Source organism: Arachis stenosperma, chromosome 9 (assembly GCF_014773155.1).
Source record: "Arachis stenosperma cultivar V10309 chromosome 9, arast.V10309.gnm1.PFL2, whole genome shotgun sequence".
Taxonomy (NCBI): Eukaryota; Viridiplantae; Streptophyta; class Magnoliopsida; order Fabales; family Fabaceae; genus Arachis; species Arachis stenosperma.
In genome coordinates this window covers 466,063-590,307 of record NC_080385.1, presented here as the reverse complement: position 1 = coordinate 590,307, position 124,245 = coordinate 466,063, and the positions used below count along the sequence as shown (strand labels likewise).

At 30.6% G+C, this 124,245-nt stretch overlaps 15 protein-coding genes across 28 annotated transcripts; 5 read left to right on the top strand and 10 right to left on the bottom strand.

Moving 5' to 3' along the window:
• The first annotated feature begins 17,423 nt into the window (after window positions 1–17,423).
• Window positions 17,424–20,804, top strand: LOC130950804 (probable N-acetyltransferase HLS1). Its single transcript, XM_057879395.1, has 3 exons — window positions 17,424–17,773; window positions 18,517–18,647; window positions 19,752–20,804. The coding sequence occupies exons 1-3, from the start codon at window positions 17,558–17,560 to the stop codon at window positions 20,596–20,598; spliced, it is 1,194 nt and encodes a 397-aa protein (XP_057735378.1). The 5' UTR covers window positions 17,424–17,557; the 3' UTR covers window positions 20,599–20,804.
• A 787-nt stretch (window positions 20,805–21,591) lies between these two features.
• Window positions 21,592–25,244, bottom strand: LOC130947786 (ACT domain-containing protein ACR11-like). Its single transcript, XM_057876494.1, has 10 exons — window positions 24,801–25,244; window positions 23,941–23,998; window positions 23,676–23,801; window positions 23,499–23,593; window positions 23,253–23,337; window positions 23,090–23,149; window positions 22,704–22,759; window positions 22,410–22,515; window positions 22,214–22,282; window positions 21,592–21,900 (listed from the first exon to the last, which is right to left on the bottom strand). The coding sequence occupies exons 1-10, from the start codon at window positions 24,971–24,973 to the stop codon at window positions 21,838–21,840; spliced, it is 891 nt and encodes a 296-aa protein (XP_057732477.1). The 5' UTR covers window positions 24,974–25,244; the 3' UTR covers window positions 21,592–21,837.
• An 899-nt stretch (window positions 25,245–26,143) lies between these two features.
• On the top strand, window positions 26,144–27,980 carry LOC130950535 (uncharacterized). Its single transcript, XM_057879059.1, has 2 exons — window positions 26,144–26,293; window positions 26,545–27,980. The coding sequence occupies exon 2, from the start codon at window positions 26,570–26,572 to the stop codon at window positions 27,977–27,979; it is 1,410 nt and encodes a 469-aa protein (XP_057735042.1). The 5' UTR covers window positions 26,144–26,293; window positions 26,545–26,569; the 3' UTR covers window position 27,980.
• A 383-nt stretch (window positions 27,981–28,363) lies between these two features.
• On the bottom strand, window positions 28,364–32,117 carry LOC130950536 (beta-ketoacyl-[acyl-carrier-protein] synthase III A, chloroplastic-like). Its single transcript, XM_057879060.1, has 8 exons — window positions 31,784–32,117; window positions 31,305–31,453; window positions 30,932–31,068; window positions 30,729–30,834; window positions 30,524–30,642; window positions 29,408–29,472; window positions 29,106–29,328; window positions 28,364–28,585 (listed from the first exon to the last, which is right to left on the bottom strand). The coding sequence occupies exons 1-8, from the start codon at window positions 31,915–31,917 to the stop codon at window positions 28,364–28,366; spliced, it is 1,155 nt and encodes a 384-aa protein (XP_057735043.1). The 5' UTR covers window positions 31,918–32,117.
• Window positions 32,118–38,029: 5,912 nt separating this feature from the next.
• Window positions 38,030–42,002, top strand: LOC130951309 (protein LPA3). Its single transcript, XM_057879962.1, has 12 exons — window positions 38,030–38,407; window positions 38,828–38,858; window positions 39,328–39,420; window positions 39,540–39,602; window positions 39,710–39,821; window positions 39,968–40,053; window positions 40,439–40,497; window positions 40,599–40,701; window positions 40,785–40,845; window positions 40,920–41,002; window positions 41,078–41,158; window positions 41,472–42,002. Exons 1-12 carry the CDS (start codon window positions 38,067–38,069, stop codon window positions 41,529–41,531), a joined length of 1,173 nt encoding a protein of 390 aa, XP_057735945.1. The 5' UTR covers window positions 38,030–38,066; the 3' UTR covers window positions 41,532–42,002.
• Window positions 42,003–42,303: 301 nt separating this feature from the next.
• Window positions 42,304–46,884, bottom strand: LOC130948189 (putative cyclic nucleotide-gated ion channel 7). The gene is made up of 7 exons (XM_057876902.1): window positions 46,826–46,884; window positions 45,729–46,308; window positions 45,378–45,590; window positions 44,652–44,953; window positions 44,125–44,236; window positions 43,145–43,381; window positions 42,304–43,020 (listed from the first exon to the last, which is right to left on the bottom strand). The coding sequence occupies exons 1-7, from the start codon at window positions 46,882–46,884 to the stop codon at window positions 42,304–42,306; spliced, it is 2,220 nt and encodes a 739-aa protein (XP_057732885.1).
• A 2,208-nt stretch (window positions 46,885–49,092) lies between these two features.
• LOC130948585 (probable fucosyltransferase 8) lies at window positions 49,093–66,178 on the top strand. Of its 10 annotated transcripts, none has more exons than XM_057877359.1 (5): window positions 49,093–49,328; window positions 50,099–50,422; window positions 50,979–51,039; window positions 51,994–52,901; window positions 53,215–54,080. In XM_057877359.1, exons 2-5 carry the CDS (start codon window positions 50,120–50,122, stop codon window positions 53,827–53,829), a joined length of 1,887 nt encoding a protein of 628 aa, XP_057733342.1. In that variant the 5' UTR covers window positions 49,093–49,328; window positions 50,099–50,119; the 3' UTR covers window positions 53,830–54,080. The 10 variants fall into 10 exon arrangements, with proteins under 10 accessions (XP_057733342.1, XP_057733344.1, XP_057733347.1 ...); XM_057877361.1 differs by having other exon boundaries at window positions 49,100–49,328; window positions 50,142–50,422; window positions 53,215–54,143; XM_057877364.1 differs by lacking the exons at window positions 49,093–49,328; window positions 53,215–54,080 and adding an exon at window positions 65,985–66,178 and having other exon boundaries at window positions 50,103–50,422; window positions 51,994–52,111.
• A 1,256-nt stretch (window positions 66,179–67,434) lies between these two features.
• LOC130947585 (translation initiation factor IF3-1, mitochondrial) lies at window positions 67,435–72,179 on the bottom strand. Its single transcript, XM_057876288.1, has 9 exons — window positions 72,001–72,179; window positions 71,188–71,400; window positions 70,780–70,879; window positions 70,330–70,400; window positions 69,834–69,932; window positions 69,488–69,544; window positions 69,048–69,116; window positions 68,744–68,806; window positions 67,435–68,615 (listed from the first exon to the last, which is right to left on the bottom strand). The coding sequence occupies exons 2-9, from the start codon at window positions 71,395–71,397 to the stop codon at window positions 67,902–67,904; spliced, it is 1,383 nt and encodes a 460-aa protein (XP_057732271.1). The 5' UTR covers window positions 71,398–71,400; window positions 72,001–72,179; the 3' UTR covers window positions 67,435–67,901.
• A 1,266-nt stretch (window positions 72,180–73,445) lies between these two features.
• On the bottom strand, window positions 73,446–74,757 carry LOC130951637 (early nodulin-like protein 19). Its single transcript, XM_057880335.1, has 2 exons — window positions 74,511–74,757; window positions 73,446–73,924 (listed from the first exon to the last, which is right to left on the bottom strand). Exons 1-2 carry the CDS (start codon window positions 74,692–74,694, stop codon window positions 73,569–73,571), a joined length of 540 nt encoding a protein of 179 aa, XP_057736318.1. The 5' UTR covers window positions 74,695–74,757; the 3' UTR covers window positions 73,446–73,568.
• A 1,748-nt stretch (window positions 74,758–76,505) lies between these two features.
• On the top strand, window positions 76,506–77,979 carry LOC130950964 (uncharacterized). Its single transcript, XM_057879570.1, has 2 exons — window positions 76,506–76,741; window positions 77,623–77,979. Exons 1-2 carry the CDS (start codon window positions 76,591–76,593, stop codon window positions 77,712–77,714), a joined length of 243 nt encoding a protein of 80 aa, XP_057735553.1. The 5' UTR covers window positions 76,506–76,590; the 3' UTR covers window positions 77,715–77,979.
• Window positions 77,980–78,756: 777 nt separating this feature from the next.
• On the bottom strand, window positions 78,757–81,746 carry LOC130951339 (magnesium transporter MRS2-1-like). 2 transcript variants are annotated; one of them, XM_057879990.1, is made up of 6 exons: window positions 81,580–81,746; window positions 80,428–81,049; window positions 80,002–80,130; window positions 79,569–79,895; window positions 79,444–79,491; window positions 78,757–79,181 (listed from the first exon to the last, which is right to left on the bottom strand). In XM_057879990.1, the coding sequence occupies exons 2-6, from the start codon at window positions 81,028–81,030 to the stop codon at window positions 78,951–78,953; spliced, it is 1,338 nt and encodes a 445-aa protein (XP_057735973.1). In that variant the 5' UTR covers window positions 81,031–81,049; window positions 81,580–81,746; the 3' UTR covers window positions 78,757–78,950. The 2 variants fall into 2 exon arrangements, with proteins under 2 accessions (XP_057735973.1, XP_057735974.1); XM_057879991.1 differs by lacking the exon at window positions 81,580–81,746 and adding an exon at window positions 81,428–81,489.
• Window positions 81,747–87,041: 5,295 nt separating this feature from the next.
• LOC130951848 (chaperone protein dnaJ 8, chloroplastic-like) lies at window positions 87,042–89,067 on the bottom strand. The gene is made up of 3 exons (XM_057880591.1): window positions 88,550–89,067; window positions 88,232–88,300; window positions 87,042–87,461 (listed from the first exon to the last, which is right to left on the bottom strand). Exons 1-3 carry the CDS (start codon window positions 88,763–88,765, stop codon window positions 87,273–87,275), a joined length of 474 nt encoding a protein of 157 aa, XP_057736574.1. The 5' UTR covers window positions 88,766–89,067; the 3' UTR covers window positions 87,042–87,272.
• A 2,309-nt stretch (window positions 89,068–91,376) lies between these two features.
• LOC130950651 (probable protein phosphatase 2C 60) lies at window positions 91,377–97,624 on the bottom strand. Of its 2 annotated transcripts, none has more exons than XM_057879207.1 (11): window positions 97,510–97,624; window positions 96,930–97,052; window positions 96,074–96,137; window positions 94,537–94,645; window positions 93,686–93,839; window positions 93,280–93,405; window positions 92,868–92,991; window positions 92,649–92,725; window positions 92,380–92,432; window positions 92,192–92,246; window positions 91,377–92,072 (listed from the first exon to the last, which is right to left on the bottom strand). In XM_057879207.1, exons 2-11 carry the CDS (start codon window positions 97,044–97,046, stop codon window positions 91,866–91,868), a joined length of 1,086 nt encoding a protein of 361 aa, XP_057735190.1. In that variant the 5' UTR covers window positions 97,047–97,052; window positions 97,510–97,624; the 3' UTR covers window positions 91,377–91,865. The 2 variants fall into 2 exon arrangements, with proteins under 2 accessions (XP_057735190.1, XP_057735191.1); XM_057879208.1 differs by lacking the exon at window positions 97,510–97,624 and adding an exon at window positions 97,190–97,413.
• Window positions 97,625–99,838: 2,214 nt separating this feature from the next.
• On the bottom strand, window positions 99,839–102,261 carry LOC130947664 (protein DSS1 HOMOLOG ON CHROMOSOME V-like). The gene is made up of 3 exons (XM_057876367.1): window positions 102,051–102,261; window positions 101,774–101,901; window positions 99,839–100,271 (listed from the first exon to the last, which is right to left on the bottom strand). Exons 2-3 carry the CDS (start codon window positions 101,862–101,864, stop codon window positions 100,141–100,143), a joined length of 222 nt encoding a protein of 73 aa, XP_057732350.1. The 5' UTR covers window positions 101,865–101,901; window positions 102,051–102,261; the 3' UTR covers window positions 99,839–100,140.
• Window positions 102,262–103,601: 1,340 nt separating this feature from the next.
• On the bottom strand, window positions 103,602–107,583 carry LOC130951937 (ubiquitin-like modifier-activating enzyme 5). Of its 3 annotated transcripts, none has more exons than XM_057880694.1 (14): window positions 107,261–107,583; window positions 107,075–107,143; window positions 106,839–106,952; window positions 106,366–106,494; window positions 106,088–106,156; window positions 105,834–105,986; window positions 105,712–105,748; window positions 105,536–105,618; window positions 105,216–105,290; window positions 104,903–104,977; window positions 104,644–104,730; window positions 104,439–104,554; window positions 104,274–104,320; window positions 103,602–103,879 (listed from the first exon to the last, which is right to left on the bottom strand). In XM_057880694.1, exons 1-14 carry the CDS (start codon window positions 107,348–107,350, stop codon window positions 103,740–103,742), a joined length of 1,284 nt encoding a protein of 427 aa, XP_057736677.1. In that variant the 5' UTR covers window positions 107,351–107,583; the 3' UTR covers window positions 103,602–103,739. The 3 variants fall into 3 exon arrangements, with proteins under 3 accessions (XP_057736677.1, XP_057736678.1, XP_057736679.1); XM_057880695.1 differs by having other exon boundaries at window positions 106,814–106,952; window positions 107,261–107,577; XM_057880696.1 differs by having other exon boundaries at window positions 106,835–106,952; window positions 107,261–107,576.
• Window positions 107,584–124,245: the final 16,662 nt, after the last annotated feature.

Genomic DNA, 124,245 nt, shown 5'->3' with positions numbered 1-124,245 from the left:
TAAAATTGATTTAATTTCGATTATTACTTTATACTATTAACTTGTTTCTAAATACAAACAATATGCATTTTCTAAAGATTTAATTATTCTGTTAATCCTTATAGTTTTGTGAAATTTTTAATTAGGTCTCTATATTTTTTTTTCTTTTAATTGATTCCTGCACCAAAATTTTTTTCAATTAGATCCCTCTTGATAGTAATTGGCTTAATTATATACAGACTCAACTAAAAAAAATTGGTGCAGGAACTTAAATAAAAGAAAAAAAATGTAAAGACTCAATTAAAAAAAAAATTGATGCAAGGACTTAATTTAAAAAAAAAAATATAAGAACCAAATTAAAAATTTTACGAAATTACAGAGACTAACGGAGTAATTAAACCTTTTCTAAATACAATCCATTAACTATCTTTCCTCATTTTCACGGACCACGGCTTCCAATTTTTTCTTCATTGAATTCCCAAAGGTAAGATATGTTTAGTAGTTCTTAATAAAGAAATTTTCATAGAAAGTACTCAATTTTTACCTTTTCTTTAATCAATTCTAAACAGTGAAATCAAATATTAAGTAATGAAATTCAAACCTAACAACACATAAGCTTTTTTAGGTTTTAAATTCTCAGGTGGTGTTTGTTGGGTTTGTTTTTATTTTATTTTATTTGATAACACATGCATGGCTCCACATGAGCCATAATGGACAATATTAGTGACCTAATTTGCATATATCAACTTCTATAACTATATTTTATTATGGTTATCAAGTTTTTGCAATAAAATTGTACCAAATTTGGTACTAACTTTTTTCAGAAATACAATGCGTGTCTTTTCAATAGTTTGTTTAAATAAATGTTCGGGTTTGAATCTTATTTTATGAATACAGTAATTTATTAATTAGTGACAAATTTTTAAATAGATCAAAATTCAAATTTGCAATAAATTAGTTATTTATCTATTAAATTAAAAGATATCGTGAAAAAAAAAATGCTGTAGTCTCATAGAATGGTCTAGATATTTATGTTAGTATAATTTATCATCAAATCTACTAATTGATGTGATAATAGAACAACAAATTAAAATGTTGTTACATTAATTATGCATTTCAGTTAAAACTCTTAAACTTATTGCTAAAATGGAAAACTTAAGTTAGCTAGCATCCAATACATTTAAATTTACTCGAATCAACTTTTCTTTTAATGTGTCATTTCAAGTTTGTGGGATAAAGAGTAATTAGAGTATTGATTTATTAGTAATAGCTTGCTTTATCATATAATTAAAGGCACCTTTTTTATTTTCTTACAATAATCCAAACAAAACATATTATTTTAAATTTACTTTTTACAAAACTATTTAAACATAAACTAATTTCTATATAATCAATTATATTTTTAAAAATCAACATATATAGAAATATAATAATTAATTTAAATGTAGTTCTCAGATCTCGTTATCTTCTCCGTAAGTGATCATATCAATTTAAATATTCAATTATCATAATTCTCATACTTAAATTTTAAATTATCGTTAACCCTCTATTAATTATAGATTATACAGATACTAATGCAAGATCCGATATAATACAGAGCATACATATATACTAATTTTAATTTTTAGTATATACACACAAATATGACATACAAAATATAAAATATTTTTTAAATAAATTATAATTATATATATTATTTTTAAATTAATTTTAAAAATAAAAACAAGAATAAAATTAGACATATCGATATAATTTTTTATGACTGGAAAATAACAATAGAATAAACAAGAAACAGAAAACAAAGAATAAAGAATTGCTTAAGAAGCAAGGCACGTAGTCCGGCTAAATGCTATTCTCAAATTTCTTTCAAGGCAACATGGACTCCACTATACTTGGTGAGTATGAGTCTTCATCACCGTCTTTATCATGATGTTTGCCACTTTGTTTGTATTTCTCAAGATCAATCGAAAGTCAACACGTTATTTCCAAGACACGATGTCCTCGATTTTCAGCACTAATAGATCAACAAAATCAGAGTTATCTTAAAAATTATTGACTAGAGTAAAAGCATCTAAATAATATGTTTCACAAATAACATCTTTTTGTCCTAAGTCACAGGCTAGAAGATATCCTCTCCAAATAACAAACAACTCTCCTTGTAGAATATTATGACTCTCAATCATTTCCAAACAGTCTTGTTGCTAACTTCTATTCCAATCTCTGCTAACACAGGCATAACCAACACGATCACCAATATCAAAATAACTTGTATCACAATTAACCTTAAAAATATCCATCGAAGGGGATTTCATGAGCCACTAATGGTAGAGGCATAGAAATTCGTTGCAACTCAAAAATATTCTGAAGCTCATTTTTCAAGGATAAAACCACATCAGTCACCTTATTTAGGGGCCAAGACTCGTATAGATAAAAGATCTCATTATTCCTAGAACGTCAAATCCACCATAAAACCAGAAAAGAATCTAAAAGGGCACTATTTGATATGAAACAAGAACCATTTCATCAAATCCAGAGGTTGATCGAAAATCTCCAAAGTCCGCCAAACTAGTTGAGCTTTCGGACAATTCTAAATACAATGAACAATCAATTCCTGACCAGAAAAACATCGTGGACAGCTGTTCGTCGGTGAGATGTCCCTCCTGAAACGAAAAGTAGCAGTGGATAGAGCCTCCTAAAACAAAGTCAAGCCAAGAATTTATGTTTTTTCGAAATAAACTGACACCAAAGTCAAAACCAATTTTCCTGGTCCTCCCAACTAAATTTCTTCTTACTGAATCACAAGTAACCATTACGAGCTTCATAAACTTTTGACATCACATCAGACAAAAACCATCATATTACTGAACCTGCTTGCACACCCGGATTATAGGAAAGAATGTTGGCTTGCAAAAACTGGTTTAGAGGAGAATAGATATTTTGAAGGTGCCTGTCCAAATGGCCAAAGATCCAAGATTTAGAGATCCAAATCAGAAATGTGAACACAATCCATCTTATGACAAAGTTGCCCATCTTTTCTCCAATTAGAAAATCAAAAGTTCTGGTTTAGATCTCCAATGCATCAAACAAATTCATCCTTCAAGAGATCCTAAGTTTTACATATACTCTTCTAAACATAAGAGTCCGTGTTTCGAGACCAACTGAAATAGCCTCCGGGAGAGGAATGGTATTTTTACGCCAACAATTGAATCCATAACTTATTTGGATGATGAAAAAATTGCCAATCTAACTTTTCAAAAAGAATAACATTAGCACAAAACGGATCTCAAATTCCCAAACCACCAAACTTCTTAGGAGTGACTAACACCATCCAACTAAGGAGATTCATGCCTCTACCATCAACTTGACCTTTCTAGAGAAAGCTCCACATTATAGATTCTATCTTATTGGATATCCTCCCTTTAGCGAATAAAGATACTTGCATACGATAAAAAGGAATCGCAACTATATATTACTAAATTGATCAAACATAATCTTTCTGCCTTGTTAAGCAATCTTCTTTTTTTAGTTGGCCAGTCTCCTCTAAATCTTGTCTAGAACATCATTCACTGTTGTAATTTACGTTACTCGAAAATGACTAAGAATAACTCTTATACATATCGATATATAATAGTATTTAAATGTGTCTAAACATATTCAAAAAAATATTTTTATTTTTTATCAAAACACGATTAAACACAAAAAATACATATTAAATAAATAAATATCAATAATCAATATATAAATACAACAATTCAACGAAATGTTGGTAATTCATAAATCATGCTACATGGACCAGCTTTCTATGGCCATAAACTTTCTCATGCCTTACACGAAAAAGGAAACCTAAAAAGCCTTGAAAAAGCAATTTAATTTCATGCGTTTTACATATGTATATGTGAGTGTGACCATGCGAATGAAATTGAAATTGATGCTCATTATTTCATAGATGCATGCCTATACTATGCCTAACCCTAAATTAAATTGAAATTGCTGAGAGGCAGTAGGCACCAGCCACACGCTTTTTCCAGAACTATGTTAATGTTTATTAATATGATTTTGCATTGGGAGATCGCATAAAATAATTAGGTTAACAAAGAATCGAATCGAAGACGATAAAGATAACTCACTTTAATTTAATTTAATTATTGAAGTAAGACTAAAGAAAACATATACAGCTCTATATATTAATGAAAATGATCATTTAAACAAAGAACCTTTTTTTTTCAATTAGAGATGTGAATTTTTAAAATGGGAATTGCGGCTTCCATAAAAATGCGTAAAACGTCTTTTTGTAAAAATATTTACATGCCGTATTATTATTGGATGTATTAATAAATCGGTTATTTTTTTATTTTTTAACAAATTAGAATAAAATCGAATTTTTTTATAACAATATCAATAACTCCAATTTTTTTAGAGTTCTAATTATATTTTTAAATTTTTAGGAATTTAAATGTCTGTAAAATAAAAAGTAGTCAGAGATATATTTGTCTTTTTATCAAAAAATTTAAATATATTCGATTTAGATTATTTGATTCGATCGAATCAAATTGGATCAAATAATTATAATGTAGACAATTGAATTTATTATTGTTGCTATAATAAATTGATTTTGTTCTGGTTTATTAAAAAATAAATTATTAACCGATTTAATAAAAATATCCAATAATAACATGACATATATAAATATCTTTAAAAAGGATATTTTTAGTGTTTTTAATAAAGTGGTCTCCTTTCAAAATTAAGTGTGATAATATTTATTTCAAAAAAAAATGTTATAGTTATATATTTAACGTTCAAAACCATGATATGATCTACAAGAAAATTAAATTATTCGTTTATAATCTCCATATACTTGAGCACTACACGAGAACATTCAAAGATGGCGAGCGATGATAATATAAAATTGATAGAATCCAAAGTTCTTGAATGAATACATAAATGATATGGTGGTTAATTATATGTATTAGGGTTCCCATATGGATAATTATTGTTGCTGAAGCTTCCTGAAGCTGACATCAGTTCATCATTAATTATTAATAATTATCATTAGTCTATCTTAAGCTAATAGCTACCCTAATACCCTCTTTCTGTTTATTCTCTTTAAGCATGCTTATGAGTTAATCATACAGATAATCTCATATATATACATTTTTTTCATTTAAATAAATAAAAAATATAAATGTGATCGAGTCATAACAATATATATATATATACTTTATTTTGATAGCATGCACCAAGACAAATATAAAGACAAATATAAAGGGTGGCGAGTAGTTGTCTCAACTTTTTCTTTTGTCTCTAAAATTTAAACAATTATATCTATATATAATATATGTGTTTACAAAAATAAAAAATATTACATGATTTATTGTGACTTTAATATTTATGTTTTGATTTTTTCGCTCATTAATATTTTTTACTTAATCAATTTAATATCATACACTTAAAATCTTTTATATATTTTAAATTAGTTTTTACATATTTATCTTTATATTTATTTTTACAAAATTTGTTTGTTTTTTAAATAATATTAAGATATTAATATATTTAACATTATATTATCATAATTTATTTTTAATATGAAAAACAGAGTTGTATTTTTGTTAAATATTGATATTGGGAGTGTTTTACTGGTTTGTGGAGCAGTCTTTCAATGCACAGAGAGCGTAATGAAACAGGGTCGTCAGTGACGCAGCAGATCCCAACCAACACGCGGGAGACATGATACAGCAAGAATGTAGCGACGTGGCAGCGCCCTGCCAACACGCAAGGGGCGTGATACTTCAGGAATCCCACCAGCTTTTGCAGAAATTGGCGCACGTTTTCGAAGAGCAATAGATGTTGGGTCTACAAGGAGTAGGTGTGTTGAAGACGGTCTACATACAGGGAACAGCTCCTTCCTCCGAAAATCAGCGACGCAAACCCAAGCTCTTTAAATAAAGATATTCCTCCTCCAAAATGATATACGATCAAGTGAGTTTGAGAGATAAGGTGAAGTGGAGAAGAAGAAAAAGAGAGTTAGCTTAGTAGTGTTAGTGTAGCCTATTTAAAAAAAATGATTATACAGAAAAAAATGTTAGTTTCTATTAGTAAAAAATGGTACGTAATTATACTGCATTCGAAAAATATATTATCAATTATTCATTTATTTGGATCATCCACTTTATGTAAGTTGATAAATTTTAGGGTAAAGTATACTTTTTGTGCCTGAAGTTTGGCAAAATTTTCAAAAATACCCCTAAATTTTATTTTGTTTCAATTTTGTCATAAAAATTTTTTATTTGCATCAAATATACCCTCGACGACTAAATTTTCAAAAAATTTAAGACCAATCTAACGATAATGCATGAAAATTATGCTTGATTTGCTTGTGTTAAGGGTTGTTCTTATGAAATTGTTGTTGAATCGGTCTTAAATTTTTTAAAAAATAACCGACAGGGGTATATTTGATGCAAATTAAAAACTTATGGGACAAAATTGAAACAAAATAAAACTGAGGGATATTTTTAAAACTTTGTCAAATTTCAGGAACAACAAGTATACTTTACTCTAAATTTTATTTTTTTATGTATTTAAATTTTTTAAATTTTTGTTAAGTATCATATGAAAATATAGCATTGTTATTTTAGTATTATTATTATTTTTTGTATTTTATTAATATTTTATTTTATATAAATGTGAATATGTAATTTTTTTAAACTTTTTTTGTTATAATGAAATTAGTTTTATGTACATTTAATAAATAATTTAAATATTAATAAATAAATATTATAATAAATAAATATTGCAATCAGTAGTGTATCTATATATTTTTTTATAAAGGTGTGTGATGTCAACTTGAATTAGAGACTTGCAATGCTTGGACGTCCGAATGCATGGAGTGAAACTTTAAAATATGCGATGAAGTATTCTGACACCGTCCGCCTCCTCACTCTCGTTGTACAGAGGTCGTATTTCTATTTGGACAATTGAGTCCGACATCTTCTAAACCATGACCAAGAGCCACCATGGCAAAGCTTGGTAAAAATCCTCCCAACCACCGAAAACTTTGGTTATGGACTTCTACTTTGTCAACTAAGCCTTTCAGTAATTGATGGTATAGATGAATCTTGACTGGACTTTCGCAATTATAAATTTGACCTTGATGGACAGGCCGGTCTCAACCAATGGCCTTATAACTTCAACAACTGTGTCCGAGTCCAACTTGGAATGATCCTGTGAAATCATTCCAATGGTGCATGTGTGCCTACTGTTATATCTTCGTATCTTCCAACAACCTTTTTTCTATATCAAGCTAGCTCGGATAAGCCAGTCGCACCCACACCCATACGTCTTGCATTTTGCATAGAACGTCTGTGACTCAAACTCATAAATATTGTAGTCGACTCCTCTAGAGATAGTGTAACTTCTGATTGCTGCGACGATAGACCTTCTAGAACTATATTCTATTTTGATCCTAAACTTCCCGTCCTCAGGATCAGCAACACCTACACAAAACAGAAATCGTTACTGATTGATCCATCCAAAATATAAATGAAGACAAACATATTTTTCACTTAACACGTACCTATATTTGCATATTCAGGAAATTTCAGTGCATACATGGCGTCAAGATCCAAGATACGCATAAAAGGTGGAATATGTCATCGGTTGATTTACTGCTGGAGGAACCACTATATTCTCCGTTGCTGTCTCACCTCCCACAGCACCATTCTCATCTTCGTCGTCGGCTTCATAAGTAGCTTCAAAGATCTCTTCGCTATCACTGTTCATTCCTTCATACACTTCAACTCTATCATCCTCTATATTTGAATCATGTTGAATCCCATCTTCTTCTACATTTTTGAACTCAACATAAAGCTCAATCTTTGGCTGTCGCACTTGAGTTTGCTAGTGAATATGGAACATATTCTGCATACTTGCTTCATCAATGATCGGCATAATATCAAACTGTATTAGGCCACCAAAAACTATAATGAGATTCCGATACAAAATATTGCTCACTCTCCTGAATATGTCGTGCTCCATGCTTTGATAGAAACCATTTTGAAGCTCAATGAATGTCATGGTAAATGGAACCGCAAACGAAAATGGATTCTCACAAACAAAACTCACTCCCTCATGAGTATTCAATATAATCTTACTGTTGTGATACACCTCCAAATTAGCGGTATCCTCCATTACACTAGCAACACACTCAAACAACTCTCTTCTTCACAATGAAATGGTACCGAACTTTGTCTTATATAGGAGAAGCACTCAACACGCTCTCCATGTGTTTCTTCACTAACCAACCAGACGGAGAGACGTGGCAACACGCCCCCGCGTGCTGACTCAACACGCCCTCCACGTATTGCTTCACCAACCAACCAGACTGAGACACGTGACAATACGCCCCCACGTGCTGACTCAACATGCTCCCCACGTGTTGCATCACCAAGCAAGTAAACTGAGATACGTGACAACACGTCTCCCATGTGCTGCGGCAACACACCCCCCACGTGTTGGCAACATTCTCCTGTCTGTTAAAGCTTCTCTATGACACGTTCACCAATTTATAAATACACTAACTACACCCATTTTTAACTAAAATACCAATAATATTTTCAATTTTTTAAAAAATTTGCCTTATATTATTATATATTAATAATTAAATTGCATATTTTAGATGTTTTTTCTTTTGTGAAAGATACCTATTATGTCTGAATTATTTTTATGTAACAAAAAAAATTAAAAAAATTTGTTTGAAATTCAATCTCTATATATTAAATTTTTTGGATCCGTCTAGACTTTTATAATCAATAATAGTGCCAAAAAATATTGTCCAACTATATTTTTGATGGTCGCTTATTAATTGTTATAAAAAGTATTTAGTATTTTCGGAGCAGAAAGCCAATGCTTTTTGTTATTTTGTACATACAATGGAACCAATAATAGAGACTATACTCTTTCATAATACCTTGAGATGTGTTTGCTTTACTAGCATTTTTTATTTGTTGTTGCTATGCTCTATGCATGCCCACATAAAATTTGTTAAGACTTTTTATTATTAAATTAAACATGGATTTAATTAGACTTATTGTTGTGGGGAATAGAATAATACTTTATTTTATATATCTATGGTTAGTATAATGATTAGGGATAAGTAGTATTATTTATGTCTTGTGATATCTTTTTGGGTGTTGGACCACCTTGTTCATGTGATGCCAAAGCCCAAAAATAAAGGAAAGCTATATAAATGGTATAAACAATTTCATGTGATAGATGTTATCACCAAAAAAAATAAAATAAAATAAAAAATATAAATAAAAAATTAATGTGTTACACTAATGTGATGACAAGGAAATTTTAGATGCATAGCTATCTCTAATTTGGAATGTTGCTTTTGAGTGTAAATGGCACATTCTTTGAACATGCATCCCTCTTGCAATCAAATTAAAGTCCTTTGTTTTAATTTATTAATTAATATCAAAGATCATATACCTTACTAATAACAAGAATCTCCCCAATCCATAGATTTGGATTAATCTTCTTCTTTTTTGAAAAAAAAATTGTGGAATAAACATATGATTTTTTGGATGATTTTAAGTGTACTCTAAAAATTGTACAAAATCCATATATATTATACATATATAATTAGCTATTCCAAAAGTTTAAATTAAGTTAGTAAATAAAAATACATAAAATAATTATATATATAATGATATAATTTAATAAGTTTAATTTTAAATGTATTAGTAGTTTTCAAAGCTTATTACATAATTCTAATTTTCTGTCTTCATAGGGTTGAAAAAATAATAGGAAAACGCAAAGGAAATAACAAAAGATAGAATATTTGTATGATAAGAATATTTGGTATTTCATTTTTACTTTGGTAACACCCTATATAAGTTTCTAATTAAGGTCAGTCCCTAATCTTTAAGAAACTAAAAAAAAAAAACGTATATAAATAATGGAATTTTATAATGCAAAGTTAGTTATTTCAAGGGAATTTGCATAAATTCCTATTCATTCCCCCCTAATTACGCGTTACCGACCATATTAATATTTCTACATTCTTATATTCATCAAAAACTAATATATAAGGCATGAATGGTTGCATTGTTAGTCTTTGTTTCTATTATTAGTTTACTCTAATAATGAGAACGCAAGAATATAGTCAATAATTAATTAAGTTTTGCTAAATAAATAATAATTTTTGTAAACAATATAAATAATAAATTCTAAAATTGACTTAATAAAGTGAAAAAAATATTCTACTCCAAATTAATTATCCCATAAATTTTAATATTAGGATAACTATTTACACACCTAGTAAATTAAATATCCAACTATTATTAACTATGCATGAATAAATCAAATTAAAAAAAAACATCTAATTAAAAATAATAAACATAACCACCTGTTTACCTATTAAATTAAATATTCAATATATTTATTAGTCATATTATTTAGTATTCTCATTATCTACCTATACTTTTCTTAATTCAATATACCTAAGCCATTGATCTTATGTAAATTTGGAATCGAATATCTATTTGCTATTGTAGTCAATTATTGCCTGTAGTAGTGAATGAAAATTATTTATTGAACTTGTGGAAATTTAGCAACATATATATATATATATATATATATATATATATATATATATATATATATATATATATATATACTTTTAGTTAACTTTTAATATATTTTAAAACGTCATATTTTAACATCAAAATAAATAAATAGAGTAAATACAAGAAATTAATTTTTAACTAGTTAATATTAGTCAATTTTTTATATATTGTAAAATTATTTTTTTTAATTTAAGTTTTAAAATTTAAAATTTAAAATTTAAATTAATTTAAATTTAAAAAATAATTTCAAAAAAATTAATTGACATTGAATAAAAAAGTTGACTCCCGATAAATATAAATATAAAGGAGGGACATATATATTAATTATACCTTTGATTTTTCTTTATCTAACACTTAATTAGGACATTTTACTTGTTTTTCTTAAATGTACCATAGTTAGGAGTATGGAAAATATTGATCATAAAAAGAGTGAGAACATAGAGCATAGATTCACCATTTGTTGTAGCCATTAATTTAAAAATAAAAAAATAAAATTTTATGAATGGCTTATATTTCTCCCACTTGGTACGTACCCTCTAATATTAACTTTATGAAGAGTTTTAAGTGTATCGAAAATATTGATATTTCAGTTATTTTAATTGTTGATTTAAATTATAAAATATATATATATATATTAATTAATTAAAATTAACTGTTAAAATAACTAAAATACTGGTATTTTTGATACATTTAAAATTTTTTCTAAACTTTAATGTTATATAGGAAGATATTAGTGAATCTGAGTGATGTAAATTTACATGTGTCTACATATAAGCATGTTAGTAAGTATCATTTAACATCTTTTCCATTTTTCCCTTTTTGGGTACAAAGAATCTATGTTTACTTTTCACTTGTGATTTAAATTTAAGTTAGTTCCACAAGCTAAGCTTAATTGGTAGGCAAGTGCATATGCAACATTTAAACCTCACCAAAGCAGTCACATCATTTTTCCTCTGTTTTCTAGGCATCAAATTTCTACAAAAGATTTGGCATTAAAAATCTTCAGGATAAGTATTGTTTTGATATATTTATGTGTTTTTTAGATTACGGCTTTCATCTTCACTATTTTGACTTTATTCTTTTTAATAGAAAAAAAGTTTCCATCTAAATAAACCAATCTGTCACAAAAGTCTACTCTCAAAAGCAATAGTGAAGCTGTCCATTTTATATTGTTGATGAAGTGAATTTTATGGTGATTATAATTTGGTATTTAATTTTTATTTATTTTATTTTTTATGATAAATTTTTAAAAATTTTAATAATTATTTATTTTTATATTTTAAAATTAAATATTAATTTAAAAATTTTTAATAAATTAGACAAATATTTTTAAGTATCATACCAATCACTTTGATTGATCAATTTTACTCACAAAATTTGATATAAACTTAACCATTATTTTTTATTTTTTAAATGGAAATAAAAATGGTATTTTGCAAAAAGATGGGTTAAAATAATATAATACAGAGATATGGACATCAAAAATTAATCTATAAGTGAAAAAAACTCGTTAACTCTATTATTAATTTATTATTTACTTGAGCTTCCTCTGAAAAGAGTTTTTTGCCTTCATTAATTTTTTTACCACTAAGTCACTAACAAATTGCGCTGCTTACTTCCATATATGTGTTAATTACACAATGTAATTAAAACCATTTTATATATATATATATATATATATATATATATATATATATATATATATATATATATATATATATATATATATATACCCATAATTCTTCAATATTAAAATCTTTCAACCAAACTTAAATTGACAGCTTGATTTATGATACTTATATTGGGTAAAAAATTTTATACTAAATATAGTTTTGAAAAATTGTAAAAAAAAAAATACAAAAGTATGCTTTTATTAAGGGTTATTGTCTTTGTTCAATAATATAAATAAAAGTAACTACTATATTTTTTATTCAAAATTTTGTTTAACAATGTAGTTGAGAATGTTTCACATCTTTTTTTTTATTTGCCCTTAATCATTGAGTATAAATAGACTTAATATATCCTGTAATTTTTTTATTTTAAGAAAATATAAAGCTAATAATTTATTCCATACCAAAACTCAAAAGTGAATTATATAGGTTTAGTTATTTTATTGGTCTCTATAGTATTACTAAATTTATAATTAAATCTCTATGCTTTTTTTTAATTGGATTTTTATATTATTTTTTATTTTATAAATAGATAATTCTTAATATAAAAAATGTTAGAGTTAACTAAATATTTTTTTAAATTAAAGTATTCATAATTAATTAAGTTTTAATTATATCTTTCATCACATGTATTTTAGAAGAAATATTCTGTTAATTTTATATTTTTAACATAAAAATTACCTAATTATAAAATTAAAAGTAGTGTAAGAATTTAATTGAAAATAAAAATACAAAAATCTAATTAAAAATTTAATAAAATTATAGAAATTAATAAAATAATTAAACCAGTTATATATGTAGTAGGAAAAAAATGAATATTAGATTTGGCCTATTACCAAAATCTTGATCTAAAACATTAAACACGTTGGTATGATTATACAATATACTTGAGAAGTTGGACAAAGAAATAAAGAAAGAGGCAATTAACTACACGATTTTAATTTACCAAAATTAAAAACTTTGATGGAATTTGTCATGGTAAAAGGACAACACCCAAAAATTAACACAACAACTTGTTCATGTCAAATTATTATAAAGCCTAATCACACCTTCATAGACTTTAATTTGTAAATATTATTAATATGGAAAATCACATTTTGCAATTCCAACATGATCGTCACCACATTTTAGTGATATTTCACACCATCATGCATGGAGGCCTAATAATAATTTCAAAAACTTTGGTATATGCATATTTTAATTTTCTTATGCATGCATCTAGACTTCTCTTATTATTGTTCATCATCTCCAAAAAAGTGTTCTTTTTGTTTTTGTACCATTTGTAGGTATCATTTGGAGCAAGTAGTTGCATTGATTAGGACTCATATTGTTCTAAATATTCTATAATAAATTTTTATATTCCCAAAGTGGTAATTTCTAGTACATTTGGACCACAATGTCCTATATACAAAAATGAAAAGCTACCCTTATTTAGAAACATTACACGTCATCTTATATTAAAAAATATATTATAGGGTAGAGGGAAGCTTCTAGGGACATGTGTAGCCATTGAAGGCCCTTTATTTATTTTTTTAAGTTATTATTTTAAATATATCTATAACACTTGCCAAAACCATTTTTATTTAAAAAATAAAAAAATTTTAAGTGTATCAAAAATACTGATGTTCTAATTATTTTAACCGTTAATTTTAATTAATATATATTATATATATTTTTTATAATTTAGATCAACAGTTAAAACAATTAAAACATCGTTATTCCCAATAAATTTAAAACTCTTCCAAAAAGATAAACAAACAAAAGGGTGGTACTATAACATTTGAAAAAAGGGCCTTAATATGTGCATATGATGATGGGTGGTATATATATATATATATATATATATATATATATATATGCCACCTCCCTCAATAATTGGTGAAAGGAAAAGATTTTGTTTTCTTAAGGTTTAGGGTCATGGCTTTCCAAACACTTGGTGCATCTCAAAATATGCATTTGGCATCATGATTCCAAGAATATAAAGTGACCCAACACTTGTCATCTTTAGATTTTACCAAAGATACAAGATGAAGTTAAATGGTTAAAAAGACATACAATTTGATATATTTTTTACTCATATAAGATTTGATGGCTCAAAATTTTAACTATGAAAAATTATAAATTAATTTAGTACTCTTTAATAATTATATTAGTTCGACAATAATATTAAGTTAATTTATTTTTTTCATGATTAGAATTATTAATATTTAATTTTTTATTATTAAAAATAATAATTTACTCTCTAACTAATCATATATTAAGACTCATCCTAACATTTGTCAATCATATAATATGCACTAATCAAATTTGCTTCATGAGTGTTGGGGAAAACAAATAAATGGGTTAATTTTAGATTTTAACAGCTCATTCTTAATAAATATTTTTATTATTAAGGAGTATTGTATTATTTATTAATGAAATAAATTTTAATTTTTTATTTATTAGATTTTATATCATCAATTGTTTAGACTTAAAGATTTAAAATTTAAAATTTTTAGTTTAGAATGTTCTACTTTTTATTTCTCACATCTTAATTTTTAAAAAATCTTGTAGTCCTTTTTTTTTTTTCCAAAACATACTAGTATTCATCTTAACTCATCATATAAATAATCTTCATGTGTGGGCTAAGCCATGTATTCAAACATTTTAACCATCTACTAGTCCACACTAATTAAGTTACCCTTAGTTTATAAAAAAATATTATTTATATATTAAAATTAGTTATTATTTTATTAATATATTTATATATAAATATATATGTAGTTTAATTTATTTTTAATATATATTTAATTATATTATAACATATATTTTATATTAATAATTCTTTTTAATAATTAATTTTAGTGTACATGTAATATAATACCAACTTATAAGGTTTCACTTTCCAAGAATGAAGAAAAACTATCTTACAACAAAAATTGGTTTGTTTTGGTATTTTCAACTTGTGACATAGTTATAGAGCTAGCTAAGGCTTATCTTATTACAAATTTCAAAGTTCAAATAAACTCTAGAAATTTGAAGTCTTGAAATTTTGATAGAGATGATATATACCCTTGAAATTTAAAAAGGAAAGGACAATTATTGTGCATAGCTAGGTCATCATGACTTTGACCTTAGATAAACCTTACCTTAATTAAGCATGCTACCTTGTTGTCATAGTTGTTATCAATAATCATTTAAACATCACTATACAAACTACAAGAAATCATTATCTCCACAAGTATTTTGCCGCTAATTATTTTTGATATGTTCATTATAGTTGTGTAATACGTATAAATAAAGTTTTAGGTGTGTAATGCTTAATTATGGGACTCATAATTAAGTTTAAAAAAATCGTTAGTGTTGATTTGTTACCAACGATTTGAATGAAGAAGAACAATAATTAAAAAGTTTTGGATCAACAATCAATTGCTAGAATCAACTTAGAAAATAAGAATAACAATTTTTTTTATCTTTTTCTAAAATCGTAAGTCATGATTTCTTATAATATTAAAAATTTTCATATCAGTGCATTATATCAAATTAGTGTAATATTAATGTATTACACTCTTCTGATTGTAATATCCAAAAAAATTAGCCGTATTTTGCACATTATGAAATTAAATATATATGTAGTGTACCTCTTAACTTGAAATAATTGGAAATAATTTGTGGTTTATTAATTAATTATCTCTATCTATATATACCCAAAAACAATATATATAAAAACTAGGGCACTATATATTGTGGATATTTAATTTGAATATGGAAATGGTGTATTGGATCACGCACTACAAACAAAAGAAGATGTTAGCATGATGTAATACCATATATGGAACTAGAAACAACACAATGCAAATCTAGATTTTCTTTATAGTTTCTTTTCCAATAATAAGTAAATAAATAATAAAACTCCACTAGACTTTGTGGGGGAGACGCCACTTCTGCATATTCCATTAGAATTTGTAGCTTAAATATATAATTTAATTTCATATATATCAATTACATTTGATTAAAAAATAATAAAAAAACACACACACATACATATATATAATAGTTAATAATTAGTTTAATAAAGTTTTAAATACGTGTAATCATTTGGTTCACGAGTATAATCATATATTATGATTTAGAGATTTAAAAATTGTGATACAGAGTTTGAGAAATTTGTGGAAATCAATAATTTTTTAGTTTCTTTTATTATTATTTAATTAGCACAAATATTAATTTTTTTAATAAAAAAATTATTAATTTATATGTATAAATTTTAAAAAATATGATTAATTAATGTGTATAAAATTCTAACAAAATAAATATAAATGATATATTTTATGTGTATAAACCATCTGAAAATATAAATGTAAATTATTATCGATAAAATGCTAACGAAAAATGATAATATTTTCTCATTATATATTATTATTCGTAAAAGTTAGCATGTAGAATTTAAAATTGGCGAAATATTATGATAACGAAATAAAAGATAAATAAGAAGATAATGATTCAAACTGAATAAAAAAGATACATTGAAATTAAAATAAAAATAAAAATGATAAATTAAAATTGAATACAAAGAGAATCACTCTACTTTCTACCTAATTTCTTAATGCAACAAGAAAGGGACTCCTCAACCTAATTTGTTAACGCCATAATTTGGAAATTGAATCGAAGGGACTCCTCAATCTTCTACTCAATTTTCCGATGCAACAAGAGAGGGACTCCTCAACCTCTATATTGTCCACACCATGGTTTCATCACGAAACCAAAAAAAGAGTTTTTAAACTTCTAAATTATTCTATACTAGGACTACAATAACTAAGGAGGTATTTATAACCTCTTATTAAGTTAAAACAAAGAAAAATCTTAAAGTCCATAAACATAAGGTCCAATCTAGTAATTAAATAAACAAAATCAAAATACATTAAATGAAAATATTCTAAAAATATAAACTAATATCTTTTAAATAATACTTGAACTCTTCATATCACGAACATTTGAAACACGTATCATATTAGTAAAAAATAATAAATTTTATTTATAATATAGTAGGTTGGATTTAAATTAATATGATAATTGGACTCCCTCTAACCACTTGAAGGCAACATATATTCTTTGTGGTTCTATGAACTACTTACTATATGAATATATGATGAGTATATATAGATAGAGTTAGTTATAGCACATCAAACACGCAAGAAGGAACATACATACACATACACATACACATACACTATATATCTATCAAGTATCTAATCTTCTTTCTTTCTTTGCAAATAATTAACTAGACATCATTGATCAATCGTCATGTCTATGAAGATAGCAGCTGATGAAAGAGAAAGATCATCATCATCAAAGATGGAAGTGAAGGTGAGAGAGTATGATGAAGAGAGACACAAAATGGAAGTTGAGAAACTTGAGAAGCTTTGTGAAGTTGGGCAGAGAGGGAAGCCTTCTCTTCTCACTGACCTCATGGGAGACCCCATTTGCCGTATCCGTCACTTTCACTTACATCTCATGCTGGTAATTCTTTTTTATAATATATCAATCCAATGTCATCAAATGTCAATGGAGTAGCTTCTTTCTCTTGTAATTCTTTCCTTAATTTACATATTTTAGTCAGGCAGAAGTAAACCGTCTCGAACTCAATAATATCGTTTGATCTGTATAGTAAATTCTATTTAGTGGGATAATATTTTATTATTGTTAGTAAATTATAATTTAACGATTTTTAACCGACAATAGTTTTTAACTTGTTTTTACTATTTATTTGATATTGTCATAAAATTACTCATTTTAAAAGTTTTGATATTATGTTACGAAACTATTTATTAGGTTGATCTTCGGTTGATCTTGAAAAATGCAAATACAGTAGCAGACATCATATAGACTTCAATGAGGATCCTTTTTCCCTAAGTGGAACTTCCGTTACCTTAGAAGGAGTTTGAAAATAGTATTCAATGAGACTGTCTTTTTTAAGCAGTTTTTTATTTATTTTTTCTTTCTTGTTGTTGTTTATTTTCTTTTAAGTCACAAAAAAAAACTACTTATTCCAAAAGCTTAAATTGATAGGAGAATGTGACATTAATGGTTATATTTCTATCAAATATAATATAAATTTATTTTTTTTTTTTTGAAAAAGGAAAAAGTAGTATATGTGAACCCATAGATGATGTTCAAATTGAAGTAGAGTATATAGGTTAGATTGCATATTATATAATTTATGTTTTAAGTTTGAAAGTTTTATATGATTGGGGTTTAAACAGGTTGCAGAATATGGAGAAGGAGAAGTAGTTGGAGTGATTAGAGGGTGTGTGAAAACAGTTACAAAGGGGAATTCATCACTTCATATAAAGCTTGCTTACATCTTAGGACTCAGAGTCTCTCCTCTACACAGGTTAGTTACACTCTCTAAATTCTCTGTTTCCTATTATATTATTTATTTATTTATTAATTTAGTTTACAAGACATACACAATAAATATATAAAACATTAGTAAAAGTTAGTAGCATTTTTAGTCTGTTGTATTCTCCACAAAAGTCAGTTCAGAAGGTGTGTTTTGCTTCTGTTCTGTTTGCCATTGCCTAGTGTGAATATTGTTATTTATAAAATAATTAAAAAAAAAAGAAAATGGAGTGAAAAAGAAGTGGTGGGGAGATTAGATTCTGAAAAAAAGAGGTTATTGATCCTCGTATCATGGAAAGTGTGAATAAAGGAGAGGTAAGCTAGGCTGTCATTGACACATGTATCCACTAATATAAGGCTACTTTAGCAACAAACTAACAATTGGATAGGATAGCATGTCTTATTCTTAATTTCAACTATATCACTAAATATTGGTCCTTAAGTTCTTCATCATCTATACAAATAATAAGCTCCACAAAAGTCCACTTTTTCTGCCCACTTCAAATCATCCACATCATCTCCCTCTTCATTTTAATTAATTCTTGTTTCATTATTTTTAGTATATATATATTTTTTTATTTCATAATTTATTATATAATAATATAAGTTATATGTAAATACTCAAACCATAATAGATATATAATCTCACAAAATTTTATGAAATAAATAGAAAGTTTCATAATCTTGATTGGTTATAATTCATGTTTGATACTTTTTAATATAGATCTCTACTTGAAGAAAAATAGTGAATACCCCATCTGACCTGACAATTATCTCGAAAGGACTACGAGATTCCTAAAAAAAAATATCCATTCTGGTTCCTGATTTTTCTGTGTCAAAAAAAATAATATTGGTTTTTTTTACAAAAAGGCTAATCAGTCCCATAAAAATAAATATCTGGGCCGGGTTGAATTTTTTTTATTAAGGATCTTGTTGACTTTCGAGATATTTGTCAGGAGCCGTTTAGGTTGTTTTCAGAAGAATAAAGAAATGAAGTAAAAAGCTAAAGGACAAAAGGAAAAGATAAAACAAAAATGGTGTGAAAGTTGAGAAGGAAATTAAATAACAAGTTTAAAGGTTCTATTTGCACATGCAGGAGATATGGCATTGGAACAAAGTTGGTTGAACATTTAGAAGAATGGTGCAAGCAAAAGGGTGCTAACTTTGCATATATGGCAACTGATTGCACAAATGAGCCTTCACTCAATTTGTTCACAAAAAAATGTGGATACTCAAAATTTAGGACTCTAACTATGTTAGTGCAACCTGTTCATGCTCACTACAAGCCAATAAGCTCCAAAATCGCCATGCTTCGGCTTCCACCGCGCCTAGCCGAGTCGATGTACAACTATATCTTCGCGAATTCGGAATTTTATCCTAAGGATATAGACATAATTTTGTCAAACAAACTCAATCTGGGGACTTTTATAGCAATACCAAAGAAGAACATCACGAAATTTGATCTTAAATTGGGTATTCTCCCTCCAAGCTATGCTATACTAAGTGTTTGGAACACCAAAGAAGTGTTCAAATTGCAATTGAAGGGTGTGTCACCATTAGCACATGCTTGTTGTGTAGGTACAAGGTTGTTAGATGAATGGATGCCATGGCTAAGGTTACCTTCATTCCCTGATGTTTTTAGGCCATTTGGGGTTTATTGTCTTTTTGGTCTACACATGGAGGGAAAATATGGTAAACAACTCATGAAGGGTCTATGTGGACTTGTGCACAATATGGCTAGAGATGATGGTGGATGTGGGGCCATTGTGGCTGAGTTGGGCCTAAGGGACCCAGTTAGAGAGGCTGTCCCACATTGGACCAAGTTCTCATGGGCTGAGGACATGTGGTGCATCAAGAATCTTGACAAGAAATGTGAGCCGTCCGATTGGTTGACTTCTAAATCCTCTTCTCCAGTTATTTTTGTTGATCCCCGAGATTTTTGACTCTAAACCCTAAACCCTAAATTCTAATAAACAAAGAAAGAGAGGAAGAGTTACTAATTGAATGAAGTGTTTTGAGTTTGAGAATTAGTCTTATAGATAGTTGAAATGGACTTGATATATAAGGATATCTTGTGAATGAGGTGGAGATCTTGGTAAAGTCTTTTTTTTTTTTTCATGTCAATGTAAGATGTAAAGTAACTAATGAAATTGCAATGATTAATTAAGCTCTATCCCTAATCATCACACACCAAGCCATAATTTGATCCAAAATTGAACATTTTAATTACTACTAAACAATCCAAATACTAACAATTTTAGATAGAGTAATTGTTGATGATTCTAGTCATCTCATGTTGTTGTGCAGGGGTGTTATTGGTTTTGATTTTGGACTAAAAACCAACCGAATCAATATGTTCGGTTTTCACAGGATATCAATTAATTGGTTTATTGTCTGTGTAGCAACTGAATCGAACCGAATCAAACTAAAAACGATTTGATTCGGTCGTTTTTTTTCGGTTTTTAAATCCTAACTAATAAAAAATTAATCTTAGTAAAATGATATTCAAACCAATCAATAAGCTGAAATAACATTACATTACATTCAAATTTAACACAATTTCAACTCATTCTAACAACTAAACATAAAACAAACACATTTGTTAAGTTTAAAATTTTCATTTCAATGCATTACTAAACCACTTCTTCGATTTTTTATTCAGTTGTTGTAAATTTCAGCTCAATTTTGTGGTAAATTTCAATTCAATTTTGCGGTAAATTTCGATTCGGCTCGGTAACTTACACCCCTATTATTGTGTGTCTTATATATAAGTGTAAATAAATATTCATGTGAAGATTGGAAAATAGGTAGGTGAATATGTTTGGAGATTCATGTGTAAGTTGAGAGGGACTTAATAAAGATGGATGCTAGGTGTGGCAAAATTGTTATGTGAGAGTTAGGTGGCATGGTATCAACTCATACCATTTTACACATAATTCTAGCATTTTAGATTTTCATACAATTTTTAGTTGTATAATAATAATAATAATAATAAAATAGGCAGTAGTAATTTACAATCCTATCCATGTGAAACAATTTTATGTTTTAAGGCTTTTTTTTTTAACTACATTCTCCATTAAATGACCAAAGTAAAAGAATGCAAAGCATTATATAATTCCATGGTGGCCATGTATTCCAAAGGGAAAATACATTGTTCTGTATTTTTGTACCAAGAGATACCATTAAAAACTGGATTCCTCAGTTGATGGACGCCTTAAGAAATATCTCAAGCTGTTAGCAAGAACCTGCCAATTAGTAGAAAAAGTTAATTAACTTTTTGAAGCTTATGATTATAAGTAAAAGTTGATTATTTCACAACTACTATGATTTTATCAAATTGACTCTAAATATTAATTACTTAATAATATAAATAACCATTCCATACTTTTCTTTTAGTAATTTTACCATGTAAAACCAACTTCTCTCATACAATTCATTCTCATATAATAGAAATTAGAGATAATTCAAATCCTATAACTTTCTCAATAAACACACATTGAGTTACTTGCATGTAAAGAAATCTTGATTTCTTATGAATCAAGAGAGAAATAATGTTACCAGCTGGAGAGGCCTGATAATTGCTTTGCCTTGGTAGCTAACATGAAACTTTGCCTTAGCCAAGAGACCCTAGATTCGGCAAAGAAGATTTTCGATAAGATTCGCACATTTCACCGTTTTTTTAATGAGTTATTTAATTGATAAAAATAGTTTTGAATTACTAGGAGGCCATAATAATGTAACATGATATACATACCTCAGTATCAAATTCTCCAGATTCAACATCAATGTTTATGTCAGTAATAATCTTTACAAGATCAACCAGTAATCCCGGTCGATCAGCTGTCTCAACATATAACAAACTGCAAAAAGGAAAAACATATAAAAAAAAAGCATTAAGCAATTGCATATATGTATTGGTCAGAAGAAGTAACACATAATAATTCAAATGCGGAATGAGCACTTTTTTTAAGACCTCAAAAACTATGTGAGGCTATTTGGATCAGAATTTCAGTTATGTAAGGAAGAAGCAAGCAAATGTATGCTTTACCTTCGATTTGGACCATCGTCCGAAACATTTATGTGGGTTGCTATGTCCACATCAACCTGAAAGAGATGAAAGATGATCATTAAGTTCAGAGAAGATTAGTCATCAGAGTCCAGAGACGAATAGTCAACTACATTGTTGATGAATAGTTGTAAGTTCTATTAAGATTCAAGAAGTGGCCCTAAACATTTACTCTACCGTCTTCGCTTCCTCAAGCTTTTATGCTGCAGTTTAAGATCAAGAAATACAGATTAAAGAGATTGAAATTAAAGGTCTAATGAACACCAGATCCAACATTCTAATTTAGCATTATTTCTACAACGACCAACTATTACCATAATGAGTGAAAATTTAATACATAGTGACAATAAAATGTAGACATTAATCACCTGCTCTTTAGGAGGTAAAAGTCCAAAAGCTGCTCCCATTGCCAATTGGGAACTTGATTCCTAAACCAGTATGAAACATGTAACTCTAATCAGCAGAGGAATCGCTATCGGCATCTAACAAAACCATGCTTCAATGATAAGGAGAATAGTCAGGGAAGCATACCGGGTGATATTGAATTAGATTATTTATAATTGTCAAACGAATTTGCTCTAACAACTCCGGATCTTCCACTTTTCTGCCAGTATCACTGTAAACAAATTTCCAGTAACATACATATCCAATGAATTAATACAAAAGCTAATTGAAAAACCTGATCGAAGATATTAGTCCTAATGAGACATACAATGGTTGAATAGTAACATGCATTATTAACATCACATAAATAATGTGTAATGATGTCACGCTTACGCTTTTGTGATCGAAAATTTGTTGTGCTTGCCGGAGGAATCAAGAAAAACATTTGCCTTAACAACATTGAGACCCAAGTTTTTTAGTGCATTCATCTGCAACCATACAGAGAGTAGATTTTAATGATGCACATTATCAAATAAGAGCTTAATTTAAGTCAAAGCATGGCTAACCAACCGTATCAAGAAGAGCCCCAAGCCGATCACCGAAAGTTATCTCGACCACGGTTGAATCTGGATCAGAGTCTTGATCAATTATAACTATTGGAGTTGGAACGGTATCAGTGATGCCTTGGTTTCCATCCTGTTCTCCACAGAAACAAAATAAAAATAACAAATCTTTTACCAATGGCAGTCAAGAAGACTAGAAAAAATGAAGCAATGATCATTCACATGCAACAAGCAACATTCATATATGCTGATATTACATTAAATAGCAATACCTCCACATCAGTAACAGGTGCTGCTCGAGGTATAATTGTAGTTCCGGAAGATGACAATCTGACAAAAGGGTACATACAATTAACATAAAACAAATGGACACATCTTTTAGATGCAGTCCTAGCTGAAGGTTACATCTTACCACACTCACTTTGCAAATTTTACATGTTCAATAGCCTTCAAAAAAAAAAACCCAACATTTGGCAATAATATAGAAGTTCAATAGTTCATGGTTCACTTTCAGCACTTTACTTCCTAGTTTAATTAATCAGACTAAAATATACAATTAACCCCTTTGAACTTTGGCTTGTGAAGTTTACAACCTTGGAAGTTTATTCATAAAAAAGGCTTTTTATGCACTATTTGACAACCTCAGGGTGTCGAAAATCACATTTTGAAATTTAAGTGGTGTAAAGTGCACATGAGCTAAAATTCAAAAGAAATAACTGCAATTTTTTTTTCTCCTTAATCAGAATCTGACTACATATAAGTCCATAAGTTTTCAACTCTACATATGATACAACCAGATATCATTCAAGCTAGAAACATTGGGGATGAAGAAATAGAACAAATCATTTAATATTACCATAAGCAGTGAGCAGAGGATCCAAACATCAGTACCACAGGATCACTATCAACAAAAAGTTCTTACAAGTACTAATTGAATTAAGTAAAATTACAATTCCATGCATTACAAAAACAGCAGCAAAAACAACAACAACAATAACTACTACCAAGAACATTCAAATCAACTAACCATCAACAGAAAATAGAATTGTTATGAAATGATTATCTATCAACAAGTATGGTCAAAGAGATTTGAAAAAACAACAAATAAAAAGTAATCAATAGCTCAGTTTACCTTCTACTGTGAATAATGCATGATAGCTTAGTAGCAGTAGTTGCAACAAACCCAGAAGAAGTCTTCAATGAAGGAGCAATACAAATTGTCCTCTCCAAAGGTCTAAAGCTGTTGGTGCTATCAACAGCACTGAATTGAGGTCCAAGACTCCAAGCAGCCATAGCCATAGCCATTTTAATGTAATTATTATAGTAATAATAAAATCTCTTCAAGTTCAAGCTAAGGTGAAAACTTTTGACTTTAGCAGAGAAAATAAGCAATGGAAGAGAAAAAGATTAGATTTTTGAAGATGGGGTTAGAGAAAAGAGGTGAAATTGCATGGAATATGAATGTGGGTGAGGGAAGTTGCAGAGAATGGGTGAATCATCCTCTTTTTCGGATAGAGAAAGAAGAAAGAGAAAACAATGTGCTGTGCATTGTTTCATTCATTCATTCATTTCCTTCATTCATATTTGTTTCTCTCTCTAGAGAAGATGATGAGAGAGAAAGTGAGAAGGAACAATCTGAGCCGTCCATTCATGATCTTGTTGGGAGAGTGTGTCTTCGATTTGATGAGATTTTGTTTGGACAAGCAACATTGAAAAGCGACACGTTTGGTGGATATTATACATTTCAATAAAGATTATTTTTTTTAATTTTTTGTTAATTTTTTTTAGATGCTATAACATTGTATAAATAATAGATTCAGGTAAATAGAAAGGGTCAGATAAAAATGTTTAAAATATTTTTTTAAAGATGCTTTTTAGTAATTAAAATTTAATATATATAATCGATTAAATTTTGTTATTTTTATTAAAATTAGATTAGACAAATTGATTTGATCAAAAAAATAGTAAATCAAATATTAAACTAGTCTAAATTAATATTATATTTTATAAAAAATGATTATAATATCTTATTATAAAAAATGACTAAAATGCTTCTATAATTCTAATCTTTTATTTTTCTGTCATAGAATTTAGATTTAGAATTTTCAGGATTAATATATATATATATATATATATATATATATATATAATATAAATATTTTAATTATTTTCTATAATAAGGGTATTATAGTCATTTTTGATAAAAAATAATATTAATTTAGACCAATTCAAAATTTGATTCATCATTTTTTCGCTCAAATTAATTTGTCTAATCTAATTTTGACAAAAATAAAATAATTTAATCGATTATATGTATTAAACTTTTAATTATTAAAAAACATCTTATAAAAAAAAGACATTTTAAGCCTCTTTACTTTAGTCGCTCCCAAATAGAAATTATACTCACCAACTACTCACTAATGCTACATGCTATGTAAAGGCCACCTTTTTTTTGTATCTTTTTCAACTTGAGCCCATTGGGCCGGAAAGGCCCAAATCATCAGCGCCGCCGCAAAAGTGATATCTTCAGCTTAGCGCCGTCGCGTCTCCCTGCTCTCTCTTGTGGAGGTCCAGAAGCAATCTTCCTTCAATTTCTTTCCATGAAGCAATCAACAGAGAGAATTGGTAAGTAATTTGATGAATTCATTTGATTAATTTCATTTATTTATAATTATGCATTATAAATTTATAATCTTCACCACAAAGGATTTGTACACTGAAATTTCACTTCAAAATTTGATTTTTGTTGAAATATGATTGATTGCTGTTGTAGTAGTTGATGGTGTTCTTCCCTTTGAATGAACCAAACAGTAATTAAAAAAAAACCCTATCAATTACTGTTCTGATCACAGTTCTAACTCCTAACTGTTTTTCAGAATCAAAGTAAGCTTCTTCTATTCCATGGCATCGAAGCTCATTGTGGAGGCTCCTTTTGAAGCTGAAAACCAACTTGAATTATCTCTGAGACAAGCTTTTGAGTCCCTTCAACCAAATCTAAGACCCCCTTTTTCCTTCTCTATATCCATTCCAAACCCTGACCAATACTCCCAACTTAACCGTGCAATCCTCCATGGCATCCTAACCGAACCACACTTTGCAAAAACCCACATCAAGCACTTACATGGCATAATAACAGATGGGTATGCAATGTTTATCAATTTGCTCATCAAAGTAGTTCACCAGTTGTACCCAAAGCTCCTTGGTTCTGTGAAAAGCCAGCTACTTTGGGTTGCTGAGGAAATGATTTATGTGTTGGGGATTGGTTTCGATGCGCTTTTGGTGTCCCTTTTGAGGCAAATCAATGGAGGTGATTTCAGTGATGGGAATTTGTGGTTGTGTTTGAAGATGGCCACACTTTTCTTGAACAAGTGGCAGTGCTTGTTGGAAGAAGAACCCAATGTTTTGTCATGTGCTTTATATGTGTTTCTTAGAGTTTTGGCTGATCATTGTAGAACCAACAGGCCGAGTGATCAAAATTTTGAGACTTTGAGGAGGTTGGAGGTTTATTTGTGTGTGAAGATTGTGAGGGAAGAGTTTCACTTGTGTTTAAGAATCGGCAGGGATTTCATTCGGTTGTTGCAGGATTTGATTCATGTTCTTGAGTTTAGAGATATTTGGAAGGATTTGATGCTCTGTCCATCAAAGTTCAATACTTCAAGATTTGTAAATGTTTCGCAGCTATACCGCACAAGAACTTGTAGCAAGTATGTTTTGCTTAGAATCAATCCTGAGATGGAGACCAGATTGCGGTTTTTGATGACATATGTTAAATTGGGACATCAAAAGAGGCACCAAATATGGTTTTTTCAGAAGTTTCTTCATGAACCAGATAGAGAAACTATCATAGTTGATATAGTTAGATTCATATGTTGTGCACACCATCCACCTAATGAGATCATTCAATCAGACATTGTTCCTCGATGGGCTGTTATAGGCTGGCTATTGAAGTCATGTAGGAGCAGTTATGTTGAGAGAAGTGTTAAATTTGCTCTGTTTTATGATTGGCTCTTTTTTGATGAAAGTATTGACAGTGTGATGAACATAGAGCCTGCAATTTTGTTGATGGTGCATTCTATTCAGAAGTACATTGACATCACACACAATCTTCTTGAGTTCTTGTTATATCTTGTGGACAACTATGATGTTCGGGTGGAGATTAAGGTTCTCATTGCTAAGGGTGTATCATCAGCTCTTCAGTTACTTGCCAAGAAGGGTGTGATTCAGTCATATGATGTTTTGACTTATTGTCCTGCACTTTCACCCACTCTAAAAGAGGGTCTGGGAAGGTTGATATCAGGTGTAAAAAGCTAGGATGCTGTAATGAATTTCTGCCAAATCTGTCTTTTATTTGAACTCATTATCTGAAGAATGTTGAGTATGTAGCAAGCAATGCACACAAATAAAAGGCCCACTTCTTGAAACTTCATTTGGAAAAACTATTTAACATTCAAATTCTTATTTTTGAAGTCTGAATTCATTTTGCAACAAGAGAGCTTCTTGGCTAAAATGCCATTATAAGATCAATCTGAATCATAGATACATAACTCAGAGAAAGGGAAAAAAATGAGACTAAATTGAAGACAAAAATGAAGAACTAATTGAATTGAGAATGCTGCATGATCCTTTTATCCAACAGCAAAACTCTCGCTCATTTCTACAAGTGTGTAACAGTGTTTGGACAGGTTCAATTTTCGCTCAGCCCCATCTCAATATTGCTGATCCCCAAGTAAGACCAGCACCAAAGCCGGCAGTCGCAACAGTATGGCCTGCCTTGATCTTCCCACTCCGAACTGCTTCATCTAAAGCCAACGGAATAGAAGCCGCACTTGTGTTACCATAATTAGCCAAATTTGATATTACACGTTCCACGGGGATTTCTAACCGATCAGCGACTGCATCAATGATCCTCTGGTTTGCCTACACTTGTTCAGAAATAAGGAGTAAGTTACCCAATTTATACTCTACTAATCGTGAGTTAAATTTTACCACTCAGCTTTGTCATGCAAAGGCATTGATATTTAACCTTCAATGGTTTATCTTAAGATTTAACTTTGTCATTTTGACTACTTGTTGAGAATGCTCATCCTTTTTTTGTACTTATTGCTTCTCTTTCAGCAAAATGATATTATAAAAAGCAGTGTTGTGGAGTTAGTGATTTGGTGGTTGCAAAAATTCTATCAAGCTACGGTTTTTTCTCCTTTAAATTCATTTTCAACAATAATAATAGCATTTAACAAAAACCAAAAGAATGAATGAACTCGATACCTACTTGTTTAGCAAGAAAGTAGATAAATAAGAAATTAATAGCTATATGGAACTTCATATATGATGGCACAGAAGAAGAATTATGGAGTTTGGACAACATTCATATAAAGATTATATTAACATTCAACAGTGGTACCACTTTCTTAGATATCAGATGATATGTTCCCGATACCTGATGAAGAAGTAACCAATCGATGCTCGATGCAGGTAGACCAGCCTTTTGTAGGGCAGCTTCAATTGACTGTGGAACAGTTCGCACTGCAAAGCGAAAGACTTCTTTGCCATTCATGTGAATGCATGAATATGAATGTCGCCTGGGAGGAAAGTTGAACACCGAACCATTTGATTCTGCTGCATCATTGGTCTCATCTTCTTTAATTGTAGCATTCAAATGCCTACAGGAAGTGAAATAAGATGCTTAGTCACAAAACATAAGAGAATGGCATCAAAAATTGAGGAGCAAGGAGCACATACCTTTGACCATCACCATCACTATGCAAATCAAAACCAAATAAACCATCTTCATCACCACTACAGGCCTGCAGCATAATCGTAAAACGGGAGCAATGTCATCAATTTTTGTTTCCTTTCGACTCAAACTGAGAAGATAACAATGCAAACATTATAATAAGCTAAAATTAACAGTACGAAGACAAAGTATTTCATGGAGCTCTCACAAAAAATTCCATCAAATGGAGTTGTCTAAAATATTTAAAATTCGTCCTATCTCACTTTTCTATATTTATAAATTGGGATCAAAATAATTAACAATTTCTTATCAGTCTCTTTTCTATGGTTGAGGTTAAACGGAAAAAAGAAAAAAATCTTTTAACTCAAAAGAATACTACCCTTTGCACTGTCACTAAGCCACTAAGATTAGTGTGTTCTCATTATTCAATAATGGAAATATAAAGAGAAAGATAACGAGAAATTGTTACGGGTCATTCGGTTGCAACTCAGTTGAAACTTCTTCCTGAGAACTCCATTGGTGGTCGTCTATTTCAGTTGGAAGATTTTCTTGCCAGTGGGAACACTGTGGCACCATTGGTGGTCTTCTATTTCAGTTGGAAGATTTTCTTGTCAGTGGGAACACTGTGGCAACCATAATAGGTCTCCGGGACAGATTCAAGGTTCGAAGATGATTTTGGTCATCGTTATAAAACAAGATCAACAAAGGTTGCTATAAAAAAGGTTGCTTTTTGGTTCAAAGTTACTACTAATGTGACATAATTATTGTGGATCTGATCGATACAACTAAATACAAAATATTACTTTGTAAATACTAAATTAATATTCATAGATGAGTAAACCTGAGTCAAATTTTTAAACTGTGCAGAGTGTGGATAAAATAGAGTATGGTGAACTGGTGAGGATTGCAACCATGAAGAAGAAGGGGTCGTTAATAAATTTTTTAAGAGTTTTGTTCCCAATTTATAAATATTCTAGTCAACTCCATTTGATGGAACTTTCTATAAGAGCTCCATCAAATACTTTGCCCAGTCACAAATGAATTCGACTGTTCAACTTATTAAATGGAAATATTGAATACTGCTATAAATGACAGACACCATTAGTAAGGTTTACATTTACCTGTACTAGTACAGCAGCGGCTGCATCTCCAAAAAGGATACAGGACCCCCTGTCAGTCCAGTCGACAAATCTTGAAAGACCATCAGCACCAACCACCAGGACATTTTGAAACCCACCACCTACATTCATATTGATAAATAGAGATGTTTTTCACCAGATTAAGGAGATATTACAACCTCATTTCAACAAAATAATGAATCCATACCCCTAATGTGACAAGCTGCTGAGATTAAACCCAACACAAATCCACTACAAGCAGCTGTAATGTCATAAGACAATGGATTTCTTTTGCAGCCAAGGTGCTTTTGAATCTGAAATTCATAAAGGACAATATAAGAGATCATGAAAGTGATTCAATCATTTGATACAGTTGTGCAGCTTCTCTTATAGTACAGCCTTAACCCACACCTGAGGGGCAGAGCCGAAAAGATCCTCTGGAGTAGACGAGCACAACAATATTAGATCAACATCATCCGGATCAACCTTTGCCATGTCAAGAGCTTTCTGTGCCGCGTCTACTGCTAAAGTTGTCAAGCTATCCCTGCCTGCAAGCACAACATCAAGCCAGGTCCATCACCACACAATACGACTTCGAATGAGATTTTGAACAAGTTGTTATCAATATATTTATGTGATGAATCCACGGAAACAATGGCCTGCTTTATAAGTTATCGATGCTCCATTGACTTCTACATCAACTAAATTCTAGAGCCACCCTAAGAACATGCTATGTAACCTAACCATAGTTAGCTCTAGCAGTAGCAAATAGCAATTCACTAACCTGAAAGAACTCGGCGGTTACGAATCCCAGTACGAACTGATATCCACTCATCATTAGTATCAACTATTTTTGCGAGGTCATCATTGGAAATCTGAAGAGAAGGAACAGCTGAACCACATCCAACTAACTTGCATCCCCTGCTAAAAAGCCTGCAAACAAAGAGTTTACTTGTATAAATAAGAAAGAGAAAACAAAAGACCCCCCAAAACAAGGAAATTACATATGTCTTGGAAAATCCAAATTCAACCATGATGCAAGAAATTGTAACCTTTTGAGAATGAGCGGAAATAATTACAAGCATCAGATAAGTTTTGAAAACAAAAAGAAATTATTATATCCCAAAATCCATCAAATTCCAAAAAATGAGTATGAAAGTCAAAGCTAGTGTTCAGTGGAGCAAATTAACAAACACGGCATGTGCAGAATTAAGTTAAGCACAAAAAAGGACTAAAAAATGGAGCTTGGAAAGAGAAAGAGACCTGGGTATGGGAGATTGGGAAGGAGAAGAATCAATGGAAGAAGCTTTGCCTTGGAGTGCACTAAAGCAAACAACTTTGGGATACCCAAGTGAAGAATAAGGGGCAAGGAAGAAGGTGGAAGATACATTTGGCATTTTTGCACCAGAAAACTATAAAAGCAAAAGAGATTGATGTATGTATTTGTGTGTGAATTATGTCATATGAGAAAGAAAGAAAGAAAAAAACGAACTGAAAAAATAGAAGAAAAGAGTGAGATCGTCAAAATCCAAGTAAGATTTTGTGAGAGAGATGTTATGTTGTTTGTTATGTTAATGTGTTTTCAGAGTCGTTGGGAATTGAAACTAACACGCACACGAATTGAACCAAACAAAAGCGGTGCCTAATGTGTCGCCGTTTTGCGGCGGAGATTACAAAACAAAAAGAGTTAATATCCAAAATCGTCCCTGAAAGATACCCCGATCTCCATTTTGGTCCTCGAAAGATAAAGTTAATCGAAATCGTCCCCGAAAGATACACGACTTGGTCACGTTAGTCCTTCCGTCAGTTTGTTGATGACGTGTCAGTTAAGTGCCACGTGGCATATGATGACGTGGTGGGTTAATGCCACGTGTCACGACATGATTGGTTGACGTGTCCTTGCGTGTCAGATCAGTGGCACGTGGCATGCCACGTGTCAGATCAGTGACACGTGGCGTGTCACTTGACATGTAAAAAAGTTATTTATAATTAAAATAGTCCTTGAAAGTTTAGACGTAAGTCATTTTTATCCCTAAAGTTTTAAAAATTAATCAAATTAGTCCTTATATAATTTTTTTTATTTTTTTGATAATATTAAATTTGAAATATTTTTTGATACTACTAATTTTAATAGAAATGTAATCGACAAACAAAAAATTAGTAATTATATATTTTATTCTTAAAAAATTTTTCAATAAAATTATCTCTCTCCTTTAATTCTTCTCAAAATCTCTCTTATTCTTTTCTATTCTAAAACTTTTTTCTTACATTATTATATTTTGCTGGAATATACATATATATATATATATATATATATATATATATATACTTAAAATTGAAATGTATGTATTTGTTAACCTAAACAAAGTTATATGCTCAAAATCAAAATTTATGTATGTTAACCTAAACAAAGTTAATCAAAATTTATGTTAAACGAATTGCTTCTTAAGCGTACTACATACAAAGATCATAATAAATTTTTGTGTGCTTCATATGTTGAGATAGATGATATAATTTTTCTTTTAATATCACTACCATTACATCCTATATGTAAATAATACCATAATGGAAAAAAAGAGATGTAGTAGACAAAAAATAGTGGTATAACTTTGTTTAGGTTAACATACATAAATTTTGATTTTGAGCATATAACTTTGTTTAGGTTAACAAATACATACATTTCAATTTTAAGTATATATATATATATATTCCAGCAAAATATAATAATGTAAGAAAAAGTTTTTAGAATAGAAAAGAATAAGAGAGATTTTGAGAAGAATTAAAGGAGAGAGATAATTTTATTGAAAAATTTTTTAAGAATAAAATATATAATTATTAATTTTTTGTTTGTCAATTACATTTCTATTAAAATTAGTAGTATCAAAAAATATTTCAAATTTAATATTATCAAAAAATAAAAAAAATTATATAAGGACTAATTTGATTAATTTTTAAAATTTTAGGGATGAAAATGACTTACGTCTAAACTTTCAAGGACTATTTTGATTATAAATAACTTTTTTACATGTCAAGTGACACGTGGCATGCCACGTGTCACTGATCTGACACGCAGTGACACGTCAACCAATCGTGTCGTGACACGTGGCATTAACCCACCACGTCATCATATGCCACATGGCACTTAACTGACACGTCATCAACAAACTGACGGAAGGACTAACGTGACCAAGTCGTGTATCTTTCGGGGACGATTTCGATTAACTTTATCTTTCGAGGACCAAAATGGAGATCGATGTATCTTTTAGGGACGATTTTGGATATTAACTCAAACAAAAAAAAGTGTTTAATTCTTTTCCATTAACCAAAAAAAAGGACAGAGGCTATGTCAGGAATTAAAATTTTATTTAAGAATTTTGTTAATTAATGAATTATTATATATATAAGATAAAATTTGAATATTTATTTAAGTGAATAAATAAATTAACTATTTGATTAATTTAAATTAATTATTATTTCAACTAACTTATTTTTTTTAATAAGTTGAATTTTAAATTCATTTAATTCGGTATTAATAAATGGTAAATTTTATGGTATTTTTTATTGTTGTGTTTAAATTGTCTAATTTATTTTTATAAATAAAAAATAAAAATAAAATATTTAAAATTTATTAAATATTTTTTTTGTCTTTTTTAATAAGTTAAACACTATGTCTTAGATACCATAACACTCACCTAAATAATTATACACATGTGTCTAATTATATATTAAAAGATTAGTCAGATAATTATTTTGTCATTTAAAATGTTAATAATCATTTAAAAAATTGGAATTGTAGTCAAATGACTATGTAAATTTTTTTATATTATTATTAAGTTAAAATTAAACTTTTCAAATTAACTTATTTTGTTTAATATAGAAGAATTAACACACATTTTTCATTTAGTAGGTTTTATTATTTGATAATAATAATATAGATAATTAGATATAAAATATACAAGATGTTTTAAAAAAAAAAAAGACATAATATTTTGTTTTTAGTTTTACTTTTACTTTTTATCTAATATCTTATTCTTATATAATTTTTTAAAAAGAAAGAAAATATATAAAACTATTATATAAAAGAACAATGATTATATGTTTATATTCTAATATATAATCTATATAAATAATTGATTGATAGCTCACTTTTAATATACATCTGAAATATTATTTCCCTTAAGTGTGCAATGTAATATCACCATCATTTTATTTTCTTGTGTTCATGATCCAACTGCTTTTGTGGCTTGTTCAATTGTTGTAACCCACTACCCACCAATACCATCATTATTTTTCCAAGCAACAATGATGTGTTTAATTTAAAGTACTAACTAATGTAGTTGCATATCTGGCTACCTGCTTTGCAAAAAATAGTTTAATGTTTTATGAATATTACTAACTATACTTTTTATTTAATCAATTATTTTAGAGTATGACTTTGATGCTTTATCAAATTTAAAAAGATTTATTTTCATTAACTAATTGTAGTATTTTTTCTTGCATAGTTATTAAAATAATCAAATAATATATATGGGTGAAAATTAACTATATTAATATATTATTAACTTAAAAGATGAAAATAAAAGCTAGTGTAACATATATAAATCTTATCTTCTAATCAAATATACTTTCAAAGTGTATTTGGATGGGGTAATTAAATTATTAAAGAAAAGAAAATAATGTTGGAAAATATTTAAAATAATTTATAACAAAATTGTGTTTGGGCATTCAATAGAAAGAATTTATAACATTTAAGAAATTTTAATGAATAATTTTAATTAGCCAGAATAAAGGATTTCAATTTTCACTTATAATAAATGGATTTTAATTTCTCATTCTTTTATCTTAATTAAAATTAATAAAAAAAGAAGTCATATGAGAGAAAAATAAACCAATAGATGTAATTCAATTACATTGCCCATACAAAAAATTTTATAAATGCAAGTAATATATTTATTTCATCCAAATAAAAAAAAGTTGCAATTGATTAAAATTCAATTAAAACATAAATGTCTATGTGTTTAAAATTCTATAAAATTTTAAAATACTTTTATCTAAACACAACCTCAATATGTAAAAATCAAATTCTTCTTTTAGTAATAAGGTTAAATTACACAGTTAGTTCCTACATTTTTAGTGTAATTGCAAATTGGTCTTTACACTTTAAAAGTTTATAATTGGATCCCTAAAAAGAATTAAAATTTGCAATTTAGTCCTCGCCGGTCAAAAAGTGTTGATTTAACAGAATATTCTCAGAATATGCTGAAAATATTCTATTAAAATAGAGAATATACTGAAAATATTCTGTTAAATCAAATACTTTTTGAACGACGGAGACTAAATTGCAAATTTTAATTATCTTTAGAGATTTAATTACAAATATTTAAAGTATATGAAACAATTTACAATTTTACTGAAAATGTAGGAACCAACTTTATAATTTAACCTAGTAATAAATACTCAATCAATAAGCCAATATCTTATATGAGAAGAAGGGGCAAGAGAGAGTTTTTAATTTACAATCACATTTGGCTCATGTTTTATATAAATTTCTAAACCAAATTTTCCTGCTAATAAATGGTGGGGAAAAATTGATTCATGTTTGGGACCCTTAACCCTTTGCATGTTTGCCAAGTCAAGGACTCAAGGCACCTCAATAGTTCAACTTGATTCCCCTAATAAATTATTCTTTTTATCTTTTTGGACATACGTAATAAATTATTCCCAACATTGATATTAACGCTTTTTTTTATTATTATGTGAGGGCACAAGGCCCAACAAAAATAGAAACAAGACTAATAAAGGCTGGAAGAGGATTAAGACACTAAAGATCATAAAAATTTTAAAATAAGCAACTTACCAACAATCAGAGTGGCGCAGCGGAAGCGTGGTGGGCCCATAACCCACAGGTCCCTGGATCGAAACCAGGCTCTGATATAAAAGAGTAGCTTCTCCCACTCAACAGATTTTGGGCTCAGGCTCCTTTTTTACACCCCCAAAAAATGCGACTTACCAGTCCAAAAATAAAAATGGGGCAACATATATGGCCCAACAATTTTAAAAGCAGATTTTGGGCTCGACCCCGTTTTTATACCAAAAAAAAGTCTTATAGCAATTATTTTTTAACCTAATAATTTATACCTATAAGTATACTTATAATTGCATATTCTTACAACATCTATAATTATGTATAATATAAAGTAATTATATACTATTAATCAATAAGAAATATAAAATATGAATAAATAAACAAAATAAACAATTATTATAATGGATAACTATTTAGCATTAGAAATCAATTTGAATTAATAGAATAATTAATTTATTTAAATAAATATTAAAATTTTAAATCGTATATAATAATTTATAAGTAAAGATTGCATATATTCGTGCAATTAAAGACATCTATGATGGAGTCACAACTAGTGTGAAGACTCAAAGTGGTGTGACAGAAAAATTTTTCATTGGTATAAGATTGCACCAGGAATCATCTTTAAGTCCATATCTTTTTCACATTAGTCTTAGAAATACTCACAGAGTACATCCAAGAGCCTGTGCCATGGTGCCTGTTTTTTGTCGATGATATCGTCCTTATGGAAGAGTCAAAGGATGACCTAAATAAAAAGTTGGAGTTATAGAGAGAAGCTTTAGAAGTGTATGGTCTGCGCATAAGCCGTAGTAAGATGGAATATATGGAATGTAAGTTCAATTTGAGAAGGGAAAACCCTAATATAGAGGTGAAGATTGGAGAAAACTTCCTACGAAAAATTAAAAATTTTAAGTGTCTTGGGTGCATCATACAGGATGTAAATGATAGGATCCAAGTAGGTTGGTCAAAATGGCGGAGTATATCTGGTTTTATATGCGACAAAAAGTGCCTTTAAAACTTAAAGGTCGCACCGGTATAAGACCGACTATACTTTACGGTACGGAGTGTTAGGCGGCTAAAGGAGAGCACGAACATAAGTTGAGTGTGGCAAAGATGAAAATGTTGAGATGGATAAGTGGTCATACGCGATTGGATAAAATAAGGAACGAAGATATAAGGAAAAGAGTTGGAGTAGCACCCATTATGGAAAAGATGGTTGAATCGCGTCTCAGGTGGTTTGAACATGTGAGAAGAAGACCGATAGAACATCCAGTCAGAAGAGTGGATGAGATGGAAGATGGACAAGTGGCGAAAGGTAGAGGAAGACTTAAGAAGACCGTCTATGAGGTGGTCAAACGAGATCTACATGTAAACAGTCTCTCTGTAGACATGATACATGACAGAGCACAATAGCATCGTTTGATTCATGTAGTCGACCCCACTTAATAAAACAAGACTTTATTTTGTTGTATGTAATAATTTATTAACCAATAATAAATTCTTCAATAGAGCTGACAAATTAATCTTTGTTTGACCAAATTGAAAAAATAGTAGAAAAAAGAAAGAAAAAAAAACCCTATTTAGCATAATGGATATTTTTTTTGGGTTGTATTTTTGAATATTTAATATTTAATATTGGTCTCCATAATAATCCATACGTAATTGGGGTGTTGTGTGACCATGCTTCTTCTCTGCGCTTCTTCCATCTCTTCTCCACCTCACAAACTCTTCACTCCTCTCTTCTCTTCTTCTCCTGCTTCTTCTTCTTCTTCAACCTCACATTCTCTCAGAAACCCCTTACTCCCATTCAAGCTCACTACTTCCACCACCACCAGAATCCAAAGCCTTGCTAAAGAAGAAGCTTCATCTTCATCTTCAGCTTCATCAGAATTAGGTTATGATCCAAAGGCAGGTGTTTCCGTTTACAAGCCCAAATCATACGAAGTTCTCGTCACTGATGCAGCCAATTCCCTCGCTTTTGCTCTCCAAGACGCCAAAATTCGCCTCGAGATCGATTTCCCGTACATCTCTTTTTGCATTTCCTTTTTCACAATTTCTAAAAGCCTTTAACTTTGAATAAAAGCTAGAAACTTTGTTGTAATTTGTAACTTATAATAGTCTTAGTCCATGCATAGTGATACTTTGTCTTTAAGATAGTCGTTTTTATTTATTGTTCAAGTAAAGCTTATTATTGATTTTTCAATTGTGTATGCAATGCATTGCATGGTTTCTATGTTCCTGTGTGACAGTTAGCATCATATTGCTATTTTGGAAATGGTTTAGTTTCTTGTTAGGACACTAGATACTATTATTATCTTCTTTTCCTATGTTGTTAACCTATAACTCTTCAGGATTCCAATTAACAATTGAGCTTTTAGGTGTGGCTTTTATTGCTGTAATTCTCTTCCTGACTTTTGTTCTCTTGGGTTGTGTGTATGCAGGCCCTTGCCCAGCAACATAAGTTCTTATAAGGTACTATTCTTTGCTATCATGAAACAAATGTTATCAAGTGACTAATGTTTGTCAGTTTTGGCCCTTCATTATATGTGGCTGCAACTTTTCCATTGTAGTGCTATTAGTGATAGTTGAGAGTGCCTTAACTTGTCAACTTTTACTTCGTCTTCATTAGTACTTAGCTTCAGATTCTTAGATGCACTTGCGGATATTGTCACAGTCAGTAACATAACATTTTAAGATATGGCGCACGGCTAACTTGAATTCTGATCCAAAATGACATTTACTTATTATTGGTTGTGAACACAGTTCATGTGTGTCGACATATAAGTCCGTTTAGTTGATTTTCATGTCTATGCTTTATGTTAGGCTAACATCAATTTCATGCTTCGAGAGACATTGTTCTAATTCACGGTTACTTGACCTTTGTGAGGCATGCGTCTCAAAACATTGCACATAATTGTCTCAAATTCCTAAATATTTCAAGGGATCTTCAGATGAGTTCATTGATGCCAACATTCAACTCGCATTGGCTGTTGTGAAAAAGCTCCAGGAGAAACAGGAGACCCGAGCTTGCTTAGTAAGAAGACGCATTATTTTCGTCCCATCCTTACTTAGAAGAAATATTTATTCTCGTGAATAAATTTTTACCTTCTGTTTTTCTGGAGAAGATCTTATGATATATGTTCCCGATTGTAGGTCTTCCCTGATAAGCCAGAAAAGCGCAGAGCCTCCGAGTTGTTCAAATCAGCTTTGGATTCGGTAATGAAAATACACTTATTATGGTTTTTTCCCCATCTTTCTAATGGATTTATCTTATTTTCCTGCATCTTTCTTATTTTGAAGTGTCATTTTTGTTATGAATTCAGATTGATGGCATTACCATTGGTTCCTTAGATGATGTCCCTGCTGGACCTATGACTTCATTTTTCCGGTCTGTTAGGAACACCCTTGATTTTGATTTTGAAGATGAAAATGAAGGTTTGTTCTTTGGGGAAAATTGCACTAGGATATTGTACTAAGTCAATAACTTTTTCCAAATTATCATGTTCGAAACTTAGGGATGAGAATATATCAAAAATTCAAAATTAATAATAATGCACGATGACTTGATACTTGAACTGCAGATCGATGGAAGTCTAATGAGCCTCCATCACTCTACATATTCCTTAACTGCAGTACGCGTGAACTAGCAAATATTGAGAAGTATGTGGTATGGTGTCTCTGCCATTTGGAATGTTTCTTGAACCTCTTTTCACTTTAATATTTGATGTGCTTATGAAATTTCGCTATTCTTTATTTGCATTGGGTTGTTGTTGGCTTATTCATTCAGAAAATATTTAGTTTTTTCTTTGGTGATAATATGCAATGGAATATAAAGCTTGAATCCTTTCGTTTGATTTTGGGACAGCATGTAACACTCTTTTTTGTATACTATTTTCTTCCAAATCTAGATTTTGATGGCCTTTGTTGGCTGTATAAGCAATTCTTAAATTCTTAATTATTAGCTATTGAACAGGTTATATTTCTGACTCGTTTCATGTTGGTGGTAGTTACTTTAATGTATTTTATATATTGTTACCTCTTGAATTTTGCAGGAAAAATTTGCCGTGTCTACACCAACACTTCTATTTAATCTTGAACTAGACACACTACGGTATATTCTCTTTATATATACATGCATGTTGCTCAGTTGCTGTGCCTATAACCTTAGTTTTAATATAATTATTTTTGACAGAGTTAGTATTGAATTTACAGTGCCGATTTAGGCCTTTTGGGCTTCCCTCCCAAAGATTTGCATTACCGCTTCCTTTCACAATTTACTCCGGTATTCTACATTAGAATCAGAGAGTATTCAAAGGTGCCTCTTCTTTATTGAATTGTTTTTACCTGATCATTTTCTCAAATAATTGGTATTGATTGTTTTCTTTTTATGTTTTTAAGACAGTTGCAATAGCACCTTATATTGTCAATTACAGTGGAGCAGTGTTCCGCCAGTATCCAGGTATGGCTATATGGTATTTTGATCTTAGTATATAACCAGTGCACTAAATTGTTACTTCATGGTTTGTTGTTCAGGTCCTTGGCAGGTGATGCTTAAGCAAGCAGATGGTTCTTACGCTTGCATAGCAGAAAGCGCAACCCGCTTCACCCTTGGTGAAGTAAATACACCATCTTTAACTCTTTTCACTTTTTAAACTGTAAACACTTTGGTATTAACTTTTAAACTGATGTAGGCCAAAGAAGAGTTGTTGAGAGTCTTGGGACTTCAAGAAGAGGAGGGAAGCTCTCTAGAATTTCTTCGAAGAGGCTACAAGGTGTTCTATTTTGTTAGTTTATCAGTCTATGTTTTTCTTTATGCTTGTTGCTTGTTTGTTGGCGCGTCTCTTATTCACATATAAGGGTGCTTTTTCTCAGCTTATTTTGCCAAAATACTGTATAAGAAAGCCAGGTTTCACATATTTGGATAAAATTTAGAAATAATCAGGATTTTGCGAGTTTTAAGCTTTTTTTATTTTGTTGGAGCTGAAGATAGTAGCTTATAAGAAAAATCAACTTTTAGTTTTTTCAATTATAAAGAAACTTTTGAACATGCCTGAAATCTTTTACCTGCCTCATTTGATATTGCAGGCAAGCACATGGTGGGAAGAAGATTTTGATTTGGAAGCATCTTCTGCATGGAGGAGCTGATCACTACACTGTAAAACTACTATAAGAGATTCTCTCTGTTTTTTTTTTTTAAATTTAAATGTAAGTTCTATGTAATATTCCCAATTTTCTGTTCAGTTTGAAACCAATGTGACCCATTTGTGGCATTTATAGTTGAATTGTTGCAAACAAATATCAGATGGAATTTCCAAACCCAATTGTAACAAATCAAATTGTGGGAATCCACCAAAGTATACCAGCAATTAGTTTGATAAAAGGTTAAAGAAACCCATCATATCCCTGAAAAGACCATTAATCTCTCTATCTTGCGGAATTGATTTGGATCCTCTCATACTTAGAATAAAAAAGTTTTCTCTAACCAGATCATGTTTGCTTCGAACATGAGAGGATTTAACTTCATGGAATCATGTTGCATTTATTGTCTATGTAATCCCATAGTTTGATTTGCTAACATGCATAACAAATAGATGATGGTTTGAAATGTACTTGTATTTATTCAATATGCACAAGCAATACTATAGTCTTCATTTCTTGTGACTATTACCATTTAAACTTTTTATCTTTTGTTTATAATTATGACAAGAGCTTGATATTGCCATATTGGTTGTAAAGTTTCTCCTCTGATATACTAGGAAGCCTAATCATATATTGGTGCAGATTTTTTGCCAAAATTTCACATGCCAGACTTTGTTAAACTAACATGTTTACAGCACTTTACAAATGCAAGAAGTCTTGCACTGAGAGACTGCAATTGGTCCCCATTTTCTACAAACAGAAAAGAAAAAGATAGAGGTCACTTTGGACCATAATGACTGAAGTCAGGTTCAGATGGTTTTTGAATTCTTCCTAGACTAGTGGAACTACCTGCTTCACGAAGCCTATGACCGTGAAGTACATTCCCGGCAAAGCGTGAAGCATACATGGTTGTGGCAAAGCTAGATGAACTTGAGGAACGTTTAACCAAGGCCTTTGCAGAATCACCACCACTGTCATCAGAATCATAATAATACTCTTCCTCCTGCCTTCTTTGCATGGTGTATTTCCTCCTCATATACCTCCTCCACGCGGCTTGAATGTAGATTGCGGCCCATGTCCTCCATTGCTGTGAGTAGAATCTGAAGGTATGCTGAACCTGCCTACTATGAATGTATCTAAACTGCGAAGCGACAAACTTAAGCTCCTCGGCTTCCAATGCGAATGCCTCGACCTCATTTATGGCCTTCACTGTCCTAGTAGATGATGGCAAGTTTGCTGCAGCTTTTGGATCTAGTGCCCATGTTAGTAGCTCCTCACCACAGAAGTCTCCTTCTTTGAGAAGCCCTCTGTTAAAGAATCCACTCCTTCCACCATCTGTGGTGACACTCTCTAAGCGTCCACGGATGATGAAGAGCATCTCGTTGACAGGGTCTCCTTCCCTAACTATGTCAGTGCCCTCTGTGTACAGAGTAGGTTTCAGTCGCTCGCATATAGCATCGAGCAGGCGTTCCTCCATGTTAGCAAAGAGAGGAACCTGAATATACATATTTCCCATGCATAGGAAGACCAATGAGAAAATGAAGATAAATTCTTAGATTCTGAATTATTTATAACATAACATATCTCAGAAAGCACAAGTTAGTATTCTTAAGACTCACCCTTTTAACCAGATTCAAACAAAGATGCCGTTTGATGTCTCTCCTTAAATCTTTTGGAAGGCTCTTCATCAAGCTCTCTTCGTCCACGCCTCGGGTATTCAGCCACTTGTATTGATCGTAGCGTCTGACTCTTTCCCTTAGTTCTGGAGGAAGCGAGCGATGATGCATCCATAGCTCGGAATCACGTCTTTGGATCCTCATTTCGTCAAGATGAACCGACATTGAGTCAAGGTATGTCTGTTCATTTCCATGATGACACAAAGATTAGAACTTGCCATGCAAATTTTTTTAAGTACGTTTGATTTTATGACATGAACATGAAATGTTTGTGTCCTAAAGCATAAAGATGTTTTGATTCATCTATTGAACATTTCAAAAGATCATCTGCTAACAGTTTAAGTTAAGCAAATAAACACAAACTGCAGCTCCAGTCATTTCACATGGAAGAGAAACATAGAATGATAGAATGAGGTTTGTGGTTATTGTGAGTGATATGAATGAACTAAGATGAAGTACCTGAGTCCAAGGGTGGCTATGATGAAAACCATAGTGAACTATTTTCTAGGGAACAAAGAAAGTGCATGGAATTGAAACTCCTCCAATTTGAATTAGACACCAAGTATATATAGAATCTTAAATCATATAAAAAACTTGAAACTAATACCGAAGTTTGTAGAGGCCATCTAATAGTTACTAAACCCAACTCTGCCTATGTTACATAGCCGGTCCCAATCCCAAGCCTGGATAAAAGAGGAGGGTTGTGCTAGGCCTTTGACAGCTAACATAAAACTTTGTCGAATTTTCATGACATAATACAAATGTCTTAACATATCAAGTCAAACAAAGGAGTAAAAACAGGAGTAGATCAAACTTAAGCCATGTATCTTTTCCAAGGAAAACTAGTTTTATGTCTCACAAATTTGCATATCAATAAGCATCCTCAATAAATTGAATATCAGTAGTGCTTGCTGTTTGTTCACCTGCATGTTTCCAATCAGAAGTGCGAAAAGGATGAGCCCCATAACAGCTATTGCTATGGAAAACCACACCTCTTTACTGTAGGTGCTGGTTGAAAGCCCTTGGCCAATGGTACTGTCAAACACAAAACAGAAGAAAGCTCAAGCTTGTTCAAAATTTGCCAATGCATATTTAAATTGCAATGATTTTCTCCTATGTTAAATTATATTACATATGACATTCCCTTGATTTGTTATGCCTATATGGATATCCCGTAGGTTACTTGTTTTAACTTTACAGGGGAGTCCCTACTGAGATTTGGAAAATCTTTAAGATAATACAATTGTTAGTGCATATTTATCCACCATTATTTATTACATTTTGACCTTACACTAAGATAACAAGATCATAGGTTCAAACCACGGAGTTAGCCACTAATGCAGGACAATTTGTGCCAAGATGGCGCATATATATACTATCTAAATTTTCTGAATTCGTCATTGCCTACTGCTTTTGCTAGTTATATAGTGTAGGCAGTGCAACAATTTACCTCAGATTTTGAAGGCCCCACCATAAACAGTAACAGAACTTAGGAAAGACTTCAACAGAAGCAACAATACCACTCTTGATTGCTTGAGCAAAGATTCCATAATTGAACTCACCATCAACAAAGCACTTCTTTACAAGAACATCCTCACTGACATTTTTCCAAGCATCAAACCCTGGGATGTGCTTATTGGTACTTCCACAGTACAAGAAATGACTGTTACATCTATTATCTTCAAGACAAACATTGTTCCAACATGTGTCATTGCGTTCTATGGCAAGTAAGTACCAAACGGAGCCAGTTATCTGGAACAAAGTAGAAGAATGTTCTTAGTAAAACTTTTTACAGTCAGTTTACGATGTATCAATCATTATGCCTATGTTTTTAGTTTATAAAATCCTAAACCTTTTTTTTCTCATAAACAGTTGAAATGTTGCACTTTTGAGTTGAATCCTTGGATTTATGGATGGAATTAGTATGAAAGGACTAATTTGTCACCATTTTTTGAATGGTGAGAGATGAATTCATCATTTTCAAATCTTGGTGGACGACTTTATCCTCTATATGGTGAAAAATTCTTGATTTGGTAGGCTAGTAGAGATTAGTGGTGATACTTTTGGTGATTCTTGCTATAAACAAGACATCTCGAATTAATTAAAAGTACATATGATGATCAAATGAGGACCCTAAAGAATAATAAGAAGGTTCAATCATGCAACATGCACTTACATGACTAGCTAGCATAAACCAAATCAAATAGTAAATGGCTCCAAGCAGTGCATTTTCTGCAAAAACACCAGCTGTCTTTTTAACTTCCGATGCTAATGGAAGAAACCTTAGAAATCTTGGAAAATATTGCAGGATCACAGTTCTCAACAGTGCCGTTTTCGTACTCAATACCTCTGAATGTCTTGTTTTGTATAGATATTTCCACACTATAATCTGCATTAGGAACATGTAGAAAATGAACCATATTGGCAAGGCAATTTTCAAATATAACTAAAATCATCATCAACTTGTATTGAAGTTAGAAGTTTTGTTCAGTAGCCCTTGACAATTCAAAAGGCATGGTTTTCAAACCTGTGGCATAGGAAACACAGACAAGAAGTCGATAATGAAATATCGCTGTAAATATCTACTAGCAATCTTTGCAGGATCTATGACAAGTTCACCTCTTCCAAACACACGAGATGAAGGCGCGATATAAGCAGTTCGGAACTGAAAGCTTATGCGCAGGAGATAGATAAAATCCAATACAGTCCTCAGTGCTGCTGTAAAATTCGCCAGCGTGCTATCTATGGCGAGGCAGAATGACTTGACGTTGAAGTAAGGGAGATAGAAGAAGAAAGGGTCAACAGCTACTGAAAAAATGCAGAGGATCTCAAAGAACTTGTTCCAATGGAGAAGGTGCTTGTCTTGAGGATCAAACACTTTCTTCTCTGAAACTTTGAGATCTTCAGGGAACACTGCCCAAGTAGTTACACCAGTTTTCAGTGACCTTCCAAATGTTCTGAGTCCCGCTGATCCTTTCTTCACTCCTAGCCTAAAGGATTGTGACGGATTCTTCCTTGCGCGGCCGCCAACATGGAAGATTGATCTTAGCCTATCCATCAAACTCGGTCTGCCTGAGAATGACATGTTAGAATCAAGATCATCCAACCTGCATTATACACTCTATGTTAGCTTCATTATTGGCCTTTGAGCAAATTCATCACATAACCGATTTTATGGTCAGAGACCTTGTATTCAGAGATACTGAATTAATGTACTTTGTGATAGGACACATAGACACTAACAAGAAATACAACTTATTTTTATTTTTTCTTTCATTATTTCTATCAAATTTTCATAATTATATTTTTCTTCCAAGATTTTTTGTACGGAAAAAATAAAGTAAATTAGGCTTTCACAATTTATTCTAGTTTATCACCAAACAAAATATAAGAACACTAATTTTTGTGTCTTCGTCTTTTGTGTCTTGTTCTTAATGTCCTGTTCTCAGAATTAAACGTAGTCTATGAGACTATTTTGTATCACTTTTTTCAGGACCATAATAGTAATCTACTCTCAATATTTACCTTATTTCATAACCATGATAATCATGAAACTTTTATGTAAGTACCACTTGTGAACATTTGAAGCAATTGTATCTTTATTTTGTATAAGAATTTGTGTACCTTACAAACTTCTCCCTCTGGCCTCCAATATACTGTGACTTGTAACCAGTGTCAAACATTTTGAGGAAATTACATAGATACCCCGCCAGGAATTGGTGATCTTCCTAGCAGTTTCTTGTCTTGTTATTATACCAGGAAGTTTAGTATCCCATTTCCTGCAATGCAGAGAGAAAGAGAAAAAAAAAAAAAAGAAGCCAAACATGTTGGAAAAACTTTTTTATTTAATTCAAAGAAAAATTAATTATGAAAAAAAAGGGTGACAAATGATCCTTAGGAAACAATGTAATTGCTTATTCATCCAAGGCTTGAAACCTATCTAATGTTCATTGGTTTGTGTTCTTATTGATTTGATAATCATAATGCTAATTTCTAAGAATGATGGTTTAATTTTATTTTATTTTTCCCCTTCAAAGATGCCTAATTTCCATTTTCATATTAAAGGAGAGGTATACATAATCATGTAAATACAATGTTGAAATGCACAATTGAAGCAACATTAAATTAGGAAGGTTAAAAAAATAGAGGAAGACTTACTGATGAGGATTTTTAAGGCTTTGATTTGAAGAATCAAGAGAGCAATGACATAAGATGCAGATTGATGAATAAAGAAAAGAATGTTTTTGTTTGTGATGATAAAGGAATTGGAATTAAGGTGGTCTGGTTTGGCTTTTGGAGTTGATTTAGGTAGTTTAGACCGTTATGGTAGTTAGGATTATTGTCCCCGCCATGCATGCATGCCATCACAACCTTCACACGTGCTATACTATTTATTTATTTTTCAGATATCACTCAAGTCTTCTTGCTATTTTACTCATGATATCACAATTGTCTTTTTTTAGTTCGCAAACTTTATAAACGTAATTCACGTTAGTCCTCGGGACAATTTTCGGCACAAAAACGTTAATAAAACCCTGATATGGACAATCAAATTTAGTTTTGGCGCTTAAATAGTCCAAAAATGGCGTCAGGATATTTATTTTAAGAAAAAAAGTTTCAATAAATACTACTTATAATATTTTTTTAGACTATTAAAGTGTCAAAACAAAAATGACGTCGTTTTACAGAATAAACGTGATATTTGGTTGTTCACATCAGTGTTACGTTAACGTTTTTGTATCGAAAATTAGCTTATAAATTAATGTGAGTCACATTCGCAAAATTTAAGGACTAAATAAAGTCAATTGAAACTTCAGAGACTAAATTAAGACTTGCATACAAGTTGATGGATTAAATTGAATATTATCTCCTCAATTAATCTATGTGTGTAAACCTGTTTGTGCAACTTTATTCGGAATTGTAAAAATCTACACATATTATTATTTAAAGAAAATATGTATATAATCATACAGAAATTAAAACCATATCCGATCCTGATTTTTATATAATAACTTACTAGTAGAAAAGATCTCCTTAGATGTAGAGACTTCAAAATGTATAGTATATTGCTCATAATTTTATATGAAAAAGGTATATTTTTCATAAATCAGTTACTATTATTTGTTTGTTATCAATGTATCACATATATTCATGTTGAAATTAAAATTATATTATGAAATTAAAAAGAATGTATAACTATCAAGGATCTCGCAAATTAGGAAAGATCCTATCACCACCAAAAATTTTCGATGAGGCCAAAAAACACGTTGAAAAATTTATAGCCACTAGAACCTTATCCTTTCTGAATGTAATATTTTTGTTATTTTCTTATCATTATAAATCTCCTTTTTTTTTTTATTGTGTTGATTGATGGTCGGATCTTTTGTATTCATTCTCACATAACCCTATTATATTTTTCTTCGAGTAAAATAACAATTATATTCTCACAATTTTAACTTTGGACTAATTAAATAATTAGTTTTTTTAAATATTAATTAAGTTCTCCCTGATAATAAATTATGGACATGTATGCCTTTTTGTCAATAAATGATGCAAAACGAAATAAGATTGTCTATACATTTCGTTATTTACAGTGATATGTATTTCATATAGAAATGATGTAGTTTTGAATAATGATGAATGAAACCTTCGTTATTTTTTGAGTTTTCATATAACTTTTATCAACGACTCTTTATTTATCATAAATCCTATCAAAACACGTAAAGTTTCACTCCAAAAATAGTTGATTATCTTTGTGACGATTTTTCATAAATAGATGTCACTTTTTTTTAAGACATTATTAGTCCTCTGTTTATTATAAAATAAATATCAATTAGATTATTTGTATTGATAATATGATATACTTAATAGTCTTGGCTTTTTTAGTGAGGATATGATTCTCAATGAACATTTCAAGAAACTAATTGATTCCTTCTTAAAACACACAATTTGAATTGCTTAGCCTCAAATTATGCTAAGCCTATTCAAAGGGGGAAAAAACAAAGAGAAAAAGTTGAGTCTAGAAACTTATGTATTTTAACAAGGTTGTCTCTTATTATACCCCCCAAAAAAAATACTGTCTTTGTGGTGCCTCTGTACAGAACCCCTGAATATTTTCTCCCACAAGGTATTTTTCTTTTTTCTTTTTTTTTTTAATTATGATCACTAGGACTAATCTGGTTTGAGGAGTTGACTTTTTTCCCATCTCTTTATTGTTTATTCTTCTGTTCTGTAAATGTTTTTTTGATGGATCCTCTTATTGAGAAGCACACTTATGAGCTAGAATCATATAACATATGTGTTTCACTTAGCTTTATAAATATCCTGTAGATAAATTCCTAAGTTTTGAATAATCATAATCATGTTGATATAGCATAATTCATGATGTACCCTTTGTTTATTTTTTGAATAAATTCCTTACATAATTCAGAATTGAAATGATATACTCAGATTAAAGCTTCAAGAGTCTAGATTAATTCTATGATGTTCTGTTTATTGGATGATGAAGATTATGATAATAATAATAATAATGGTAAGATTATTTTATTTATTAATGAATAATGACATAATCATGATCATATATCTAACAAATAAACCATGCTAAATGTAGTGATTTTATATGATTTTTTTAATTACAAATAGAATAATAATACTAAATAAAATGAGTTATGTTACGTATACACCAAAATCAGCCATCAAAGTCAGCCACTAATATAAAATACATGTTGAAAATATAAATACACTATGAAAATAAATTAAATTACACATGTATTTATACACAAATACACTAGTAGTAGATTTTAGTGGCTAGCTGATTTTGGTGTACAAATAGCATTTTTCAAATATAATATATATTCTTATTGTTCTCGCATCTTGATTGATTATTATTTTTGGCAGTAAATATCTAATTTTAGAGCCATGGAAATACTTGATGATGCAGTTGACAACATGGGGTTGAGTAACAAAAAAGCTTCAAAGTTTCTACTTGTGCTTTTCATAGCTATCCCTTTGGTTTTCATCACAATTACCTCAATGTGCAAAATCTCAAACAATTTTCTTCCTTTTGAGGGGTTTCAAAAAGTATTATTGGGAGGAAAATATCAGAATGATAATAATAATCATAATAATCATAGCATGGAATTGGAAGGAAGAGGAATAGTCCAAAATATGACACATGAGAACTTAGGAGAAAGAGGAGAAGAAAAGAATAATACTATTGAGGTAAGCAACATTATTGTAAAGTTGTCATGTCCTTCTTGTTATTTTTTATATATGATTTTAGTTTAAATAAGTTTTAAATTTCTAGCAAATTTATATTTTTTTTTGTTTAATTCTTTGTAATTTTTGTCAAATTATTTTAAAATTTAAGATATTTTATTTTGGTCTCTATTATTTATTTCCTAAATATTTATGTATTTCGTTTTATGGGTTAATATTTGCTAGAACAAGTTAATAGTAGGTCTAAAATAAATTAGACAATAAATTAAACAAAAAAAGAGTTTTAACTAATAAAAAACTTAATTTCAACCTATATTTCTGATATCATTTTTATTTTTGGATGAAATTTTAGATATTTGAGGATTGGCCTAAAAAAAAATAACTACTGGTGGCAAAAATAATCATCTAAAAAATGAAATTGGTTGAATAAGTTGTGTGTGAATCAAAATCAAACTCTCTAAAATTACTAAATTAGGAATTTTGATGATACTTTTTTTTTATTTTTAACTTGTAATTCATTCTAAAGTCTAATCTAAACTTAATTAATGGCTAAATTAAGGTATTTCAAGGGAAAGTTCAGAATAATTGCACTGCTTCACAAGGAACAGTAACAGGTGGAGGTTAGTTATATGCTTCTTTTTGTTTTTTTTTTTTCCCTATTTTTTTCAACTTAAGTTTTTTCGTTTTTATTAACCTTAAGTTTTCGTTCATTATTATATATTGTGTTCTTATGAGGTATGATTATGAAGTACATAACATTTTGTTAAAACTATAGTACAGATTAGATAAGGCACAAATTTAAAAATCGAGAAATAATTTATGATTTAAGATTTAAGATTTATAATAAGTGCTCTTATTTGATATTCACAGTAAATAAATGGAATAGTAGTAACTTAATTATAAAAATTAAAGTACCAAACTAAATTGTACATGAATTTTAGAATAAACTCTTTTTTTAAAAAAAAACTCTAATTTATAGAGTTGTAATGGCCTTTTATCTCCAAGACAAAACAAATAGATAAAGAAAAAGACAAAAATATTAAAATTTTCAAATTCTATTTATATTTTTACAATTAAATAATTTTTATTTTGCTATATTTATAATTTTGTCTCAAAAATTAAGACTCATTCTTAATTTTTTTTATTAAATAAAAAATATTACACTCGTTATTAATTAAACAAATTTCAATTCTTTATTTTAAATTAAAACGCATAATTTATTATTTTATTTATTACTTCTAATAACAAATCATTTTTAAGAAGTGTTACAAATAATGTCTAAATCCTTCTTATACTTATATATGATATTTGAAAAAGTATACGGTATCAATATATTATCTGCCAACTTATTACCAACAATAATTAATTATTATATTTTAAACACATGTATAAAGAGACACATTTAGGAAATACATATATAAAGACACTTTCATTAGACACAGCCATAAAAAAAACATTTTTATTAGACACATTCACAATTAAACGCAGTCATAAACAAGAGTTGGCAGAAGTTGACAGAAATATTATTGGTAACGTAGCGGAATTGATGATATTATTGTTCTCTAATTTTTCAGGGCCAAAACATAACACACCGAAACTTTCAACAAATGATTCAAAAAATTCAACCACACATGACAAATTTCTTGATGGACTTTTAGCTTCTGGATTTGATGAATCAACATGCCTAAGCAGGTATCAATCCCATTTATACCGCAAACCTTCTAATCACAAGCCATCTCCATATTTGATATCTAAACTCAGAAACTATGAAAAATTTCACAAAAGATGTGGACCAAACTCTAGAGCTTACAAAATATCCATGCAAAAAATAACAACCCCAAGTTCTAAAACACATCATCATCATCATCATCACAATGATAATGTTGATGCTGCAAAGTGCAAATATCTTGTATGGACACCTGCAAATGGACTGGGAAATCGAATGATTAGCATCGCCGCCGCCTTCCTCTTCGCCGTCCTCACAGACAGAGTTCTGTTAGTAAGATTTGAAGCAGATATGAATGGCCTATTCTGTGAACCATTTCATGGGTCAACTTGGATTTTGCCTAAGAACTCACCCTTTTGGAACCATGAGAATGTTGAGACATATCAAAGTGTAGTGTTAGCTAAGGTGGACAAAGCTAGAAACTTGACATTGGATCAATTGTTATTGCCTTCTGTTCTGTTTATTAATCTACAACATACAAAAGAAGATCCTGAAATCTTTTTTCATTGTGATCATAATCAAGAAGCTCTCAAGAAAGTTACTGTCTTGATTGTTCAATCAGATCAGTACTTTGTGCCTTCTCTGTTCATGACTCCATCTTTTAGTCATGATATGAACAAGATGTTCCCGGAAAAGGATGCCGTTTTCCACCACGTCGGCCGGTACCTTTTCCACCCTTCGAACGAGGCGTGGGGACAAATTAGTAAATTCTATGATGCATACTTGGCGAAAGCAGACGAGAGGATTGGACTACAAGTAAGTAGTGACGGATTCAAAAAATTTTGTTACTAAAAGCATAAAGAAAAAAGAATAAAATACATTTTTTTTACTATTCAATGTATTATTTATGGCGAAAACTCAAGTGCAGTCAATTTCACGTGAAATTGATAGTTGAGAGCCGTTAGATGAAAATTTAGTCAATTCAGTCAAATTATCTAACAGCTCTTAGTTATCAACTTCACGTAAAGTCGACTGCACCTGAATTTCCACGATTATTTATAATAGTAACAAATACGAGATTAGTTAAGACTATAAAAATATTTACATATTGCTGATAAAATATTTGTAGATAAGAGTGTTTAGACCCACTTTCACTCCACAACAAGCAATTATGGACTTGCTTTTAAGCTGTGCTACAAGTAACAAGATACTTCCGGAAGTCGATACGCGAAATCCGGCCGGCACGACGGCTTCAAAGGTGGGGAGAAACAACCATACTCTAAAGGCTGTGCTTGTGGCATCTTTGTATCCAGAATATGGTGAAAATTTGAGAAGTATGTACCTTAAAGGACCAACTATTACCGGAGAAGTAATAAGAGTTTATCAACCAAGTCATGAAGAAAAGCAAAAGTTTAATGATAATGTGCATAACATAAAGGCATTGGTGGATATGTATCTACTAAGTTTATGTGATGTGTTGGTGACTTCTTCATTGTCTACTTTTGGGTATGTGGCTCAAGGTTTTGGGGGTTTGAAGCCTTGGTTACTTTATGGGCTGATAAGTAATGAAACACATTTTCCACCTTGTCTTAGGGACTTGTCACCTGAGCCTTGTTACCATTTTCCACCTCAGCATCAGTGTAATGGGAACCCCAAAGAACATTTTGCTACTTCTTTCCCACATATGTTTGAATGTAAGGATTATTACCGTGGAGTGAAGCTGGGTGATGGTGTAGTTCATTAATTCTTATAATTTCTTATCTAGGTTGTAGTTTCATTTTCTTTTCTTCTTTTGTAGTATTGTAGGTGTATATTCATTTACCTTTTTTCTTTTGTTGGTATTTCAATTGAGAATTGTACATTTTATATATTTTAATTTTTAAGTTTGGTTTAAGAATTATAAACCAATAATGTCTCTTAAGGTTAAAGTTAAGCTATGATGTCTAGTTAATTTTGTGATTATTATTTAATCGGTTGACAATTAGAAATTTTCTAAAAACTGAAGTATTCATTGATAGAATAATTAAAGGTGAAAATTTATATGTAGTAAATTTTACATAAAGTTGATAATTGACGGTTTGAAAATTTAGTTAAATTAGTCAAATTGTTTAAGGAGGCATTCAGATAAAGACGTTTAAAACGTCTTTTTTTTAAGATGTTTATTAATAATTAAAATTTAATACATATAATCGATTAAAACGTGTTATTTTTGTTAAAATTAGGCCAGACAAATTAATTTGACAAAAAAAATAATGAATCAAATATTGAACTGCTCTAAATTAATATTATTTTTTTTTATAGAAAATAACTACAATAATCTTATTATAGAAAATGACTAAAATACTCTTTATATATATAATAAGAGTATTTTAGTTATTTTTTATAACAAAAATAATATTAATTTAGACCAGTTCAATATTTGATTCATTATTTTTCGGTTAAATTAATTTGTTTGGCCTAATTTTGACAAAAATAATACATTTTAATCGATTATATATGTTAAATTTTAATTATTAAAAAACATCTTTAAAAAAAGATATTTTAGACGTTTTTATCAAAGTAACTCACAATTATTTAATTACTTTTAACTATTAAAAAGTTGACTGTATTTAAATTTTAAGTCTGCAATATAAACCACTAATCATAAAATATATTGTATTTCCATAATTAAAGATATAATTCATAAAAAAATAAATAAATAAAAGAAAAAGTGATCTTGACGCTGATGGAACATGGGTGGCCAAGCAGAGAGAAGGTATTATAGTGCACCCCCGATAAGTTGGCACACCATGAACCAAACTTGGCCACGTGTATAGTAGTAACGTGGGCCGTAAGCAAAAATAGTTTTGACCTTTGACCGTTACACGATTAAAACGGTGCGTTTGGAAACAAGTTGAAAATCAAATCAGACTATCAGAGATTCATATTCACAGAGCGGTGCATAAGTTTTTCGTCACTATCTCTCTTCCCTTCATCGCGTTTAGGGTTTCGGAATTTCGCCCAAGTTTTCAAATTCAACTCAATATCCTCAGCTACGGTACGGTTTTTTCTTTGCTCCTTGTTTTGTTTTTTCAGTCATTGTACAGTATAATTTTTCTTATTTTTGGGATTGAGTGAAAGTTGAAAAGAAAAAGATGTTCTGGTACAGTCGAATTTCATACTTTTCATGCTTGATAAATCATTTCAATTTATGCAAATGGAAGGGTTATTTGGGAAGATAGGGATTCAAAGAGCATCTCTTCTTTATTCTGTTTTACACAGGGCTAACATTCTGGACATTATATTTGTGATTTGGTGTATATAGTATAGACATTGTCTAAATGCACTTTATTTTAAAAAAAAAAATAAATATTATTACCTTGGTTTGAAAAGATGATCATGAAATTTTGGGGTAATAGGTGATTATAAGGTGAAAATCTCACCAAGCAACTTCAGGATTTGAACCTCTAATATTGAAGCGTGTAGGTAAAATTCAGATGGTGTCAGTGTCATGAGTTGCAATCAACGGCTTTCTGAAAACCGCCAGAAACAAAACCGTTCTCAAACCGCTGAACCGGCCGAGAACCGGTCGGTCGGACCGAACTGGGACCCGGCCGGTTTTGAAAAACGGCGTCGTTTTCCGTTCTGTTAGCATCAATGAAATGGCCAGGCACAACCCCTCGAGCCATTCTTCAATCTTTCTCCCCAAAACACAACCCTAGATTACGAGTCCCCCAATGCCACAGGGCTCAGCGCCGCCGTTCGTTGCTCTCAAGCACCACCGTGTTTTCGTCCGACCGTCGGTGCTTCTCCTTCATTCGGAAATCGGTGCATCTTCCTCGAGCTCGCCGTCATTCGCAGCCTCGCTGGCCTTCGTCTGCTCAAACCCTAGCCTCCATCACTCTCCTCTTCAAGCTGTGTCATAACACAACACAACACAAAATCTCCCTTTTTCTCTCTTCATCTCTCTCTCTCTCTCTCTCTCTCTCTCTCTCTCTCTCTCTCTCTCTCTCTCTCTCTCTCTCTCTCTCTCTCTCTCTCTCTGTATGTGGCAGCAATATTGCATTTTTGGCATCCTTTCATCAGAATCTCATTTTCCGAGGTCCAATTATACTTATCCTTGCTTTAGGTGAGTTCCCGCTTCTGATTCCGATTCTGATTCTCCTTCGTTTGGATTATTCCTTTTTCTTTTTCCTTTTTTTTTGATGTTTTGATATATGTATTTTATTATTTTTTCTCTGTTATCGCTTAATTGGATACTTTAATTTAGCTGATACGTTCTGTCGTATAGGGAAAAAGATTTAGCATTTTGCAGTTCGTGATCTTGCGATGCTGATTTTTTTATTTTGAGAATTGGTGGTGAATTCATCATTATTGAGCTTGACATGTTTCTACGTTTATTTATTTATGTGTCAAATTTTTAGTGAGGTGAAATCAGATTGAAATTGGAAATTTGAGGTTGTGTGTGAGAGTATTTATTGTGTATATGCTGCTTTTGGAAATTTGCTTTGATTTGTAGTTGCTAGTTGTGCTGCTTTTGCTGGCTTTGCTTGTAAGTGCTGGGTGAAGGTTTAGTGTTTTGTAATTGCTGGCTTTGTTTTCTAGTTGCTGGTTTTGCTGATGGCTCCTAATTTCTTTGTTTAAATTTGCTAATGGCTTTGATCTGTAGTTGCTGGTTTTGCTTTGATTTGTAGTTGCTGGTTGTGCTGGTTTTGCTGGCTTTGTTTGTAATTGCTGGGTGAAGGTTTAGTGTTTTGAATGTCTGATACTCTGATTTGTGATTTCTGAATCTGAAATTAATTAAATCATGGATTTGTTATGCTGCTGTTGCCATTTTTTAATTTTTAAGTATGATGTTTCTGAATTTTTGTTGAAATAGTTATTGATTTTCAGGGTTTAGAGTGATTATTTGTTGCTGGTATTTAACTTTTGTTGCTGCTTCTTTTTTCTTTCTGGCTCTGTTAAGTTGCTACATTCAAACTTGTGCATTGGCTTGTTCATCTTCACTTGCAATAACAAAAAGCTTCTCATTTGATGATCCATTAACTACCTCATTTTCTGGTACCATTCCTTTTGTTATGGCTTTAGCTGAAGAAATTGGTGGGGCTGGATGAGGAGAACATATCCTTGTTACTTGAAGGTTTCCTTAGCACAATAGTTGAAATCACAATCATAATTACATAATATGTTTAAATAATTATCCCCAAAAAAAAAAAGAAACTCACAAAAACATCTTGAGATTTTGATGATTGATAAATCTTTATGACATTTAATATGATATTTCTTTATACTATTTCACTTGAGTTTGTATATTTATAAATTTATATGAATTTGATTGATGACATTTAATGTAGTTTTTTAGATTTGAAAACTATTTTAATATTTATATTATACTATAAGGAAAAACTACCATTTGTACCCATAAATTTTGTGAACACTGACAAAAGTACCCATCAAACAAGAAAACTAACGTTGTATCCATGAAAGATGGGTTCCGTGTGACAATAGTACCCAAACCGTGATTTTTCGTTGACTTTTTAATAAAATTCCCAAATTACCCCTTTTATCTTCTTCCCCAAATTCCAAATTTCACAACCCTCATCCTTTGTCTCCCTTTGCCATCGGCAGTCACCATTCCCTCAAGACTAAGCACCTGATGTCTTCCTCCAACCTTTATCCTCAACCTCCATCTCTCTTTATTCCAATCCTAATTTGTTCTCCAAATCTAAATCCAAATCAACTTTAACATCATATTCTTGATGTTTCTTTCTTCTTCGGATGCAACAACAATACTAAGAAAGCACACCCTTTTCAAACTCTTCATCCTCTTCAACCTGAATATTGTTGTTCTTTTTATTCCAAAGCTATAAATAGCAGAATTCAGCAACCAGAACCAACAAGAGGCCAGTGGCCATGGACGGTCCCTTTCCAACGGTGACTCCAAACACTGCTCAGCCGTCGATCTGTAGAAAAAGGAGCTGCTGTTAGAGTATCTTCATGCCATTTGGTGGACTGATATTCGCATTGCAGCCGCCGTTGCTGCTCAGGCTAGGTTTCTGAGGCCACTGCAGAACCCTCTAGAAGGTTGTGGTGTTAGTAACGTTATTGTTGAAAGATCTTGTTTCACTTTGAATACTGGAGAACAAGGAGGAATGATGGTGGCGGGATACATTGATGAGGATGAGCTTCTGAACATGCCGAGTATGATCGAAGACATGGCCAGGGGGATGCAGGGTGAAGAAGGACCCACACTCCGATCCCAAGCCCACCTTTGACGACGATATCATCAGCAAGTGCTGCTCCTCTGGTGAGTTCTCAGCGAAACTTCTCCTCTGCAACAAATGCGATCAAGGCTATCACATCTTCTACTCTGACCTATCCTTCCTTCCATTCCCAAAGGCTCTTGGTTCTGCGCCTCTTGTTCCCACAGTGACGCCAAGAAACCAAAATGTATGTTTTTTTGTTAATTTCAAACTTCTTTTTCTTTTTCTGCATCAGATCTACAAATCCATAATATTTAAACAATAACCTCAGATAATTAATAATTCAGTTTTTAATCTTTTTAATTTTTTGGTGGCTGGCAGAGGAAGACGAAGGGTGAGGGTGGTGAATGTTTGAAATTTGGGAAAGAAGATAAAAGGAGTAATTCGGGAATTTTATTAAAAAGTCAACAAAAAATTACGGTTTGGGTACTATTGTCACACGGAACCCATCTTTTATGGATACAACGTTAGTTTTTTTGTTTGATGGGTACTTTTGTCAGCGTTTGCAAAATTCATGAGTACAAATGGTAGTTTTTCCTATACTATAATTATATTTTAGGATGTTTATTTATAATTTATTTATTATTTTATTTTAAAACGATTTTTTCGGTTGAACCACCGGTTAGACCGGTTGGACCAGTGAACTAGTAGCTAGAGCGGTTTGATGATCGGTCCGTTTTTTCAAACCTTGCTTTTTTTTTTAAAATGTTGGGATTCTTTTCTGAATTAAATTGTATGCTTTATTAGTGTAAATGTACTTTGGAGAAACAAAAATGAGTGTTTTGGACATTGTATCTGATATGGCGATTTCTCGATTTCTGGCAGTGATTCTTGCAGATATTGGGGATTTAAACAGCAGGAAATTGCTCGAGCCGGTACTGATGGGTATAATCAGGAGTTGCTTCTCATTCATAGCAGGGACAGTCTGTGGCATTTATGTGGCTCAAAATTATCAAGTTCCTAACATTACCAAGCTAATTGACACTACCTTGCACAAGGCAAAGCAAGTTGAGGAAACATATCGCAAGCCTAAGAAGAAGGGTTCTGATGATGATAACTACGATTAGCTCCCCTATATGGCGCTACTCCAGAATCAGGTTCATATTGCTGTGATGATAATCTCTTCTTTGTTTTGTTTTCCTCAATGATATATAGGGTCAAATAAATTTGTTAACAAAAGTATATGGTATATCGAAATGAATGGAAGAGTGTTAGAGGAGATTTCTTAGCATTTATAAGAGCTTTTTTCACTTTTTTAATGGGAAATGTTATCTTTCCTTTGTCTTCCTTGTTTGGAATCTTACATTGAAATTACAAATTAAAGAAATATATAATATACTCATTCATTAATCTTGAATAGATTTTGGGACTGGGGAAGAAATCTGTTTATAATATATAATATAAATTAGTATACCTGGAGTTTTATGCCTATAAATTTTAATGGTACTTTACCTATTCTTGATATAGTCATGATCTTATTGTGGCTTGTTAATTATACAGTTCCATTGTTGGTGCACAATTTTGACACCAAGATAAAACACTTTTGCGAATAATATTAACTATATATTTAGTTATGTTGATGCACCTATAGTTGTAATAATTCACATTATCTCATGGTGTGTCTATCTATGTAATGTTAATGAACATTCCCATTAGATGTGTCGTCTGCCTGTTTCATCTAACAAATGAGCTTAGATATATATCTTTTTTAAAGCAACTTGGAATTTCCTCTGAAATCATCCCCATGAACTCACAAGACTGCAAGAATTAAGGAAACATGGTGGCTGAATATTTAAGTTACAAACATCTCTCGGATCATTGATTGATGTGCATTCTTAGTTAAGCTTTAGAGTGTTATTAGGATATCTCCTTCTTACTTGTGGTGGCATGTAAAAATACCTCAAGCATTTAGAGGCTCTATTCTAAAGACAGAACATAAAGTAATTTCAGAATTGAATATGTAATTTTTCTTTTCATTTTGAACTTAATTTTGATGAGTTCAGTGTACGAGTCTTACATTGCCATTCAACCACATATTTCTTTTGGTAAGATTTTCAAGGTATTGGGTGATTCACTCAAAACACTTCAAATGATTTGGCAAGACAAACTTGAACACCTGTTCAAACTTTTTATTTTTGATAGTGCATCAAAATTAAACCATACGAGTGTGTGTGATAATTTTGGCCAAAATCTGTTGGCGAATGAATACTAGCTAGCTTGCAGGTTTAAATTTGTTGAAGCATTAATCTTATGTTACGGGTTACGGAATTCCTTCCGGGATTGCCGGCATGAAGTCTCAAGACGGTGTGAACTCGAATGTGGGGATCACTTGCATGAAGTTTCAAGAAGGCACGAATTAAGGAAACTTGAGAACAAAATTGTCTAGTTTCATAACCATCTCTCAACAATTACCAACCTCTCTATTGTATAATTTTAGATGGTTCTTGAATGCCATTCATATGCTGCTTGTCACTCGTGGTGACGTGTGAAGATATTTTTCTAAAGTGCCAATGACAAAAATATCTTAAATCTGTCTTCATTTGTATCTAGTAGTTTTTAGCCTTTATCTTTCTGCTAGTACTAATCTCATGCCGCAGTATTCCCCGATATCACTCGCATAAAGTTACAAGGTGATGAAAGTCAAGGAAATGAAGGGGTGAAGCATTTATGCCTCATAGTCATAGGGTCATAGTTTAAGCTTTCAAGTGTCTTTGGTATACTATGCATTTTAAAATAAGAATAACTCAATTTTTGTCTCTAGTGTTTTCTGCTGTCTATCCCATGTTTACCCCTTTGTGGAAACATGATAGTTTAAGGTAAATCTGGAATAACAAATTGGATGAAACAGAGCACATGGGACCTTGGGCATGGGCCAAAACCTGGAAGTGAAATTACCATGAAACATAGCAATTGCAAACTTTTTTTTTTGTTAGATGGATTGAACAAGCCTTGATCCTAAGTACTACACATATCTTTTTTTGTTAGATGAATTGAACAACCCTCGATCCTAAGTACTACACAACAGGTTCGGGTTTTCCTCTAAGATCACTCTTAGGAAAAAAGGTGACATATGGGCACAAAAACATTAGAGCCTCGGAATCATTCCCCAATCGTTAGTGACTTGCTTCTCTCTTCACTTGGACTAGGGTTCTGGACTACCTTCTGTTTGGTATTTTGGTTTCTAGAAGACCACATTTAAGAGACCTCATCTTGTTATCTTTGAAATAAATATCGATGACAGAATCAAGTTTTCTTTTTAATGTATGATTCCAAAAGCACTTATTAAAAAAAATCAGTTGTGATCTATTCCTTTTAATTTCTTTTCATTTTTAGTTTTGTTACAAATAAAGTATCATTTTCAAACTTCAAGAAGTCATCAATTATTTTTTATATATTATATCTTCTAATATTAGATAGGAAGGAAAATTTAGAAGATAGAATTTGGGATAATTTTGTCTATATCTTTTGATTGTTTATATTTTCAATTAAATACAATGATTGTCTTGATACTTGTGTAAAATTAAAACGAGACACTTAATATAAAATGAAAATATCTAATAATTATTTATCATTTGTCCCTCAATAAATCTTAATTAAGTAGTCACCTAATCTTATGTTTAATGTCCTCTTCTCTACATGAAAAAAAAAAAAGTAGGCGAAATACAACTCAACAAGATTTGGTCCTTTCTCATCATTTGTTTACTATATTGTATCATATGATAATACACATAAATCTACAGTAAAGTACAATCAAATTATTGAAGACATAAAATCTACCAAGTAACAAACTATGACTAAAAGAAAAAGTTCTGAAATCTGAATCACTCCTCTGATGACCACAGTGGCAACTCCAAATGAAATGGACTCAAATCAGATTTCTGATATCCAGGGATGTAGGTAAATTTTATTGTCTGAAGATCTGCAACATAAATCCCTTCATTAAAAGAATACAAGTACACAGTCTCCCCTTCATATGGGTGAAAACCCCCCACACGTTTATAGTAATCAGCACAAAACTCATTTGGCAAAAGTCCTGAGAAATCAACATGGTGTAGTAATTCCCAGTCCATGGACACCAACTCCCAAACCTTAATATAATTGTGTCCAATTTCAGCAATCCTCAAGTCTCCACAAGAAATTCCAAGAAAACCAAAGCTCATAATGTTCATTGGATCAGAATCAATAGGGTAATCAAGTGTGTCACCATTAAGTCCATAAGGATCATAAACAAATATACTAGTCCTACCCATGAAATACAATCCTCCTTCATATGCAAAACTCATTGACCAATGAGGAGCAAAAGCAAAACCATCATCTAATATCACAGTCTTTTGTCTCCAGTTCCCTGTCTCTGAGGACCAAACATCAACCTCGAATTCATAGTGTATTGCAATGAAGGACTTGATTCTTACCACCCTGAAACACTTCTTAGGATCAAGATAGTTTCTCCTTGAATCCTCTTTAGGGTCATTGCAATAATATGGATCACATGTAAAGCCAATAGCATGGAGACACTCTTGCTTCACCTCGAGCGAAGGGAGCTTGAAGGATTCCTTGTTAATGGGGTCATGGAGGAAATAGCCATAGCCACTTGTGTACCTGTTGTCACTACACAAGAAAACATTCATGGAACAACCACACACTGTCCCTTTGATGAAAACCTCAGGGGAAATTACAATCCTTTTGTTCTGATGATCATGTTCTAAATCATCATCGTTATCACTATCATCATAAGGGTCTGGAGGGAAAGTTAGCATGAGTTGATGTGGTGATAGAAAAACCAAGCAAGCACCATATAACTTTTGTTGTGTCGCCATGAACTGGCCAATGAATTGAGCAGTTGAAATCAATTCGAGCCAGCTCTTTGAGACGCATTTGCATATCGTTGTTGATCGAAAAGGGAGCCTTGTGAAGATCTCTGAGAGCAAATCGTTGCATAAATGGGAGATGCTGCTGCTGCTAACAAGTGTTGTTGTGTAACAACTCTTATTAATATGATTGTTGTTGTTGTTGTTGTTGCTGACCAAAAATGATAATGATGATGATGATGATGATGATGATGTTGTGATCTGAGACATATTGGTGATAGTGTTCTACATAGAGATAACAAGGATGTTTTACCTGTTCAAATTCAAAAGTGGGTTTCCTCAAAGAACGCAGAACCATGGAGTCTGATGGAGCAACACTGAAAACAAGGAGTATGTGGATTCTTTGGATCATCTCAAACTCAACAATTATATATATATATATATATATATATATATATATATATATATATATATATATATATATATATATATATATATATATATATATATATATGAATCATTTTATTACGATTATGTTACCGTCTTAAAAAGTGTTGTTAAAATTAAAATAACGTTTTTTATAAAATTATTATAAAATATAGTTTTTTAAGGTATTATATAAGTTAAATAACTCTAAATTTTAACTTTCATATTATTTTAAAGTAAATTACTATTTGTACTCACGAACGTTGAAAACGTTGGCACATCTACCCATAAAAAAAATAAATTACTATTTATATCTATAAAATATGAGTTTCATATAACAAAATTATCCAAACATTAAAAAATCACATAAAAACTCCAAATTATCCTTATCATCATCTGCATCATCTTTTTCCATCCACCACCAGCACCACCACTAACCCCATTCTCTCTCTTTCGTTCTATTTTCTGAGTTCATCGTCGCCGCCAGAGTCCGTCAACTAGTGGTTGTCTTCTAGCGATTTTGAAAAACATTCTCTCTCTCTCTCTTCTCTTCTATATTTTGCTTCTCTCTCTGTCTTCTACTTCTTCGAATGGTTGCGTGATGTAGGTTCAGTGGTCTCTAGGTTTACAGATTGAGGAAGAACGGGTGGAACCGCGAACTGGACAGGAGCTAGATCAGAGCTCTGTGTCAGCGAGAGATGGAGAGCTAGCTGGAACGGGTTGGGACAGCGGCAGCGGCTCTAGGGTTGCAAAAGGCGGCGAAAACAGAAGGCGACAGTGGTCCTAGGCTCGCGGAGGTGAGGCGAGGGGAAGAAGAAGAAAGAGAGAGGGAAAGGGTGGAGGAGGAAAGAAAGGGGGAAAGGACGCGGCGGCAGCGAGTGGAGGTTGGGTGGGACTTGATAGCGCCAGCGACTGTTGAGTGCCACGGCGGTGGTTACGCAGAGGAGAAGAGAAGGGAACAGGGGTAAGAAGGTGCGAGAGAGAGGAAGAAGAGAGGAAATCGAGTGAGGGGACGACAGCTTGGTGGTCGCCGGTGGTGGTGCGGTGGTCTGAGACAATTTGCTTTTTCTATTGTTGTTGTTGTTGTTGTTGTTGCTTTATGTGAAGAAGATGATAATGGAGGCATAGTGGTGGTGGTGGTGATGGTAGTGATAAAGGAAATGAGCTGGTGATGCCTTTGAACTCAAAGTTTGGCTCAGGCGAGGACGGGAAGGAGAGAAGGAGGGGTGTATGATGCGGATGATGATAAGGGTAATTTGGGGTTTTATGTGATTTTTTAGTATTTGAATAATTTTGTTATATTTTTTTTTGTGACTAGATAATTTTGTTATATGAAACTCATGTTTTATGGGTACAAATAATAATTTTCTTTTTTATAAGTAGATCAGCGTTTTTAATTTTCGTAGATAAAAATGGTAGTACTCATTATTTTAACTTTTATATCATTTGTTGGAAATCCTGATCTTCTATTATAATTTTCACATAATGTTTCATTTGAACTATATATTGCATATGTTCTTTTTGGGCTTTTTTTTCTTATTCTATCACTCTATTTTTATTATTAAATTTATATTTAACATTATGTGTAATATGAAATTTCAGTTTATATTCTATTCTTTTTACATATGGTTTTATTTTTATATAGCTTGTTATTTTTTTATAATTATTACAAAATATACATGACACATATTTTACATTTATTTTCTATTTTTACCTACTATATTTTACTCAATAAAACACCAAACGCTAAATACATAATAATTTTTTTGGCATTACCATCAAGATTATTGTAAATTAAAATGCTAAAAGTGCTAGAAAAATAGAACTAATAAAAGAGTAATAAAAGAACCATTTATATAATCGATTGTAATCTTAGTGATTAGGTTATATAAAATTAACATTCAATATTAAAAGGTATTTATTATCATTGTTATTTTAATATTCATTCTCTTGTGTAAAAAAAATTGTATTTTTTGAGTCATTTATTCAAACACTACAACTTTAAAATAAATACTTTTATAACTAAAAATTTAAACACAAAATAACTTATTTATAAGACATATATTATTAATAAAAATTCTTATATTTTAAACTCTTTTTTCAAAAAATTTATTTAAGTTGTTTAGTTAAATTGGGTTTTACTATGTATGTTTGTACAATAATATATGTTGTTTACTACTTTTACAATATATACATTACTTGATTTGATTTACTAATTTTACAATATATATGTTGATTCAATTTACATTAAAAAAAATATAAATTAAATTTATTTAATTTGATTTATGTAAAAGGTTAAACAAGACATGCATGTAGATAAATTCAATTTAGAATATTTGTATAATTTTTTTATTTAATTTATCTATGTAAATTACCTTAATAATTAATACCAAGAAATTAATATTTTATGATTTAATATAAAGGGAAGGATGAGTCAAACATGGAAAAGGGAAGGAAGGAGAGGAACAGAATTGATTATTGATAGTTATTATTACAATTTGTTTCCTTCTATTGATTTTTTTTATTCTATGTCTATTTAAACTATATTTTTTAAAATTATTATTTAGATATTGTAACAGGTATTGGCACTTTTGGAAACTTTGTAATAAGCAGACAGTGTAAAATTTAATATAGTCTTCAAATCACATTTAATTTTTTTATAATTATTTACGCGACTAATATGAAAATAAAATTATTTTTACTAATATAGCATTACATAATTAGATGTATATATAAAATTATTTTATATTAATAATATATTAAAGTTAAATTTTTTTAATTATTGCTTATCTTAATTTATATTTTTAACTATTGTTAAAATAATTGAATTAATATTATATATAAAGAATGTATAATTGTTATATATATTATATACATAAAATTATAAATATTAAATTAAACAATATCATTTTAGATTATTGTTTTACTAACATCAGGAGAAGCATAAAAGGTTGAAAATTTTCCTTCAATCTAATTAATATTATAGCAATCAATGATAATTATCCGTTGGCTTAATCTAAGTATGATTGTAGAAATATTATTTTACTAGGAAGTAAATCTTTGCAATCTATTCAGAATTTCAAAACCAACCATTATTTAGTTTGCTTTTAATATACATTATTAAATTTAATAGGTAGGATCTCTTTTTATGCAACATTCATTGAATATATATGTTATTTATTAAAACTAATTTGTGGTTAACATAATAATAAAAGTAAAACAGATTCTTCTGATATGCCTTTTGTCCATAGTAGTCAAATTATCTGAATTGAAATTAATAAATATACGTAAATAAAAAAGGAAAAGGCCGCTGAAAACAAAAAGGTCTTGGTGACGAGAATAACTAAATTCGGTCCAAAAGAATAAAAAGTGAAATGCCAATGACTTATAACTCAAACGACATAGTCTCTCCATACTCAATTAAGAGGTTACGGGTTCGAGTCTCCTATTTATGGATTGTGTTGATACGTGTTTTTCTCATGAATCATAATAGTTAAAATATTTGTATTCAAATTAAAAATGTATATAATTAAAAAAAGAAAAAGGTCATGGTAATTAATAAAAGAGGATTTTCTTCTTTCTTTCACTTTATAATTATGTTAAGAAACTACATTTTTTATTTAGTAAAATATTATCTATCTAAATGAAGGCATGATTTAGTACACTTATTCTTGATTTGAATTCTTTTATAATTTAAGCTACTTGTATTAGACACTTTAGGAGCAACCTTTCTCCAAACCTTACATTAACAGAAAATGCTTATGCACTGGAATCTGGATTATCCTTTTTTAAGTTTTATCTCCATAATAAATTCTCCTACCCAATTCAATGCTTTGCTTACCCTCACTCAAAAGTCAAAACTCTGCCTCATCCTTCATACAAAAGGTAATAAATTTAGGAGTTACTCTTTAAGAGATTAACCCAATCAAAGCATCCATTAAACAAAAGAACTGAGATGACATTATTAGTATATAGTATCTCAAAGTTGAACTTATTGGTAGGCTCTGAAATGAAAAAAGACAAAGCCACATCAAACAATAGCCTGTTCTTAGTGGGTGAAAAACAGGATACATGTATCAAAATTTCCACTGGGGTAGTAGTAAGTAGTAACACCCCATCTCTATAGTTAAACATAAATTAAAAAATGTGCTCCTCCAAGCAAAAATTACTAATCTAGATGTTGTAAAAGCCTCAGCTTAATTCAGCTGAGTATGGGGAAGCACACCCATTGCTTCATTCTTGTTTCTAAATAGGTGAGTGACATTGGGTTTGGAACACATTTGCCCATAACTTTGATACAACACTCCTCTGTTTGATGCATAAGATGAGATGCCAACACCTTACCAGGAGTCACGACCGAACGAATTCTGAGTAGAATCCTGAGGGTTCCCTTCTATGTTTCTACGCATCCCTGCTTGTCCACCTTGTTCTCCAGGGCCTCTTTGAGCATTAGAAAAGCCAAAACCGGGTCTTTGATTGGTGTTAGGAGGCCTTGAGTATCTTGATCCTGCAGGAGGAATATGTTGATTGTTTGGCCTTGCTGCATCCCTTGTTCCAGGACCTCTATTGTTGAAACCTGTATTATTTGACGATGTTTGTTGGTATCGGTTTCTTAGCTCGGCTCTTTGGTATCTATTCTCAGTAGCAGCAGGAGGTGCTTGTGCATGAGATTGAACCTTGTTACGGTCAGCTCTCTTATACCTATTTTCTGGCTCAGGCGGAGACACCGAATCATTTGTGGTAATGTTTTGGTAATCAGAAGGACAAGCATTATTCCAGTCTCTGCTATTTTTCTCTGATCCTCCCACCTCCTCTGCAGCTTCAAACCCATATTTAGTAGAACTGTGCTTCCCATGTTCGATAGAATCACTAGAACTAGCTGTTAATGATTCCGCATTATCTTCCTGAGCCTTAAGAGCCATCTCCAAAGCATCTTGAAATTTTCGTGGAGCACCACCACCTTTTTTAGGCCCATATTTGGTATGTCTAACAATCATAAATACATCTTTTTTTGCCACACTTGGTCCACTTTCCACAACAGTGACATCTTCTATCTGCAAAGATCGTTATGATTTATGAATATAGAATGGAAGGACAAAAAAATAGGAGAGAAATATACATAGTATCTTGTAAAAAAATAACTCAGATTGGAAGTCCCAGAATAAAGCCTGCACCATCATACCAGAGCATGAAGACGGGATAACGCTCCTGTTGTTTCCTGCGTATCACTGCCTGTTGCCCTGCACTGTTTTAAATGGACAAATACAAAGGTATCATAAATTTATTCTGTCACATCATCGTTAACTAGCAATACATAATGCAACTGACTAATGTGATATTTGATGTGATAAAGAGCAAGATCTTATTAGATTATCTCGTTTTTGTTCTTTTATTATTTCTCAAACCTAGAACCTAAACACAAACCTTAAGCAGTAACCTCATCCAAAACCAGAGTGCATATTCCATATATGAAAAAAAGAGAGTACCTTCACACGATATCCCTTCTCCATCAACTTTTTAACCATATCTGCTTTCATCTTCAGGTCTTTCATTTCCTGAAAATGTCAACAGAAAATTCAATATCAAACTTCTTTAATCCTTTTCAAGGCTCTGTACTTCCGGATACAACAAGAATAGAGTCAGAATACAAAAAGCTTAAACCCAATAATTGAAACCCCCCCCCCCCCCCCACCCCCCGAAAAAAAAAAAAAAAAAAACAAACAAACTATATGTATCCATCTAGATTATTTGCATGCCTTAAAGCCGATTGCAGCAAGCCTATAAATGGGAACATAGTCAAAATACATGTTTAACAGATTTGACCTACAGCAAATAATTTTGATTTGAAAGAAATAAGCTTGCTTAAATATGTAAAGGATAAATAAAAAATAAAAGGAAGGATGAAGTGGAGAAAAAAAACACTTACAGTTTTTCCAGAAAACCGCACTTCCTTACATTCTCCTTTTCGCAATGTCAGTTCAGACTGCATTTGTTAGAAAACTGATTAACAATAGTGCATATCATTAAAGATTTGTCTTTGGCAACTCATTAAGCACGCCTTAAAAGCAGAATGAGCATATTGCTGACATTTTCACGGTACAGTGTAGCTCAAGCACCAGTAATTTGCTAATTAAAGATTCATATGTTTTAGTGTATGACCGAAAATTCAAAGACCAAAAGAAAATAAAAAATCTCATATCCAATTTCAACCAAAAGCAATTTACAGAAACGACACAAGCAAATCGAAAACATAAATCCATTGCATAATGCACCTTGCTTTTAGCACGCTCCTTTTCCTTTTCTTGTTTCTTGTATGTTTCCTTGTGGTAGTCCATTATTTTTACAACAGGTGGATTACCATTCCTCTGAACCTGTAATACATGACCAAGCACTCATATAATAAATGTCATACCTCATGTAATTCATGTAACTTTCTTAATTCATATTTCTATAAAAATGTTAGTGCGTCAAAGTTGACAGATATGACACATGGGTATATAAATTATTACTGGTCACAACATGCCCCAAATATCAAGGATATGCTGTTGGTGGGGGGTGAAAATGATCACACTCTTTACCAAAATCCAGATTATGACATAATCACTGGAAAGACCCCAGGATAGCAGAAAAACAATAAATCCTTCAGTAAACATTTTCATTCAAATTATGTAACCTACTTCAACTCAACACCTATATTATGCAAGTATATCGAAATATCAGTTAAATGGAAAAGACTCTAGAAGAAAATAATAAACTAAAAATAATCACCTCAACCAAATCAAGTTTGAGCTTCCTGGCACGATCAAGTGCTTCAAACCTTGATATTATTGAATGATTCCCTGTGAATTTCATATTGTCATAAATAGAAAATAAAGATGATCTTTCAAGCAGACATATATCTAATTGGTATGTTTCCATCCACAGCAGATCCATGGATATCTATCATCTAAGCATGAGTGCATGACTCCAAAACATATTACTATTCATAAAAGATAAAACAAAATGGCTAAACTGCAAGCCCCATAGTAATGAGCTAGTGCAGCATAACCATTATGAAAAATAAATCAACATTCCTCAATTTAAGCAATTAAGAATAAGAAAAGATGAATGATGGTAAGACTTGAAATTCAACATACATATGCAATGCTGTCCAATATGATAATAACAAAACAAAATAAAACAACCAAATCCCCATTCATTAGCATGAGAAATTTGTACCATCGTCAAATACAAGCCTAACATATTGAGCTTTGATTTGGTCATTCAATCGTCGCCCTTCAATGGAGTCCTCTTCTTCCTTCTTCCACTTACTCTGAAACTGAAATCCCAAAATGTATCAACTGACATCATCAAATCCAAGACCACTACCATTTAACCATTAATGCCCACTCCATCACAACATAACCCGGCCTATGCTACCAAAATTCAAAACTCTCCACAAGTTCAACGCAGAAAAATGACATCCCCCACATTGATCAGCCATGAAACAAGTCAATAATCAACCTAAAAAACGCCCCACCATGGATAGCAAAACTAATAAAAGCAACCCAATTCCAATCACAGTTAAGATTCAAGACAACAGCTTCGACAATAACCTCGAGCATAGACAAATGCTTGAAAATTTACCTGAATGGGAGCAGCAAAAAACCTTACGCTACTAGAAACGAGAGGTGTGTCATGGAATGCCCAATAGGGCTGCGGAATCCGAAGAGTGCCTGGTTTTGGAATGGAATTGATGGATGAAGAATGGGGAAGCCGCATGTAACATCTATGGTTCTTTAATTGGGTGAAAGCTGTTTTGAGCTTGTTGTTTCGGATTCGTTGCAAAAACGCCATTACCTTAACAAAATCAGAAGTGTTAGAGTAACTGTAACTGTAACTGTAACTGAGGTCACTTTATTGTTCAGTAATGGCAGAAATAGAAAATAGAGTTTGAGCTTCTAATAGATATGGTGACAAACAAAGATATGCTGACACTTAACCAGGAAGAATTTGGTTGAAAACCTACTTTTCTGTATATTTAGGAGAAGATTTACCAACAACAGCACATTCGATCATCAATAAAAATTACCAGCAACAACAAATTAGATAAAATTAAGTAACAATTACAGAGCAAGCAAGCAACACCACAATGCGAAGCGAGGGAATTGCGCATCAGCCAACAATAATACTCATCTTATAGCAATAACAACAACATCACCGCATTCAGCATCAATAAAAACTAAAAAGTCATGAACTTTTTCGAATAATTTTTTATTTTCAGCTTGCGTCAACATCTAAACACCAAAATATGAAGTAAAAAAGAAAGAATTACATGAACGAATTCGAAAACTGCAGAAATTAGAAACATTAAAACATAAATAAATTCAATGTAAAAAAGAACGAAAAATATAGCTACGAATCTCGGAAAAGAGAGAGATTGGAAGAGTAATATAATACCTAGCGAGAGGGAAGAAGAAGAAGAAGAAGCTGAAGACGAATCTGTGACGCTGAAGAGAGAAATAGTTATAAGTAGGATTTTGTGTTTTCAGGGGTTTAAGGGCACTTTCGTAATTGTGCTTCTCTCCGGCTGGTTTCTTCTGCTTCAGTTTTGAAGATCCATGGCGGTTACTGGTTAGTGTTGCCTTTGCTTTTTTAAAATTTTTTAAATTTTTGCTTTTTGTTTTTCTAAAATTATTTTTAAAAATTGTAACACTTAAATTTTAAAACTAAATGAAATTTATTTTTATAAATATATAATAGTATATAATGTACTTGTTTTCAAATTTTGAAATAATAGTATTTAATTTGAAACAATAGAATATAAATAAAAAATAAGTATTTTATGGTTGTTATTCTAAAATCGAATAAATATTAATTCATTGTATTGATATGTAAAATCAAATTTAATTGATTGAGTAATTAGTTTATTTATTCGTTTAAATAAATATCGAATATTTGGATATTGTCTTATAAATACTCATCAAATTTTATTTTTAATTAAATATTTTTTATAAGATAAATAAATATAAAAATTTATTATAATTAAGTGATTAAAAATTTTGTAAAGAGTGTATCTCCAATTTCTTCATATATAAACATTAATTACCAGTTTGACTAAATTTCTTAAATAAGTTCTTTTGAAAAATGAGCTTAAAATATAAGGACTTTTATTAATAATAACTTTTAAATAAGTTATTTTGAGTTTGGATAATTATTATAGAAGTTCTTGTTTTAAAATTGTGCATTAAATAAGAGTGATAAAATAGCTTTTGAAAATAGGAGAAGTCACATTTTTTAATTTCTTTAAAAACTCTTAAATAACTTTTTAAAAAATTAAAAGTTGATCTAAAAAATTGTACCAAACACATTAATGTAACTTTCTATAAGTCAAAAGTTGAAAAAAATAACTTTTTAGTATTTCCAAACGGACCCTAATAATAATTAGCTTGGCTTCTGATGTAGTGAGTCAACTATATATTTTTTTTTTACCAAATATATATATTGATAAAATGAGTCATTTTTATCACAATATTTATTCTACACCAAATTAGAAATATTTTGAATTTCTACACTAGTTCAATTGAATTGAATTGACCTATATAACTAAGCAATAGTCATTAGTCTAAGACAAATAGTTATACATCATTGGAAAAGTTAAAAAGGTAACCACTTGCAATCAAAGGTTTAAGTAGAACAAAAAAAGTTTTTTAAAAAAATTGTATTACGATTACAAGATTAAATAAAGTTCAGATCTGCAACAGATTAGTCTTAAGTCCAAATTAAAAGACATCATAAAAACAAAAATTAAATAAAGTTAAAAAGTATATATAATTAATGTCTTAAAATCCTAAAAACTAATCAACTCTTACTTCATATAAATGGAGAATAAATAATTTCTCATACTAACAAAAGTCATGATATCCATTGAGTGAATATCATTGTAATCACAACATCATAAAGTTCTGATTTGATAGGAAATTAAGGACAAACCGAACTAACAATAATGTTTATGCTTGACAAATTAATTAACTAACCAATCCAATCCGATCTAAACCGAAATAAAAATGTAAAACAATAGACACCATTAAAGAGTAGAGTCCCCAATCCAAGAGCCCAGGAGGAGGAGAAGCTGACTTTGTTGAATGTTCGGCCGCCACGGCGGCCGAAGGAGGAGGCGGAAGAGGATGAACAAGAACAGAGACCTTCATCCCATTGAAACATTGGCCATTGCCACAAATAAAGTAGTATCTCTTGGCCTTGTTTAAGGGTATGAAATCCTTGCCACTGCTCCAATTCCCAACAGCACTATCTGTAGTGCAGTTATCATACCCAGTTTGGTTCACTTCAAACACATTGTACTGTGTCTTCTGGTACCTAAATGCTGTTAACAAAACAATGTAAATTATGAAACTCAAAAGTCTAATGGATTAAAAAAATGAAAAAATAAAAGTGAAAACTCAGGTGCAGTCAGACTTAACGTGAAGTTGATAGCGGAGAGCCGTAAAACAAAAATTTAGTCAAATCAGTCAAACTATCTAACGATTCTCACCTATCAACTTCATGTGAAGTCGACTGCACATGAATTTCTACCAAAAATAAACTAGTGGTGGATAATACTATTCTGATAAGAGTAATATAAGAAAAGAATGTAAAGTTTGATTGAGAATTATCTATTAAGCCATAAACACTAAAACTAGTAGTAATGTAGATAAAAAATGTCATGTGTAAAGTTACTATATATTTGTTTATAAATATATATTATTTAACTCATTTTTAACGTATATTTTAATTAATCATTTTCTTTACTTGAACAAAACAAAACAAACTATAGACCAAAATAGAATGTTTTAGATCTATGATATATAGATCTATGTGAATAACAATAGTCACATTTACAAGAAAGATAGAATTCAGAAATGGGAAAGAGAAGGGTAATTAAGAAGAAGGAGAGAAATGAGTATACTAACAAATGAGGTCACCAACATAGAAAGTGTGGTTATTGGCCCAAAGAGTGTAGTTCATGCCAGGGTTCCAGCCACGGTTTGCACCAACAATGTGGTCTGTGGCTGTGACCACAGTGGTGCCTGAAATCACAAGAAGCAACATTGCACACAATGAGTAGTAATAATGGGGCATCTTCATCTTCATCATCACTGGAAGAAGAGAAGAAGGAGTTGAAGAAGATTGAAGATGAATAGTCACTAGATAGATAGAAATATGGAGTAATAATTGTGGTAGGGTCCAAGAAAGTTGGACACTTATTATGTAGACAGTGGTGCATTTGCTGTATCATAATTCATATTGTGCTTGACACTGACCCACCTTCTAAGTTTAAAGATAACTTTTTCCCTCTCCCCTTAATTCTTTGTTTTTGTGGAGTAAAATTAAGAGTAAATATCTTTTTCAATTCCTAATTATTTGTCTGATGGACTTTTCACCCCTTGAAAAATTTAAAAACCTAAATCGATTCCTATCTACTTTGATATATGTATGTTCCAGTCCCTGGTTAGGGATCAGAAAAGATATTACCAATGATCGAAAAGGCATTTACTCAAAGTTGATAGAGACTAGAATGTACATATTTCAAAGTATATAGGGACCGATTTGAATTTTTAGATTTTTTATGGGGTAGAAAGTCTATCGAACAAATGGTTAGAGATTGGAAAGGGCATTTATTCTAAAATTAATTATTTTGCCAACAATTATCTTCTAGCTCAAAAGTTTAAGAGCTGATTCGCTGTAAAGTTGAGCTTTATTTAAGAGTTTATAACTAATTAATGAATTGATGTATATACAAGACGAAATATGATTATGCAGGATAAAAATATTCTTAAATTTTTCAATCAATTATATAAAGTTATGAACATTTAAAGGTATTTTTGTTCATTAGTCATAAAAAGTTTTCATATTTGTTCACTTTGGAGTTTGGACAATTCAATTTTTGTTTTTATTAACATTTTATTTAATGAATCAACAGTTATAGTAAATTTTTTTTCTGTTGTGGTCCAATAGTAAGAGGCCCAAGGCATCTCAAGTCATCACTAGATGTCTACACTATCTTTTGAGAGAGCCCGGATGAAGGGTGGTCCAATGAGAGCACAAAAAGTGCCAAATCAGATTGAGGCCCAAATTCAACAAAAATTAATTAAGCCCAAATTTGGACAAAATCCGACATTTATAGGAAAAAGTGCATTTAGCAAATTAGCATTCGTTTTTTGGTGATTTCTTCAAATCTCATATTTTTAAAAAATAAAAATGCTTTTATCAAATAGGAGTTATATTATTATTTTTTTAAAAGGTTACCTCCAAAAGACCAAAACTCCTATTTTAGCATATCACAAAATTGTCTACCAAATAAAAACTTTTTTAGCAAGGGAGTCATCATAACTATCTTTTTATTATTAATAAAGCTAATTAAGAATAGCATAGCTTGTTAATATAAATCTGTTGAAGATATTCTTCAAGGTGGGAGCTAATTTTTTTAGTTTTTTATGGTATTTTTTGTTCTTATAGATTAAGAATTAATTTGTTATAGTATTAAAATTTATTTAAAAATTTATCATTGATCAATAAATTACTACATACACAAAGCAAAATTTAAATTCTCTATACTTGCTTAAGGGAACTAATGAAAAAATATAGAAGACCAGCACTTTTATTAAAATCTGATCAGCATTTAATTAACAAAAAAAGTTAAATAATTTCACACAATTAGATATAATCTTACACTATTAAAAATATAAATAATGACTAATTAATAGCTAAAAATCACAAAATCTAATAATCCCTAATCGAAAACTAATAACCTAACCACTAATCTAATTAGTCAATATTTTACTCACTCAAGCAGTAGTAACATTTTGTGCAATTAAACAAAAAAATTTATAATACTTTTTTTGTTTTTTAATATTTTTTATTAACACATTAAAACGAAAATGAATTCACCAAAGTGTTGATGAAAATGAAAATTCAACTCTAAGCTGAAATATTGAACAATCAGCCTCTTCCTTTTATTCAAGGCTCTGAAGTGAGAAGAAGAATAAGAAAATGAAGAGCGAAACAAAAGCGAAGGTAGGAAGTGGTGGATTTAGGGCAAAATTGGATCACTATCTATATAGCGGTTCTCCAAAACATGTCTTCGTTGGCATAGTTCTCATCACTGCCGTCTTCTCCGTTCCCTGGTTCCTTAGAAACAGAGGTGACTTCCCTTTATTCTTATTTTATACATAATTCAGATCCTTCAAACCATTGTTGCGTTGTAAAGCTCGAATCTTTTATAAGTGTGTTTATTTGATTATTCGTTTGTTTGTGTGATTTAGGGAAAAGATAATTTGAGGAGCTATTTAGTGTGTGCTTGGTTCTATTTTTGCAAATTTGATTCTTTGTGACTTTTAATTTTGTTAAAATTAGGTTAGAACTTAGAAGTAGTTTTAGGGTAATGAAATTTGTCTGAGTAGTGATTTTGACCTAGTTAGTTGTTGTTGAGCTGAAGGATAAATCAATTAGAGAGTTACAATCCTGTTTTAGGGTTTATTTGCAATAAATAGTGAGAGATAGGAATTGTCCCATTTGGATCATGGGTTTTGGAGGTTGCTGGTGAGAGCCTAAGTCTATGAATGATTTTTCATTCCTAAACAAAAAGGGAAGTAAATCTATCTGTCAATGGAGTTTCATTTGATATTTTCCTTATCTAAGCTCTTAACTTTGAATTAAGCTATGGCATTGGAAGTAGAAGGCTATAATTTTCATAGGGTTAAAATTGTTTGAATTTCACATATTTGTTGTACTAGTATTTCGGAAATCGGAACTATCCCTATGTTAAACTTTAGTTGCAAACTTTTACACATGCCATTTCCTACTTATAAGAAATAGTTTGTTCATATTCATTCCATTGCATGACTTAAAAATTGTTGAAGCCAAAATGCATTTATTTTTTGACATCTAGAATCTGATTTAGATTTATTATTATACGATCACTCGATCGGCTTCTTTTGATCACGATTAGACCTTGAAAACGGATTATATTTACGTAGGCCGCGATTTAATTACTTAATCCTTTGAGCTTCTCTTTCCCTGTAGGAACCACACATCAATCTCATCAAGATTACTTGGAAAGAGCTGATAAAGCAAGGAGCCAAAGACTCTCAGCTAGTTCTGCTGCTACCAAGTGATGTTTTACAGCATTATGTTCAAGAGAATAACTTTCAAGTTACACCAAAATTATAAAAGAGTTAGAAATGTTTGTTGATTACCCTTTTAGTGTCTTTTAGATTTTCCTGTGCAATGGAGGTCCATTTTTCCCCCCATGTCCTCTTTCCATTGTACCGAACTTAAATTTATCATGTTATTAAAATAATGATGTACTATAACTTGATGTAGGAAATTTTCATTGGTAAGATATGATTATGCTGTTTGAAGCATGGCGATTGAGTTTAAGAGATTTGTGTTGCAACGTTTGTTAATCTCTAATGATCAATTAAAGAATGCACTAGTGAGCACTAACCTAATTTTGATTGATGATTGATTAAGAGGAGGGAATACTCATTTAGCGTTTAAAGATGTAATTGAAACGAACTAAAAAGGCTTTCTTAATTTTTTAGTTCTTTTGAAATTAACACGTGATTAAAGACAAAGCTCTACCAACGCAAGTTGGCATAGATAGATGAGGGTCTTTATTCCTTAACCATCTTTCCTGGGTTTGATTCTTCTTAGAGGATGGGAATCAAGCTTGTTTGTCGCCCACTTTGTGTCTTTGCTGTATTCGAGGGATTAGTCATTTAGTTTTCGGCCTGATTGATATTTTGATGCAAAAAAAAAAACACATCTCTCAAGAAGTTTGTTTTCTTTTTCGATGGTGGTTGTTATTTTAGAGATGTTACCAAGAAAACCACTACTAGTTATTATAAATAAGGATGGCAAAAACATTGTCATATCAAAGTGTTCCTCGAATATGAAAGGTTATTGGCTTCGTATAATTGTTGAAAAGAAGTTTATCTTCATTTTCGTGTCATAGTGGTTTAACATACTTGTTTTCATCATTGAATGTGGTGTAAAATTTAGATGAAATGAGTCTTGCAACTTATATGATGGTGAATGAATTGTATAACTCTTAAACTTGAATAAGAACACAAACACTTGCATACTTTTAGAGTGTATTAGAAACAAGATTAAAGGATAGATGCAACCAATAACACTATGTAAATTTAACTACTTTGTTTCAGTATACAATTTTGTATAAATCATAAATAATAAAGAAAAGAACCACTTACAATTGATGATGCATAAATGAATTGAAAGAATTGCTTTTAACATTGTCTAACTTTTCAGTTGAAATTCACAATTGTGTGTACCAAAATACTACCTATCCATCTTGATGGTGTGATAACTAAAGCTAAAATATCTCTATTCTAAAGGGGCATGAGTCTTCTGTACTTGAAGAAGCACACAAATGCACTAAATATGAGGACTCCACAAATTCCTGTGATTATAAGAACCCACTGAAATGCTTTAGGAACCCTAAATAATGAGATATCAAAATTCATCCCAAATACTCCTGCTACAACACTAAAGATGGCAACTACAAATGTTGCCGTTGTGAGCAACAGCTCGAATTGGATGAGCTGATTCCGAACGTTATCCTGCCGGAGGGAAAAAAAAAAAAGGTTTCAGTCAGTGTTTCGAAATTCACAAAGTTTGCGAAACCAAATAATCATCAATGACAAATGAGGCCAATGTGCACAACCATTTTGTTCTTTGACATATAGAACTAGAACATGTGAGATGATTAGTAATACAAAAGAGTAAAGACTATAAAAACATGGACAATGCTATGATGCATCCAATAATGAGCATGGACTTTTCGTCGGACTAAACACGAAGAGGGAATGACAGAAAACAAACCAGTTGAATGTTGATGAAATCTTCTGTGTCGTCGATGTACTCTTTCAACTGAAACAAGAAACAATGATCAATAAATTGCTGTGGCCAGACAGAGAGAAGTTTTACAAAGATAAGACTGTGTTTACCGATGTCAACTTGTTTAGAGTGCTATCAATTACTACAAAGTATGCTTCTAGTAACATCTCAAGCTCTTCTATGCTTTCTGTAGCACTATCAGAACTTCTTGTGCTCTCATGTCGGCTCCTAGCGCTGCTCATGCTCTTTTCAAGTTTCCGATAATCCTGAGGCGACGAAACAGGAGAAACCGGAGCAGATATGGACACGCCATCGATTGCTTTATACAAAGACTGATCTCCATAGAATGACAACTCCATTCGCCTTTTCTTCTCAGTAAGATACATCTCAGCCATATCACCATCATCATCCATAAGCTGCTCTATTTCATCTCTAACCTGAATTCATACTCATTCAATAAAAGGAAAGGTTAAAAAAAGTGAGAAAAACTATGAACTTCATCAATTGCAGGTAAGAAGAAAAAAATATATACATGAATACTACCTTCTGAACCCTACGAGTCAGGGCAACGAGTCTGCTTTTCAGCCGACGAGCACGCTCCAAATTCAGAGTACTGATTTTAGATGTTAGTTCATCTAACAACGGATAAGCCTCAATTTCTAACTCAGACACCTTTTGGAAATGGCCACAACAAATTAGAGAGTGTTACTAACTAATCTTCCAAAATCAAATGAGTAAGAATTTGAGGAAAGGAAATACAATATGCAACCGTTTTGATTAAGGATCCTGCTTAGGGATAAACTAACACATCTTTTATGCTTTCAAACTATTTTCTAAGTGCAGAACCAGATAAAATAATTCAAGCCATATGCATAGTCATCCTAAGAATCAAGCTGTAAATTATTCTGATTATTCACAACCATGAATTTCAATTCACTTCAATTTCACTTATCTCTTCAATGTACAAACCTGAGAGTCAAGAAATGTGCATGCTGACTCTAATGCAACTTCCAGTGCCCTGAACTCGAATGGCAAATAATCCGGGGACGAGTTATTCCTAAAGTCATTATCAAAATTTCTACTTCCTCTGCTCCGGTTCACATCAAAATTGTCTGACTGCCACGCATCTCCTGGCTCGCCAACACTGGTCGATGCTAATCGTCGTTGTAGCTCCATCACATAGTTCCATGAATAACTGTCCAAGGAATGCAGGAGAAAAACCTCCTCGGCCGTAATAATACACCTTATCTGTTCTAAGTTGATAACAATAGCTTTTTCCCTTCCAAGGATTGTTGATGGATAGACAAAAAGTGGATCCAATAAGCGAAGATCGCGCGCTGGAAGATCACAACGCCTCATCATAGTAAACTTGTCTACCTCAATTATCTGTGAGTCTCCTGACATGTCAACTCGTATCCACGACCGAAGACTCTGCCCTCTCTTCTTCAGCTCAAGAACATCCACTCCTTGATACAGCTGCCTTCCGGCACCCATAGGCCGATTCACAGCCTCTCTTACGTTGATGGTCGTTGCCAGTTTTGGAGGGAGAAGTGGATCTTTCAGGTCTGCCATTATCAAAGTTTCCTAATTGCTGAAAAGGTAACAACATCAGACAACTTAATCAATGTTGGTAACATTATCAAGATACAATGAACATTCCTCTTTATCAACACTGATGCATGAATCAATTAATAGAATCATCACCAACTTATCACTAAATCCAATTTAGTAGCCTTCTAATGATCATAATATCACATTATCAAGGCACAAACAATGAGACAAAAAAGAACTTTCAAAGAATCAGTTTCAATTTGACTAATCAGTTTAATGTACCCTAATTATTAATAATTCAATATAGATATGTTTGCTTCCAAAACCAGAATTTTGGCAGAAAATTAATGATGTATTGGTGAGCATGGTGAATTCATTAAATATGCAAATAAATAAAGACAAAGACAGAGACATGCACCTGAAGAATAATTTATAGTGGGGTTTATGTCGCGAAAAGAAACTAGTGGGGTTATGGTGACATAATTGAAGGTTGAAAAGTGAGAAAAGTGGTGGGAAAAGAACAAGTTAAAATTTTGATAGGCATAACTAACCATTAACTAACTAACTAACCTGTAATCTCTGTTATAAGTTATAACTGAACAGGACGCTGGGTGAAGAACTCAACCTGAATCTGAAACTCGATACAGAATCTCATGCCAGAGAGAGAGAGAGAGATCGGAAAACAGTAACAGAATCCTAATTTAACACATGATAACATAGTCACTTCTAACTACGTTGTTCGTTGGATTCGATTCGGTGGAATGACAAAAGTAGAGTAAATAGTCAAATTGGTCCCCGAAAGATAGCCCAATCTTCAAACGAGTCTCCCTAAGAAAAAGATAATAAAATTTGTCCCCGAAAAATTTAAAATTGGTAACGTTAGTCCTTCCGTTAGTTGGATGATGACGTGTCACGTTAAGTGCCACGTGGCATATGATGACGTGGAGGGCTAATGCCACGTGTCACAAGATGATTGGTTGACATGTCAGATCGGTGACACCTGGCATGCCACGTGTCAGGTCAGTGACACGTGGCATGCCACGTGGCACTTGACATGTAAAAAAGTTATTTATAATCAAAATAGTCCTTGAAAGTTCAGACGTAAGTCATTTTCATCCCTAAAATTTTAAAAATTAATCAAATTAGTCCTTATATAATTTTTTTATTTTTTCTTGATAATATTAAATTTAAAATATTTTTTGATACTACTAATTTTAATAGAAATGTAATTGACAATAAAAAATTAGTAATTGTATCTTTTCTTCTTAAAAATTTGTTCAATAAAATTATCTCTCTCCTCTAATTCTTGTCAAAATCTCTCTTATTCTTTTCTATTCTAAAACATTTTTCTTACATTATTACATTTTGCTGGAATATATATATATATATATATATATATATATATATATATATATATACTCAAAATTGAAATGTATGTATTTGTTACCCTAAATAAAGTTATATGCTCAAAATAAAAATTTATGTATGTTAACCTAAACAAATTTAATAAAAATTTATACATCTTTTTTTTCATTACGTTATTACTTTCATTTAGATTAACATACATAAATTTTGATTTTGAGCATATAACTTTGTTTAGGTTAACAAATACCTACATTTCAATTTTGAGTATATATATATATATATATATATATATATATATATATATATATATATATATATATATATATATATATATATTCCAACAAAATATAATAATGTAAGAAAAATGTTTTATAATAGAAAAGAATAAGAGAGATTTTGACAAAAATTAAAGGAGAGATATAATTTTATTGAACAAATTTTTAAGAAGAAAAGATACAATTACAAATTTTTTTATTGTCAATTACATTTCTATTAAAATTAGTAGTATCAAAAAATATTTTAAATTTAATATTATCAAGAAAAAATAAAAAAATTATATAAGGACTAATTTGATTAATTTTTAAAATTTTAGGGATGAAAATGACTTACGTCTGAACTTTCAAGGACTATTTTGATTATAAATAACTTTTTTACATGTCAAGTGCCACGTGGCATGCCACGTGTCACTGACCTGACACGTGGCATGCCAGGTGTCACCGATCTGACATGTCAACCAATCATCTTGTGACACGTGGCATTAGCCCTCCACGTCATCATATGCCACGTGGCACTTAACGTGACACGTCATCATCCAACTAACGGAAGGACTAACGTTACCAATTTTAAATTTTTCGGGGACAAATTTTATTATCTTTTTCTTAGGGAGACTCGTTTGAAGATTGGGCTATCTTTCGGGGACCAATTTGACTATTTACTCGACAAAAGTAGCCCTCATATGGTTTATACCGGTAGAAACTGCAAGTGACTTTACGTGAAGTTGATACTTAATAGCCGTTAAATGATTTGACTGATTTGACTAAATTTTCATCTAACGATTCTCAGATATCAACTTCATGTAAAGTCAACTTTACCTGAGTTTTCATCTTATAAAATTGGTGTACATATCTCATTTAAACATTAAACTCTGGTAATTTTTTAATTAATTTAAATTAGATTTTATCTTAATAAATTAGATTAGATTTTATTTAAATTTTAAATTTTTAAAGATATTATTAAATAAAGTTTTTTGATAAATTTTAATCAAATTTAAATATAAACTATCCTATTTGAAATTTAAACAAAAGATAAGAAATCTAATCTTTATACAATTCTTAAATTTGAACTAAATTCAATCAACTTGGTTATAGATAATTTGGATTTAGAAAACTTCTCATAATTACTTGCACTCTAACTAACATCAGAAAATTTATATTTTTTGCTTTTCAAAATGATATAATTGCACTAAAGATAAACTCTTTCTGTATTTGATCTCCAAAACTAGCATAATATAATTTTTCTGGTTTTTAGTATGACACGATTATTGTTCTACTTTTTAGTATTAGAATAATAAAAATACCATTTTAAATTTATATCACCTTTAATTTTAAAATAACAAAATGATCCTCTTAAATTCATATTATTTTATTATTAATTTTTATTATAAATTATATAATATGACTTAGAACTAAATTATTATTCAAATCCGATAAAAAAATAACGCTGAATAAAAATGATGAATGTGAACCAAACAAAATACTTTAGACATTGACCGAATTTCAAACTGAATCTTGATAATGTAAAAAAATTTCTCTGGGTAGAATCATAAGGTGCAAATTATAGTAATATCATTTTAGATTTGATAAAATTGTCACAATTTCTCGTTTTTCTTTAAAACTACATTGATTTTTCATTAAGTTTTTTTTTGGAAACAGTCTTAATTTTTTTTATATTAGTATTTAGTGTCACGTTTTAATTATATATATATATATATATATATATATATATATATATATATATATATATTCGTCAATTAATTATATATTCTATATATTATTTTTACATTCAAAAAATTATAAACTGGCATTAAAATTTAATTACTATTATCAAAATTTTTAAATAAATATGCCATGTTGCTAGTTTAAATTATTAAAAATGTTATTCGTATATTAAAATTAGCCACTAATGTATTTATATATAAATATATGTGTGGTTAAATTTATTTTCAATATGTATTTTTGTAGTTGATTTTAATGTATACATAACATAATTATTAAATTATAGAAGAGTTTTTAAATATACTAATACACCAATATTTCAGTGATTTATAATCGTTAATCTTAATTATATATATTATATATATTTTTTATAATTAAGATCAACACTTAAAAATCACTAAAATACGATATATCAATACACTTGAACATTTTCCTAAATTATATATGTCAAAACTGATACAATATTAACTCGTGATGGTATCTTTTAAACCCTTCATTCCTTCACCAAATGCACCATTTCAATATTTAGCTTATTCCTTTTCGTACCTCTCAAGAGATATTTCTTTGTGATTAAGTGTTCTTAGACATCATATATTTTATTCTTTACTGTCTTGAGAAATTTATCACATCAAATACATTAGATCAAATGAAATAAATTGTAGTATATGATAGTACATTCTATACATTATTTTTTGCTTTGCTTTCAAGCAAAAGTGAAACTTATACATTATTTTAGTTAGTTAATTAGCTTCGTTGCTTTTTGTTACATTTACCCACCTTTTCCATCTTTCTTTTCGAAATGATACAAAAATTGAGAAGAGAAAAAAGAAAAAGAAACTAAAATCCGTGAATGGCAGGAGTTAAGCCACCTGAACATGAACAATTTTAGAAGAGAACAAATAATAATTGAGGATGGAAAGAGAAAATGACAAACAAAATCATATTGATTTTTTCTAAGGAGTAGATGAGTTCCGAGTAAAGAGGACGAAAATGGTGGTAAAAACGTTAAAGGTAGCTTCACATCAGTTTCCAAACAGCAGGTGAAAATTCTTGCAAGAAATTTCAATACCTAAATTAGCAAGAATTTTCAGTAGGATAAGGTCCAGTTTAGGCAACTAACTTAATTAAGTTCCTTTTGATAAAATAACTTAAATAATAAATGATTCTATTAAAAATAATTTATAAATAAGTTATTTTGTATTTAAATTTTTAACTCTAAAAATGCTTATTTTATAGAAATGTGATAAAAAGTAGAAGTATTACGAGAGAAGTCATTTTTTTAACTTCTCTAAAATTTCTTATAGCTTCTTAAAAAGTTGTAATTTAGTTTTGAAAATTGCACCAGATATTAATACTACTACTTTTCATAAGTCAAAAGTTAAAAAAATTATTTCTAACGTTTTTCAAACAACCCTAAATATATAATAAATTGAAAAATACTTAAAATGTTGAAAGTATTTATAAATAGAGTCATCACTTACTGAGCTCTTATCTCTAAAGTTAATGAGTGACTTTATTTTTTATTGCATGGAAAATTAGTCCACATTAAGAATTTGTTTGGACACTATTTTTTAAAAGATTTTTTTTAACTGATAATTTTTTAAAAGATAAAGTAATTTTATATTTAGGTATCGTATATAAAAAGATTTTTTTATTTATCAATTATGTTTAGATAAAATAAAATAAATTTTTTTTGTTTATTTACTATATAAAATTTTTTTTAAAAAAAAAATGTTTATTTTTAATATTTTTATTTTTATTATTAAAAATTTACTAAACACATTAAAAAAATATCTTTTCTATTAAAAAAAAAATTATTGAAGCCCAAACAAACACTAAGCTAATTAATCCATTTAGAATAATAATCCAAGTAGTAGGACATGAACTCTTTTTCTTGTTCCCAAGTTGGGTGGAATTTCGGGGCACAGACTACAGTATTTTTAGGGAATAGATGTTTTTAATTGTTAAAAAAATTATAAATGTAAAGTATAATCTCTAATCTTTTATTATTTTCTCTTTCATATTTATTTTTAGTTTTACTTATAAAATTAATTATAAAAAATCATACTTTACTTCTTCAATTATAAAAAAATTGAGAAGATTCATTCCCATATTTCTACTGAGTAGGTCGAATAAATTAACTCATGTATCTTTTAAAACACTCTTCTCCAATTTTTGACTGAACTCATTAGATCTCATCCAATAATAATGACCAGTTCATTTTGAACCTTGGCTTTGATCAATTTAGACTATCTATGAACACCAAAATTGAAATGATCTTATGACTTGATAAAATGTGATAAAGACTAAATAGCAAAAAGTTGTCAAATACAAAATTGATTAGTATTAATTCAAATAATTTACCAAAGAAGGAAATATAGTTCAATATTATTGTGATGGATGGATTGCATTGTATTGGTTAAAGAGCTTATTTATGCGTTTAGTGAAATGTATCCAAAAGATGCAATATAAAAAGTAAACTACTATAAACATTAAAAATTGAATCTGAGATAGAAGTCTACAATTCCAAGCTCCAATTTCATAGATGCCAAATGAGACCAAGTAAAATCGCTTGAAGAAAACATGACAAAATTTGGAATTTGAATATATGACACGTGTCTTGAATAATATCAGCCTTTAGATTTTCTCTATTGATTAATCACATACTTCATATATTAAAAAAAAACCAATAATTCTCTCTCAAATTTAATTAATTTTGAAGAGACATTGAAATTGGACTATGTACATTGAACACCAACAATTGTTGGTAGGTACAAGTTGAAGTGGCTCTACGGCGCACTTTAGCTATTACTTATTAATTACATAACATTAACATAGCAATTGATGATAAATTCAAAGACTAGAATTAAAATTAATAATAATTTACATAAATTATTATTATTTTTAAATATAAGGATTAATGTGAGAAGAGTAATCACGGATTCCTGCACCTTCCCAACCCATCCATTCCTCCCACATGTCCCAATCTGGATCGTTCATTCCCCTAAGAGGCTCATCAATGCCCTTATCTTCATAATAAACATTGTACACTTCTGTCTCATTTGATTCTCCTCTCAAATTAGCCATCACAATCTGCATTCAAAACACCCAAATATTAATAATGATATCCAAATTAAGAAAACAAATTATGGACCCCATAATGTTGCTTTTGTTGTTTTATTTTATTTTTTAAATTTTTTTGAAGGATATGTGTTAGTAGTTGGGATGATCATATCATTGCAACCACTGCCCTTTGCTAACATACACACCAACATTTACAATTCTTTATAGTTGCATTATTTCATAATTATAATATTAAACTAAAATGAGGTCAATTATGCAAGTATTATACAAACCACCCCAAAATTTTTATATAAAATAATTAATTAAGATTTTTCTTTAAAAAAAATCCTAAACAGCAACTAACAATTATCTCAAAAGACGAATTTTTTTGCCAAAAAAATTTTATTTTTATGCAAATAATTAGCTATGTGCAAAAACAAATTAATGCTATTTTTTTCCAAAAAAAAATCAAAGATAGATTGAATATTTTTTTTATCAAAAATCTCAGAACCATTTCAAAGTAATTTTCAGACTCTTTTTTTGCATAAAGAATCTGAATTTTTTTTAAAGTAAAAAGAGAGATATGATGAAATCAAAGAGACCCCATTCTTATTCTCTTGCATTATTGTTGGTCCACCAAATATTTCTCACTTTATAGAAATAACAAATATGACCCATTGATTGTCCCAAAACCACAAGCAGCATTTGTTTATGCCTCAATTAATAACAATTCAATTTTCAATATTCAAATGTAATCAAAATTTAGGAGGAAATTTTGTTTGCATATGATTGTTACATACATCATAAGCCTCATTGATTTGATGAAACTGCACCCCACAATTGTTCCCTCTGCATACATCTGGGTGATACTGCAAGAAAAACACAAAACAGATTATCAACTAATCAATAATTTAAATTAAAAAAAGGGGAAAAAATGTCTCACTTGAACTTAATCACATAATCACATGAGAAATTATCATCATATGACATGTAAAGACTTAATTTGCATAACAACAAAAATACACAAAATATTTCTCTCGTACAGTTAAAAAATTGATGAAAAATGAAAAGAACAAGAGATAAGAATTGAAGGAAGGAAGAAAGAGAAGCAAACTAACCTTCAAAGCAAGTTGTCTGAAAGCCTTTCTAACTTCAGATTCAGATGCATCAGGTTGAATCCTTAAGGTCTTATAAGGATCTGCTACAGAAGAAGAAGAACATGAAATCCTAAACTTGTTCATCTTCTTACCTTTGCTTCCTTTGAATTGTTTCATCCATGAAGAAGATGATAACCCTTTTCCACCAACAACACCAGCAACTGAAGCAGCAGCCATTGAAACTCTTAAAAGAAACCTCAACAGATGTCCACAAACCACAGATATGAAACACCCCAACAGAAAACTATGACGACCCACAAAAACTTTGGGTATAAATAACACAACTTTGGTCTAAAGTTCCTTTTTTTTTAATTTTATATTTTGATCAAAGGGGCAAATTAAAGGGCAAGTAGAGTTGAAATAGTAGCTTCACTCTTGTTGAATTATTTAAGGCTCAATAATTGTGGAATTGATCAAATGGATGGTTTGAAACACTATTAAGTAAGAATAGAAAAATGGAAGGGAATGGATTTGTTTATATAGTATAGTGTGAAATAAAATAAATAATAAATAATGATGAAGAAAGAAAAGGAATCTGAGGTGGAATTGGGAATGCAAGCACGGTTCTTATCCATTGAGTCTTATTGTGGAGTGACGTGTAACTTCGTATTTTGTGGAGAAGACAGAAATTATAGGCACTTATCTCTTGTGTTATGACTCTGCCTATTTTATTTTTATTTTTTCTTCTGAAAAGGGTTAACTGTCAAAATTTACTATAGAAATTAGTAGGTGTTATCGGTTTAATTTGGTTTAATTTTAGACTAAAAATCAATTGAATAGATTTGTTTATTTTTTACAGAATATCAACCAATTAGTTTATTGTTTGTGCAATAATTCAACCGAACTAAAAACGGTTTGATTCGGTCGATTTTTTTTATTTTTAAAACAATCAATAAATTGAAATGACATTACATTATATTCAAATTCAACAAAATTTTAACTCATTTCAACAACTAAACATAAAACAAACACATTTATTAAGTCTAAAATTTCTATTTCAATGCATTACTAAGCTACTTCTTCGGTTTGATTTTTGTCGAGTCAACTAAAAATCGAACCGAACCGATCGATTTAATTCAAAAAAAATGATTTTTTTATTTTCTATTCAGTTGTTGTAAATTTTAGCTCGGTTTTATGATAAATTTCGGTCCGGTTCGACCCCTAAAAATAATTATGGTTTTAAGTTATTATAAAACGGGAAAAATATGATTAACTAAATTTTTATAATTTATAAGGTGAAAAAACTTTAGAATTAGGACTAGGTAAAAAAATTAGAAACGACAAAAATGGGATAGGAGAGAGAGAAAAACAGCACATGAAAAAGGAAAAAGAAAAGAACAAAAGATGATGAAAAAGGTGAGAGATTCTTGGATTATCTTTTATCTTTACTCTCTATTTTTTTGAAGGATATGATGTTATTTACTTGGTCTGAATTGGTAGACTGTTGTTTTGGATTATTTGTTTATTATTCACTGAATGAAGCATATAATATTGGATATCCCTTCCACCTCTATTGCCATTAATTCACTATTGATTATCCCTTTTATTTCTCTCAATTTCTCTTTTTGGTGCAACAAAGTTATAGTAGTTGGCAATTTGGTCATATTAGGCTATGCCATTTCTTCGAAATATCTAACTAAATGCCATTATTCTTGAAGAGAAATCTAATTAAACGTCAATGAAAATAAAATAACCAAAAAAATGAAGGAGCTGAAAAAAAAAACATACACACACACACATCCATATATGAGACAAATATGATGGTTTAAATTATCTTTTTTTCAGATAAAATAAACATTTTATTTTATGATCATGACTACTTCGAATGAGTGAAACACATTTTATAACGTCAACGATATTTAATATTTTAGTGAAAATTGCAACTATTTTGTGAAGACTAGCCACTCTCATGTTTCGTTAAATAGATATTTCTTATAAGTCCATATCAAATCGCCATTTCAATATCATTGTATATTCAAATTAAATCACAAGGCATTATTATTATTTTATTATCGTCATCATCATCACTAAAGGCACACATAAAAAGGCATCGTCTTAGATAAAGGTTGAAAATAAATAAAAAATAAGCCAAAAACAGTTTACAAGCTAAAAATTTTGGGAGAAATGAAAGGTTTCAGAATTGAGATGATTGCAAAAAGAGGGAGGTGGCAGTAGCACTTTACACGTGTTGAATATTAACGCGACAATAGAGAGAGAAGCAGTTGTAAGTTAATGCACGTTCAGAACTAAGAAGATCCAATGCGATACGATAAGAACAGAAACACTAGTGGATAAGGGGTTCCTTCAGATTGGACACGTGGCAACCATGCAACCATCATAGCATCTATATATATCTCCCTTCACTGCTTATCTCTTCCGTTTTATTCGGCACAGGCTTATCAGTTAATTTGCAATTTCTTTAAATGTAATTCTATCGACTCTGAAAGCATTTCTCATTTATTAAATGCGTACTAAATGCTTCACATATAACCATTTGCAAAACAAAATGTAACGTAACAAAATGGTATTCGTTTGATTATAAATTAACACTATACATCAATTATTAAGTTACGATTAAAATTTACTCGTGGGGAGATCCTTCGATATTTCATACCTTGCTTCATCCATAATCTTTCACCATTATTTCTATCTCTTATATTTCATTATGCAATCTCCACATGGTCTAGTAGAAGAGATACAAGCAGAACCTGAAATACACTTGTTTCATAACATTGTAGCTAGGGTATATAAATGATGAGGCTCAATTGAAACAAAACGAAATATCATCTATCCCGGAAAGAAAAATTAACAATAGTAACAATACTATATATCAGGGGGTTACGGGGGTCATTTCATCGCACTGAATCCTTAAAAGGCACAAGCTTGTATAGATGATGGGTATTGAAACATCAAACATGGTTCCATAATTTTAGAGATGTTCTTTCACGTATTGTTCTAGTCATCGATCACTGGTATTGCTAAGAAATAAAATTGACAAAAGAAAATGGCCAGAGGGGTGGTTTTAGCCATCCATTTAGGTGTCTGCCGCGCTTGCTGAACCATTTGTTTTTTACCTTTCACATGTAGAGACCCGAATTTAATGTACAAAGTCAATAGCCCCCATGAGCAGCAGTAGCATCAAATTTTTTTTCCCCCCAACAAATTTACAATCCCCTATTGAGAATCAACATCCTGCAAATATGGATATTAAAATATTACCCATGATCGTCTCTGTGCTCGCGCCAATCGCTGTCTAGTCAGGTCTGAAACTCTTCCCTCACTTTTGTTCTGTTTGCTCTGAACTTTTATCAGCTTCGGATGGTTCCGCAGACGACTGAGGCGGGTCTGCATCAGAAGCACTTGGATTCAAAGGAGTTTTGAACTGAATCAAGATCATGGTCATGTTATCACATCCCTCGCCACCGGCTGTTGGTGCTAAGCACCTGTCGAAAACCATCTCGCACACCGCAGATAGTTTATTCTCCTACATATTTCATCATTTTATATCGGTGTCATAACAGATTGCAATTATGACAATCCGCATGCTGTGGCCAAATTAATGTTCTCCATAACATAAACAAAAGTAAAAGCCACAGAACTTACCTCCTTTAACTTGTCATGTATGAAGTCCACAAGTTGTTGGCTTGACATGCAATCCCTACACATATAACAGGTTATATAATAGTTTGTTGATGATCAATAAAAATTAAAACAAAAAAAGGGAAAATTTTCTAGGAACTTGGTAATATCAATGGAGTTCGTAGACAGAATTAAATAGCCAAGTAGTGTACCATATCCCATCACAAGCTATTACAAGGAACTCATCATCGTCACAAAGCTCAATCTGTTACAAAGAACAGGGAAAAGAAAATTCAAAAGAGCAAACAAAATGGCAAATAACACAATGAGGGGATGTCAGACGAAAAAGAAAAGTCATAGAATTCCTTTTTCAAATAAATATATTTCTTTCACCCATCAAACACGAGGAAACCAGAGAGACATGCAAATAAAGGTGCTAATCGTGCCATAAATATTAACATATAATGTGCTGAGCACTTACGGAAGTTATGTCAGGCTCAGCACTCACAATCTGTTTCTCAGCAGGCAAACGTTTGTTCTGCTTGAATTCTATGTCTCCTGTAATTGAGGGAATTTTTTATTACAAATTTTTGGGACTAATGGAAGGAAAACATTTGTAGAAAGCAACAAGTAAATTTTACGATAGTAATGAACTCTCACATTTTCCCTTACAAACTTTATAAAAACAAATTCCTATTACCGATCGCTCTAGCCAAGTTTAAACTTCCATTGACACGTCCAACTTGGATGAAACCACCAGCATTTAAAATCCTGTCTCTCTCAGCCTCAAGCTCGGGCTTGTGATCCTTAGACAAATTGTGTGCCTGGAAATACAACTTCATTAAAAAATCAAGAATATAGATCATGCTGAGTAGCAAGCTATGCCGGCTCAACCTCAATCACGAACCCTTCAAAGCAAAAGGAAATAAAATGTGCTACTTATAAATGTGCAAGCTTATCCATATTGAAATATCTATCTCAGAATACAAAATGTGTACTCTGAATTAGCAATCTTTACCACCAGAACTCTCATCAACCATATTCCAATACCCTATATTGCATGCCTAGTAAATTCGAGACAATTAAAAAACCACAAAATGAGGTGGAAGTACCTGGCCCTTCCTTGATAATACACATCTAGAATCACCAGCATTGGCGACGACAAGTTTGTTTCCTCGAATGACAGCCACACAAGCTGTACTTCCAGAGTTTGGTCCAGTGAAATCAGAATGTGGTCCCTATTTGCAGCATAACTTCCTCAGTTTAAAATAACGCATTTTTTTACAGTAAGGATTCGAAGTTTGTATGCCCAACATCAGACCTAATGATTTTTGTATGTAACTTGCAGTCGTTTATTGAGAAAGGACCTTCGGTTAAATTCACAAGCTTATATTCCACATATCAAAAGATTCCAACATACATGCAGCATAGCTTTTATTTTATTTATAAAGAAAAGAGCAAAGTAAGAATAACAAGCAGAGGTGGAACAAGAAAGCAAAATGGGTTCTAATCCATTACCTCCTCAAAAGCCCAATCATCAGAATGGTCATTTGTTTCACCACTCCTGGGAGACCATATAAACCCCTCTAGCATTCCAGACAACTTTTCTATTTTATCTCCCAAGACTGCCAATTCTCTCCACCCTCTTTGTCCGCGCATCATCTCATCCATTCTGCCTCAATATGAAGGGAGAAAAAAAGGGCACAACTTTAACAAAACTATTTGTCTCAACTCCATATCCCACTTTTGTTTATTGGGCAGAAAAACCATGACATGTATAAAAACTTAGATAAGAAAATCATTTTGATCATGAAGAGGAAAAGTATACGTAAGAACTTAACACTCATTCCCAAAAGTTTGGCGGTTCAGGTGGTCACGGTTCCAATAATTTTACAAGCATAAATGTCTACACAAACATTCACATGCATTGCACTTTAAAACACTTTGTTTTGTTAATACTTTTAAGATATAAAGTACGCGAGTAAAAATACCAAACAAATAAATGAAGATTAAAGGGGTTTTGAAACTTCCAATAACTCACAGGAGAAGTAGAAAACAGAGGGAAGTAGAAAAGTGTTTTTAAAATTATTTGTAACTGCACATAACTTCTAGGGATCCAGCTATATTTGTATCTTGAAGAGACCGGGATGCCAAACCTCCCCTGGGGCATGTAAATTAGATAAAGTAAATTATCTAGAGCAACAGTTGAACATCAAGTATTTCAAGCATGAGCATAATCCTACTTAGTATTTTGTTATCTATACTCCTACCTGACAATCTCATCGCCATGCTTTTATCCGCATGCAGTAAGTATAATGAAAATTCTAAATAAACAAAACAACAAACAAAATAAAGAATAAAAAAAGCACCTAAGGAAAGTTTTCTGTAAGGATGTGCCTATATCTCCAGCTAAGTAAGCTTCATGCTTAAGCATTTGTTGATGTAGATACTTGGCACAGAATTTGGAAACTGCTTTGCCTGCAAATAGGAAAAACCATATAGAAAGATATTAGAACGAGAAGTGAGCCAATTAATATGCTATATATGTTGGTTCCATCACAATAATTTTGAAATCTTGAACACCTAAAGATCTCCAAGTTATTAAGGAAGCTTTACAACAACAACAAACAACAACAACAACAACAACAACAAAGCCTTATAATCAATACTAATTTAAACTGAAATGGGTCAATACTGAGAAAGTACACCCAAAAACATGGATATGATGTTCCCTCCTTTTTTTGTTGCCTTTTTTTAACATGGATATCAAGACAAAATCCTGAAGTTGAAAATAAATGAAATGCATGAAAAAGACATTAGAGTGTGCTTGAATGAGGTAATTAAAGGAGGGAAAGTAATTTTAGAAAGTATTTAAAATTATTAATGGCAAATTCAAAGGATTTTAATGATGGATTTGAACTATTAAAAGGAAGAATTTTAATTCCTCAACAGAGAAGGAATTTCGATTTCCCCCCTCACTTCAAAATGCATTCATATGCATTAATTAACACTTATAAATAATATATGATAAAATCAACTGCATATTTTATTAATGAAGATAAAACTAATTACCTCAACCAAAAAAAAGACCAGAATTGAAGGGAATTTAATTACGGCATTTAGATTCCCTTATATTTGAAATAAACTGAAAATTTAAGAATACCCCATCCAACAGACCCACCCTTAAGGTTCATAAGTGGATTGGAAAAACATTTTTTTTCAAACACAACTCTGGTTAACAAGCATCTAACAAGAATGTACCAAAAATGTAAAGTATACAGCCTACATGGATCTCTGTTTGTAGAAAATGGAATTATGAATCACATATATAACAAGGAAATTATTAAAAGAAAATAAGAACAAGAACCAAGAAAAAGAACGAGAGGAAGATCAATCTTACAGCAGTGTTTTACATACCCTGAGAAGTTTACAAGTGTTGTAAATTGTAATTGTAATCAATACCTATATATATGATGATTGGGGGAGAATGAGAACCGTAACAACTTTTGGTTTCTCTTGGCCTCTTTATAATAACTACTCATTATAATAATTGCTTACTAAAACTAAACCAGAAATATATTTTTATTTCTCCTATATTAAATTTAAGTTAACTATAAATAAGTGATATTAGGACAAGGTGGAACATGAAGCATATAAGGTCATGAAAAGTAAATGAAACTTGATCGGTACATGACAGAGAAGACAACAGCTACAGCATGTGTAAATGAAAAGGCCAGCCATGTTTAGGTGGATTCCAATGGAGACATCAAAATGGAGAACCTATATTACAATAATATTGAATGTCTCAGGACCTTCAGTGCACTCAGTGTTCTAATTAATGAGCATGGATCCAAGTTGGCATTAAAAAGATATATGTCACTGAATAACTCAAGAGTGAATACCCACCTCCATGGCCATCATAGACACCAAAGAAAGATGTAGAATCATCCAAATCTGGATAAGCTGCATGCTGGCAAGTAATAATAAGAATTAAATTCTATACTCTTCACATTAAAAATGATTGTAATACTAACACTACGCTACTTAGGTAAAAGAGAACCAAAGTAAAGTGGTAAACCATCCACACCATATATGCAACTATTACTTCCAAAGAGGGGCAAACTCTCACGAGTCTTCTAGGTATACAGGAGGGCAATTTTATCTCTCTGAATTTTTAGGTAGTATACGGGTTATTTGTTACTTAAATCTGATTCACATCAATAGCTGACTGACAAAACTTTTATAGAAGAACTACAAATAAGTGATACCTTTGCACTCTTCATCATAGCAGACCAATGATCAAATAAGGTAATCTGTAAAAAACGGAAGACACTAATCCTTTCACAACGTTCTCACAGTATCAGAAACTTAATATCACTATTTTATCAGTCACTAATATGCCAAACACTGGACATAGTGCATGATTTTGATTTCCTTTACACTTGACTATCTGATAGTACGGCTGAAAACCCACCCTACTTTTGTGTACAATATTTTGAATCGCAGTGATTCTCTGATGTCAAGAGGCTTAAATGTGCAAGGCTGATACATAGACATACACTAATCAAATTATCAACTGAAAACTAACTTTTAACTAACTTCAACTACCTAATTGATGCGAGAAATTCCACCAAATGAAATATTCAAAATAAAAATGGAAATGAGATTCTACGATATTATATTATTGTATTTACAAATTATCAATTAACAAAATAAAATAAAATAAAATAAGAGACTGAAAGAGAAAAGAGTAGTTAGTTACAGCATCTTCCATGGAAGCACGCCAGCCCTGCATGGAAGACAGACCATACCGAAGCTTGTCGTTCTCACCATCTTCAGATGCCTTCTCTGTTTTCGGCGTACTCAGATATATCCCCATCACAAACTGCAACAACCAAAAAAATGTTATAATTTGACAATTTTTCTCTTTAAATTAGTGGTTATAAAAAATAAGAAACAATAAATCACAAGAATACGCATCATTCCAGGGAAAAAAAAAGTCAAATCTAGTTCTAGCCATACTCTTTTTACAAGATGCGGTTCCGCAGACAACGGCGATATTCTAAAACGTGATTCAAACAGAGAAGAACCAATGCAATTTGCAATGTAATTCAGTAAAAGAAAATCTAAAAAACCTAGAAAATATAAAATCCAATGCGTAACAAGAGCAGTAATTTGAACGAATGAAGAAGCATGGAAGGTATGAATCAAAGTTGGAACCAAACGCTAGAGTGGTGTAAAAAATGAGGATCTAAAAAGCACGAGAGGGAATTGAAATCAGAATAGGAGAATAAACAAAAATAGAAGGGAATTCAGGAGTTAGGGTTCGTTGAAACACTCACTTGCGTTAGAGAGAGAGAGAGATTTGAAAGTGTGTGAGGAATGGAAGAGGAAGAAATAGCAGAACAGAAGAAAATTGAAACGCTTGTTTTCTTAAACCAGCGGCTGCCACGTGTTTCTTTTCATTCTCCCATTTTTCCTCGATTGAAAATATAAAATTATCAACATGAGGAATTTTTTTGCATGGACCGATTGAAATTAAAAATTAAAAATAATTACAGCTTTATTCTATCTATATTGAAACATACGACTGCACGGATCCGATAATATCTGTATATCTATGGTAATTATTTGCATTCGATTCGAATTTTGTGGATATTATCTGATCCGCATTATGGTAGGATCGGATTGCGGATTTTTCAGTGATATTCGCAGGTCTGATTCGCAAATCACATCACATATAAATAGCATAGTTTAAGAAAGTAAACCTTAATGTGATATGAATTTTAGTGTGTTATTTTATAAATTTTATGATATTTTATTTTTAATTTTTTATGTTGTTGTACTTCAACTTAGAATAATTAAACTTAAATTTTGTGTTATTATTTTGTTTTTGTTATTTAAGAGAACTATTATTGATAATATTTTAGAAGTAAATGAGTTTAAACAGATAAAAAATAAATTTTTTGGATATTTTTTTGTAAAAATAGCCAAACAGAATCTTAAAATATTTTTTTTAATTATGCGGATATATCCGATATCATCTGATCCGCAAGTATGTGGATCGGATCGGATCCATCCTAAAAGAATGCGGATATCGTATCCGATCCGATTCGCACTGAGGCTATATCCGATCCGTGTGCAGCCCTATTGAAACATCTTTTCAAATCTATAAACACATATATTATAATATTTATTAGAATTATACCATGAAAAACTAATTACCTCCTCTCTTTTTTTTATCTCAATAAAAATTTATCCCTATCTTCGAGTGTATGAACAAAATAATATTTTGGTGTCTTTTATAGGGGCTATTCTACATTGAAATGCATGATAGAGAAATAAAATTAAGATTACATTTATATTTTAAATTATTTTCATCTTCGTTGTTAACTTTACTGTTGTTTTCTTCTATAATTCAAATAGTAGGCACACTTTATTCATCTCAATATCATTATTGATGTTATGATTGTTATCTTCAACGCCTATAAAAAATGATAGGTTCATCATTGAACATAGGTAAAATTATTCGCCACACCGTCAAAAACTCAAAATTACATAGAATTGTAGCCAACATATAATTTAGTTTCTCAAGAAAAATTACTCTATTAATAAAATATTGGATAAACTGAATTTTACTATACTGTAACCATAAAATTACCAATTTACTTCTAGTGTTGGTATATGATTAATCAATAATATAAATTTTACTAGAAAATAATTCATATTTATTTATTTTTATTGTTATTACTTATTAGATTAGATTCCCTCGGTCCTTATCCCGAGTGAAGTTGTTCTTGGAATCAATAATGGACCTGAGTTTATTATTATAATAAAAGAAACTTTCAAAGGCGCGTTTGGTTTTTGTTTTTCTTTAAAGTTAAGGTTACATAATTATTATGAGTTTGATGTTGTTTAGCAGACAGATCTAAATCATCAAATGGGAGACATCTCATCGCTAAGTATATTTAAATGTTAGATTAGTGATTATTGGAAGTTGATAATATAAGAATTGGTCCACTCCCAAGTGAACGATAATAACTATCTTGGCTTAGTTGCTCTACCTTTCATTAGTTGTCGCTTTCATTGGTATTCCATCAATTTTGAATTGTGTCTCACCCCGGCATATCAACTTGAACGAAATCAAAACTAGCAACCGGATTTTACATTGAGAACATAGGTTTCTACTTACATGATCCAATTTCAACATGATAAAATGTACTCTCAAAAAGTAATAATATAATAATATAGAAGAATTCTTCTATCTTATTCTTGTTTTTTTCCTCGTTAGCTTTAACGGTGACGGTGAAGAACTCAAACCTATCATGGTCCACAAGACCATAACTCAAGGGATTTAGATCCTCTAAATTTTAAATTTTATTTTAAAGAGTAAAATGTGATCTCTCATTTTTTTTTTGTCCCAGCTATAAAATAAATAGTAAGAGATCACACTTTATCCTCTAAAGTAAAAATTCAAAACTTAGAAGATCCAAATTCTAACTCAAGTGTTTCCAAATTCCGATGTAGAAACTAGAAAATTCTTCCAAAGCATACGAGTATGTAGTCACTTTTTGACTTCTTAGTAAAACTAACTTGGGACATTGGCATTCAAATTCCTAGGGTTGTTGAATTCAGATACCCACAAGCTAGTTTCTGCAGACTGAACAGTGATAACAAGAAAGTGAAATGCAACTCCACTTTCACCAGTTATTAATGGAATGGCAAAGCACACCAAGGGATTGTGACCAAGTTTAAAACTTATGAGATAAAATACAATTAAAGTACAAGCAATACTTCTAACTAGATGTTCTTCAGAAATAACAACTTAAGTCCTTATGTGCTGCCTTACTGTCTTACATCTACTAAATGAAAAGGCATATAGCTTTCATTTCTTTTCCACAAAAGGAAACACCAACAAAGTCAAGTACCTAACTCATGACACTTTTATCAACCGATCGTAGCAAGCAGAATGTTTAATTCTTTTCGGTATTGCTCTCCAGCTCTCTCCTCAGCTGAAGAGAGAAATCATCACTGACATCATCATCATCCCAATCATCCTCCCACTGTTGGGTAACTTCCTTGCCTTCCTCTATAGCATCCCACTCTGTAAGTAGTATAAAAGACAAAAGTGAAATATAAGCATTAGAATATGAGCATATGGAGCAGAATTGCTGAAGCTCCAAGTCCCCAAACCAATAAGTAGTAAAAGCAGACGTAACTACCAAAGACCTTTGAAATATCATTATTACCGGATGAACGAGAAGTAGCAAAGTTATTAAATGAATACTGATATTTTTAAGAATAACGAGAAAGACGATGAATGAGGAACAAACTATTTGGCATTGTAATTACAGCAAAATGGTGAGTTTATACACACAAACCTTTGAGTACAGTCAAGGTCGGTTAGTTTAGCAGAATTTAGCCAGATTAGTTTCCCAAGGTAGCTGGTTAGTTATTACAAAACGGCTAGTCTAGGCACACTAACCTTTGAATATAGTCATGGTCAGTTAGCTTGGTAGAATTTAGCTAGATTAGTTTGCCAAGGCATCTGATTAGTTATTACTTAGTTACTTCCATTTATTTTTGGTCTAGACCACAGTAAACAGACTCTATACATCAAATAATCTCGTTCAAACTAGGTCAATGCACTATGAGGGTATCATTATCCCAAACCTAGATTCTTTTATTCATAACACTCTAACCTTAAAATAAGTGTCAAATCACCTTTACCAATCTGCTTTGTTTGAATTTTATTATTCTAAAAGGTTGTATTACTTTATATTATTCATAAAGTCACAGAATTATCTAAGAAGCACACACTACATTGAGTTGTCGTTTCTACATGACAGGCACATTGCTAACGGCGAACCTCAATAATATTCATCCGAAACACATGCCCATCTTCTGTACAGCAGTGTTTTGATCAAGACGCAAAAAACCTCATTGAACACACACCAACTAACAGACCATTGCATCTAATAGTATCTTGACCAAATTATCAAAAACCTCTTTAAATCTCCAAACATGCCCTGGCATGCTTGGACACCAGGATACAACCCAGCCCAGCCTCAGTTATTAGAATAAACCTTTGTTTTTATTAGTAGACTTATCAAGAACATTTCGTCGGAAGCATCCTGTCTTCTTGCTTTCGAATAGCCCACGATAGACGTAAAGGCATGATTAGTTCCACTTCACACGAGGGTCGAGGGGTAGCAACACCTCAAAGCTATTCATAACTAACCCTACACCTCTCTTAGAAGGACCAATATCACTAAATCTCATTTTAATTCTTTTCATACCTTCAACTCTCTCTATTACTCTAACTCGTGCCCTGTTTCTCAAACACTAGGCAAAACCTCGCATGGATTTGCAGCAATATACTAAGAATCATTCCACTGTCATGGTTTAAAGCTTATTGGATTAAAGAAAGCCTCTCCACAATTATGGATTATTATCATAATAACAAAATCCTCAAGCCACAACCATAAATTCAAAATAATGCTTCAACGAATTTGATAAAAAGGAAACACTAAAACACAATCATTGGCTAAAATTGAAAAGAGAAACAAACAGATCGAAAGAATGAGGAATATGGATTTCACTAACCTTCATTGATTTCAAACTCTTCGAATTCGTCATCGTCTTCGAAGAGATCGATCTTGACGTCCTCAGTGGCTGCCTTTGTTTCCGTCGCCATGGTAAAATCTCAACGTGCGCTCAATTCGAAGCCAAAACTGCAATTGTTTGATGAACACAAAAAGGGAAAAACAATTTTTTTTATTAAAAAAAAAAAGGACCGAAAGCTCAATTAATAGTAATAAGGTTTTAAACAAAAAGAATTTGCGATTAGAAGTGAGGAATTAAGGTTTGTTGGAACACTCACTTGAGTCGTAAAGAGGATCCAGGAAGCGAGGAAGAGAGGGATTTGAGTGTGTTTTGTGTGAGGAATTAGGGTTTGCTGGAACACTTGGTTTTTTTCTGAAGTGTGGTTTGGAATTGCTTATTTGAAGGGTAGCTTTGCTCGTTGGAGAAAGTATCTAGTAGGTTAATGGTTAATTTTTTTTATCTTTAGTTTTAAAAATAACTAGGATGTGTGAGTCGGGTGAAATCGATTTTATCTTGATTCAGATCCGATTCTAAATATATACTGGTTTAGACTCTAATCCATTCTTAGACCCAATAAAACTTAAATATTTTCGAGCTATAATTATATCGAATCCAAACCACAAATTGATATTTATATTTAAATTTAAATTTGTAAAAATTGGATTTTTAAAGCTTTAATAATAATTTATAAAAAAATTTATTTATAATGTACTTATTTATAAAAAAAAAATTGTTACGAAAAAGTTGATACTCATATTTAAACTTAAATTTGTCTATAAATTTTAATTTGATGCTTCTTTGATCTATTTTTGAATTCAAGAAGTGTGATTAAAAATAAAATAATAAGCTTATAATTAATATAACATTATCTTAAAACTAATTTAAATATGTATACTTTTTTTAGTTCTCATAGAGTGCACATAGGTAGTCACAAAAAAAAAAAAAAATAGAGTGCACATAGGTCGGATGAAGCCGAATTCGCCTTGACTCAGATCCGGCCTGAAATAATGACAAGTCTATTTTTGAGACTCTTATCCAGCCATAAATTCGATAAAATTACACCAAATTAACCCCTAAAATATTTGGGACCGAATCAGACCATGTACACCCGTAAAAATAACGATAAAGAAGTATTTTACTATTTAGACGGTTGAGCTTACTAAACTAAAATTTATTTTGTGTTAGCATGTTGATTTTTTTTCACAAAAAAAAAGAAAGATGTTTTAGAAACACATACAGATATTTCAAAAATACTATCACTCGTAATATTTGAATAAAAATATGATAATTATTATTTAATTATACATTTATATTATTTATAATCAACAAAATATATATAAAAAGAAGACATGGGCTAATTGTTGATAAATGTCAAAATAGTTATTAAATATAAAACTAATTTAATTATATTATTTATAAAATTTAATTAAAAATGTGAATGAAATTTGATTATATTAATTATAACTTTGATCCTATATCTTTTAAACTAGAAAAATAATTTTAATTGTGAAACATAATTTCGTCGTATCCACATTCATTCATTTTGTTTTTAGGTGTCCACCACATTCGTTAATATTGTATAGTATATGTTTGACATTGTTTGTTTACAAAGAAACCGATTTCTAATTCACTATTTAATTAAATAAAGTGAAATTAGGTGTGTTTCTAAGTCATTCTCCCCAGACAAATCATCATGCTCCTTTTTACAATGATATTTGATTTATGTCGACTATCACTCACTCACCGGAAAGCTATTAAGACCTATTATTGAAACAGCATCCCATTCCCACATGATACCAACATATAAATTTAAAAAGAACAAAAAGGATGAACACCAAATTTTACGTTGAAACTGCTTGACTGAACAATTATACCCCTCAAAGGGGTTTTTGCTTTCTGTTTTTGTAAGGAAAAAATAAACAAAATCCTTTCCTTCTTTAAAATAAGTCCCTATGAAAAACACTGACTACTTAGAATTAATAGCTTCCAGCTGCCTTCGGAGTTCCTCAAGGTCCTCGTTGTCAGTGGTTGGAGCTTCAGAAGTCGCTATGTTCGGATAATCATCCGCGACAGGAAGTTCATGAGTGAGACCTTCAGGCAATATATCTACAGCATATATTGAGAAGAAGTTGTTACCAGATTTGATAATAATTGGAATTGATCAATTGAATAGTGGAATTAAAACAAAACAAATGTTGAAACCTTGGTGAATAGAGAGACACATGGACTAAAAAGGTGTGTATAACCTTGAAAATTTACTTTTGTATGACGAAACATAGTGAAAGCGTTTTCATGAAGGATATAGATGATAAGACGAAAGTAAAACTCCTCTAGCTAAGAGATTGAAAAGATTTCTCATGTGGCTGATTTAATAAGGAAACCAACATCAACATCTATAAAGCCAGTACCACAAACTAAAAACACTGTTGCACAGTTTTATCTTTACTTCAATCTTCATTCAGCACATGAATATAAACTTTAGAAAAGTATCAAGTAATACCTGAACTTTTGGCACTAGAAACATCTAGTTCACAATCATCAACAACACTGAAAATTCAACCACAAGAATATGATCACTACATTAGAACGCTAACATTTTTCAAGAAGGAATCAGATTAACACATAATAATGTGAAGAAGAGGAACATAAAAAGAGTATTAAACACCTAATATTCCATTCATTGTCAATGTGAAGCGGACCCTCTTCGGTTGACGGTGCTTCAGCTTCTAGCTTTGCTTTTACTGCAGCATCTCTTGCAGGCTTTGCGAGAATGTACTCTTTCTGCATTAACATTTATAGTTCAATAATTCGACTATAATTGTATATAGAACCAAATATTTGCAACAATGCCCTGACTGAAAACATCTTACCTGTCTTTCTAAGCATGCAAAATTTGAACATTGAGGATTCGGCTTCATTTGCATGGTAGGGAAAAAGTCCTTAAGAGAATTATATCCCTATATATAAGAAAACAATAATGGGAATGTCAACATAACCAAATTTCTTTTTGAAGACTATAAAGTTTTTTACCCCTCTATACGTTAAGAAGAAAAAAGGAATAATCAGCTCTATAAGACAACTCAATGAGGAGGAGAATAGAGGGAACATTGTTGTAGGTGTGATACTTACCAAATATGGAGAGACTTGACCAAAACCTAACAAGAATTTGAGTGTGTTTTGCACTAGAAGCCCGGCAACAACCCCCTGAAAAATGAAAACAAAATTTAGAATGCCAAACAAATAAAGTGAAAAACATGTTTTAAACAATACTCTAAGGTTAGTAGAAAATGCCATATAAGTGTTTACTTAGAACAGTCCAGTCTTTTCGCGCACTGTAAAGGCACCAGATTCAATTATAATAAGATGGATTTCCATAAAAACTTGTTGATGTTTAACTATACACAACAAAAGCAAACATGAGGGCTGGAGGATTATATTATACCATAGTTGTTGGTAAAGATGCAGCACAAACCCCTTCACGCTTGAGTGTACGTTCATCTACCCCAGATGCAACAACCTAAGAGGAAAAACATAATTGTATGCTTTCATATTTTTGGTACATACTGCATAAAAGTTTCACATTTGAAGTAACCCACGTGTACTTGTATATGACAACAATTTAGTTGCATAGTCCACACTAATTTAAGAAAACATTGTGGTATAATAGACCAAAATTGTTTGAGCTCCTGGAACTTTGCATATTAAGATTTATGAGGTTAATTAAACTTGACCCTGTCAAGGTGAAATAAAGAATAGACATACCAAAGGAGGTGCGCATGCAAAACATGCAGTTTCACCAGGAATAAGTAGCTGAATATGACCAGAGACAGCATCCTCAGAAACACCTGTTCAATTTTTATACTTCAATTGAGTTTCCACATGAAAAGTGTAATGATCATACACCTATACAAGCGAACCTTGAAGATATGAATGCTTACCTGACTCCAACCAGGTCTGGCTCAATTCATTACAAGCCTGCAATTCAAGTAGAAATCTGTTAGACATGACAATTCGCCCACCCAAAAATAAAGACAATTTTAATCATCTTAGATTACAATACCTGGTTAACAGCCATTCTTGCTTCATAATTATCTACACAACTTAAGACAAGATCCACACCACTGCCTTGTTTGGAAGCGCAGAATGACTTATTTTTTAAAGATGACATGAAGGTTTCAAAGCCCTCCACTGTTGTGATATTCAACGTATAGCTCTAAATGACAAGGAAAATAAACTGTCAGCAAGCAACTTGTCTTAGCAACATTGAAACATGGAGTGAACCAAGAAAGGCTATAAACAGTACAAAATACTTACCTCAAGCAGAACATCAGGGTTAATATCTGAAAGAGTTTGTACGGCTGCATCTGTCTTTGTCATACCAACCTGGAAAGCCAGAACGGATTAGTTAATGTATGGGTTATGTAAACTACCAGAAGCCTTTGTATGTAAACTACATAAATTTTGCATGTGCATATATCTGGCACTCTGGCAGTTATTGCAATCATCAAAATTTATGGTTTGCTCCTAGAAATTAAAACACAGATCAAACACGTAATTCTGTAACACAAGAAAATGAGGTCTTATATACTCACCTGATCTGGACGAAAGAATAGCCTATTCATGTTTGCAAGCTCTACTTTGTCATAATCATACAGCAATAGTCGACCTATACCGCATCTAGTTAGCATCTCAGCAGCAACACTTCCTACCCCACCTATTCCCTGTGATTGTATAATAACGAAAAACAACATGAACTCATAAGCTAAACGTAGTAGGAAAACACACCCAAAGAATAAGATAGGGTACTTTTACAGAAGAGTCAGATTCACATCTCGGTCCTATCTTTCAAAGCATAATTGTCCATAGAAACTCTTTTTGCAAATTATCCTACTAATTTAAGTGTAGCATGGGAAAGTAATGTTTCTTCCTGCTGATGTTCAAAAATCATGTATTTTCAACTTTAATAATGCTAAATATTAGACTATTCTATATTAGATACACCATGCTCAATAGGGGGGTATACAAGTGCAAGTAAAGTACAGTGAAAGAGAAGACTAATACAGACAACAATGGCAACGGAGAATTCCCGTATCCTCTCATAGTTCTCCACAATACCCATTCTCTGAAGTGCCATAAGCCTACTGTACGGATTGCTGTCTACAACCTCAGCACTCATATCCTGCAACCAACAACACAAACTCTTAAATGCTATTATCCTAATTAACTAAGTAATTGAATTATATGAGATGATAAATTTAATTTATTTAAGCAATATGTGCTGAGATACCACAGAGAAACTACCTTAACTTTGGAGCGCCGAACAGGTTCAGACTTGGCAAGGCTTGCAAGATGCTCAACACGCGATTGAATCTTCGAAAACGGAAAAAAACAAACATGAAAACCAAGCTAATTAGAATGCAAGGCAAAAATAATATTGAATAATTGAAAGAAGAAAAAATGCCGCAGAAATTGGGGATTATATAATACTTTAAGGAGGGAAGCATGGAGAGATGGATCTGGAAGGGATTGGTTGAGAGATTGAAGATCCGCCATCAACTGTTTCAGCTCCACCTCCATTGTTTATAGTTGTCTTCTTCTTCTTGTGTCTGGATTTCGGATCTGAATTGAAATTGAGATTGAAATTTGAATCCCAAACGCAGAATTGAAAAATCTTGAGCTGAACCCGCACCACTCTCAGTGCCGCAGCTCCGTTAACTGCAGTGTTGGTGTAACTCGTGAGTTAAGACCAATGACTCAACGCGACCACGCTTAGCGTTTTTGTTATTAGTTGATAAAAAATTTTGCGATTATAACTTAAGGAAAACAAAAATATAATTTATTTAAGTAAAAGATTGCGAGAAAATCTTTTAGTGAATTATAGATTTATGGAAAGTGCAGCGCCTCTCGCACAATGAGGATTGTTGTGGGAGGTTTGGGATTATGTTTGGAATTGGGCTTTTTGTTGGTCCAGGTCTTGGTCCAAAAAAAAACGTTTATAGATTTATGGGGAAAATATTAAAAAAGTTTTTGAAGAAAACGATAAATTCGAAGATCTTTTATAGAATGGATGTTTAATATTAAATGGTCAAATTTATTTTTAAAAAGACTATTTATAATTTAATTTTATAAGTTTATTGCATTAGCAATCAATTAAGACGGTTATATTTATATTATTGAGTTAAGGATTTGTTTGGGTGAGTTTTTAAAAAAAAAAAATTTTTAATTATTTTTTTAAAAAGATTTTATGAAAAAATAAAAATAATTTTATGTTTGGATATTTCATATAAAAAGATCTTTTTATCTATTAATTATGTTTGGATATAACAATATAAAAGTACTTTTTTGTTTATTTATTACATGAAAAATATCTTTTTTTAAAGAAAAAATCTTTAAAAAAAAGATGTAAATTACAGTTTCTCAAAAAAGATGTTTTTTTATTTTTTTAGTACTTTTACTTTTACTATCAAAAATTTTTCAAACACGTTAAAAAATTAAAAAAGGTCTTTTTTCATTGAAAAAATATATTTTTTTATCCAAATAATGGCGCCCAAACAAGTACTAAGTCTTAAAGTAGTCTTTAAAATTATACTAAAACTTCAAAAAAATTAATAATTACCCAAATTTATCCTCGAAGTTGCATTTTGTAACTCATTGTCAAAAAATCATAGAAAAACATCCCCCCCCCCCCCCCCCAAAATTCTCAACCCGTTCCTTCCCCATCCCCATTTCCAACCCGTCTCCTTCTTTCTTGTTCCCAAGCCGTCTCTTTTTCCTTCTAACACCCTCCCTTTTCCCAATCATACTTTCACACTCACAAGAACTCTCGTCAACTCTCGCTGTCGTCGCTTCTCGCCAGCTTCCGTTTCAGTGCCGCGCCGCGATGCTCATCCTCCACTCTAACCTAGTCTCTCATATTTAAACATAGTAGAGGTAGAGGCAAAAAGCCTCAACCTTCTCCGTCATCGTTGCGCCGCTTGCCAGCCTCCATCTCCACTCGGTCTCCCTCTACCACCTTCTTCTTTCCTCTGGCACAGTTCTCTCTTTCAGCCATGATGATTTTTTTTAGTTATTCAATCATTGTTTTTTAATGTTCTAGGTGATTGTTGCTGTTGATCATGTTTTAATATAACAATAATAGTTAATTTTAGTCGTTTTCCATTTTGTAATTATTACTGGATTTTTTTATTGTTGCTATTTTTTGTGCTTGTTGCTGTTTAGGTTGATTGATACTTGTTATTTAAGTTGATTGATATTTTCTAATTAATACTGATTTTTTATGATATTTTGTATTGTTGGTTTTTATTGTGATTTGTTGAAGAAGAAGAGAGTTGAAAAAGAAGGGGATTGTTATTTTTTTTAATATAAAACGACGACGTTTTTCTAATCTTTTTTTTCTTTTTTTTTCGAAACAACGTCATTTCAAGGTTCCGATGAACGAAAAATGCCTCAAGGACTACTATGAGTCCCGGAGTGCAACTTTAGAGACTATTTTGAAACTTAACTCGTTGTATGTCATAACATCAAATTTTACAGTGTCATTGCTTGTCAATAGTGGAGTTGCCAGAAGGACTAATGTGATATATGAAACACGAAAACTTTGTTGAGTTGTCGTGTCTGCGTGTCGAACACATTTCGGATACAACACTCATCGACATTTGTCCAACACGCGTGTCTGTTGTGTCTTAATGAAAAATAAAAAAATTTTCGCCGAATACGTTTAGATACACCTAAATATCATCACGTGCCAGCGTGTCTAGTCTTATTCTTTACATATGTTCTTGAATTAAATTTAGATATAATATATATTATTATTTATTAAAATAAAAAATATTTTAAATACTTGATATAATTAAAATAAGATATTAAAAATCATTGAAAAAATTAATTTATATTTTCATATTAATAAAATATCAAAATATAATTACGATTTATCTAAAAAATATTTTATATTTTATATGCATACGTGTCCTATATCTTATAAGATTTTAAAATTCGCATGTCGGCATGTCTCGTATCGTATTGTGTCTCATGTCAGCGTCATTATCCATGCACTAAAATGTAAATTATTATTATTTTTTTATGAAAGTATATGTTAAGTAATTTTATTTTTTAGAAAATTATATGATAAAAACTATATGTAATTGACAAATTTCTTTTGGACTCTTTGGAGAGCCGAATGGTTCACTTCTACTATTTTTTTTCTTGGGCCATGCTTCCGTTGTTCTTTGTAATTTTGTGGTATTTTTGTAATAAAACAAAGGCAGGCTTATGTTTACCAAATAAAAATAATAAGGCAGGCCTACAAAAGAGAGGGAAAAAACTAACTTCACAATTTATAAATCCAAAAATACATGCGACATTTTAATTCAAAAATAACAAATCTATGATGTTACTAAATCTCTAATCTCTCACTCTGACAAAAAAAAAAAAAAACAAAATAATCCTTGTGAAATTAGTTTCAAATAGTAAATTAGGGTAGTCTGATTTTTCACTTAAGAAAATTTTTATTTTACAACTTGATTTTTTTATATAATTGAAAAGGTTAGACATTAATTCTAATGTAATTATTTTATTGATCATTTTCAAAAAAATAAATAAATATATTTAATTTATACAAAATCTGAAGAAAAAATATAAACGCATCATAATATTTGAAAAGTATACACAACTGAAATCACTTTGTGCGTTGAAATGAGCTCATCGTTCCATCCAATTCAATTTATATTGCCAGCAAAAAAGGGTTAAAGGGCTATTCCACATTTATTAAAGCTATGATTAGCGTTGAAACTAACACCTTGTTTGACTTAATCAAATCTAATATACAGTTAATTTTGAGCATATTTGTGCCCATTAATTGAAAATGAGTTTATTTTACTTTACTTTCAAACTAACTTATCGGTGGCTAAAAACCATATACATCTAGATGCTGTCGTAGTGGCTAAGACTAGCTTGTTGCAACTTCCAACTGAATGATTCGGGAAATTACCCATTTACCCATTTGTCGGTTCTCAACTTTTGTTTTCTTTAACTTCAAATCTGAGTCAACGAAATTGAAATGTCTTCATTGTTTCGGGCAGAGTATTTTTTTTTAAGACAATAATGATATTTTATTTAATAAAAAATAAATACAATATTTAGGGAAGAGTGATATTAGAATAAATTAATTCAAATCATTTATATTGAATCACCAAAAATATATTATAATGAAAGGTATCTTTATTAATAGAAATTAAAAATTAGACAGAAGGATTGTGTCTTTGTGGTTCTTTCGATCTTCCTCAACCAAAATCTTCTGTATTTTTAGGCGGCTAAATGGTGACTCGTCTGATGGGGAAAGAGCGACAAAAGCGGCTTTGGTATATTGAGAACCGAAATCCTGAATGCACTATTTATATTTGAGCATAGCACCCATTAAACCCTAAAGTCCAAAAGATAATATATCTAAAATTCAAAAGATAATTATCTAAAGAACAAAAGATAATATCTGGTTTTATTCTCATTTAATTCCAAATTAAAAATAATAATGACTTATTCAATTTAACATTTATATCAATAAATGAGATCACCATTATATAAATCATTTAATTTGAAATAGCATAATTTGTGATTATGATTAATATATGTATTGCCCAAAATCAAATTAAAAAATTAAAATAATTTCCTAACAAGTGATTCTTAATTAATAATATCGTATATTTTTAATTATATATAATTTTTAAAAATTATTTTTAATGAAAAATGTATGGAAAATAAAATATTGAAGATACAGAGTAATTTAAAAAATATATATATACAAAAAAATATAATATGATTAATTTTAAGAACAAAATCACATTTCTATTTAAAAGTGCCTACTATTATTATGGATAAACCTATACCAACTCAGTTTTATTAACCTAATCTAACATTAGAAACAAAACATGCTTTTTTGAGTTAGAAATAATATAAAATATTTAACTTAAAAATAAAGTTTAAATTTCTAAAAATCTTTATTTTATTTAGACCACATAAAAAAACTGGTTTAATCTTTTAAAATTTAAAGGACGTGTATTTTAATTTATATTATTAATTTATTCTATCAAGTACTAACATAACATGTTAAATATTAATATGATAAGTTGAAATATGCCATATTACTTTAATATGCTAATAAGTATTTAATAGAACAAACTGAAAAAAAGAAAGGACTAAAATAGATAAATTATAAATTTTATTTGACTAAAATAAAAGAAAAAAATTATAAAGACCAAAACCAAAAAAAAAAAACAAGTATTTTATAGAAGTAACAAATTTAATTAAGCCTAAAATATTTTTGGAATATTGAATCTACAAGTTTATCTCAAGTTAAATGAATGGATTTGGTTGATATGTGTGTGTATATATATTATTGAAGCTCACCTATCAAATCAACAAGTACCCCTAATTACATTACTTTACAACATGCACTTTAATAATACATTGATTATGGGATTAAGCATATAAAGCATATAGTAGCTAAAGTACATGAATTAAACACACTGATTATGGGATTAAGCATATAAAGCATATAGTAGCTAAAGTACATGAATTAAACACACATGGCTAGTGAATAAGAGTCAAAATTTGTAATTGACACATGGAAGTTGAAAGTTGAAACCAACACTATTGAAATAGATTTTTTGTTATGCTAGATAATTTTTTTGCATTTTTAATTAACTTGATTTAAGTATTTAACTCAATTGGAGTCATATAAAGAAAATAAGAGTCTCTGAATAATATACTAGTATTTTGGGCTTCAATTTTAAATCATTTTTAATTAAAGTACACATGTAGTTATCATAATGACTAATATTATATTAAGTATTAAATAATTATTTATTACTTCTAATTTTTAGATAAACGAAAAAGATATAAAGAGATATCTTTTTTCTCTTTATTAATAAATTGAAAAAAGTATAAGTAAGATAGAATTTAATTTTTATATATTATTAGTACAAAATATTTGTATGCAACAACTAATTATATATTAGTAAAATAGTTAATTTTAAGTTTACTATTTAAAAATTATCTAAATACATGAATACAATTGAATAACCATATAAATTTTTTTACATTATCAATACATTAAAAATAAATTCATTCAAATATTTTGTGACATATTTTAAAACATGCAAAATTTAAAAGTAAAAATAATTATATTATTATTTTGGAATTTCTATTTAATAAAATTGTCCATAAGAAATGTGTAGAATATTGCTATTTTATTAGGAAGGGATGGGCCATAATACCCACTTAACATGCACCTATCATTCTCACTCTCAACTCTCACCTAACCACATTCACAATCACCATTGTTTTGGTCACTTCCTAAGGATAAGAGTTTATCATTACCAAAAAAAAAAAGATAAGAGTTGGTGAGCCATTATCACCCTGCTATCATGATAAATAATTAGAAAAAATAACATAAAAGTACATCTAAATTATGTTTACAAGGCAAAACTTTCTTTTATTTTTTTTTACTTAATTTTTTATGATAATTTAATAATATCAACCTGATTTAAGTAGTCATAGTTTTTTCTTGTCTTGTAAATATCTCATTTACTATTTTGCATTGGTTAGTTGTTGGGCACCTTTCAATTTTTAACATGTGAATATGTAATTGAAAACTGAAAAGATTTATATAGCACTAAATTAGTTTGAATTATTAAACAGAGTAAGTGTTCAATAAAGTTACTTGTAATAAAAATAAGTTAATACTTTTTATATGTGATTTATATAATAGATATTTAAAACTTAATACTTTTAATTTTGCAACATTATTTTTTCCTTTAATATCTAACGAGCGTACTTGTTAGTTATTTATTCAAAAATTATAATTATGGTGAGAAAATAAGAATTCATCCTTAATTTTTTTAAGATACACGTTGGTTAAACTAGATAAAAAAATGTTAAATGAATTGTAAATGAGTTATTTTTATAACTAAATTCAACTGTATTTTTATGCAACTCTTTTTAGGGATGTACGTGGATCGGATCGGATATGGTCAAAATTTCGGTCAGATCCGTACATTTGTGGATCAGATCGAATCAGATATCGAATATATCCGCAAAACACAAAAATATTTTTAAAAACTTATTTTTATTAAAAAATATTAATAAAATTCATTTTTTATTCTTTTAAATATGTTTACTCTTAAAATAATATTAAATATACTTTTCTTAAATAATAAATTAAAATAATATAATATATATAATAATTATTAGTTGAAATAAAACATAAAAAGAATATTTACTTATTTATTTATTTATTTTTGCGGATACGCTGATATGCAGATACCAACACAAAATCCACATACCGATCCGATTAATGTATGGATCCGATCCGATCCGTATCCACAATTTTCGGATCGGATTCGGACAAACACTGAAGATATACAGATCGAATCCAATCCATGAACACTCTAACTCTTTTTTTAAATAATTTTTATTATTTTAATATATTACTAGATCAATTTAATTAAATCTAATTATTAGAATAACTTTATCATATAAGTAGAAGAACTATATTGGGGAAAAAAGTGGAAAAGAATCCCTTAAATTGTACTTTCCTTATTTTTATTATTCCTTTTCAATTCCTCATGTGGGGTCTGTTATGGATGAATGTGCTTCATAATCAATGAATATATTAACAAATGAAAGCCTGAGAATGCAGGTCACCATCTTACCAACTTAAATCTCGATGACGTGGACTATCCCTCAACAAAAACAATGGATTACGTTTCCAATCTTTCCATTAGTAGTGTCGATCAAATTATATTTTTTTAAATAAGAATAAACCAGCATTTTTTATATTTCTAAATAAAAGAAAAACATTATTGGTTCTTAAAAATTATGGAACTTACAAAAATTTCATCACTATTAGTCTTAAAAATTTAATTTTAATGTATTGTCAGTATAAATTAGTTTTATATATAATTAATTATATAATATTATATTAATAAAAATAATTATTTTTATATTAATAGTATAAATAATTATCAAAAAAAATTAATATAATTAAATAATTACATAAGATATTTTATAAGATACTTTATATTGTTAGTATATCAAAATTATCGACGAATTTTTATTTAGGAGATGGGAGCCATGGTTCTAATTTTTTTCGAAAAAATTAATAATTTTATTATTCGTAGTGTAGATTGTTTAATTAGTTGATATTTTTAGTTTTTCTATTGATCAATTTTCTTAGAGTATTTGGATTTAAATCCATGCTCAATTGTAATAATATACAACATATATTGGATTAATAGATGAAATAAACTTAGATAATTAAATTTTTTAAATTTTGACTAACTAAAAAATTCAATTAAATAAACACAAAATCGCAAAACTCTTCCCAAATGGTATAAAATTTTTAAATTCTTAATTTTGTAAATGTTTTCTCTACTTAACTTAGTATTATTTTATTCTTGATCGGTTTTTGGTTAAATTTTTTTAACTAAACAAAGAGATTACATTCAACCATTATTGTAATAAATGTTTATATATCATTCTAACCACAAATTTTATAATATTTTATAGTTTATATATATTTTAAATTTTTTACAACTATAATGATAAAAAATTAAAAAATAATATTTTTTTAAGAAGAAAGCTAATATTTTAAGAAGAGAAAATATGACTTTAATAATGTCAACTCTAATTAAGAGTTATATAACTCTTAATAATTTATAAAAAAAAAGGATATAATATTTAAAAGTTTAAAGAGTCAAATTTAATAATAAATTTTATTTTAATTATTTGTAACAAAATTTTAAAAAATAACTTTAAATTTTGGTAATATTTTTTAAGGTTAGACGAGCTTATTTTAAATAAAGTTTACACTAAAATTATTTAAATAATTATTCTTTATCTGATATAAATTTTTATCCTCTAAAAATTATATTCAAGCTCCGCCACTCGTCAAAATTAATTACGAAATCAAATTTCTTTACATTTTTGTATTTTTGTGATTTGTCTTGTATTAGTTTGTTTTCCAACCAAACACACCGTTACCAAATGAACCTCCACAGCTTAGAGTGAAAAGTAACAAAGTTTGACTTAAACAAATCTATTCTATTATATAAAAATCGAATGTCTGTATTTAATGATGGAGCTGACGTGGCATGCTCTGGAGAGTATTTTTCGATTTAATTATTTTAACTCATTCAATACAATTTATTACCATGACTTAATTATTATATCAGTTAATTGATTTAATTAGATATTTAAATATTAATATAATTTATTATAATATATATTACTTAATTAATTTTACTATATTAATTATAATTTGTTATATTAGTTAATTAATTTATTTATTTATAAAGTTTGAAATAAAATAAATAATTTATTGTTTATTCTAATTGAATTCATTAAATTTAATTATACATTATATACGAATTAATAATAATTTGTAAATTATTTTATATTATATATATATTAACAAAATATTATATATGTCTTAATGTGTTAATTAAATATTATATACGCATAAAAAAATAAATATAAAGATGATTTATATAATATTAATAATATTATATTAGCACGGTGATTTTTTTTTGTTTTGATATCATATAGTATTAATAATGATAATATTATTATATAGTATTATATAAACTTTCTAATATTAGTATAGAAAATTGGAAAATTATTCCTTATGACAATCATTTTTAGTAGAATAGTATGTCCCTTATATAGTATTGATAATTGTTGCTTAATTTAAAGTAATTGTATGTTGGTATCTTAAATTTATTTTCAATAATGACCTAAATAGATAAATCTAATTGAATTGAATGATTATATAAAATATTTTATATTATTAATATACTAAAATTAAATTTATTTTTCGGTACAGAATTTTATAGGTAAATTTTATACAAGATTAAGTTATTTTTTATTTATTTTTATTTATTTTATCTGTGTTACTTTATTTAATTTTAAGTAGCGTCATATTTATAATTACTGCCAGTATGATATTTTATAAAATATGAAAATCAATTTTTTTTTATAATTTAAATATCAATGTTTGAATAGAAGAACTTAACAGACTCACAATGAGAGAGAAAGGGAAAAATTTATTTAGAGACAAGAAACTCGGCATAAGAATGGTGGCGACGGGCTCAACAACGACGGTAACGGATGAGTAGCGATGATGACATAAGCTGTGAACAGTGACGGACCCAGAAAAATTTAGTAACGGGGACAAAAATATAATAAAATTTAGGTATAGATTTTTTTTTTGCTTCCCACGATATTCAACAAGTTAAGGACTAATCCGTCATGAATTTGAATTCCATTTAAGAATCTACAATTGGCCGGCAACGAGTTGCTATACATACGAGACAGAATTCGAATCCTCAATACTTATTTAAGCGGACGACTAAGTTGATCACTTGATGAATCTAAATTGGTTTAGATATATTCAAAATTTAAAAGTAGAACTATCTAATACATATTGATAAGAACTAGAAATATACACACAATCATTATTATAATATTTAAAATAATAAAAATATAATTTCATACACATAGTATAATATTGAAAATAACAAAAAAATATTTATAAGAACCTTTTCTTATTTTTAACATGATTAAATATTATTTTTTATATATATTTTTAAACAATTATTTTACTTAATTGTCAAATCTATTTATTATAATTTTTATAGTATAAATAAAGTTTTTAACCAAAATAATTACAGTATATTAATATATAGATAATATATTTTTTTATCTTAAACAATTTTAAAAAAATCACTAATAATTTAAGTTGTATTTAATTAGAAACTAAGTTTTAATTTAATTATTAATTAATTAACTAATATAATATAATTAATTATCTCTAATTTTTTAGTGTATTTATTTATTTTTCATACTAAATCAAATTTAACAATATAATTATTATTATGTGTTAAGTTTAACAAAATATTTTTTAACATAAAATACAAAAGAACTATTTATATTTTATTTTGAGACAAATATAATATAATAAGTGGTATATATGTATATAAGTATTAATTTTTTTAAAAAAATTTGTGGGGGCAAATGCCCTTTCTATATTAAACATGGGTTCGTCTCTGGCTGTGAAGGAAGATGGGAGTTGTGAATAGGTAAGCGGCGATGGATTCAGCAACAACATGACATGAGCTATGCGGTTTTTTTTTTTTTTTTTTTGTGAAGAAGTCGAGAAGAAGAAGATTTTAGGTGAGGATGATTGAGTTTATCTTGCATGGCTATAGAGTATAGACTGAAGCTATGAATCATGTGTGATGTGAGGCAAATCCTAATTCCTAAAAAGTGTTTATATGTATATATTCGGGGCAGGTACACCCTAAACCCGACGATACCTATCTTGAGCAAAATCTGTCCCGACTCGGGTCAAGTTATTACCCTTTTCATCCGGATATAGACGGGTCGGGTACCTACGTATTCGAAAACTCCTGCCAAGTCTAACCACGTATTGATACTCATTTTATTAAGGGTTTATCGCTAGCCAATGGATTGCTATATACACAAGGCGAGATTCTAACTCCTAATAGTTATTTAAGCGGACGAGTGAGATGATCACTTAACAAACTCAAATTGATTAAGATAAATACTAATTTTTTTTAATATTTTAATATTAAAAATTTTAAGAGTTTAATTTTAATTATAACTTTATAAAATATTTATAATAATAATTACTATATATATTATTTAATTTTTTAATAAAATTTTTAATATAATTTTATGTATTATCCCGTACAAGATACGGAAACATACACTAGTTTGGGCTGTATTACATAAAAATAGCCAAACACTAAGCTTATTAGTGTAATAGTATTATCTATTTTAAGGCATGATTTTCATAAGCATTAAAATCTACTTGGCCCGCAAACCTAATTTACAAGCCATAACTATAACTAGATGAAAGCTGGACCACTGCGCCCTTATTTTGGAAACACAACCGAGAGATCGGATAAAAAAAGAATTCAAGTTTGAGGCCTTTTGGGCTGAGTATGAGGAGTGTGAAGAGGTAGTTAGAAGAAGTTGGGAGCATCAAGTAGAAAATAGAAACAATTGGAGTCAGTTTAACAGAAACAGGAGCAAATGCATAAGGGAATTGACAGAGTGGAGCAGGAGAAAGTTCAAAAGAGCAGATAAAGAATTAGAAAAAAAGAAAGAAGAGCTACATCAACTTCAGGAGGGTAATATGACAGACAGAGATCAGATAAAAGAAAAGGAATTGAAGAACCAGATAACTGAGCTTTGGAAACAAGAAGAGAAATATTGGGGGCAAAGATCAAGGTTGAAATGGCTAAAATGGGGAGACAAAAACACGGCCTTCTTTCATGCAACAACCATACAAAGAAGAATGAGGAATAGAATAGACAAATTAAAAAATGAGGCTGGACATTGGATTCAGGGAGAAAGAGACATAATGAGGCTAGTAGAAACACATTTCACCAAATTGTTCACTTCGGAAGGGGATAGGAACATGGAAGATTGCATAAGAGAAATTCCTACGAGGGTCACAAAAGAGATGAATGATGAACTTATGGGAAAGATAGGAGATGAGGAGATCAAGAATGCAGTTTTTAGCATGGGAAGATTAAAGGCCCCGGGACCAGACGGGTTAAACGGACTTTTTTTCCAAAAACATTGGGACATTCTGGGTAAGGAAGTGTGTGGAGTCGTGAGGGAAATCTTTGAAGAAGGCAGGTTACCAGAAGACATAGGAGAAACAATTGTGGTTTTGGTTCCCAAAGTTAAGCAACCGGAAAGCCTGAACCATCTCAGACCCATAAGCTGCTGTAATTTCATATATAAGATTGTAACGAAGGTTTTGGTTGGAAGGTTAAGGAGAATTCTTGATGTCATCATATCTCCGGTGCAGAGCGCATTTATAAAAGGCAGATTAATACAAGATAATATAGTAGTTGTGCAGGAAGTTTTCCACAAATTGAACAGAAAAGGAAATAATGGAAGCAATGACATAGCCATCAAATTAGACATGAACAAGGCTTATGACAGACTAGAATGGAATTTCTTGCAAAGGGTTTTGGAAAAGTTTGGCTTCAGCAGAGAATGGGTGAGACTGATGATGAGTTGCGTTAAGAGTGCCACTTATAGATTCAAAATCAATGGAAAATTTACAGCCAAGATCCACCCTCAAAGGGGACTCAGACAAGGAGATCCTTTATCGCCCTATCTATTTATCCTAGCAGCGGAAAGCTTTACCGTACTGATGGAAAAGGCGTTGACTGATAACCTCATTTCAGGAATTAAATTAGCCCCAACCGCACTGGTCTTAACTCACCTATTATTCGCGGATGATTGTATCATTTTTGCTGAAGCGCAAGAAGAGGAGATTTACCAAGTAATTCAAATCTTAAACAAGTACACAGAAGCATCAGGACAGAGAATAAACATTGAGAAATCAGGTCTGATCTTCGGAAGACAGGTATCAATTCAGAGGAGAGTTAATATTGAAGAGATCACTGGAATGGCATCGTGGGAAGAACCAGGAAAATACTTAGGATTACCAGCTACATGGGGCAGATCCAAGAACAAGGCGCTAGAATGGATACAAGAGAAGATTTTAGATAAAATGCAAGGATGGAAAGAGAGACTTTTAAATCAAGCGGGGAAGGAGGTTTTGATAAAAGCTGTTATACAAGCGATTCCAGTCTATACCATGAACATTATCAAATTTCCCAAGTCTTTTCACAGAAAAATTGAATCAGCAATTGCGAAATTCTGGTGGACTAACTCTGGCAAGGATAGAAGTATTCACTGGAAGAGCTGGACAAAGATGACTAGAAGCAAACTGAACGGAGGATTGGGTTTTAAGGATTTTGAATGCCAAAACACAGCTCTCTTGGCTAAACAAACGTGGAGGCTACTAAAAGAGGAAGATGCAATATGGGCTCGGATTCTAAAGGCCATTTATTATCCTAATTGCAGCCTATGGGAAGCGGGGAGAGGAAGAAACGCATCATGGATATGGAAGAGCATCTTGGAAGGCAGCGATTTTCTTAGAAGGAAGGGTAGGTGGAGTGTAGGAAGCGGAGCAGGAATAGATATTTGGGAAGATAATTGGGTGACTGGAATAGGAAAATTGAGGAGAATCGGAGAAACTCAGCATAGGAAAGTCAGCGAGCTAATAAGAGAAGGCGAGGGCTGGGACTTACAAAAAATTAGGGATATTTTTCATGGGGAAGAGCTTGAACTGATAACTAGAACGCCCATCAGCTTGATCAACAAGAAGGACCATCTTATTTGGCCATATAGGAATGATGGACAGTACTCAGTCAGATCAGGATACCAGGCAGCAAAGGAGGAGAAAGACACAAGGGTGGAGACAAGGCAAGGAAAAGCTTCAACAAGCCATAACTTGAAGGAGATTTGGAAGAGGATTGGAGATTACCGGTCCCGGAAAAGGTCAAATGTTTCTTTGGAAAGCGGTGCATAGAATTTTACCAGTGAACGCAAATTTACATCAGCGCAGGAGTACACCTACACCTATATGCAGCATATGCCAGAACAAGAGGAGACTACAGAACATATGTTGTTTTGTGCCCGTGGACTAGAGCGGTGTGGTTTGGTTCTAATCTTCAAATCGTGCCTACAGCTTCTAGTAAGATCATTTGAACAATGGTTAATGACTACAATGGACAAAATCAAGACTGAGGCAGGAAATGAACAGGACAAAGTATTGTGCATCTAGGATGTATATGCTGGTGCATTTGGAAGGCAGGAACAAACACATTTTTCAGCAAACAAAACTCAATCCACAACAAACATAATTCAATCAGAACAGATTGCAGCAGACACATAATAGCAACAAAGGAACTAAACAGAGACACAATGATAAACAGAAGGAATGGAGAGAAGAGAAGAATCACCTGGAGGCCTCCTCCTCGCAGCAAGGTAAAGATCAACATAGACGCGGCCTTTCACAGGGAAAGAGGAATCGCAGCATCAGCAGCTATAATCAGGGACTGGCAAGGAAAAATCATTATAGGAATAACATCAAAATTCAAAACAACATCGGTTTTAGCAGCTGAAGCACAAGCATATAGAGAAGCTATCATTCTCACAAAAAATCTCCAGATAAGGAACTGTATAATCGAATCAGATTGCTTACCCCTAGTTCAAGCGATCAAGGCAAGAACGCCCTTAGCTGAAGCAGATGCAATAATCAGGGACATTCTGCTTATGCTGGAAGAAGCGCCGGATGTAGGAGCTACTTGGACTCCACGCGAAGGCAACATCTTAGCTCACCAACTGGCAGCGATGGCAGCAGGAAATCAGCTTCAGAGGCGTTGGGCAGTATCTCCGCCTGTACAGGTTAGGAACATAATCAGAAAGGAAGCCGGTTTCGCCAATATTCACAACAAACATCACAATCAAAATCATGACAACCAGATTTCAGCTTCAACCAACCTTCAACAAGATCGAAATGATGAACCATTTCAGGGGCGGGTGGAATCCGAAACCTGGGTTAGGCATGGAGCACAGGGGGATTGGCAGCCTCAAGTTCCGTCTTCGCTAAGGCCAACGACTGGCTCCACCATGGATACTAGCGGAACAACGGCGAAGCTCGATGGTAGGATTGAACCCAGATTTCTGTCTGGGCAGAACCACGATCGGCAAAGGAGCGGCAGCGGAGGAACCATGAACACACGATCACCATCTGAAGGAAGATTCCAACAACAACAACAACGAAGCATTACAGGATCAACACCATGCAAGTAGGTTCCGTTGTCGACGGCGGGGCGCGAAGAAGAAACATGCCCAACATGATACAATCGGGCAGAGAGGGTGGAGAGAAGAGTGAATTTGGGTTTAGGGGTAGGGTTCCAGGCTTGGGCGAGTTCGGGTTGCGGGTTGTGAGCCGGGTCAGTTTTTCTGGCCGTGGCCAAGTCCAAAAAAAAAAAAAAAAACTAGATGAAAGCTTCAACGTTACATACAAATAACAATCAAGGAAAATAATATAGACTTTTCCAAAAAAAAATAAGAAGGACAAAGAGTTAATTAAAACAGTATATTATACTTATATAAAAGTGAAAAACTCAACTCTACCTCCTATAATAGAAATGTTAAAATTATTTCATCATTTTCTTGTTTTATCGATTAAAAGTTGAATAAACTATTTTTTTTATCATAAAATAGTTTAACTTTAACAATTCTAAGAATGAAAGATATTAATTAACTCATACTCATAAAAAATTAAATTTGTTCAACAAAGCTATTCAAAATAAATAATTCATTGGGTTGTTTTGTTGAATATTTAGATAATCTTATTAAAATCCTTGATCAATATTGAATTAGTTTATATTTTTTATAATTAAAATTGTTAATGTTTAAATCTTTTTTAGTCAGGATAATTTATTATTAAACCTCACTAATAATTATACATTTAATTTCTAAAAACTTAAATGGCCAATTTTATTCATAAAAATTAGAATTTTGATAAATTGATTTATGAAAAAATAAAAATAACAATATACGATTAACAAAATATAGTATTTTTAACTGGCACAAATATTTTTATACTCAATTCTACATCATAAATTTCAAATCCTAAATCTTAATAATACAAAAATAAAGAGTGTTTATCGAAAGTATAAACTAGTATTAAAATTTATAAAAGTTTAAACTGTTAAAAACATATTTATAAAAATTTAAAATATTAAAAAATTTATCCTAAAAATAAAAGTAACACTTGAATATTTGTAATACAAAAGCTACTATTTTATAAAAATATTAAAATACCATCATAATTTATTATTTGTTGTCATTATTCAATTATTAATTTAATTTTTTATTTTACTTTATAATTTGTTAATTTAATAATATATTTTATCTTATATTTTTAAATATTAATAATTAATTAATTCTTAAAAATAATAAATTATAATAATAATATAACCTTCTTTTTGTATTTAGAAATTTTACAGATAAAAAGGTAACTAATAAAAAAATAAATAAGAGAGTGGTGGTAGTAGTAATAACTAATAAGTAATAAGGGGGTGGAAATTTAACTTCAGTTGATTTCATGTGAAGTTGATAGTTGAGAATTATTAGATAAAAATTTTGTAAAATTAGTCAAATTATCTAAGGTTGCGTTTGTTTTCGAGAACAGGACAGAATAAGACACTGAGAACAGGATAGGATAAGACACTGATAGACAGAGACACAAAATTTTTTGTTTTTGTATTCTGTTTGGTGATAAACTAAAACAAATTATAAAAATTTATTTTATTCTCATTTTTTTTTCATTAAAAAAAATTTGAGATGAAAAATATAATAATAAAAAAATATAATTATAAAAAATTAACAAAAATAATAAAAAAATAAAAAATAAATTATATCTTTTATTAATATATTTATATCTTTTCTATTAAGATAGATACAAAATATACTAATTCAATATCTCTATATACATAGTCTCTATTTATATCTCC

Coding starts and splice junctions, on each gene's coding strand:
- LOC130950804 (XM_057879395.1), top strand. CDS start 17,558: ATGTCTATGAAGATAGCAGCTGATGAAAGAGAAAGATCATCATCATCA. Junction 17,774..18,516: donor TTCACTTACATCTCATGCTG/GTAATTCTTTTT, acceptor GGGTTTAAACAG/GTTGCAGAATATGGAGAAGG. Junction 18,648..19,751: donor AGAGTCTCTCCTCTACACAG/GTTAGTTACACT, acceptor TTGCACATGCAG/GAGATATGGCATTGGAACAA.
- LOC130947786 (XM_057876494.1), bottom strand. CDS start 24,973: ATGGCTATGGCTATGGCTGCTTGGAGTCTTGGACCTCAATTCAGTGCT. Junction 23,999..24,800: donor TGCATTATTCACAGTAGAAG/GTAAACTGAGCT, acceptor CCCTTTTGTCAG/ATTGTCATCTTCCGGAACTA. Junction 22,760..23,089: donor TTTTACCTCCTAAAGAGCAG/GTGATTAATGTC, acceptor CATCTCTTTCAG/GTTGATGTGGACATAGCAAC.
- LOC130950535 (XM_057879059.1), top strand. CDS start 26,570: ATGGCATCGAAGCTCATTGTGGAGGCTCCTTTTGAAGCTGAAAACCAA.
- LOC130950536 (XM_057879060.1), bottom strand. CDS start 31,917: ATGCCAAATGTATCTTCCACCTTCTTCCTTGCCCCTTATTCTTCACTT. Junction 29,329..29,407: donor AGTGATGGTGATGGTCAAAG/GTATGTGCTCCT, acceptor CACTTCCTGTAG/GCATTTGAATGCTACAATTA. Junction 28,586..29,105: donor ATTGGTTACTTCTTCATCAG/GTATCGGGAACA, acceptor GAACAAGTGTAG/GCAAACCAGAGGATCATTGA.
- LOC130951309 (XM_057879962.1), top strand. CDS start 38,067: ATGCTTCTTCTCTGCGCTTCTTCCATCTCTTCTCCACCTCACAAACTC. Junction 39,603..39,709: donor TCAAATCAGCTTTGGATTCG/GTAATGAAAATA, acceptor TTATGAATTCAG/ATTGATGGCATTACCATTGG. Junction 40,846..40,919: donor AGTGTTCCGCCAGTATCCAG/GTATGGCTATAT, acceptor TTTGTTGTTCAG/GTCCTTGGCAGGTGATGCTT.
- LOC130948189 (XM_057876902.1), bottom strand. CDS start 46,884: ATGTTTGACACTGGTTACAAGTCACAGTATATTGGAGGCCAGAGGGAG. Junction 46,309..46,825: donor CAGAGGGAGAAGTTTGTAAG/GTACACAAATTC, acceptor TGTATAATGCAG/GTTGGATGATCTTGATTCTA. Junction 43,382..44,124: donor TTCTGATTGGAAACATGCAG/GTGAACAAACAG, acceptor GGAAATGAACAG/ACATACCTTGACTCAATGTC.
- LOC130948585 (XM_057877358.1), top strand. CDS start 50,120: ATGGAAATACTTGATGATGCAGTTGACAACATGGGGTTGAGTAACAAA. Junction 50,423..50,978: donor AAAAGAATAATACTATTGAG/GTAAGCAACATT, acceptor GGCTAAATTAAG/GTATTTCAAGGGAAAGTTCA. Junction 52,902..53,214: donor ACGAGAGGATTGGACTACAA/GTAAGTAGTGAC, acceptor AAATATTTGTAG/ATAAGAGTGTTTAGACCCAC.
- LOC130947585 (XM_057876288.1), bottom strand. CDS start 71,397: ATGGCGTTTTTGCAACGAATCCGAAACAACAAGCTCAAAACAGCTTTC. Junction 70,401..70,779: donor TAGGCTTGTATTTGACGATG/GTACAAATTTCT, acceptor TGAAATTCACAG/GGAATCATTCAATAATATCA. Junction 69,933..70,329: donor TCAAACTTGATTTGGTTGAG/GTGATTATTTTT, acceptor CATGTATTACAG/GTTCAGAGGAATGGTAATCC.
- LOC130951637 (XM_057880335.1), bottom strand. CDS start 74,694: ATGATGAAGATGAAGATGCCCCATTATTACTACTCATTGTGTGCAATG. Junction 73,925..74,510: donor CTATGTTGGTGACCTCATTT/GTTAGTATACTC, acceptor TTTTGTTAACAG/CATTTAGGTACCAGAAGACA.
- LOC130950964 (XM_057879570.1), top strand. CDS start 76,591: ATGAAGAGCGAAACAAAAGCGAAGGTAGGAAGTGGTGGATTTAGGGCA. Junction 76,742..77,622: donor CTGGTTCCTTAGAAACAGAG/GTGACTTCCCTT, acceptor CTTTCCCTGTAG/GAACCACACATCAATCTCAT.
- LOC130951339 (XM_057879990.1), bottom strand. CDS start 81,030: ATGGCAGACCTGAAAGATCCACTTCTCCCTCCAAAACTGGCAACGACC. Junction 79,896..80,001: donor TGACTCGTAGGGTTCAGAAG/GTAGTATTCATG, acceptor GTATGAATTCAG/GTTAGAGATGAAATAGAGCA. Junction 79,492..79,568: donor CTCTAAACAAGTTGACATCG/GTAAACACAGTC, acceptor TTCTTGTTTCAG/TTGAAAGAGTACATCGACGA.
- LOC130951848 (XM_057880591.1), bottom strand. CDS start 88,765: ATGGCTGCTGCTTCAGTTGCTGGTGTTGTTGGTGGAAAAGGGTTATCA. Junction 88,301..88,549: donor TCAGACAACTTGCTTTGAAG/GTTAGTTTGCTT, acceptor TTTTTCTTGCAG/TATCACCCAGATGTATGCAG. Junction 87,462..88,231: donor AAATCAATGAGGCTTATGAT/GTATGTAACAAT, acceptor TTTTGAATGCAG/ATTGTGATGGCTAATTTGAG.
- LOC130950651 (XM_057879207.1), bottom strand. CDS start 97,046: ATGGGGATATATCTGAGTACGCCGAAAACAGAGAAGGCATCTGAAGAT. Junction 93,840..94,536: donor TTACAGAAAACTTTCCTTAG/GTGCTTTTTTTA, acceptor ATATTGAGGCAG/AATGGATGAGATGATGCGCG. Junction 92,247..92,379: donor ATAGCTTGTGATGGGATATG/GTACACTACTTG, acceptor TTATATGTGTAG/GGATTGCATGTCAAGCCAAC.
- LOC130947664 (XM_057876367.1), bottom strand. CDS start 101,864: ATGGCGACGGAAACAAAGGCAGCCACTGAGGACGTCAAGATCGATCTC. Junction 100,272..101,773: donor AGAGTTTGAAATCAATGAAG/GTTAGTGAAATC, acceptor TACTACTTACAG/AGTGGGATGCTATAGAGGAA.
- LOC130951937 (XM_057880694.1), bottom strand. CDS start 107,350: ATGGAGGTGGAGCTGAAACAGTTGATGGCGGATCTTCAATCTCTCAAC. Junction 104,731..104,902: donor GTCAAGTCTCTCCATATTTG/GTAAGTATCACA, acceptor TCTTATATATAG/GGATATAATTCTCTTAAGGA. Junction 103,880..104,273: donor TTCTAGTGCCAAAAGTTCAG/GTATTACTTGAT, acceptor TATATGCTGTAG/ATATATTGCCTGAAGGTCTC.